Source organism: Momordica charantia, assembly GCF_013281855.1.
Source record: "Momordica charantia cultivar OHB3-1 chromosome 5 unlocalized genomic scaffold, Mcharantia_2.0 BLBB01000005.1, whole genome shotgun sequence".
Lineage (NCBI taxonomy): Eukaryota > Viridiplantae > Streptophyta > Magnoliopsida > Cucurbitales > Cucurbitaceae > Momordica > Momordica charantia.
The window spans coordinates 24,974,434-25,097,935 of record NW_028275163.1 but is presented as its reverse complement, the minus strand read 5'-3'; the positions used below and the strand labels follow the sequence as shown (position 1 = coordinate 25,097,935).

The following is a 123,502-nucleotide window of genomic DNA, read 5'->3' as shown; positions in this document are numbered from 1 at the left end:
CGTTAGCTTAGCCTCATAATAATTAATAAATTAGTGGTTAATGAGGTGGTTTATTGGTTTAGCGTATAAGTGCGGGATATTTGTCTTAATGCCCACGCCACTATTCCCTCAACTTTTTGTTTACACAATATTTTCCCATCAACTCAAGTGGAGGCATTTCCTAATAATTACTCATTATTCTATTATTCTAAATATTTATACTACAACTTCTTTACCAGATCGTCAAATTTAACTTTAAAACATATGGTTTGCCAAAAAAAATTGTAGAATTTTAATATTTAAAATAGATGATTCTGGAGTTTCAAATCATCATCTCAAAATTTATGCCTTTTTCACTTATTTCGTGACCAATTCATAGATTCATGATGGGTTTTTTTTAAAAAAACTTAAAATTGATTTTAATTGTTTTACTTTTATTTTCATATATATTTTCTAAAATAAAATTTGAAAGCCTATTATTCTAACAATATTTTGAAAACTCTTCCTATAAATGTATTTTCCATTATTTTTTCATCAAACAGTGTTTTGTAAACATAAAATTATTTTTAGCATGGATAATAAAAAGGCATAATTTCTCTTCTTCTTATTTTTTAAAAATTAATATATATATATATTAAACTTATTGCAAGCATATGTTTTTGAGGATCGATAAAGAGGGGGTTGCTAATGATGAAATATACGAAAAAGGGCCTCGAGGTATCCTGGAACCCTTCCTCCCTCACGGGACGAGCGAAACCGCTTAGGAAAGATGATAGCTCCATAAACTATCAAGTCAAACCCAATATTGAACGCAATCTTCTCTCTTTCATCTTCCAAGAATGAAAAAGAAGCTTCTATCAATATCGTCTCGCCCCCCTCTTGATAGTGAAAGAGGGGCCGCGGTTTTGTCGACAAACACGTCTCGGGCCGGGAACTTGATCCCCCAAAAAGGGGCTGCAGCGGTCGAACTCGAATTCTGGAAATCCGTCGGGGCCCTTTTACCAAGTCTACCGTCTCGAATATGAAAGGTACCCTCGCTTCCTGTCTTGTTCTCTGCTGCGAACTGGGATCACTCGCCAGCTAGGTCAGATTGGAGCAACCTTTTATGAGAACATATTACCCTTATTCGGGGACAAGGGGCGAAACGACCTCTCGATCTACTTACAACTTCATGTACGAATTCTGTAGAAAAGCTAGTACCTCGTTAGCATTGCAACAACAGGAAAAGAAAGCGAGATACTGGAATACGAGGGGAAGGAGCGCTCACATTTTGTTTTACGCCTTTGCACGTACGGGTTGCCCTCGTTGCAAGGGCGGGGGCCAGCCAGCCAAAGAAGGTCAGTAGGACTCGGTTAGGACCCTTGATCCGGTTCAGCTAGGTTCTTCCATGCGATAATGTATGTGTATCGGTATCCTCTTCAGGACCGGTTGCTTCTGATTTTGGTTTATACGTTTGAGAGACACATTGGTTGTCAAGCTCCTTGATGAAATCGAATAAAAGAGAAGAATCACTCATTCATTCCCGGTGAGAATGTTGTCGTCAACGTATAAAAGAAGGATGAGGCAACGACCATGTTTTCTGAAGTCAAGTCATCTCGACTGTTGGAAGGTTAGCGCACATCATTTTTCTATTTAGCTCCGAAGATATATCTATATATATATATATATATATATATATTAAACTTACTGGCAAGTTGGAATTAATTTAATAATTAATTCATATGTGGGTAACAAATTAAAGAGTAGTTATATTTGGACTATTTAATGGGCATATGATTGATCTTGATTATGGGTCATGACTTCCCATTTTAGTGGTGTGACTTGATTAACTATAAATATATGGTTATGGTCCCAATACACTATGCTTCTTGAACCTCCTGTTCCTCATCAAACAGAGAGTATTGTCCATATTTGGTCTGAGTTGCATAGTTGAAGAAGACCACAACCTAATAGTTCCAGGTAATTCTAATATCTTTATAGATTTTGATTTTGTTCCATACTTGGATCCTTGGTCTTGATTGTTCTAGAATTTTATGGCTTTTATTCTAAATTATGAATTAGGATTTGTTTAAATTTTCTTTTTCTTTCCCAATCACCAATTAAACGCCTTCAAAACAATAGCTAAGTTTGCATGAAAATTTAAAAATAACAGTAAATAAATAAATAAGTGAAAGGAAAGGCTATTTCCAACAATGCAGTTTTTTAGGTTCTTTGTTTATTTCATGTCAATTTATAGGTCAAGCTTGTTTTAATTTCACAAGTGATAATAATAACGTATTATTGATACAATGCCACCTGGCTGGCTGCTTAGCCGTGGACCGTTGGTGACCATTTTCACAAAATAAACCGTGAAATGATTTTTCTTTTCCTCTCTTTTTAAATTGTTTTTTTTTTTAATGAAAAGCGAAATGATTTTCAGGTGAGTGGCAAGCATGATTTGCAATTTTTGTCTAATCAACCGGAAAATCCGGAGTTATTATTAGTTTAAAATTTCATTATTCATTGTCTTCTATTTCTAGTGTAGGCTTTTTAAAATCATATTAAATATTTTTTTACCACCCGACAAATCTGAAAATAAAATTAATGACCTTATCCTTATGCATAAAATTACGTCACCAGCGTAAATTCCCTGGTAACTTCTAAGATGTTCTTCCTTATATTTGAAAAACGTTTTTCCTTTAATAAGTCAAAGAAATACGCCTTTTTCTTTTTACTTTTCAAAAAGTAAAAAATATGGTGAATAGTCTTCTGTCGTTGTTGGCTCCGGATTGGCCGACAGATAATTTGATGCTTTGCAATTCCAATGGTATGGACTTCGTCAGTCTGGTGGTATGCGTGAAAGGGAAACTGAGATTGGGCTGTACTCCGCAGTTAGAAGCCCAGATATAGGCCCAAGAAAGGCCCATTTTGTTGGACGGGGTGTGCTTTGCCAACATGCTACGGGCCAGAAAGTGAGAGATAGCAAAACTGAGATTGGGCGGCCATGGCAGATGGATCACATTAACAGTAACGAAATTTAATTTTGAGAATTTATAGCAGGTGTTTATGTTTGTCGCACCCTTTTAAAAAATGGAATTGGTACGTCTATTTAGAAGTCTTAATTACTTAAAATGATGAAAAAATTTATACTTTTTGTCTAAAATAATTCCCAAATTAGATGGTACCATAACCAACATTATTAATATATCCATATAAATATTAAATCATTAATAAAATATAAAATTGGTAAATTATTATTAAATTATATTAAATCTCTAAAATGATGCTAATTCAACCTTCCAAAACTGAAAATCCTAAAACTCCCGAACTTTCGTAACCTCCTTCTTTCTCCCTCGATTTTCTTTCACCGCTCTAACTGTTGGGCTTCGTCTCCTCTGAAGCATCTCTCCGACGTCGTCGCTGTCTCCGACGACTTCTTCTCATTTGTTGCAGAGCATTTCAACGCCGGCCTCCGTCGCATCTCATACGTTAACATCGTCACTGTTCCTTTGTCTCCGACGGCTCCGTCACATCTCATACGGTAACATCGTCGCTATTCCTTCATCTTCGATAACATATAATTTCATCTCCGGCCTCCGTCGCATGAGCATTTTAGTTGGTCGATTCCCATTATACCGTAGTTTATGCTATATTTAGGTTTCAATTTTGGACAGAATCGAGGTTCATCTCATGCTCTCTGGTTCTACTGTTTAAATTAGTTCGCATATACGATTATATAGTTCTGATTTCTCTAGTTCTATTTCCGTATGATATATATTATACCTCTAGTTTTAATATCGTATATTATATCTTTGGTTCTATTGTTTTATGTATCATTTAATTAGAGATATAATATATATCCTACGGAAATAGAACAATATCGAGAAATCGGAAGAAATAAAACAATACATAAAACTAGAGATATAATATATATCTTACGGAAATAGAACAAGAGAACCAGAGAAATCAGAACTATATACTCGTATATTATATCTCTGGTTTTATTGTTTATGTATCATTTGTATCTCTAGTTTTATGTAGCAGAAATCAGAAGAAATGGGGATCAGGAGATTTGAATATTTTTTAATTAATAATATTGGTAAATAAAGAAAATAAATCTTTTTTGAAGGATTTGAATGAATGAATTAAGGGATTTGAATTGACAATTAATATGAAGTCACCTCAATTAAAAAATTTGACATTAATTTATGGAAATAACTATTTTATATTTCAAAAAAACAAAAAACTATAATAAATGAAAATGCAATGAGTAGAGATAAATTTGGAATTAAACTAAAATCCTAATGATAGGAATTTAAAAGTTTAAAATTATAAAAATTTAGACATTTATGTAAATAAATTTTTAAAATTGATATTATCTCTTTAAAAAGAGTCACGTTTTAACCTTACTATTTCGTTATTATATTTAAAATAAAATATTACTCTTTCTCCCAAATAAAATTGACAAGGAATGTGACATTATGAAGATAAATGTTGGAAGAGACCAAAATAAAAGCCGGTTGAATTTGCAAGAATGAGTTTGACAAAAACGTGTCCTTACTTTTTCGTGAAGAAACAATTATTGAGTTTGGTTGAACTAAAAAATTATTAAATGAAAAAATACTAAAATTGGGAACGACACTGCAAGTGTCAATTGGGACGGGCAACTTTTGTCCATGTTATTTGTATGTACATCTCGACCCGACGACTGCCGTCCACTGAAACTGAAGCTTTCTTCTCTGTAGAACGAAGACAAGATCATGGCGTCACCTACTTCGCTTATTCTATTCCCTCCGTCTCGTTATTTTAGCTAGAATTATGTCACGCTTAACTGTTGTAGAAGCCTCAGATTATCGTCTTCTTCTCCTCCTATGGCATATATAGCAAATTGTTCTAACTGCAATGTATTGAGCAAGACCGTTAAACCGAGAGCTTCAAGCTTTGCTCTAACACTCTCCTCCAGCTTCCTCAGATCGAGTGTGGATTCGAATCATCATACTTCGCGCCTTCGGTTCCCTGAAATCCGATTCCCTCGAGCTGCTGCCAAGGTGGTGGCTAAGGAAGGTGTTGCTGAAATGGCTGTGACAGAGTTGGAGAGGGAGAATCGTGGAGTGTTGAGAGTAGGGCTCATCTGTGGAGGTCCTTCTGCGGAGCGTGGAATTTCTCTCAACTCCGCCCGATCAGTTCTCGATCACATACAGGTACGCAGGGGGAAATGCAGGATAGGTCCGGAGTTCCCCGCCCTAAGATTAAGATGTTATTGAGAATAGATAAACCTGTTAGTTGTAACTACTAACAGAAGCTAAAAATAGTTCATCTTCATACCGATAGTTCTTTAATTAAATCAACGAAAATAGAAGTTTCTATTTATCAACGAAAAAGAAGTTTCTATTTAACTTTAACAGAACAAGTGATTGGACGCGTATAATTGAGAATAGTAATTTAAGTATTTGACTTGTAACAATCATTCATTAATTTTAATATTGTGCATCTACTTTAGGGAGATGATTTGCTGGTGAGCTGTTACTACATTGATCCGGAGTTGAATGCGTACGCAATATCTTCCGCTCAGGTACTTGTAACCTGCAGCCTTTCTCGATCGTTTGATCATCGTTTCGTTTGATTTCGTACTTCTCATGCTTCTAAATATCCTCAAGAATGGGAACAAACCATAAAGATTTGCGGTAACTTACAAGATTTGCATATCTTGTTCTGGTTTTATATTTCACATTTTACGTGCTCTATTTCATTTATAGGTCTATTCAAACACTCCAGCTGATTTTGATTTTAAACTTAAAAGGTAAGTTTAAATTATATTAATTGAATTTATGAGTTTTTGCTTTGGCGGGGACTTTTAAGAAGATAAACTGCCCGTTTGTGAAGCCTTGCCCACGGTTTCCAGTCTTTGACCGACTTTGCTGAGCACCTTTCTGCATCTGTGGACATAGTATTCCCTGTTATACATGGTCGGTTTGGTGAAGATGGTGGGATCCAGGTGTGGGGTAACTTTTAGTTTTTGTAGTGTGGATTTACTGTTGTTCCTCATGTACATCTATAAATAAATAAATGTTTGTTGATGCGTTCCAGGAACTACTTGAAAGGCATAACATTCCATTTGTTGGAACAGGTTCAACGGAGTGTTCACATGCCTTTGACAAGGTACGATGATCTACGTTATAGAATTTCCAAGATCTACTTGTCTTCTGCGTTACGTTTGAATATGTCATTTTGGATTGACCTGTGGAATTGAAGTTTCGGTCTAAACAAAGGACTTTAGCTTTTGACTTGAGGAAGAAACAAACAACAAATTCCAAATTTTGCATCACAGCTTATTTTTGCATTACATTCAGAAAAGTGGACATAATTTATTTAAATGTGACAAAGAAAGCATAAAAATAGTTTATTGCATAGACTCGGAGTCTAGAGTACTTGGATATTAACTGGATCTAGTTAGCAATACTGCAATAGTAGGTTACGTTTTAGGCGTACTCTGTAAAAACAGGCTCCTGATTGTATGGGTGCGAGGGCCAAGAAGTTTGCAGTTAAAATGAGTCAGTTTAGTAGTTTAAATTTAGATGGTGTTGTGGGGAGGTTCTGTGTGGGAGACATTTAGTGGGGTATTTTCTGCCTACTTTGCCATAATTGATTAATTTTCTTATAGTAATGCTAACCTGTTGTTTCCTTGGTAATTGGTAGTACAATGCCTCCTTGGAGCTCGATAAACTTGGATTCATTAAAGTGCCTAATTTTCTAATACAGGTAATTTTTCAACCATACTATCTAATTATTTCTTAGCCAGAATCTCTTTTATCAAATCCCATCGTGAATTTATATGGAACATGACTATTTTGTCCATACTCCATACATATTATTGAACTGGGATGATTTATTAATTATGGGCCATCCTTATTTTCTTCATAGTAATAGTACCTGCCTACTACCTGGATAGTGGATACTCTTCAATTAAGTTAATTTTTTTTATCAAATACAAGTGTTGGGATCTAGTTTTTTTAGTTTAACTTGGAGTCTTAGACCTTATGATGTGTCTATCCTTTATTATTCTAATATTCTGATTCATGGAATGATTTTAGGCTGGTAGTGTAAGTGAATCTGAGCTATCAAAGTGGTTTTTGAGAAATCAGATAGATCCTAGCTTCGGGAAAGTTGTGGTAAGTAAAATGTTCACTTACTATAGAAACTGTCTACGGTGGGATTATAGAGTTTGTACGTTAAGATATTTATTTATTTCTAATAATAATCTAGGTAAAACCAGTAAGAGCAGGATCAAGCATTGGAGTAACAGTTGCATATGGAGTGGCTGATTCACTTAAGAAGGCCGAAGAAATTATTTCACAGGTGCTATGATATTTGCCAATACCTTGTAATGTTCAGGCTGTGAAATCGTTTATGCTAGACAATTTTGCTTTGAAAATTATATTTTTCTCAATCACCTAGTAATACTAAATCTCAAATATTATTGCTCAAATAGAAGCTGACATTGTGACTCAAATGTTAAAATCTCAATCTCATAAATTGTGCACCATTTATCTTCTATAGGAAATTGATGATAAAGTCCTGGTGGAAGTGTTTCTTGAAGGAGGCAGTGAGTTTACTGCAATCGTCCTTGATGTGGGATCCGGTTCTGTTTGTCATCCTGTAGTACTACTACCAACTGAAGTATATTCTCTTATCTCAAAATTGCTTTTCTTGATTGGTTTTATCCTAATTGACATATATTGCGTCTTAAAACTTATGTGTGTGTTTGTTTTGTTTTATGTTTTTTCTTTTTTGAAATTAGGTTGAGCTCCAATTCCATGGTTGGGCTGATGCGGGAGAGAAGGATGCAATTTTCAATTATCGGAGGAAATATCTTCCCACCCAGCAGGTATGGTGATAGTGTAGAGCCACCTTTACTTGCACTGCATGTCTGGTATATCTTGGGTTCACTAGCTTGAATTATAATAAACCCTATCTAGTAACTCTATTCATTTTCAAATCTGAGGAGCCTGCATTTATAAAACAGGTCACATATCATACTCCTCCTCGTTTTGCTGTTGATGTGATAGAAAGTATCCGCAAAGGAGCATCTTTACTCTTCAAAGGACTTGGTCTCCGTGATTTTGCTCGGATTGATGGGTGGTTTTTGCCTAATTCCTCTCGTGAATCTTCATGCTCCGTGGGAAAGTTTGGAAGGACAGAATCTGGCACAATAGTTTATACGGATATAAATTTGGTAATAGTGTTTTGCTAAAAATTTCAATTTTACTAGTAGTATACTGTATACCTTCGTTAATCTTATTTATATACACAATTACACAGATTAGTGGGATGGAACAAACCAGTTTTTTGTTTCAGCAAGCATCAAAGGTACTTCAAAATTGTTGGCATTATAATGTTATTTTATCTCATGGATCATGGTTGGAGATTAATAGAATATTCCTTGTCTACCGTTGCCTGTTGGGCCTTGCTTATTATTTTACTGCAACAGTGGCAAAATCTCAATCTCCTTTATGAGAAACTCACATTATTCTTTTGGTTAGCTCACATAATACACATTGATATTTAATAGGTTTATGGCAGAACCTCTAGTTCTTCTTATCTTTCTTGCCAAAGGAATTTTCCTTTTTCCATTTCTCATATGCGTTGGATCCCGAAACCACATTCTTTACATCATTAATTCTAATACTCATTTACAGGTTGGTTTTTCTCACTCAAATATTCTTCGGAGCATTATTTACCATGCTTGCTTGCGATATCCGGATCTAGGATCATTGGACTGTATGTCTGGAAATTTGCTGAGAAGATCAAATTCCGCTCAACGTAGTCAAGCATATTCTAGCCATGAGAGCATCCGTAAAGTTTTTGTTATATTTGGAGGAGACACATCAGAACGTCAAGTATCTCTCATGAGTGGAACAAATGTATGGCTGAATCTGCAAGTATTTGATGAGGTAAGTTACCAATTTCTGTCAAAATTGAAAGCCAGAGTGCTAAAATCTTTATATGATTTAGTTAGTTTTGAATTTTATATTCTTTGTATTTCTCATGGTTTTGAAGCTGAACATTGAGTGTGAGTTTACCATCATGCAATGATGGATAATTGACGATTGACGGTTTTATATCAACCTGAGTGAAAGTTCCTACAAAATACTTATTGCATCAAGAGTTACTGTTTCCCGAAGTTGTGATAGATACAAAACCAAACTATTTCTTGTACCTCCATTGTAACAGATTTGTTTCATTGTCTTTCATTGATGGGTCTTTTTTCTCTCTGTTTGCATCTATTTTCCCATTTTAGTCTGAGAATGGTTTTTATGGCTACAGCTTGAAGTAACTCCATGTTTACTTGCCCCATCTAACGAGCAAACATCTAGTCTGGATTTGGACAAAAATCAAGTTGATGAGACCTCCAGAACAGTTTGGTCCTTGCCGTAAGTTCTATGACTAGTGATTTTATGAATCTCTATCTCTCTTGCTGGGACAAGAGAATTGAGGACAATGACCTTAGATGGAAATTTGATCTCTAAAATTTGCAACTATTTTCAGGCATATCTACTAAGTGCCAACCATGTCAATACTCTTCGATGGAAATTTTGATCTCTGAAAAAAAATTGATGACAAGTTTAAAAGGACTGTAGCCTAAAATATTTAATATCTTTTGTCTCTTAACTTGATTCTTGATAACTAGTTTGTTGAGTGTCAACACACTTAACGTAAATGCGAGGTAAAACATTTAAACATTGTTGGGATCCAGATAACATATTATGCTGTTAATAAAGAGGTCTCTTAAATATTGAACATTTCTTCTCATTTTTGGCATGTATCATTCCCATAAGATAACTTGAAGATAAGTCCGGAAGACAAAATGTTTAGAAAATGTTCAAGATAAATGATATCAGAGATCACCAAGTTTTTGCAACTTATTATCTCCTGGGGAGCAACACATTTAAGCAGCTGTTCAGCCCTTTCTTATTTTTCTTTTATGCGACTTTTTCTAATTTTTTTTTAATTTTTACTGTGCAGTTACTCTCTTGTGCTAAGACACACAACAGAAGAAGTTCTTGCTGCATGCATTGAGGCAATGGAACCAACTCGTGCAGCATTGACATCTCGTCTGCGTGAGCTAGTGATGACTGATCTTAAAGAAGGTCTAAAGAATCATCGTTGGTTTGCAGGATTTGATATCAAAGATGAATTACCTGTGAGATATTCTTTGGAGCAGTGGATCAAGCAAGCTAAGGAAGCTGATGCAACAGTTTTTATAGCAGGTTTTGTTTCTCATTACTGGGTCCCAACACCGAGCAACTTGATTTCTTTTCAAATTGATCTTTTTGTGACCATTATGATGAGAAAACAAACAGCCTTTTCAATTATATTTGAACTTACTACTTGGCCTTTTATTGCTCTTCTTGGTATGTGCTCCTCTTCTCATGTATATGCAAGCAATTATAACGTCAATCTAGCAAGATAGAGCCGTGAAAATTTGAAGAATAGCATAACTAAGTTGGGAAATCAAAGCATGATATGAAAATCTACTGTGAATTTATGATGCTTTTCTTCTGTACATTATAGTGCATGGAGGCATTGGTGAAGACGGCACACTTCAATCATTGTTAGAGGCGAAAGGAGTTCCCTATACAGGTTTCCCAAAAATCATTATTGGTCAAATAGGAGTACAAATAATTGTGCTATTTCTTGCTCAATTTTTAATTCATTTTCTAAATTGAAGGTCCCGGAGCGGCTGCCTCTAACATATGCATGGACAAAGTAGCAACTTCATTGGCCCTAAACCATGTACGTTAACAAACTGATTTATTTTTAACGAGATCAGGTTTGTATAACTTGTAAAACAAGTACATATTCTGTTTCACAAATTATCTTTATGAATAGCTTTCAGACATGGGGGTACTTACCATTAAAAAGGATGTGAGGAGGAAAGATGATCTCTTGCAAATCCCCATATTAAATGTATGGCATGACTTAACCCGCAAGCTTCACTGTCAGTCGTTATGTGTTAAACCAGCTAGAGATGGTTGCTCAACTGGGGTTGCGAGACTATGGTAAAAGATATAACACGTTGGCTGCTGTTTGCCTTCTCTAAACTTTTGAGTGATTGTTTGAAATATTGAAAAACATCTCATTGTTTTGCTTATCAAATTATATTCAAAAGACATCTATATATTTATTTTCATTTAAATTATTTTTTCATGCAGCTGCGCTGATGACCTTGCAGTGTACGTGAAAGCATTGGAGGACTGCCTCGTCAGAATTCCTTCTAATAGTTTGTCTAAGGTACAGCTAGTTAAGCAGATCTCTATGAATTTTCTTCACGCCATGTTATCCGAAACCATAAGGACACGTTTTTCTCCTGTTTGAGTGCTGGAGAGTATCCCACAGAAAAATCATAGACAGATATCAGGCATTGAAAGGCAGCTTGTGCCTTTAGGGTAGTAATACGAAATGTAAATCAATTGCTGTTGAATGCTTATCCTTTCCTTTGTTTCTCCCCGTGATTCTTTTTTTTCTAACGGTTTTGGGATAAATTGCATGAAATAAGTTAGTTTTTAAATATCTCTTGTTTTTATTTTTTATTTTTATCTTAGTGCTAAGTCGGAATATTATAATTTTTGCATTATAGGCACACGGTATGATTGAAATGCCAAAACCACCTCCAGAGCTCTTGATTTTTGAACCTTTTATCGAGACCGACGAGATAATTGTTTCATCCAAATCTACCAATGAGACTAAAGAACAACTTTTGTGGGAAGGACAGAGTAGATGGGTGGAAATAACTGTAGGTGTTGTTGGAACACGTGGATCAATGCACTCATTGAGTCCCAGTGTCACTGTCAAGGAAAGTGGGGATATTTTATCTCTTGAGGAGAAATTCCAAGGTAATCTATTCTTGTCTTCCAAATCAAGATGGAATATTGATATTTACTTATAGTTCTATTCAATTAGGTTGATACAAAAATACAGGCAGCGTAATATTGTCCTATGTAGGTGTTGAGCAAATATTAATCATAAAAAAAAAAAAAGCTCATGTCCATCAAAGCCAAGTAGTAAAACACGATGAAATGTATTTGTAGTATGTGATAGAACGCTACAGATATTTGATTCCTTAACTTTTAATTTCTTGAAATGTCCAATGACATGTCTAATTGACAGGTGGGACAGGCATCAATTTAACTCCGCCACCATTAATGATTATTAGGTACGTGGTGCTACTCCATTCTTTAACATGGTCTCATTTTAGTATTTGAAAATTGAAAATAGAGAAGTTTCTTTGAAACATAAGTAGCTACGACTATTCAATTTGCTCATATACATGCCATACTTCAGCTCTCCTTCCTTAATTCAACTTTAAGAGCATAAAATTGGCTCCTAAACTGTGAAAAATATATTTGTAGTATATATTAACACTGTATCAAGTAGCTTTTCGACGCCAAACCGAGCATAGCTCAAGTGGTTAAGGCACATATTATGACCAAAAGGTCATAAGTTCGAATCCCCACCCCCACATGTAGTATTCAAAAAAAAAAAAAAAAAGTAGCTTTTCGGCTTTCCCTTTAATATTATGTCTTTTATGAGGATTTTCCTATTGTTTGTCCATTTCTGCCTTAGAAATGAGGCGCTGGAGAAGTGTAAACGACATATTGAACTGATTGCAAACACGCTACAGCTGGAAGGATTTTCACGAATTGATGCATTTGTAAATGTTGATAGTGGAGAGGTAATTCATTTAATGATGTCTCCTTACATGCCTTCATTTTTTTTTCCTTTTCTTTTTTGAGTTGTAGATGGCTTCCTTTTGCTGGTTACCAAACTGTAAAACAAGACAACATTGAAGCTGTGCTTGTTAACATAAAATATCACGCCTCATTGAAGGAGTACTTTGCATTTCTGGCTTATTTTCTCTCATAAAAGCAAGCCATGCACATAGTTTTGAACAAAATTTCTATGTTTATACCATCAAGGATGCTTGTCAGGTATTATGGGAACATAATCCGAAGATTTTTTTGTTCTCTGAAATTGAAGTCTTTTCTTGGGTTTATGCGTCTTACGTGCGATTGGTACTTTGAGTATTAATCAGGAACGATATTTTCGTTTGCAATATTTGCTGATATCTCTTGAGGTTGTGCTCTTCTTAGGTTTTAGTCATTGAAGTTAATACAGTCCCTGGAATGACACCTTCCACAGTTCTCATCCACCAGGTAAGAGTTGCATTTTTTTTTTTTTTTTTTTCACGATTCACGTTACGTCAGTTGTAGAATAATCACTAATCTTCGAGTACTAGCAAATCCTTTAAATTCCAATTTTACGTTATCTGACGTTTTTTTATATGAGCCTTAAGAAAGGGTAGTTGATATTATGATCTAGCTATCATTACATAAGCTTATGCTGGAGAAACTTGGAAAATAATCCTTGAAACATCAAACTTGAAAACAAGATATTTAATTTGGAGATCCCATAAATCATTTATGCCGGAATTCGGCGCAATCTAATGCACGAAAACATTGAGTTTTTCACCCAACTTCTGAATGCTAAATAATCATGTGTTGTTCATTCACGCACAGGCACTTGCGGAGACACCACCTGTATACCCCCACCAGTTCTTTCGCAGATTGCTTAATTTGGCATCGGAGAGGTCTCCATAAAGTATGGTCATTTACTTACTGTTATATTTACGTGCTCTGACTCAATAAACTCCTTTCTAGTGCATGATTTCGTCCTTTATTCCCTCTCTTTATACCACACCTTTGAAAAGAAAACAAAAAGAGGACATGCCAGAGACTGACCACTCCCAGTTTCTAAAATTGTAATAACGGGCAAGGCCATTCTGTTGGAATTCTAGAAGGGAAGGAATATGGATACTAACCAATCTTCCATCAGTTCTTCATGCTCATTAGTTGTTTGTAATAGAGGATTCTCAAAATCAGATTGGGAGACACTCGTATTCTGAGTCTCATATCTTTGCCTGTTTGAGCTTTTTGTTGTTCTTCCGTCTCGTATCGTCTGTTGTTGGATCGAGACATGAATTGCTTGCTAGTTGCCATAAGGAGGATTCCCCAATGATATTGCTTGTATTTATTGTCCTCCTGAAGGTTGTCATTGGACCGTTTTCCAGAGCTCGACTTTCAGATCATTCTAATTCATAAATACGTCTTCTGGTATTCTGATCGGTCTGGATCGTGTTCAGTAATATATCAAAATACTTTAATGTTGAAAGGCGTTAGGAGCCTTATGCCAGTCTGCTGCTATATGGATCTACATAAAGTTACACTTACAACAGCCCAAGCCCAATGCTGTTGGGTTCACTCATCCAAACAATTACTAAAACAGAGTCCAAAACTGTCACAAAACAGTAGTGCATCGTCGCTCGTAGGCCCCGCCCCAAAACGCTCACACACTCTAGTCTTGACGTTGACTCTCTCTCTCTCACTCCCATCAACCTTAGCCAAAAATAAGATTGATACAAGTTCAAATCAATTGGAAGGGATTGTATTCTTTTTATCAGTTTTCTCATAAGTTTTTGAATCTATATGCCCTTGGATGAAGTTGAATTTTATATTTGGTATGTAGAATTGTCTTGAACTATGGACTAAGCGATTTCTAGGATTAAATCCCAAAAAAAAGAAAACCGGCCTCAGGTTTAGTATTATATTCCCCTAATACTTCTCTCTAAACTTGAATAGCTTCGAGGGCCACTATTTCTGAGATAGGCAACATAAATTCTTAAAATATCAACTTGGTAATTTTAAAAATGAACAAAACAAATCCAACAATAACGGTTATGTTGATCCAAGTCTAGGGTCAACCCACCAAATTAAACTTGACCCGACCACGCCACCCTGCATCATCCACCGTCATAACTTTGATTAGAATGAACAGAAAGGGTTCAAATGATACACGTGTACAAGTAATCACATCTTTGGGAGGGAGATTCTGGGCAGAACCCCAACAATTTATTAACAGAAAACGAAGCAAAACCACATTGAAGTTAGTTAGATGCGAATTCATTTCCAAGGCAGTTGTTGTCAATAAACCCCCCATCTTCACTAATTGGAACTATCAACCATTCATCTGGAAACGAGCTGTGGTCACTTGGCTCGAGAAACAGTGCCTCTCCACGTTCCAACCCATCCTGGCACTGAGTGATCTCTGCATTAGGATACTCTGGTTTGCTATTAACATCCAAGGCCTTCAAAAATCCAAGCCACCACGTGTAGGAAGCTGGCCCATCTCCATTCTCTCCATAATCTCCCCACTCAAAAATTTCCTGCTCTTCCATGGCCGCCAGCGGCGAACTACGCAGCACACAAGGTGCAGTGGTGGACCATGTGGGTTGAGGAAGTGGCATAGACTCCAGTATCGAATAACAAAAATGCTGCGAACCTGAAAAGATGGGGTTTTCCCCGGTGGGTCCTGCAGCGGCCATGGTCGAAGACGACAAGGACGATCTGTGGAGTTGCAAAGCTTGAGCTACCTGTCTTCTGGCCTCCGCCATGTTGATTTGAGATTCCCGGGGAAGCTTTCTTTTATGGGACCTTCTCTTCTTCATAGGCTTTGGGGGGAAATGGAAATCTGTAGTGTGTGAGATGGTGGGTTTGGAATTCATTGGGGCGTGGCCATGAGTGAAGCAGAGAGAGAGAGAGAGAGAGGGTGGAATTTTTAAGGATAAAGACGGAAAGGAAAATAACATAAGGGATGTGGAGATTAATAGGAGGAGGGTGGAGTGTTTGGTTTGGAACTTTGGAGGGTCAGAAACAGTACGAGTAAGAGTAAGAGTAACATGTAAAGCGACACGTGGGGTACCAAATGGGACACATCAAATCTTAGTTTTAAAGTTGAGAGTCACTGTCTCTTCAAACTTCAAAGTAGTGTCTTTGAGAGTCTCTGAAATGGAGCTGAACGCTAACTCGTACTCTACTGACCCTTTGCCTTTAATGGACTATGACGACTCAGCAACAAATGCCTGGGTCTGGCCTGTTGGCATTTGGAATTTCGATTCTTCCAACTACAATCATAAATCTAATATACTCCCTCTTTCCTCTTCAAAACGGAAAACCCACTCCCACTGCCTATTTCACCTCCACCGCCGTTTCTGATTTTGATTGGATTCACTGCATTTGCAACAAACAAGGAACACTTTAAATTATATAAAATGCCTCTTAACTTTTAGGTCGGTTTCAATAATAACCTTAAAATTGACAATTTTTATAGATATAGTACAGTTTTCTTAGGATTACTTGTATTACTTTTGCTAATATAGCATGACATAAATCCTATAACCCTGTGCATCCCATATTCAAAATAGTTAATTTCTTAATAAACAAGTCCACATAATAATATTATTTTAGAAATAGTGGATCACTGTTTTCTTTTCTTTTTTTTTTCATCACTATTTTTCTTTCTTAGTTCATCTTTTTTAGTTCAACATGATAAAAGTGGATTTTCAATCTTTTAGACTTGATAATATATAGTTTAATTATTGAGTTATGCTTTTAAAAGTTTCATTTTTACTCTTAAGTTATAAATTTGTTTTAAAATTATTATTTTGTCAACCGTTTTATTAAATGAAGATGGAAAAGTATAAAATACACTTGTTTTTCATATTTTCATGTTGAATGGCTAAGGATTAAAATAAAACTTTTTAAATGATAACGGTATAATTGAAACATATCCTAAAGTTTAAAGGTATAAATGAAACTTGAATTCTTTATCATGTGTATCACTATTTTACAAGTTATTACTACATTAGTTTCCGTCTTCATTTTAATTATAAAAAAAAAAGACAAAATTTATGGTAGGGTAACTTTGTATTGATTCTTATCTATTTCGATAATATTGCTAAAGGAGAAACCGAACAATTGAATTCATGGGATCGTTCACGTTGAGCTGAAATTATAGTGGTTGTCTGGTCCATTTAGATTTTTTTTAAGATGCGACAAATTATTAACCAGTGTATTGATTTTATGTTTTAACATTACAATTTTGATTTCGTACTGGTTAAAACAGATTCAAAACTTCAAAAAAAAAAAAAAAAAGCCGCCAGATTCGACACCATTTAAAAATCAAATTAGAATTCTTTTTAACTAGTCAATAAACCATCAGACAGCTAACCAACAAAATACTCAAATTAAGATTTAAAAAATCGAAACCTAGCCATTAAAGGCTTATACTCAACAACTATGGTACGATAAAAAAAAATATTCACATCTAATACCAATTAAATCCATCCCTCCAAAAAAAAAATAAAATCAGTAAAAACCTTAAAGAAAAACCATGACAAAAATAGTCCCGTTTAGTTTACAAAATATATGACAAGAATAGTCACAAATTTTCAAAATAAAGTTCAATGGTTAATATATTTATGATATTCTTAAAATATTGAAGGTTTGAATCCACACATTTAGATTATGATGTAATGCTCTATAAAATTTTTTTAAAAAATCAGCTAATTAGGGTATTGGTTTTACCACTTATTTAAAATTAAACTTAAAATTTTATTTGATAAAAGTAATATTTTAAAATTAAAATTGACCTTCCCAACTAAGTATGGGAGTATAAAACCATTTTTCTTTCTTGTGCTCTAAAACAACAAAGGTTTTAGAATATACTATATGAAATTATTTTATTTTGGAATTTGAAGTTCTTTTAAAAATCATGCAAAGAAACTTACGTGATTTTGATTAAAACAATACATTATTCTATATGTTTACACATTAAAAATTGATTTAATTAGTAATACTGATTCAAAAGGTTGAAACTGGAAATTGCTTATTTGTTAAGCTTTTTCTTTTTCTAAGAAAGTTTATATAGTAATAGTTTCTTTGCTTTTTATATTTATTACGGAGCTTTTGCATTTTAACCAAAATAAGGAAAGGGGTGTTTTGAAAATTACTTTCTAGAATAGTAAATGGATTAGAGAGAATGAGTTCAAACTGTAGTGGCCACTTATCCGATATTTAATATCTTAGAGTGTGTCTCCTAAAATTAGTTTAGGGGTGTAAAATATTGTTCGTATATTAAATATATTACTTCTAAAAAGCAGCTACAATCCTGTGAAAAATAGCTATGGAAGTACCTTTTCATGCAAAGGCGTCGTGGAATGTTGTTTCTCAATACCGATGAAAATCAAGAAAAATTGTGAATAATTTTTTTTATCTTTTAAAAAGTGCTATTTTGAAAATCGAAAGGAAAAAGAAAAAAGAAAACGCTGCTTCCAGACGGACCATATTCAATTCAATCATCTTTATCTTTACCATTATATCGGGCTTTTCTTTTGAATCATCGAATTCTCTAATAGTGAGCATTCGATGTTCAAACCTCATTTTTAAAAATCACATTTATATGATCATTGTTACAGGAAGAAGGAAAAGCTCACTAAAACAAGTTTCGTTACGGCTGGCAAACCTGGCATTAGATCTTTGTTCAACTTGTTCCTGTCCATTAAAATTCTTTCTTTGAAGCGATCATCAAACTTTGTAATTGGAGATATTGGACCTTTCCTTTTCCTCAATGCTACGTTCTTTTAACCAAGTCATTTGGCTCTGGTTTCAATGCTATTTAACTTCTCCTCTCTGAAGAAAAACTATCATCTGCATTGTTGTTTCACACTCACTATTCTTGAGAGCTGAGGACATTCTTGATTCTGCCACAAGAGAAGCAGATAGAGTATAGTATATGAAATCCAGAGTTTTGTTGAATAACTTGCAATCAATCAATCACCATGAAAAGCAAGTTAAATCCATGGAAATGGAGATTGGACTTGGTAGGACGCGATACCATGCTGATGCTAAGGTTTGAAAATGCACTAAAACTAAAGCAGCTGAATCTGATATCCAGGAACGTAAATACCACTCAAATGTTGCAATGTCAAACCCATTGCTATTTAGAAGAGAAAAGTCATCTAGTAGGTTAAAATTCTTAAGTTGTAGTAAAGTCTTTTGAGTAAAAATTCTTCTGTTCACTTTCCTCCTATCCCCATTTAATATTAATAGTCCACATGTCTCTTAGGAGGACAACAATATCCTTCGTATTCCAAGTATCTCCACAATGGTATGATATTAGTGTTCGTTTTGGGTAGAACCCTCACGATTTTGTTTTTTGTTTTACCCAAAAGACCTCATATCAATGGAAATAATTATCCTATCTTATCTATCATAAAGCACTCCCTTCCCTAGCTAATGTAGAACTTTGTTTGCACTCTTTTACAAACCCAACAATGTCATATTTTAAGAGTCTATCTAAGCTACACACGAGGAGTTCCAAGAATACATTGAAAAGATGAAATTTATAATAATATCGTCTATCAATTTTGACCTAATAATATCGTCTATCAATTTTGACCTCTTGATGTAATATGGTGATAAATATAGGAGATACCAGGTGCAAACTTGTACATTGTTATTCACTCTTCATTTTGTGCCAAAGAGTAGTAGTTCGCATGTTACTGTGGACACGTGTGAGGAGAGTGCCATTTCAAATAGAGAAGAATTGAAAATCTCTTATATTGGGTAGCTACTCAACCATTCCTGCAACTATGCGTATTATATAGGACTCATTTAGGGCAATAGTTTTCCAGAGCCAGTTCATGGGTCATGGCTATAGTCTTACCTTAGTGTTGCAAGTTGGGAACATTTCTAGCTTCTTATACCTTATTGGTCGTATGGAAATATTTTCAGTTCATTTTTTTTGACATATTATCGACATTTAGAAATAGAGTGAGTTCCAAAATAGAATAACATAATATATGCGACGCTAAGTAGAGACATAAAACCTCCAAAGTTAAGCGTACTTGGCTTGAAAGGACTCATGTTGGTCTATAGTGATAGTCTTCTCTCTTCTAAGTAGTTCAAATAAAGACGGTGGTGCAACCAGGTCGCAGGGGATACGCCTGGGCAACTATGGCCAAATTCGTGAATCCGGATCCAAATCTTGGACTTGGGGTGTTACAATATATTACTTGATGATGTGTTTGATTGTAAATGAAAAGACTAGGTGTATGTGATAGCCTTTTGTGTACCGGTCTTCCCATTGTCTGTGCTAGCCTTATCTTGAGTCTAAGTTGTGATGAATCTGATGTCTTCGTAACATGAAAGGAAAAGAAAATGGAAGAGTTAGGTTGTGAGATAGCAATGGGTGTCAGCTTAAAAAATGTCACCAGCCTTTTCCTCCCATTTGCTGCCCACTAAAGCACCCACACTGCCACTTGGAGAAATTCCCTCATTTATTTTGGGATCGTCAACTTGATCGTCTCATGATCATCTTCGATTTTACATATGTTTTTCTAGATGACTTCTTAACTTTTCATCCTCCTCGCTGGCCGCTGCCACGCTGTCACAACTCAAAACCTCAGGAAACACCTCCATCCTAGTTGGCTGATCCAAAGTTGCTGGGGCAGCTAAGCTAGGATTTGATCTCTTTTATTTAATTAATTAATAAGCTAATCTCCCCCAAGTCCCCTCCCACCTTATGGGATTAAAAATTAAGATTTGGGGGGAAATAATGGAGATTGAATCTGTGGTTGGTGGGAGAATATTGTGTGTTAATACCAAAACCAAAAAGCTGACGGAAAGAGAAAGTTGGGTTTTCTTGGAAAGCAAGTGGAGATGAGATTCAAAGGACGTGGAAAAGTCTGATCCGTTGAAGAAGTTTGATTTTTGAGTGGGTCAAAGTTGAGAAGGGCTGGAGGGGGACGGAAAATTTACCACTAAAGCTGGCTCCAATATTGATAATAATATACACTAGAAAGAATAAGAAGTAAGAAATCGGGCTTGGATTTTGGACTTTGACAACTTGCATATCCTTAAAACAGGTTGTCTTTTCAGATTTCATTTGTCAATTCAAATTTTTGGTCGCACCGCCGGAGTTTTCTTTAACCTACCTAGCTACACAATCAATCTATAAGCATCCAAAATTAATTTGTCATTCTCCGTTCCCTCTCTCAATGAGGGAAACTCTGCTTCTCCATCTTGAAAGTTGAAACAGAGAGGTGAATAGAACTATTGAAGGGTAGTTTGGTAAAATAGTTAAAACAAATTAAACTATGGAGAATGAAAATAAAATTGAAATGTGTGAGAAAAGTAGAAAGTAGAACAGTGGTATCAAATACTTAATCAGCAGACTGCAGAGACATAAAAGTAGAAGGAAAAGATATAAGAAGTAGATAAACGGATTCATATGCCTTCCTTTATATTTAATTTTAATTTAATTAGTTATTTATATTATACTTAGTACTAAATAGATTTATTCCATTAGTGCTCTTAAAAGTAAATCAGATCAGACCTAATGTTATGGAGGTAAATTAGTTCATAATACTGTGTGTGGGATTGTGATTTAGAGTTTTTCTGACGTTAATACCAAAGCCATTTGGCATGTTACTATATTACAAATTGGTCAAATAATGTATGCACAAATTACTCCATACTCCGTACCAAATTATGCTGTGATCTAGAGTTTGTGTATTGTAAAAACCAAAGTCATGTGGCATCTTATTATATTGCAAATTGGTCAAATAATGTTCCATACCAAAATTGGCACTATCGAATAATGTTTATTCTTTCTTTTCTTACCTCGCTGTTAGCTGTATGTTTGTTCACTCGAAAAGTGCCCAAAGAATATTGCAAAATATTTAGGTCTTAGTGAGAACCTATCTTGATTAACTACCATTAAATATTTAACAACTAAGGTGTGAAAATACAAAAACATAACTTTAGATATTTTTTCGTACATTTTGTCAGTCTGAAAATATTGTTGTGGAAATGTTCTGACTGGCGAACAGAGTAGAGTATAATTAATAGTAGAAGTTGATCTAAGTCTTTGTGTTAAATTGGTTTGTGTGTATTGTATTGAATAGAGTATATACTGCTGGCTGGCATTGCTGACTTTTTCTTCGTGCTTCCTTTACAGCTCTCTCCAGTCTCCCCCCTCTGTGACTTTGCCTCGCTCACTGCCCAATCGCAGGTAGCTTTTTGCTTCTTATTTTGTGAACTCCAAAGATGACAGCTTGATGCTGTCGGTCACCCACCCTCTACTGGGTTTTATCTCCAATGGTTCTACTTTTATCACCAACACCAACTAGGAGAAGACCTTTCATTTATTACTTATTCCAAGGCCAAGGGATCACCAACGCCCCCTCCCGCTTCCAGAGGGCTGTTTTCTCTATTTGCCTCCAACAGGTTTGATCTTTTTCTCCCATTTTTCAATTATTTTAAACCTTAAATTAGGGTCCCTAAAAGTAAAATATTTGATTAATTTTTTTACTCTCTTTTATTAAAGTAGCTCACTAAAGCTATAAACCATGGCTGGTTTAAAATGAGTGTATTAAGGGTGAGTTTTGAATGCTAATTAAAAAAAAATACTTTTAGCTAATCAAAAGTCTTCTTTTTCATAGGGTAAATGTGGAATGACTTGAAAGAAAGAAAAAAAAAAAAGCTTTTTAAGTTAAAATACAAAGTACGTTTGAGGGGAAAAAATATCTCTCTTGAAAGCACGAATCAAGTGCTTCTTCTGTGTGTTTTTTTTTCCCTTTTTTAAGTGATTTTCAAATTTTCGAAACCACTTTTAGATTATCTAATCAAACACTAAAAATAGTATTCCTATCAAAAATGTTTTTTAGACTAAAAGTATTTTTTATCAATTCAAAAGTCATCTCAAACTCGCCTCAAAGGTGGTTAACTATGTATAATTATCTTGTAAAATCAACGTAGAATAGGTTTGATTTATAAAATAGGTAAGTCATATGATTATGTCTTTAGTACAAAATATGTGTTATAATTGTCCCTATCATAATTACGCAATTTTTATAAAACAATAATAATTATAAAAGATACATGATTTATATTTAAGCTATAAAATATTGCCATTTAATTAGTAAAATAAGAGCATATGCGTGATTCACCTGAACTCTAAAAGTCAAAGAAAATGCTAAAAGGTATATAGCACATAGAGCATTGAACAATGTTCAACCAAAGGAACAAAAGCAACATTTTCTTTGGTAGACTACCTAATCCTTTATTACCCTTCTTCCTTTTTTTTCTTTTCTTTTTTATTTTTTTTGATTTTGACATTTGTCCCACTTTCACACAAATGGAACTGGCTTTCTCAAGTAAATTCATTTCACTTGCATTTAATGTCAAACACATTAATTTTCAACCGCTTCGAATATTTATTTTTTAAAAAACTTTAGTTGTGAATGAATGAGTGAGGCCATGGCCCATTGGCAAGCTTCAGGATTGGTGCTGCAAAATGTTGAGAGCGAAGAAACATTTCTTTGTCGGAGACTTGGGCCCTCCATCTCGAGTTTACTTATATATACCTAAACTATAATATTGTTCTGTATTTTATAAAATTAATTATTTGAATTTGTTAAATATTCTGGACCTATCTAAACTGTTATGAGTTTAAATCACTAATCTCACGTATTATATTAAAAAAAAATTATTTGAGTTTGTTAAATATTTTGGACTGAAAAACATAATTTTTTATATTGAAACAGAGGAATATAGGAGGGAACAAGGCCCCATAACATTTTTTTTAGAAGGAAAAAAAATTAAGGACAAATACAAGGGGAACCCATTCAATATACTTTTTCTCCCACTGAAAATTTAGAAAAAAAAAAGGAAAAGAAAAGGTAATCAACCTCTTAAAGCACCTAGACAAATAAAATTTCCGAGATATTGTAAGATAACGTCACCCTCAAATCGACAAGGATCTTCAAATTCTCGCCAGCCAATCAAGGTGATGACATGGCCTCGTCCATTCTTCTTTTTTCTCTTTCGTTGATGTTACCATAGATTATTAAAGTATGTTTAGTTGGTAATTTGTTCTATTCTTGTTTTCGATATTTTTAGATTTTGAATTTAAAATTTTAAAATAAAGAAATATATTAAAGAAAGATAAAATGTTGGTAAATATATTATTTAATGTTATATATTTTTTATTTTTATTAAAATTAAAACATGTAATTTATAGTATATTATAGAGTATATAATATTGTATAATAATAATAATAATTAATTAATTAATATTAATTTAGATTTAACTAAATATATATTTGGTGATTACATATATTATTATTAAACAACAATCTTTTTAAGTTGGGATTTAATTTTCAAATTTACTACAAAAAATATTGAAAATAAATAATATAACTCTTTTTTTATGGAAAAAATTTTTTTTTCAATTTCTTTTTTTCCAACAAAATTCTCCCCACCCATGTCTTCTTGTTTAATAGGCAATCCAAAGACCATTTTTGTCGGATATTAGCTTAGATTCAAACATCACTGTAAATAAATAATAAAGACCATTTTCGACGACCAGCTTTACCGTCGATGGTCGATTGTAAGTTGGGGACTGGGAGGCATTTTATTTGTCCTATTTTTTTTGGTTAAAGTATGTCCAAGCAACTGGCATCCCACATCATATTTATGTTAGATATTGACACAGTCCTACCAAAATTAAACTATTAGAAGTTTATAGACTAATTCGTTATTTTAAAAAAATTACCTGAGCAAATAAATGTGTTTTTAACCATTTTGATCGTTAGATGCATTAAACAAATTCGACCCACGAATTTGAGGTAACAGTTTTATCAATAATTTCAAGCAGAGTACTTAAATTAAAACGAAAACATGAATTCAAAAGTTTTAGGAGTTATGAAAGATAACTACAAGCAGCTGTAGAATAGAACAACTAATATATTCAGCTATTGTAGATCAAATAATAAATAACAAACTAAATCGTAAATCCTACTAGAAAGTAGAAACAAACAACAGGCATATGAGGGAGTTTTTTTTTTTTCTTTCCCCCACTGACACCTGCAAAAAAAAAAAAAAAAAAAAAAAAAAAAAAGGATAGAAAAAGAAAATTACAAGCCAACACAATTTCTGGAAGTGGTGATTCCGCCATCAACGACGAGGTTATGGCCGCTGATGTACTTGGATTCATCGGAGGCCAAATACAGCGCCGCCTCTGCAATATCCTTCGCCCTCAATGTGGGCCCCTTCAAATTGGCCAAACCCCTAACGAAATCCTCCATTTTCTCAACTTCCTGAGCCGACGGAATCATGCCCTCTTCTTCTTCTTCGTCGTCGTCGTCGTGGCTCCTCCACGCGTTCACGAGCATCGACGTGGCCACTCCGAACGGCGAAATGCAGTTGACCCGTATCCCGTAGCGGCCGAGCTCGCAGGCGGTGTTCTTTGTGAGCCCCACAATGGCGTGCTTCGACGCCGTGTACGCGTGCGGGCCCAGCCCCCCCAGAACCCCCGCCACGCTGGCCGTCGATATTATGCAACCGCTGCCCCTCGGAATCATCACGCGCGCCGCGTGCTTTATCCCCAACGCCACGCCCTTCACGTTCACGCGCATCACGCGCTCGAACTCCTCCGGGTCAAAGTCCACTATGCTCTTCCGCTGCGACTGGTTCCCCAGCACTCCGGCGTTGTTGAATATCACGTCCACCTGCCCGTAACGACGTATCGTCGAGTTTATTGCATTCTCCACGTCCTCTTCCGAGCTGACGTCGCAGTGCACGAACGTGACCTGGCATGGTGACAGCGTGTCCGCCAACGCCGCCCCGAGTAGATCCTCCACGTCGGCGATCACCACTCTCGCTCCGTGCTTCGCGAACAGCCTCACCGTCGCCTCTCCGATCCCCTTCGCGCCGCCCGTTACGATCGCCACTTTTCCCTCCAGCCTGAAAACAATCGACGATCACATTAATTAAATATAAAATAATACAATTAATAGTGTTGTACTTAATTGTATGAATTAATTAATACCTTTTGTGGGAGGGAGGGGATTTATCCAAATCCCTTGGTAAGAGATGAATGGCGTGGAGGGGTTGCTGTTGCTCCGGCATTACTTGGGCAGTCATGGCTGATCAGAGAGCGAGATTTTGCGGTAGCAGCAACAATTGCGCAAAGAAGGGGATTTTATAGGGAGAGATTTTGAGAAAAGTTATTTTATTTTATTCTATTTTAGTAAGAATTTGAGAAAAGTTGTTGGGTAGTTCAAGGCAGCTTCCTACATAGTGGCGTTTCACTTGCCCCTCGTCCCTCTCCCTTCCATTGCCTAATTTGTCTCCATCTCATCATTCAATATACAATTTAGATTTGGTTTTGACTCTTACAACTTTAGTTCAAGAACTGATGTGAAATTTGAATTTGGAAGAATATTTTATGGGTTTTTAATGGTAAAAGAAAATTGATACTTCTTCTTTATGGGTTTTTAATGGTAAAAACTAAATTTTTTTTGCCAATTTAATGAATTATTTCATACTATAGTTTAACACTGCCACTATTTGAGTTGTTGCCTCCAAAAAGAGAGTAATAAATAATATATATATTTTAAAAAATATATATACGGGCATTTCCCAACAATATAATATAATAATATATATATATGCTCATTTCTCCAGGTATTTTAATTATAAAGAAAAGGAGGGTAGGGTAGTATAGTAGGTTTGCTTCGTTAAAAATGGGATCGCAGATTCCTTTGAACAGCTAAGCTAATGCTAATGCTAAACCCCTGCATCTGCGTGCTCCACGATCTAGGCTGCCAGGAAACACAAAATTAATTTACCAAATCTAAAACTAATTTTTCTGTTAGCTTTAAAATAATAATAATAATCTCTTCTTAATTTAATTGTTAATTGTTATACCAATCCAATTCCAAACAACCTCTTTAAAAGATTTGATATCTCTTGAAAATAATATGGGAGCGACTTCAAATGGATTTGATCATCCAGCTGACTCCCCCAACATGAATTTTCTCTATACTTTTTTTTTTTATAATTAATTTCCAGCTGTACGGTCAAATTTTCAAGAAATATCATGCGTAGTTACTTTCATTTTGCATACACGTGTCACGGGTGATTGTATCCAGACAAAAACAACCAACGACTAAAATTATGAAAATGACAACTGCAATTAGCCGTGTGGGTAGAAATTGAAATACATTTTCTTTTCTTTTTTGACTTCACATTTTCAATTAATAAATGATGTTTTGTAAATCAAACACCAAAGGAAAAATCAATATGAATAATATAAATATAGTTCAAATTAAGACATTTTTCTTTAATTAAGATATCAAAGGTTGGAAAATCCTCACCAACAAACAAAAACACACTTGTGAACAAAACATTCATTAAAATTACATTTTCAATATACAATATACCAAGCCACCTTCTAATAAATAAATAAAATTACAAATTAAAAACATGTATCTTCAATCTTGTACCCGTCAGTTTGAAGTACCAAAAAAAAAAATTTATGATTGAAGGATTGAAATTATCGAGAGGTACTTTGACTATAAAGTTAGAAGCCTATTTGAAATTACGAGTTTGTGAACTTCAATTAAAGTTAATTAGCCCACCTGAGTAGTATAGTCCGTACATAAATAAAGAGATTGATTATAACTTTTTCAAGATAGAACTCCTTCTCAACTATCTTGACCGGGAAGAGGGGGAGACCCTTGTGGAAGTCCTGCCCGCCCTTTGTTAAGACACTTATTTTCGACCTTTCATTTTCGATTCAAATGTTGTGAGTTTAAATCTTCACATATTAGACTGAAAATAATAATAATAATAAAGTTAATTACATGTTTTGGAAATTGGAAAATTCATTTTTTACTCTGTATACTAATTCTTACCGATCAAAAGCTCACTAAAATAGTTAATAACAATTTCATAGGAATTTATATATAAATAAGAATGGATAAAGCGAAATCAGTTCAAACGAGGAAATTGAACAGTTAAAATCGAGGAGCTAGTTTTTTCAACTCAATCAAGTGAATTTTTCTTACTTAAGATTCCCCAATATCTCCCAATTTTCAGAGTTGAAGATTTGATTTCACAGTTGAATATAACATAAAATAAATGGTTTATTTATGTTTCTGCAACATTATCATAATTTCCTTTGCTTTTAATTTTATCCCTCGTGTGTCATTCCCTCAACACTTTACATTTTTTTAATATAAATTAAAGTTAATCTGTGGTTCCCACCCTTTGAAGGAAAAAATACATATTAAATATATGTGAAAAATATTGTGAAGGTGACGTATCAATTATAGAAATACAGTCCTTCACACAACACGTTCTGTTAATTTATCAGTAATATTATGGACCTACTATAACATTATATTTAAGCAATTTGTGGGCTATATTTAAATTCTTAGTTCAACAATATTATTAAGGTTAAATATGCCATTTTGTTAGGTTGATTTGATCTTTTCGTTATTAAAAAAGGTTTTATTGATACGTGACATGTCTTATTTGTTTATGTATTGAATAGATGTTTATGCAACGTGGATATTTATTGAATAACAATATTTAAATGCTTACTATTAACAACTTATCTTGAATTTTGACAACTTTGAATAATGTGGATAACATAAATAATTTCTTTTTTTTTTTTGCATTTCTATCTCTTATCTACCAAAAAAATTTAATGTTAATCGACAAAAAATAGTCTAGGTTTATAACAAAGGTTTTAAATGTTGATGTCTCAATTTCATGAAAATGTCAGATATTGTTATTCGATGGTCCTGAAAAAGTTATAAAAAAACTCGAAAAAAATATCTAAATTAATAATTAATTGTTTCACCCTTCCTCAATAAGTTAAAAACGATTAATATTATGTGCATATTAGTGAAATTTTGTTGATATTTTTCATATTTTGTCGACTTTTTGGAAATATTATAGAAATGTCGAATCCATAAATACATGAACATATGGATGGATATTTAATACCATGTTTGTAACTACGTATGATAAGTTAGGTGTCCAAATTTCATAAAAATGGTTTAAGATGCTGAGATGATAAACACAAAAAGCAACTTATTGTTTTGTATTCAAGGATGTGTTTCATAGAGTCTTCAAAATTTTGAATTTAAAAATAAGTCTATTAATTAATGATCAATTTTTAATTTGTCAATTAATGATCATATTAGGAGATATGATTAGGATGAAGCCTACAATTTGACTGTGTTAATTGTTATCTTACTTAATAAGGATAATATTAATTTTCAGAGAGGGTATAAACTTTATACTATAAAGGATGATAATTAGGACTATTTTACTTAAGTACACAGGGCAACGTGAATTGTGATGAACGTATATATATAAATATTTTCTTGTGACTCTAATAACAAACACATTGGGGATTAAAAAAATATGGAGATGGTCATGGTTTAATTAGTGGAGATTTAAAATTCTTTTTAATCTAGAAATGGAAGTGGATAGGATTATAAAATTAAAAGTGAAAAGAAAAATCCCAAAATGGTGGGACCGCTCTTTTTGCTTTTATTTTACTTTATCAACTTTAAAAAATTTTATTTTTTATTTTTTATTTTGTTTTTAATAAATAGTTATATTTTTTTATTTCAATAAATATGGAGATGAAGTTAAGCTTCTGATCTCTAAAAGATGAATAATACGTCGTAATCGTTAAACCAAGCTCGTGTTGGTAATAAATAATTATGTTGTGTTTTTATTAAATTAAAGTGATAATTTATGAGTAGCCTAATTAAATAAAATATGAAATTCAAAAATTGCTTAGATATTATAACAAAAGTAAGAAATTCACCTTTAAGGATAGTTTGTACATATGATTTTTAATCGTACATATTAATTCAACAGTTAAAGATTTTTTCTTGGAAGTAGATCTTTTAGTTAAAGATGTATAGCTAAAGAAGTTGACATTTTCAAAACTAGTTTAAAATTTATAGATGCAAGGAGGAAGAAACGAATGATACACAAAAAAAAGGCAGGCAATATGAATCGGGCCCTTATAATGAATTGGGGCCATATAAACACAGCTGGATTGGGCTTTTTCCAGAATTGGGCCTGAGGTGTTGGCTGCTACCACTGGGCCTAATTGGTGTTGCTTGTTATGCCTGCTCGCGTAGTATAAAGCATTTAAACGTCGGTTAATTAAGAGATCTGGCTAACACACTTGCCTAATTCGGCATCACTGAACATTTGAGAAGAATGCCTCAGTATCATAAAACAATCTTTTTATTTATTTTTGAAATAAATTGAAAATGGAAACCAGCGTCAAATTTCAACTTTCCTCCCTCGTAATTCTTTTTGCCATCAATCTTTCCCCTTCCTCTTCATATGCAAAATCAAGTTTAAATTTATATTTTAATGTTTGCCAAAATCTGTTTCACCCCCTGTTGAGAGTTTCAATATCAGTAAAAATTTGTATTTTTTCTTTGCCCTTTTCCAGACTAGTTAGTTGATAAGGTAAAGTTGACACTAAAGAGAAGACAATGGACCTAATATACTCCAAAGTTAAATGATGAAGGATTCCTTCAGTAAAATAGTTCTTAAAAACAATTTCTTCCACTCCTTGCCTATCTGGTATATGCCTCATCCACTCAATAGCGTAAGATATAACCTACTACAAAACAATTTATTTGCTCTTGCATGTTGGAGCAAAGTTTTTACCCTGCTCCTGTACCATATTCCTACACTGGATATAGTCTATGTTCAACAATCAACGTAAGATATAACCTACTACAAATCTAGGAGTACAAAATAGCATTTTGCTTAAACGAAGAGTGGAATAAGCCCAAGTGTGCGTCAGATAGTAATTACCACCGTTGATATCGAAGAGGAAGAAAAGTAATTTGTGGTTCATAGGGAGTCGAATTTCCCACCAATCGCCACCGTTGGTTTTGTTTCTGCCTTCAATTTCAGCTCCAAGTTTACAAAGTGCGAGAAGGAGAGAGGCGGATGAAGATTTATTGAGAAAGCAACCGGATGAGTGAAGAAAACATGGCTGTAAAGGGTAATTTTTCACACCAATCTCACCACCACTGGTGAACAAGAACTCCACTTCGCCTCAAGGAAGCAAACAAATCTAAGCATCGGCCATAAGTTTTGTCATATTTTGCGCTTCTCTCGCCTGGGCAACATCTCTGCCACCGATTGTAATGGCACTCGAGAAATATCTCATCTATCAAGCAAATAGCACCCGTCTTGAACAATCTCGGAATCAAATCGAATTCAGTTCCCTCCACATCCATCTTCATCACTACAAAATCCTTCTCCGTTACAGTATTTTTCAACCAGTCAGCAAAATCAAAGCCCTGAATCTCATCCACCTCCCCGTCGAAAGAACCTGTCGATGTTGCCACCGGTCGAATCCTGCCCATTCCTCTCCCCTTATCTTGGACCTTCTGACCTGGGTCTCGATTAATTTCGAAAGTTAAGGTTTCATTCCTCACCCAAGCCGCGTATGGCAGAAGCTTGACCCCTTTCTTTGTGCTATACTGCTCGTGAAAAATTCTATCAGCTTCAATGGCATAAACTTCGAAGGTTTTATTCTGTTTTGGATACTGCTTCCTAAACCAACTTCCTATACTAGAGCCATAGCTTCTGGCTCCGACGTCGACGTAAACGTACCTCTGCTTGAAGCTTATATTGGCCATTGATGGCAGATATTTTATCTTTTGAATGTTCCGCTTCAGTGTAATCCATGGCTTCAGTGGCTCCTCTAAGATCAATGGCTCGGCCTTTCGGACCAATTCCTCCTTAAATGCGGGAACCGAACACTTACCGTCAGACTTCTGGTGATGCGTTTCCACACCATTACCAAGAATATCATCACTCTCCTTCATCAGAACAATCTGGCGAAGGAAAGGCATCGAAGAATCAAGGCCATCTATATCCTGTGATGTAACTATTTTGCAGCAATTAAACAAATCAATGAATGAGTGAAAGCTGTACGTATCTTTAGCCCTAATTTGGACAACAGCAAACCCTTCGGGTTTCAGCGTCCGAGCAATTTCCCGGGCAAAATCTGCCGGCCGGGATGACTGATCAAGGCGGCCCCCGCCCAAGAAAATAAAATCGAAGGTATTATCATTGAACGGGATCTCATGTGCTTCGCCCTTTATCACCAGAGGCTTAACGGCTTTCTTGAATATTCCAATCGAATCGGAAACCCCAATCTGTTTCAAGGAAAATACATCCTGTCCGTTGGGAGTTTCCACGCACAACGATTTCGATTTGTGAGAGAGGAACCCTACGGAGATCAGATCTTGAAAGATTGAATAATAAAACTGGACGGCCTTGATCCAATCTTTACTAGTGTAAAGATCACGACGCAACAGTTCTTCGGCGGTAGGACCTGCGCCATCGATTACAGCCGATGCTCTGGGATGTAAGCCGGAGGCTCGATACCTAGAAATTTTGGGCGAGAAGCAGAAATTTCCAGTGATACAAGACTCACCAGTGGTAATCACGACGTAAGAAAAATGTGCGACTAAGAGAAGCACAGGAACAATGAGCGCCCTAACCAAATTCCTCAGAGAAACGAACCTCCGCATGGCGGAAACTGTCGCCTTCACGCTTTCAGGTGAATCAACGCTTCAAATGCACGATCAGAGGTTAAAAAATCCAAAAAATGAAGAGAATCAAGAAAGAGAATGAGGATTATCGAGAACAAAATCGAGCAGAAGAATGGTTGGCACCGATCAAGGCTTTTCCGGATGCGTGGGGTCGGAAATAGAGAGGGAAATTAGGGTTAAAGTTGAAATTCATGGCAGAATCTTTCCGTTGCAGCATTCGGAGGAAGACTTTTGTAGGCGATAATTTATGTGTCTCAAAGGAGAGCAATGCGTAAAGCCATGATTGATTTACGTCTCGCTCTGAGTCGAACCAGACCGCGTTAAGTTTGTTACAGAGAAGAGAGTTTGAAGGGTGAACGAAAAGGGAAATAAATATAATGGGAATTCACGCGTTGTGAAGAAAGAAACTGCCATTTTTTTAATTACCCTCCTGGGTTGGGCCACTCTCGAAATACCCTAAACTTTAGGGTATGGATACTGAATATCACTGATCAGTACATAAAGACAAGAATAATATAATCATTAATGAAGCAAACCAACTACCAAATTGGAGCATCAAAAGAAAAGAATAATGCTATTTTAATCTAAAATTAAATCATCACGCGACAGCCACTTGATTTTACACGCCTACTTAAGCAATGGATAGGATTCGATGAAAATAATAATATTTAAATATGTTGGTGTTTGGTAAGCAAGGACAAACCTCTTACTAACCCCACTTAGGAACTGACGTAAGAAATTAATAACTAATCCAATCCACCCAAATCAAGTAAGAAATTTATTAAAATTACCAAAATGCTTTCATGGTCTCTATTTGGTTCACTTTAAACATTTATGAATTTCAACCCTGATTTAATTTACAAAAAGGAAATAAGTATAAGGATTTTATTTTATTTTAGTTTTTATTATACATGCACGAATATATAATATCATATGAAAAGCTTCGATTCATAATATAGTTTAGTCTCAATTCAGTAGTTACTGTTTTAAAGGTTTCTAATTGATTCGCAGGATTTAAACAAAACTTACCAATTGTCTAGTATTGTTTTTTAGTGATAATAAGAGAGTAATTTATATTTTCCATTAGTTGACTATATTAAGGTTTAAAATGTATTGAATGTTGAGTAAAAGATAGATAAATAAAAATGTGTTTTTAGTGGATAATACTATTTAACTAAATTTAAATTTTTAAAATTTATTAATACTAAATTTAAATTAAACATAAACTTTAAACTGTGATGAATTAAAACTCTTCAATTATAAGGACTAAATTAAAATAGTTAAAAGAAAAAGGGCTAAATTAAAATTAATTGATTTATCAAAAAGAAGTTAAAACTAATTGACATGTTGTATTTAAAAAGATGATAATAATAATAATTGAGAATTTTAAAAAATGCTGCCGGTTTGCTGAATAATAGGGGCAATTATGTCAAAATGTCTTAGACTCTTTTTTGTTCACAGGAGACGAGCACCGAGCGAATACAGAACCAAACGGTCAACGTGTGCACCAAAATCGAGACACACGGGCACCGATATCCCAAACCAGTGGGTGACCCAACCCAAACGCCGGTATACGTATAACCGTTGCTAAAAGTCCAAATTTGCCCCTCCACTGTCTCATTTATGTTTTGATGCTTTTCACACTTTTGGCCAGGACAGATTTGTCAGACAGAATTCTGTACTGTCCAATTTTTCTCCCTCTTCGTCATACATCACATAGCAAGTAAATAAATTTTAAAAACATAGAGAGGTTATAGGTAGAATATTCTTCAGAGAGAAAAAAAATGAAAACGAAAATAATTAGTTTTAAAAGTAATTATCGTTATCCAAAGTTAAAGTTAAAGGCTGCACCGAAAATTAGTGGTGATATTAAAGTTAGAAGCAATGGCGCGACAACGACACGATGGAGGGTACTGTGGGCCCAGTGCTTGCCAAGGCGAAACGTTGTGGAAGGGACCGCGTGAAGTAACTTCTCCAGCCGCATTCAACGGTCTAATTCACGATTTGCCTTTTCCAGCTATTGTCTTGCCCGTGGTCGGTGCTATCTATCATATCCTCTTTTGGGCTGGGCTGGGCCGGGCCAATTTACACTGTTCGGGCCCAAACGACAACGGGATAACCAGACTTCCTGTCGTATCGGCTTCCGTGGCGGTGCCTGGGTGACCATAGCACGTGCCTTCAATTATTTCGCAGTGGAAAATGATTCAAATTAGGAAGAAATATTTGCAATGTTAGTTGTATGGCATTTATGACCCAGAAGAAAATATATCATTGGCTGCGCAGCAGAAATAATGGTGGTGGGGATCACTAGAGGGACTCAAAAAATAAGTACAACACCATTGATTGGAAAAAAAAGAATTTCATTTCATTATAGTTCATTCAATGAGATATTACGAATAGAGATGATATTTTGAAGTACTGTAATGAATAATACACATGCCTAGTGGTGTATGAATATTTTTGTGGTTGATAAATATATAATTGGACCATGAATGTGAGAGATAATAGATTAATTTTATCATAATACTAGCAAAACATACGTGGTTAGGTCTAAAAAATATACTGTTGTAGTAGTATAAATGAAAAATAACTGGCAAAAAGTTAACCCAAAGATAATATAGTCGATAAAGTAATGTTGGTTGGAAGTAGGGGTGTTCAAAAAACCCGGTAGCCTGAAGAACCCAACCCGAACCGTGAGGATTGGGTTGGGTTAAGTATATGCTCGGTTTGGGTTGGGTTCTAATTTTAAAGAACCGACCGGTTCGGTTTGGTTCTCGGGTTAAGAGGGAAAAAATCGGTTTAACCCGAACCGATACATATATATCTTATGTTTTTAGGTTTAGGGTTTGTAGCCGCCTCTCATTTCTCTAACCCTCTCAATCACATCACACCTCCCTCGATCTCCCTCTCATCTCTCTACTCTCTCGATCTCATCCCAATCTCTCTCAATCTCATCCCATCTCTCTCAATCTCACTATCTTAAGTCGTCGTTCGCTGCCATTCACCATCATTCCCCGCCGTTCTTATTTTTTTGCTGCCGTTCTCGTTTGTTCGCCTCTCGCTGTAGCTGCCGACATTCCCTTCTGTCCACAGCCATCCGCCGCTCATCCCATCCCAACCCTTATTTGAAAAGGAAAATATAAAGTAAAGTAACCGAGGACCCAACCCGACCCAACCCGAAAAATATAGGATTGGGTTGGGTTGGGTTAGCTAGTATAGTCGGTTTCATCGGTTCTCCTACCTGACCAACCCGAATTTTCTAGTTGTTCCAAAAAAATCCCTGAACCCGACCCAACCCAACCCGTGAACACCCCTAGTTGGAAGTATAATCATTCAAAATTTTTGACGGTCCGATTTCTTATCTTTGTATTGAACTAAAAATAATAATATTAATTGCTCAATCACTATATTAGTGATAGTCATATTAAGAATACCATATTTACAATTGAGACCGTTTTTTAAAAGTAAATATTATTAAGTAAATCCATAATTCTATTAGCACTTTAACGAAATGTTGTCTTTTTAGGAATTTCAAGACAACATTTGTTAATCCACACAAATACAAAAAATGTATTTAAAATTCTTTTAATTAGCTAAAACCTAAAAGTACATTTCATATCTTTCCAAAGGTCATAACAAACTCGAACGGAGGATTGACACGGCCCATTCCATGCAAAATGACACTAAGCTAGGCCTTGAGAATATGAAGTCTCTTTGTGGGCTTGGGCTTTTCTTAAAGATCGTTTGGGCCCATAAGAATGGGAAAGTATTGGAATACATTGGGCCTGTTGATCTTTGGAGATTAGCCCAACGATTGAAATCTGATGCATTCTTCTATCTCCGATCTTTTAAAGTTTCAACTATTTTTGTTGCATTTCCTGATTTGAAAGAAGCAACGTAGATTTGATTAACTCCCTAATCAACATTAAAAACCTTCGAAAAGAAAATTATCTATTTTGTTTTTTATCTTGTTAGTTCTTTGTCATGTGTTGTATGTAAGCATTTTAGGCTCAAATTATTCCTTCAAAACTTGGAAACACATGCAACACTTTTTTAAACATAAGAGATGAATAATGATAATAAAAATTTGGAAGTCTCCAGGTCGGAACAAGTGATTAATTTCCATCATGAGATTAATATATTGAAATGAAGTTTATCCGTTACAGTCATATTAAATCTGGAATTCTCCAATTGGTCAGAGTTGGAAATAGGTCAAGAAATTTTATATGGCTAATGTATATAGGAGGATTTGAGAATTGCCCCGCAAAAATTTTTTATTTTATTTATGAAAAGACTTAGCTGGTTGTAGAAACGTCATCTATAATACTATAGAAATATCGACTTCTTCCATCTATATTTAAATAAAAAATTAGTTGATATATTATTTTATTTTACGAATTGCTATGTTCTTAAAATAGGGTTTAAATCTCTCTAAAAAATTAATTAAGTCTTTACCAACCAAGATCGTGTCTAATAAGTCCATAAACTTTAAAATAAATCTAAAAGCCCAATATTCACGTTTCTTATTTCTCATTTATAGTTTCGTAGTTTTAATAAATAAAAATATAACTATATTTAGTAACTTTTTCTTATTTATTGTTTATTGTTTTTTTAATTGAAAAAATAAACAAAATGTTTGGAAAACAAGTATCGTTTCTCATTCTCCAAAACTTTAACTAAAAGTAAAAATAAAATTTGTATATGCAAAATATTTTTTAAATACCAAACTTTTTATTTTATATTTATTTTTAAATATTTATGATGTATTAGTCAAGAATGATAAAATATTTTATTTACGTTTTGGAAAACTAAAAAAAAAAACAATGGAATAGAAACAACCAACTTGATTTGGTTGTTTTTAAAATTTGTTCACAATTTTGAAAAACTTTATTTAAAATGAGAAATAAAAAAATAGGAATAGTTACCAAATATTTATATTTAGTTAAAAAAACAAAAACAAAAGTTACCAAACAAGCTTTGAATTTTTTATTTTGCATATATAGATCTCAAACTTATTCGGTAATTTAAAATAAAAGTAAATTTTGTTTGGAAGATAACCATTTCATTTCAATCTCGTGTTTAATAGATCATTAAATTAAAAGAATATATTTAATAAGTCCAATAAGGAATCTCCCATAGGTTGATCTATCAACTTTGAAACTATAGATATTATTTTTAAAAAACAAAGTATTTCAACTAAACAATATGCTTTTTGGTACAGTGGCGTGTAAACCATAATCCCATAAATAATCCCATAAAGATCGATGTTTGAGTCTTTATCAAAACACCTTTATCAATATTTTTTATCTAATTTTTGGAACAAAATACAATGTCAGTTCTTACAAGTTAAATTACGAACTTCATTGAACTCATTAGAGAGGAGTCTAATATATTTTTAGTACATATATTAGTTCAATAATATTTTTTTTTAGTTTATATGTGCGGACCAAAAATTTTGTAGACAGAAGTCAATTTCCACGTGGGAAAGGCTCAATCTCGGAATTTGGCACCACCCAAATATTGCCACGTCATGAAATCCACACATGTTGATTGGTCCACAGTCCACTTAGCGTGCCTTCTTTCAACTTCCACACCCGCTCCGGCTTCCCTTACAGAGAATCTGAGCTGTCACTTTATAATACCTAAGGGAAATGTTAAAACAAATCCTATATTTCCCAAGGGAAACAAAAAACTGGAAAGTGTTTCCTCGCCGGTTCTTGTGTTCGATAAAAAAAACCCAATCACTGATTGAATCCTCCGATTATCATGTCAAATCCGGAAGACACTGCACCGAAGCAAGAAAACGGGGCCGTGGCGGCGGCGACTGCCCCTCCTGCCGCCGACGTGGAAAGCCAAACAACGGCGGCGACGGGTTTTGGGGTGTCGGAGATCGTTAGCCGGTGGCGGAGGGAGGATCTGTTAAGACGCCGCGCCTTGGCGCTGAGAGGATGTGGTCTGATACTTTCCTTGCTTGCGTTCGTCGTCATGGCTTGCAATAAACATGGCGATTGGAAAGATTTCGACAAGTACGAAGAATTCAGGTGAGGGAACCCAAATTCGGTTCGTTTTTTTTTCTTCTTAATTTTTAATTGCGAATTCAATGCTATTATGGACAGGGATTAGAATTAGAATTAGAATTAGAATTTGCGTTGGATTGAAATAGGTACCTGCTGGCAATAGCAATTCTGTCTACTTTATATACGGGCGTCCAAGTTTCGCGACAAGTTCGTGAACTTTCAACAGGGACATCTATGTTTCCACTCCGCAAATCTGCCATAATCGACTTTATTGGAGATCAGGTTCGTGGGTTTCTCCTAATTATATATATAAAGAATTTTGAACTCTGTATAATCTATCTAATATAAGAAGTTATAACCTAAAGTTTAATCCTCTAACTTTTAGCATTTGATTCTTAAAATATTTAAAAAGTTCACACAGTTAACTTTGTGTCTAGCAAACATGTGATTTATTAAAGGGAACCTGAAATTTAATCAAAATTGAACTTTTTGTAATGAAAATTCTGGCTGGGCTTCTAATTTAGTGTTGAAAATATGAATAATTGGATCCGCAGATTCTGGCTTACCTGCTAATGTCGGCTGCATCTTCGGCAATTCCGATGACAAACAGAATGAGAGAAGGGTCAGACAACATTTTTACAGATTCCTTGGTAGCCTCCATTTGCATGTCCTTTTTCGCCTTCTTCTCCTTAGCCTTTTCTGCCGCCATTTCAGGATACAAACTCTCGACTCAATCTTACATATGACCATTCTTTGTTCTTACCAACGAGTTCTGTTTGTTCCTCCTGCATAGTTATTGCTTCATTTCTCCATTATTTGTACACTTCCATTTGTAATTTTGATTTGAGTCATTATTGCAATGTGTATAATATTGAGAGTCAAACACCAGTGACATTTCGATACAAAAATCGACAAATTTTTTAGAGTTAATTTTTCTATATATTCTATTCTAGTCTAGTCCCTGTCCCCCTACTAATTTTACAAAAGCTACAAAAAAGAACAAGAAAACTTCCTTCAAGTATCTAATGGGTCGGTTATTGTATAATCTAAGGCAGAAATGAGTCAAAGAATATGTCATCTTTGGCTTCTTCCTGGGCTTCGGATCCAAATCCTGTAACTTGAAAACTTGGCGGCACTCGCTGGGATGTACCAAATGCGAATGCTTCCTGTGCTTCAATTCCCGATGTGGGGAAACTCGCCGGCCGGAACGAGGCAGCCAAATTTTCCGGGAAAGGATGGCTGACGACGGCGGACGGCCTCACCGGCAACGGAATACTGGTGAAGTGGTTGGTGGGTACGGGTCGGTTGACGGCATTATAGCCGCCGCCGCCGGCGCTGCTGCCACGGGCCGCCGGAACTTCATGGTTATGTTTGCCTTCGTAGGTGGTGATTACGGCCCTCATGTCGTTAGCCGCCCGCTCGATGTGTTTCCTCACAGGGCAGCCCAAAGATGTGCACTTGTAGTAGCTCCTGTACAAACACGCAGGAAAATAAAAAACAACGATTTAGGGTTAAACTATAAAATTGAAATTGAACCCAAAATGGGGACCAAAAAGAGGGATTTGGCAGAAACTTTGAAAAGATCAAGAAGTAAACCTGGGATTTGGATTTCCTTTGACTACTTTTTGTCCGTATTTCCTCCATCTATAGCCATCAGGCAATATGTCGATTTCGCTGGTTGTCTGAACCACAATTCTTGGCTCTTTCACCGTTCTGCTCCCACCCCCAGAAAATCCCTCATTTTCGTTTTCCCCTTTCCTGCAAACAAAATCCCCTCAATATTATTAGCCTCAAAATTATCTAAAATTTTCAACCCAAAAAAGAAAGAAGAAATTCACTCACCATCTTTTGGCTTCCGGTTCATTTTCGTTGTCGTCGAGCGAGTTGCTAAACGGCGAATTGGGTTCCAATTCATCGTCCCCCATGGAGACGGAGGAGTCATCCTGCAACACGGCGGAGTCCGCCGCCCCTGACGACGGATCGTAAATGCCGGAGTTGGAGGAACGTTTTGTCGGCAGGGGCTTGCCATGATTATGGCTTCCCTTGTAAACAATCTCAGTAATCTGCCCATCCAAAGATCTTTCGACTTTCTTTTTGGTTGGGCAGCTTGGAAAAGTGCACTTGTAATAACTCCTTGGATTCTCGCTTCCTTTCACTTGTTTTTGCCCATATTTTCTCCAGTTGTACCCATCGTTCTCTGATTTTTGCTGCTGTTCTCTGTTGTAAACAGGCAGCAATGGAATTGGCCTTGTTTCTGCTACCGCCATTTCCGAGCCGCTTTCAACCGCGCCAAAATATTCAGCTTTCGCTCCTACGTTCTGCCAAGGAGAAACAGAAACTGTTAGTTACAGATCCTGATTTTCCCCTCTTTTTCTAATCGACTGACAACTGTGCTGTGGATTCTGTTTCTCTCTCTCTCTCTTTCTATTTTTATAAGATATTTAAGTTTAATAAGATAATCACGGTGGTAAGGCTAAGGCTAAGGCTAAGGCTAAGGACAAGGGTTTGGAAACTTTTGTAATATAGCGAAGTCAGAGCAAACGACAAGACGCAGAAACAAACATTACCAGTGGAGTCGCGTCGGAAGAAGACGAGGACTGAAAATAAGTTGATAAAGAAGACGAAACAGAGGATCCTGTTTGATGGGGAAGCGAAGAATCAGAGTAATTTTTCCCATCTCCCCCCTTCATTCCTTGACCATCATTTCTCGAGTTGAAGGCGCCAGTAGTAGGAGACGGAAAAACCTGTAACGAGTCAGCAAAAATCCCAGATTAAAAAACATACAAAACGAATTAAGAACAAGAACAAAATTGAAGAAGGAAGAAAGCAGAGCTACTTCACAAATCACAAGTTAATTATGTACCTCTAACGAACTTGCTTGTGGTGTAATAAAAAGGAGTCAGTTAAATTGGTAAATTAGTGCAGTAAGTTAAAAAGGCAACTAAGAGAGGTAAAATGGGAGAAGAAAAAACTTACACCAAAGGAGAAGAACAGAGGGGAATTGAGGAGCTCAGTGGGGGTTAAAGCAGAGGCGAAAGAGGAGAGGTAAGAGGAGGGGGACGTGGGGAAAGGAGGAGGAGCTTGAACAAACTTCAATTTCGGAACTTCCACACCGAAATTATTGCTTCTGTTGTCAGAAGATCCGCCACCCAGTGCACTTATCGCTTGGTTTATGTTTTTCATGTTACTTTTCTCTTTTTTTTTTTCTTTTTTTTTCTTTTTTCTGTTTTTGTGTGTTGGGAAGAGAAGAGGAAGCCAAGCTTGTTGTTTGGAAAGAAGTTTCAGAACAAAGGATTTATTTATATGAAAAACCAGAAGAGAGACAGAGAGAGAAGAGAGAGAGAGGGAAGAGGAACAAGGGAGTGATTTGTTTTGTTGGCAATTAAGGTTCTTGCAGCTACTTTCTTCGAAGCTGAGATGGAAATTTGACCGTGGAATTTCCTTTTTTTTTTTTTTTGGGTCAAAGCTTGTGGGTTTGACTTGACTGGTCAGTGCTCTTCTCAGAAGGCGGCTTAGCTTTATTCTGCAGAGATTGCGCCACGTGTCCCACGTCTGTATACGTGGACTACTTTGCAACAAGGCATCTTATCCTCTACCCTACGATCGCCTCTCTCTAAATATAGTGTCTCTCACTTGTAACATTTTCTCTCTTCTTTTCAATTCTTGTAGCGAATAACAAACATATTTAAGCTCTTCAATTGATATATAATAAGTTGGTATTTCTGAAGGGAGTGGCAGCGACAGCATTGCATTTTTTGTTATTATAAAAGCTGCTTCAACCTTACATGCCCATTACGAAATCAGATTGATTTGACATTTTCTTAAACATATCCAACAGAACAAACAAAATATAAGTTTTGTTTACATGAGTTTAGCTCAGTGGTAATTGATATTGACATCTGTCTTTGATCGAGATGTCATGGTCGTAAAAAAAAGCAAAATATAAGTTTTGTAATAAATGGGCCTTGGGCCTGTGTTTGCAAACAAAAAATAAATAATACATGGGCCTGTTGATCCAATTCTCCTGCTAATGATGACCTTTGGGCCTATCATTAGTCCACTTCTTTTTCTGTGGGCCCATCGCCGCAGTTTCTTGCAAAGTTTGAGAATAAAAACTCTAAAGTCGAGACTGTAGAGCCAATGAAAACTGTGAGTTTGATTGAATTCACGAGGCTTAGCTTCTCAAATCCTTTCAAATCTTCACATAGCAGCTGGCTGCATCCTATTGGACAATTTGCATCTCATCTTCCAACTGCAATTTCCAACACTTGGGATCCAACTCAGCCTGCCAAACATGTAAAAAGCTACTTAGGATTCCATAGGAGTACATATATTATCTGTGCTATACTCTACACCCATCTGCAAGAGATTGTCAAAAGTTAATCATTGATCCAAGTTCCAGTCCTTATATGCAACCAAAAATACAGGAGCCTGTTTACAAGCTTAACATCAATTCGAGCTCGAGGACGTGTTATTTTTTGGAGAGCAAAAGTATCATGTTCCCACAGTTTGACTACGAAAATAAAAATAAGATATCAATGTGTCATGAAGAAAATATAATGCATTAACACATACCTGAAATATTTTCTCTCTCCATTCGAAGGTACATCCCCGCACTTCCAAGTGTTTGAGAAGACGTTCGGGTAGCAGCGCTTGAAACAGTGCATGGAGCTTCACTTTTGTTAGGGAACTATTTGCCAACAAGGCAGCTGCAACTCCACTTGGAGTTAGCCTATTTGTATGCAATATGGTAAGATGCTGAAGGCAGCTAAGGCTGGCAAGAGACAAGAGGCCGAGGTCGGTAACCGAGCTATACGACAAATTTATCTGCCAAGAAACTGGAGAAGTTACATTTTGTTCTACCTGTTCTACTCTAATAAATAGTGAAAAGAGAGCAATGGTCACCTGTCTGAGGTTTTGAGAGAAATGGGCAAGGGCGATCATGCCAGCATCATCAACATTGCAGCACTTTTTTAAATCTAGTCTCCTTAGTAACTTGCATCCTGCAACAGTTGCTGCTAAACCAGAAGATGTAATAAGTGGGCATCCTCGAGCTTCGATTGTCTTCAGCCTCGAACATTTACATAGGGATGAAAACGAAGCATCGGTGATATCACGACAATATGCTATATTTATCATTTCAAGATTAGGGCAACCGTGGATGATTGCCAAAAGGCCAGAATCAGTAACTCCTGCACACCTGAGATGAAGAAAGAGGATGAATATAAGATCGGCCCAGGTCCTACAAATTAGAGATAAAAATAATGAAAAGTCATAAACCTGTATAAATCTAGCTCCCTAAGCTTGGAGCAGCACATGCCGATATGGCCAAGTCCATCGTCATTAAGATTCAGACAAATTCCTAGCTTTAAGATGGAGAGTTTGGAACACCTTGATAATGATTTCAGACCTGCATTGAAATGGATGATAGCTGATAAGTATGCCGCCAAATACTCTATACAATACAAGAAGACTCATAACTAGAAGAGGAAAAAGGACCTTCGTTATCAATTTCGTTGTCAGTTAAATCAAGCTCTTCAAGCAAATGGCATCTTCGCCCAATGAGGATAAATCCTTCTCTACTAACTAGGGAACAAGACTCCATTTTCAGAGAAGTCAGACCAGTACATGAGTTTGTAAGATGGGAAATAGAAACATCAGTTATCCTGCGGCAGCAAGTTATGTCCAACTTCTTCAAATCTTTGTGTTTGTTCGCAATGGAGGAGAGACCGTCATCGGTAACACCGACACATTTACTTAAGCTCAGTTCCCTTAGTGATACACACCAATTTCCTATGGCTTTCAGCCCATCGTATGTGATAACACAGCCATCCAACTTGACTGATTGTAACATGGACAAGTTTTTCAAGCTATCAGCCAGAGCAAGAGTCACCTAAACCATCAACAGACAACAATAATCTTACTTTGTAAATAACAAGGCAATATAAAGAGGATCACCTGTTAAAAACAGTGATTAAGTTGATGACTTACAGGAGAGCCATATGCTATAGTAAGCTGCTGTATAGATGCAGTAGCCTTGGTAAGGGAAGACAGCCCGGTAGGACTAATATTCGGACAACTCGACACATCAAGTTTCTGTTGAGAGTAAAATGTCTGCCAATGTCATAATGTGTTTTCAAGTGAAGAAGTCAACAAATATAGACAGAATTTCAATTCCAGAATTCTATTCTAACCAAGATTGTATAGGGGGAAACAAGAACAAGGACACTGAGCCAATAGGGGATATTGCTAAAAGGATTAACTTATCTAAGTTGATAAAAATTACCTTTAAGGACTTGCAGCCATATCTAATAACAGCAAGGCAGTCATCGTCTATGCCAAAGCATCCCTCTAACACCAAATCTTCAAGATACTTGAGTCTCAATATGGATGGCAAACATTTTTCCGTGATCTAAAAGGGAGAAAAAGAATAGTATAACAATTTCATAATAGATTTAGCTAAGAGTTAATCACTCGTCCAGCTTAGAACTCATCATCCGCAAATAATCAATTCAAGTCCTAAGAAACGATGGAGTTCAAAAACAATTAAAACCTAGCCAAATTCAGATAAATTATCAAAGAAAAAACCGTTCAATGAAAAAACAAAGCAGAAGAAAAAGAAGCGGAAAGCATAAGAGACCCCAAATTACCGGCATATAGGAGAGATCCAGACCACGAATTTGTTCGCATTTAACAGCGATTAAACCGACCCCCAAATCTCCTATACTCATACACCACTTTAAGCTAATGAATCTCAATTTGGTGCATCCAACTGCAATACACCCAATCCCCATATCCGTTATCAATTTACACCTCCCCAACCACAGCTTCTCCAGATTCTTCGCCTTCGCCAACGCCAGTGCCGCCGTGTCTCTGAGTTCCGTGGCGTTCGATAAGTCGATCTCGACCAAGTTCGAACAATTCATAGACAAACTCAGCAATCCTGCAGCCGAAAACAATTTAGACCTTGAAAGGTCGACGGAACGAAGCTTGGAATTGCACGCCTTAGCGACGATGGCCAAGGAGGCGTCAGTGACTCGAGGGTTGAGGGAAAAATCAAGACCCGTTAATTGCGTATATCGTTTAAGCACCGAAGGAAGGTGCTCGGAGCGAAGAGGTTTGAGGATTTTGCGGTGCTTGGCTTCAACGGAGTATAATGACTTGCAGGCTAAGGAGAATGACTTCAAATCGACAGGGTTGGAGCTGAGTAAGTCGAGAATCGTAAAAATGATTTCATCAGAAATCAGATCAAAAGGGTTTGTGGGTTCAATCTCGATGAATTTCTGCCTCTTCATGCTTGAGACGAAGGAAATTGTTGCGGGTAATTTGTGTCTTAACTCTAACAAAAACGCATATAAGACAATAATGGAGAGGAGAGAAAACGCGAGAAGCCTCAGAGCTCTGATGAAGAAATGTTCGAATCTGAGGCGGTTGGTTTCTGAATCGGAATGGTAGGAACCGTGAAGAACATAGCCAACTACTTTCTCAGATGGAGCGATAACTGTTAACGGAAAATACTAGTTTCAAGGCATGGGAGGGAGGGACTGAGGGAGAGAAAGAGAAGCCTAATTACGCTACTGCCCTCAGGACATTGATGATAAGATACTAAATATTTTTTTTTTCATATATTTCTCATATTCTTCACTTTTCACCCTCAAAGCAGAATTCCAAAAGTTCCATTTCTCGTCTGCAAATGAGAAGCAGGGTTTATTTCTTATGAATAAGTTTTCATTGAAAAATATTTGACTCCTCCTTAATAAGGAATAATCTTGTCCTCACCAATAAATATTTAACAATTAAAAGAGAAAAATATAAAATTAAAGATTTTTTAAAAAAATAATTAGGTGTAGTAAAGTATTTTTCATTTATATATGCGAGGTTTGTTTTTAAAAAGATGGAATAGCGGGGCTATATTGGTAATTTAGGAAGGGGAGGCGAGGCAGTTCCGTACCGAAGAAAAAGGACAGAGTGAAAATGTGAAAAATAATTGGGGTCAAAATTGTAATTTGGGGAGCAAGACGTCGCTTTCACGAGTCATCCGGTGGAGGAGTATGTGAGGAAGGACGGATTCAAAGTGCATACAGCCTGTACGATCAAAGAAACGGCATACCTAACAAAAACTTTCGAAAAATAATTAAAATAATGGAAATTAAAAAAAGAAAAAAAGGAGCATGAAAATTAAAATTGGATGAGTCAAAGGGAAAGGGAAAGGATATTGCCGTACTTATACTTAGCCACCCATAGTACCGACCTTACTCAGATAAGAACGGTGGGAGATAGCGTCAAAAAGTGGGTGAAGATTTGGGCCCACCCCCACTTCCTTTCCTTCCTACACTATTATTCTCTCCCATTATATTTCAATAAATCTATACCATTACTTTCTTTTTTTTTTATCTCATCGGGTTGAGATTTGAATTTCTATTTTAAGCGAGATAGATATTTTAATCCATTCTATTCTTATATTACTATATATTTCATATTGTTTTTCTCGACTTATTGATCTATATTATATAGTTGGCATACTTTCCGTACTACATACCATCACATCTTGTCACATAGTTGCTTATTGATCAAATTAACTTGCAACACAACTATTTAAAATAATATTGATGATTGTAACTAAAAGTCAATGATTTGGTCAAGCTTTAAAAAATTTTATAGACAATCATCATTGAAATTTTCAAATTAAATTTGCCATTTCACCTTAAATATTTGCCTATTTACTTCGTTTCTTAATTAAAAAAATGTATTGATCATATGATCATTATTCCAATTCATAGTTATTCTCTAAATTTTCTTAAGAAGGAGTTTGATATTATTGAACCAAAATAGTGCCAAAAATTATAAGAGGATTTAGGTTGTGTTTGATAATTATTGTTGTCTTTAGGTTTTATGTTTTTAAAATTTGTACTTTTCTCAAGTCTTTTTGGAGTGTTTATTTTTTAAAATAAAATAGTGTTATCAAATAAGACCTTAATTAATCATTCAAACAATTGCTTTAATTTGATTTTATTTTAAATAAATTGAACCTTTATTAATTGGTTCACAAATTCTCTAAATTCTTGCATTATTTTTTTACCTCAAATACGTGGGTACTATTTTAACCTTTGATCTAGAAAATGAGGTATTCCTTTATAGTTGAGTTATACTATGTTGGGCATTAAAATTAAATTGATTTTGTTGATGCACGATTTTGGTGGAGTTCCATGGCAACAAGTGAACCAAAGTGAATCCTTAATCTAACGAGTTGACAACCTACGAACATGACTCTACACTAGTGCGATGCTTGTGCCTGGTCACATATACTCTAAAGCTTTAGTTTGTACTCAGTCTTGGGTATCGAACTTGGTAAGATTAGATAGAGATTGCGCACCTTTGTAATGAGAGAATTCCACCTTTTTATATGGAGTCTTGAGAAACATTTCTTTATTATTTCAGCAATCCATATACTCGAGACAACCAGCAGATTTTATGTAGAAGATCAAAGATCATTCGTCATTATTGTCCGCATTATAAGTTGGACTCATGCTAAGTTCATGATTAGGAGATAGAAGAGTTACAGACCAACTCCTCGTAGTGTGTACGAACTGTGACCTAGATATGTGTCTTAAGGACGAAAGGGTCACATGGGATGTGCTGACCTAACTCCTAACAAATTTAAAGAAAATCAACTTTAATACAATATATTTGGTAATATTCTTTACTAAAACACGAGTTAAGGGAAGTCTACTAGTGGCAGATGTGGCTGAGGCTGGCATTGCTACCTAGTGGAAGTCAAGGAAGCACAGGTCTTATTGAAATCATTTGCAGGGATTTCGACACGTGGGACAAAGGTAATGACTAACTTTATTTATAATTAATAATTTGAATATATATCGCAAATATAATAATAGTTTCCGTAATTATCCGTTGTGAGTGGGCCCAAGATGCTTCATGTGCAAGAGATTTGGCTATTATTTGGGGATTTCTGGATTTTATTCCAACACCAGACTTGGTGGAGGCACTAACTGCGACTACAGCTTTCTTTCACTTCCTTTTTAAGATCTTTTTTTTCTTTTGCCTTATTTATTTATTATTATTCCACCCCAGACTTTCGGCTAATCATTTCCATAGTTCACCCGCGAGTAAATAACTTTTTATTCGTTGATATATAGATAATTAAAAAGTAAATATTTTTTTAAGAAGATAGGATCATAAATATAAAGTAATAATTTAAATTTTCTGACAATATCATAAAATTTTATTTTAGTTTGTTTACGTTTGAATTCTTCTCACATGAAACATGGATAAGCTTACTTGGAGCGAGCTATGCGAGAAAAGGCCTATACAAAAGAAAAAAAAACATTCTAAAATTCAAGTCATTTTGAATTTGAATTTAGTAAGTTAGTCTCAGTTGTAAGGAGTGGAGGTTTTTTTATAAGAGAATGCGGATCAATTTATTACAGTCATTTCGTAAAACGGTTATACGATTGCAAGCAGTTAGCTCGAAAAAGTGTCATGGTTGAGACCACCTTGATCCTTCTCAAACTACATAGGTCGGCCTCCTTAATAGGTCGAACTATGCACTTAGTTTAAATAAAGTAGAACTCGATCTTTCTAATTTATTTTAATTGGCCCATGTGGTAGGTTATATTTTGACTTCCAACATAGTTAATTAATTAAATTAGGTAAGATAGAGCAAGATGCACAACAAATATCTTTCAAATTTCTAGATAATAATAAAAATATGAATGTATTGACATTGTTCATCATCTCACACTATAAATTTTAAATAGACAACTTGTATAGATATTGTCTTGATACTTTTATTATTTAAATTTTATATAATATTAATATAATAATTATATACTATTGAATATATTCTATAACTTTTATTATATATGTAAGATCGTCCGGCATTGTCTTATATTACATTGTTTTTAAAATTAAAAATATATTACTGTAAATGCACCACATCCAAGGCAGAGATATATATTTAAAAGAAGAGTAATTTAGAGAATAAACTTTTAAAAATATATATTTTTAATTGGAACCAAATTTTAAAAATATATTACTATAAATGCAACATATTCAAGTAGACATACTTATTGAAAATTTAAAAGATGTAAATTAGAGAAATAAAAATTTTAAAGTATTTACTTTTTTATATATTTGTTTAATTAGAACCAAAGAGATGGCCAACTGCCTTGCGAATATATATTTTTTTATTTTTTTCCTTTTTAATATATTGGGTTCATCAAGCTTTTATTTAAAAGAGAAAAGATATCCTTCGATCTTATTCTATTTGGATGGTTTCACATTGATGCTGGAGTCAAGAAGCCACTGATTAGATTATTGTGTTATTTATTTTAATTAAAATATGAAAAGTCAACGGTCAGATCGTTGCATCAGCATGTACCCGCGTATTCATCGGGCACAAAGAAAAACTTATTTAATGCATTATTCTAATCAATTTAGTTTTTACTTTTTGAAATTTTATGAATATTGTACGGTAGGACTTATGAGGCCGTCATGGACTTGGGGGGAGCAATTCAAACGCCCTGTATTGTTTGGACTTTGGAATAAGAAAGGTTCATTATTCCGATAAATTATAATTTATTTTCTAAAAATATGTTTTCTCACCGTATTTAAATTAAATAACTTTGAATAATTCAATGACCTCTATTATTATTGTTGTTATTTAATTTGTCATAGCTAGATAGGGTTTCTTGCACATATAAGGTGGATTTTGAACGAAGTTATTCCAACAAAAGGAAAAAAAAAATGTTGATTTCAGTTTTAAAATTCTGACAAATGGTTTATTAAAAAATAAAATTTTCCGTTCAGTTTATTCTTCAAAGGAGAGAGATTTCATTGTCGTTTTTTCCCTTAGATCAATATTAGTAAAAATTAGGTTGAACCAACAGATTTAAATCCTCAGAGTTGTTCTTTGACTACTTTTGAGTAAACTTTAAATTAACTTTTTTTTTTTTTTTGGATAGCTCCTAGATTTTTAAAATGCATACTTTAGCTTTATTTTATAATATAATTTTACTTATTATCTTATTTAAGTGAAAGATTATTCACTGATATTCGTTTCTTTTTTTCCATTCGCCGAGACCAAATATGGTGATAACTTTTAATACAATTGATTACCTTAAATATTGATTAACTATGAAAGTTTATTGTCAATTAATTTATATAAAGTGATATAAATCTACATATTAACAGTTATGCATGTTCTCATTTTGGTATAAGATTTACCATTATTTTTTGGGTGGCAATATTGCAATATTTTACGTAAACTGCGTTAAATTGCAAGGACTACCCTCATCTCTTAGTGCCCCGTCGTCTTCGCATCTCAAATTTAATCATTTTAATGGAGCCATCCACATTTTCGTTATTCTAAAATTTCATTTTCAAAAGTTAACCACACCACAAACAAAAATAATTGATAGGTATATTTCAATTATCTTACTAAAAATAAAAAAAATAAAAAGGAAACGGAAAGTAGTAACTAAACCTATTTTTATCCGTCCCTAAATAAAACAATAATAGTAATAAAAGAAAGGCGTTACCCACCGACCCTCAGAAACTGCTAGTCACGTATAAGCAATACTTGGAAAGGCTGTAAGACTGCTCTTAAAAGGGCAATTTGATATGGCAACTCAAAAATGTTCAAAATTTGACATTTATGAAAAAATCAAATTAAAAAAATCTCCTGCAAACGGTAAACAGTGGTAATCTAAACAGAAAATGAAAATTGGATATAAGATTTAGCCCATTTGACCACATGGAAGTGCAACAAATTGTTTGTAGGATAAAGGTAATCCATATCACATTACATCTATCAAATCCAACATTCACACAGCAAGTAAACGAATTCTTCGCAGCTACACAGATAGCCGAGCAAGTAGAGTTTCCACAGTCAAAAGCACATCCTACAAAATCATAAAACCGAGTTAGAAGTGTTTTCAAAATGCAAGATGCAAAGCATGTCAAGGAGCAAAATCTCAATCAAAAATTAGTATTCCATTCTTCTCATTGGGGCCAACTAGGTCAATTCGAACAACACAATCCAACCATATCAATTTAAAATTAGCGGTACGATACAGTTTCAACCAACTCCACATTCATATGACGAGAAAAGCACCATTTATAAGCGAGTCTGAAGGACCAGGGTAGCCAGTTATAACCTGTTAAGGGTAAATAAAATTAAGCTTAACATAATCTCAGAGCAATTTTTTATGCTTCCATGGTACAGCTAAGTTGACACAGAAGCAGCAGCTTGGTTGGTGAAAAGACAATTTAAGTATATAGAGGATATAAAACAATCATTCTTGCCAGACATCAAGCAGAAACTAGATTTGAAGTATAGTCTAAGATAGTTGGATCTAGTCCCACGACTAATAAGGATTAAACAGAACAAACAGAAACCAAAGATCTTGAAATAACAAAGATTTTCTAGTTATAAGGGAAAAAAAATTATGTTTCAGGTGTCCTCTTCAATTGTTTTCCATGAGAAGTAGCACCCAAATTTCACATCTAGAAGTTGTTCCAATTGGTCCTATGGTTCCAAACAAAAGGACACAAGAAGTGATATGAACCGCCCAGGATTTTACATTATGATAAAATTTTATTTAATCTTTTAATGTAATTTATTGATTTCAAATTTTAAGTAGTTTTTTTTTTTTTTTTTTTTTTGTCTTTTGCTATTGTGTTAATGATGTGGCATTTAGGATTTAGCCGGGAGGCTATCTAAAGCTTGGTCATTACTTGTTTTACATATTAGATAAGTTTTAATGGAATTTAGCCATCGAGACTTTTGTTTTCAAGTTAAGCCGGTAAGATTCTTTGAACTTTACAATTTCATGTTTGTTGAGTTGCACGCCAAGAACGTTCAAGTGGAATTCATCATCCTATCTTGTGGAGTGTTCGACTCTTGGGCCAAGGACGTGTTCTTTGTCTTAAGAGCTTTGATCTTAAGGCAATTCATGTCTAACCTAAACCTTAAGGTTGAAATCGAATCGATTTGGGGTTTAGTGTTTGTGAATTAGGGGGGTTCATATACCCAAAAAGTTCCTCGTTCCAAAATCGCCAGGGTTTTCATATCAGGAAGTGCAAGACTTGCATAACATGAACATCTGAAAGGTGTCTAGCGTCTTCAGCAGCATATAAGGGACATGGAACGCACATGATATTGCAAAAGTCACAACAACAACAATAATAATAAAGAAAAAAAAAACTAGAGCAGCAGATCTAGGGTAGAAGATCCATTTGTCATCAACATTAGCTAAATCACTTAGAGAAGAAGGCACTAGTTTTAACAACTGTGTAATAAGGTATATCATATCATAAAAATTAAAGATTGATCCTTAAGCAGCAAAAACGTCGTCTCTTAGCAACTTTCTCCCTTTTACTAGTACCTTTTCCCATGTGCTAGAGAGCATAATTGATGTCACACACAAGAACCATAGCATAAACAATTTAAATGGCCAAAAGACAAGGAGTCGTAAAGATACCAGTGGTAGTTTTGACACAACATAGAGGAATCAGCAACACTGGTGTGGTTAAGAATCACGAGTCAAGTCATCTGAATCTGAATCACTTGCATTATAACCTACCAGATTCAAGATATTTATAAATGTTATACAATATTAGCAAAAGAAGTTAACAGTTAAAAGATTTGATAACTTTTTAAAGAAAAAATGGCAGTCAACCTGGATGTTTATCACTAACTTTCCAAACCGACGATCGACTTCTTGATGCTTTTGTCATCCAAATTCTTCCCTAGAGTCCAAATAAACAAATAATCTTTTTAGTTACAGATCCTTAGAGAGAAAGAAACAATGGACTATGAAAAGTTAGGGGGAGAGGAACCATAGATGCAACCATAAAATTCCATTTAAGACAATAGGGCTTTAACAAACAAAAACAAAATTTGAATTGATTAATCTTAAGACATCAAGAAATGTTCCAATCTCCTCAAACTCAAAGTTATAACAAATTAGTAAACTATAGAAAAGAAAACGGCCAGAGTACATTAAGAACTATTTTTAGCCGGAGCACAACGGAATTTACAATATTTACGAAAATACGGTTGACCAATAATACCCAAACAGCACAGAAGTCTATATAAGCGCAAGAATTTCGAAAAGGTATGTAATTGAGCATGGTCTTCTAGTTCTTTATTTCTTCAAAACTGTGAGGAATTGAGCAATAAGATCTCTATTTACTGATAGGGAAGAAATTGACCTTCTGAGCATCTCTTGGAACCCCATAACCGCTATAGTACATTTGACCCACCAAGACCTGCATATTGATGTCCCCGGCTTTGGCCTCCTTCAGAGTGTCTTTAAACCATCGTTTGACGCAATCCGAAACAACTTCTGATAAAGGAACGCGACTCAGGCCCTCTGTCCCTCCGCTAATCTCCATCACTTGCAACTTCAACGGCTTCGATTGCTCGCCCGAAGCCTCGACTTTTAAGATTTCGCGAGATTGTGAGGCGCCGCAACGCTTTTCTACAGAACCGCAATCGAATTCATCAAAACGGATAACAAATTGAGAAAAATTAACTCGTCTTCGAAGGGTTTGATGTAATAATTTGACAACGGAATCGGTTTTGCTTACCTCCTTTCTTGCTGGTACGAAAATCGTTGTCCTCTTGCTGGTTAAGAGAGAGAGAAACCCAGAGAAAAAAGGTCGAGCGTTTGGAAGATTTTGAAAATTAAGAAGGATATACTGATGACAAGTGAAGAAGGGGACGGGGGGGCTTGTTAATTGTAAAAGGGTATCTGCTGCAACGTCGCCGTTTAGTGGGAAAGCGGCCGCGCCTGCTGCCTATGTTCTGTTCAGCATAAGGCCATTCAAAATACGTTTATATTACAATCAATTTATTACTTTGGCTGTACTAAAAAAAAAAAAAATTTATTACTTTGGTTTTTTACTAACAAAAATATTAACAATAATAATATGTTACTTTTTTTTTAATACGTGGATTGTTACTTTGTTTTGATTATTGACAATTTTTCTCTACATATTTTGGTTTAAACTTCCTTTTTTCCCAGACTTTCTGAAATTATTTTTTATTTGATAAATCTTTTGTCCAAGTGCGTGTGTGTATATATATAGTAATTACGACTGTAATATATTTTTATAAAATATTTGTAAACATCAAGTTTTTAAAAATTATTGATCCTGGTTTTGTTTAACTATCTATGATAATAGGAAGTCATTTTACGGAACAAATCAATTTACCAATTGTTCCGTTTTCTTTAATCATCCACTAATTTTAATAAAAACCAATGTAGAAATTGACCCTTGAAGGATAACTCACCAATTAAAAATGTGACATATTCAAATAGATATTCCAATCATTTAAGTTAATTTGTAATTTGATGAAGTTGCAAATGATACCCTTTGTAAAAGTTAGGTAAAAATGGGTCTTTTTCCCTCCATTTGATATGACAGCCAACTTTTTTTTTTCTTTGTTGGGAACAATATGACAGCCAATTAATTATTGTATGGTTTTAATAGGTAATTGTTATACCGGCGTTACTCGGTTAAGCTTACTGCATTCCATAAACTATAAATTAATATATTTATAGTTCAATCATTGCTAAATCTATGTTTATAGTACTTGTATGTATACGTATGTATCTTGTATATAAATAATTTTAGTTCAATAGGTAAGAGTTAACCCTCGACATTTTGATAGAAATTATAATGCATACTAATTGAGTTACATTTAAATCTGTAGTAATCGTATTAATCATTTATATTATTTAATACTTATTTATTTTATATCTAATAATTTATTACATAACACGTTTGAAACAAATTATTTATGTGTTGACTTCTAACTATCTATTTGGTAACGTTATCATTTGTTATTTTTGTTCTCTATTTCTTTAATAAAGAAAAATAGAATTGCATGGCCCTGACACACTTTCATGTAAGAATGCTAAAACGGGATTTGTATTTATGTTGAATAAATCAAAAATAAAAAACTTATTTTAGTCGTTTCCAAAGTTTATATAGAGTTTTTAGAATGTTTATAAAATATGGTAAACAATAAACATAAATAATTTTCATATTTTTAATAAAATTAGAAACGATGAACAATAAACAGAATATTAGGCCCTAAATTAGTTTGAATGACTATATGCCCCTATATATATTTTGTGTGAATTTTAAGTATATAGGTAAGATAGAGTAGTTTTATGTTGTGACTTCAACTAGGTACAAATTATCTTAACTCACTTATTTTCTACTCGACCGTGTAGGTTAGGTCATGTTAATAATAGTCAATGCCTCAACGGTTATTGACATCTAGTACCTTAGTTCAATGATTCTTGACACCTATTCTCTATGAGTTCGAATCTTCCATTCTAAAATTTATTGTACTAAAAAAAGAATAAAATCGTTTAGGAACATATTTAAAAGAATTTTAAAGTCAAAGATATAGATGAAATAAATAAAATACGAATATGAATAAAAGTAACTTTAAATTGTCAAAGCGAGCAACTCAACAGTAATTAGCATATATCTATAACAAAGATACTGTGAGTTCGATCTCCCATCCGACTCCATATGTTGTACTAGAAAACCTAATATTAAATTGAAGACATTTGGAATAAAAATATTTATTGCCCTGAATTTTCCATTTATGATTAAAACATGTGGGCACTAAAGGTACTAAAAAAAAAGGGTGAACATTAAAGAAACAAAACATACAGAAATACTCCGTCCGTCTCCTTCCATTTTTTAATTAGTTTTGCCTCTTTTCTTCAACTTTCGAAACTGCCCTGCCAACCAAGCAACCTCATACGCTATACGCATATTATGTTACATCCTCTCCCACACCCGCAATCGGGTTGTTTCGATTGTTTTGATCAGAACCGTTCGATAAAGAAAGTGGGAACCATTGATTGCCACGCAGACGTGACACGTCGCGATCTTATTTATCAATACCATAAGCACGAAACACCAGTTTATAGCCCGTGTCTCTTCACTGCTTCACTATCGTCTCTCTCTCCAGCGTCGCAGTGAGAAGACGCACTCGTTGTAGAATAGAAGGAACGCCTCATTTCGCGCTCTGTTTTGAGTTTTCGCGGCGGATGACTCCTCGAAGTAAAGCGCAGTCGCTTGGTACGTTTCTCCCTCACGATTGCGAGAGAGTGAAAGGAAACTTCATCGCTTGATGAATCTCATTTCAACATTTTGTGGAAGGAAGAGTGAGTAGATATTGAGAACTCTACCTGAATCCGTCGCTGTGAAATTTTGCTTTGTTCCGACGGCGAGACATTCATTTGAATCGGTCGCCTCAAGAGAAAGGTAATTGTTCAGATAGCGAGAGTCTCGTATGATTCGGTGGTTTAGATTGAGAATGCTTGACATTGTTATCGTTTAAAAGCAGTAGAAGCTCTGGATTTATGGTTTCAGGCTCTTAGCGCTTAAAAACCTAGCGGCAATCGAAGTGCGCATATTCTTATTATCGTACTTGTTCAATAGTCTGGTTACCCGAGTAATGCTCGCAGATTTGTTGCCAGACGATAAGAATCATTAGCGAAGTTTGCTACTCATTTTAACACGCACATTCGAAATGTATTATTAGTAACCTGTTGTTATTAGTTAGACAATCACGATAATTTAAATATTTTGTTCGGACGAATTGTAATTTGCATTTCACTCTAGGATCGTGTCTGAAATGCATCGTGTTTGAAGATGCGATAATATCTTGAAAGATAATATGCTTTTACTCTGCTGCGCTATGATATGCAAATTTTGTCTATATGCTTTGCCTTTTGGAATCATGTCACGAGACCTTTCTTAAGTACTCTCGTACTGTCATGTTCTGAAGGTACGCCAATTTCTCATTAGGTTCTGTTAGTGTCGTTATTTGCATCAATTTTGTTACTAATTGGTTATTCTGTCCTGGTTCACAATTTACATTGTAGTTGATGTAGCTTCAATTGTTCTTTATGTCAGATTTTGAGGAGTTCGGGAATATCCTTATGTATCTTGACATAATTTTATATTTGTACTCTGCACTCGATTTAGCTTCAGTTGTTATTTATGTGTTGCACGCAAAAGGTTCTTTAAGCATTTGGGTGGTTTATTTTTACCTTCTTCCCCACTGAATCTGCTATGTAAATGATGTATGATCCCTATCTTTTGGTGAACTCAAGCCATCAAGAATTAAGCCAATTAGGAATAAATCTGACCAACTAGGTCCATTTGCTATTATCATTATTACTTTTCAGTTTTCATACTTCTGATAATGTTTGCTTTTCTGTCTTCTGTCTTCTCCAAATAATTTTTTGTCTTTCTTGCGGTTTTGTAGAGCCAAAAGTTAATAACAAAATAAATTATGTGGACTAAATGTGGTATACCACTAGAGAACCTGCTTTTTTGTAAAGAAAAATGTTGTCATATATTCAGGAGGTAGTTAAATTAGACTATGAATGCAACTGCTGTTGGATGAATTTTTTCTTATGTGGGCTGACATGTATGTCTCTGGTTACAACGTGCAGTATATTTTTTCAGTTTAGGATTTTGAATGGTCTTTTTTTTTTCCTCCACTTCTCTGTATGAAGGAATGAATACAGGAAGGAGAGCTCTAAAGTTCAAAGGTGGATCTTCTGCTCCACTGAATGCTAGTGCAGCTACCAGAAATTTGAGTAAATGTCACCTTGGAAGCGTAATATTTGGATGTACAAACAGCACCATAAAGGAATGTCTTTCAAAACAGCTCTTTGGTTCGTTATCAACAATTCAATCAAATTTTCTGCTTCTTCTTTTACTTCTTTTACTAGTCTTATCCAATACTCTGTTCTGCTTATAATTTTCCTTCCCTCTTCACTCTATAATTTCTCTCTTGTTATGTTTCAATGTTCTGTCCTATGTTCACTAACAGCTTTATTTTCCATCATATAGGTTTGCCTACTCAACACTTTTCATATGTGAAGAACATTGATCCTGGTTTGCCTTTGTTTCTATTCAACTACAGCAACAGAAAATTGCATGGTATCTTCGAGGCGGCTAGTTATGGTCAGATGAACATTAATCCGTATGGGTGGACTACTGACGGTTCAGAGAGAACACTTTATCCAGCTCAGGTTTTGCATGAAAATGTCCATGCTTGTTCTATTCCTCCTTATTTGCATAATTGTAAAGAGGGACGGAGATATCATTAAAAAAAAAGCTCTTTTCCTCATAGTATCTATTTCTTCATTAGGTTCAAATTCATGTTCGTATGGAGTGTCAACCTTTGTTAGAAAATCAGTTCAAACCTATAATTACGGACAACTATTATGGCCCCAGTCATTTCTGGTTTGAGCTAGATCACGCTCAGACTAATAAGTTGATTTCTTTATTAGCATCTCAAGCAGTGGCTTCACGTGTACCACAATTTACAACGAAGTGGAGGACTTTTTGTACAGGCCTCTCCTCCTTGGAAACAAGTGATGGAAGTGACAAGATCAAACCAGAAATTCTGGAGGAGCACTTTGACCTGGCAAGTCAAGTATCAGACACTGTGGATGTTAATTCCTCATTAGATGCAGGAAACAGAGCATTTGAAGCTCATTTTGATGCAAATTTGGCCAATGAAGAGGAGGAATACCGAATATTCCTTAAACTACAACAACTGGCTACAAATCATCATGAAAGTTCGTTGCCTTTAACAAGTGATACAGAATGTACTACCTCTAATAAGGACACGAATTTGGAGAACAAGGGTAATTCTGGCGAACCAATAGAATCCAAAGACAACAATGAAGAGGATTGTGGTTCTTCTACTGAACTTCAGTCTCTAATGGCTAAGGTAGTTACGGAATGTATATATTTATAGTGTGTTATCTTTCTGGATTACATTGTTTAACCTGTGTTATAATATTTCTTCTCTCTGGTTGTAGTTGGTTCAGGAGATACAAGAGCTAAAGGATTATAAAGCAGAACAAGCTGAGAAAATAGCTTTTTTGGAGACAAAGCTGGTACTTTCTTTTGATTTACTTTCAAAAGTTCACTACAATAAAATCTCCCTTGTGCATGTCTATGCTTTTGGTCATATTAGAAAAATCTGATGTCTTCATGTTTTTTAATCAAAATATAGGTGGGATAATTAGCATATTATGAATATCTTTACAGTAGTACATTGTATGATTGTATTACTGATTTCGAGGAACGGTGCTGTTTTAAATTTTTATTGTTTGTCTCAATCCATTATTTTCTCTTCTGGACCATAAAATAGTGGTTGCTCTCTACATATTATAAGGTACAAGTTATTGATTCTAATTTCTAAAGAATTCTTTAATGTAGGAGATAAATTGTATTCTTTTATTTTTTAAACTTTAAACAAGTGTCTATAAATTCTTGATCTTTTGAGTTTATCTGTACGTCAAAAAACACTCAGATAAAATGATTAAAAATTTAGAAACAAGTTTTCTAATGAAGTTGTTTTGCTGAAGGTTTGCAAGATGATGCATGCTTTTGTGAGGATGAGGGTTGAAAAAACTTGGTACTGCTTGTGTTTTAAGTAATTTGTCTTTTTAACATTGATTCTCTTCATCTCAAATGCCTGTTGTTTATGACCCTTCTACAAAAGATGAAAATGGTTTAAGGGCAGATAACAACCCTTGCTAACTTGTATTATATGATTTATGGGAGAATTTTCAACTTATTTTGGCAGTTGGAGGCAGAAGGAGAAATCCAGGAGTTGAAGAGTCGTATGATGTCGAGTTCTTTGTCAAACTCAAATGCAGTAGAACCAGAGAGGGCAGTTGGGGAGGAACAATTTGAAGACTCATGTTTGGATCCTAATGAATCCATTTTTTTGATTGGAGGATATGATGGTGAATCATGGTTGTCAACTTTGGAATTATATGATCCTTTTAGGGATGTGATTAAATCTCTTAGGCCAATGAGAAATGTACGTTCATATGCTTCTGTTGCATGGTTGAATAGTCAGCTTTACGTTTTTGGTGGTGGTAATGGTTATTCTGCATGGTATAACACAGGTATGAGATTTCACTAATTTTCTAGAATTTCTTAGTTTGTATAACCAAATAATTTCTCACATTTTTATTCTTTGTCGCTGAAGTTGAATCATATAACTTGGAGACTGATCAATGGACCTTGGGCCCTTCTTTAAGTGCGGAAAAGGGAAGCCTGGGAGGAGTTACCATTGGTAACAAATTATTTGCTATTGGCGGTGGAAATGGCATCGAATCCTTCTCAGATGTTGAAATGCTTGACTTAGATCTTGGACGATGGATCTGTACAAGGTCAATGCTACAAAGGGCAAGTGATGTTTTTGGCATGTCTGTCATGTTTATTTTAAGTGTCTGTGATAACTCATGTTTCAGTCAGTTGATTTTGCAAACTAATTCTTCCAAGTGCTGGTTATGACAAACAAATTTGTTTTGAGTTTTCTTTTCTGGTTTAACCTGCCATCGATGACTTATTTGCGGTTGAATTTTATTTGTTAACAATTTCTTTAACTGCTAGATTATTTTCTTCAGCGATTTGCTGTTGCTGCAGTGGAGCTCGATGGCTTGCTTTATGCAACAGGCGGGTTTGATGGCAGCGATTATTTGAAGTAAGATATCATGATTTGTTTTTCTTTTTCTTTCTAGTCATCGGAGATCTCATTCCTTAAAACTGAGTCGGCTTGAAAGATATAACAGTTTTCACGGTCTCTTCCACTTTCTGCATTTTCAGATCTGCTGAAAGATTTGACATCCGAGAACATTCATGGACCCAAATTCCTAGTATGAACGCAAAACGAGGATGCCATTCTTTGGTTGCTTTGAACGATAAACTGTAAGCCATTTCTTTCATTTTATTTCCCATGATATGATATCTTTTCTGCTTCTGTTCAGTATGTAGCTTGTAGTAAGTTCTTTTCTTTCTTTTTATTTTATTTGCTATGGATTACTCTATGGGTCACAATAATATCCTATGAATTTTCTTTCTAAGGTGGTTGTTCCGTGAGAATAATCGAGTAGAAGTTGATTATGGACACTCACAAATAAAAGAAGAAATATATATAGAGGTTATAAGTTCTCGTACCCAGTTGCATTTAATGTTGTATTACTATGTAGTTATGTTATCGGGGGCTTTGATGGAGATTCCATGGTTTCGAGCGTTGAAGTATATGATCCACGTATGGAATCGTGGATCATAGGAGAACCCATGAAAAATTCACGTGGATATGCGGCAGCTGGAGTTATCAACGAATCCATACACGTAATAGGAGGTGTGAGACTTGACGGGACAATTATGGACACTGTAAGTTAATATCTACCATATCTCTTCCTTCTTCAAAGTACATTGCGTTACAGGTTTTTTTTTTTTTTTTAATCCTATTTCAATTGTAATTTAGTCAGTTTTAATGATAGGCTGAGAGTTATAAGGAAGGGCGTGGGTGGCAGGAAAGTAGGTCGAGGGTCCTAAAGAAGAGGTGTTTCCTATCAGCTATTGTTTAACCAACGTCAGAAGACAGAAGCTACGTCTGCACATGCTTGGTATGTTGGTAAACTCCTCTTTTGTTCATTACTGCAACGCCCTAGACAGTGCTGCAAAAGTTTCTTCTGATTAGAAAACCAAAAACTACCCTTTTTTTTCGTGAATATAATTACGGATCCCATACACAAATTCGTTGAGAACAAACAAAGAAGTGAAACTCAGTTCTTACGCTCCATTTTTTTTTAATTGAGCTTAGAACTACTATTTTTAACTATGTATTCATTTGCAGCTTTTTAGAACCTTATTCAAGATCTAAGCCAAATTTTGGCAACTAAAAAAAAAAGTTTTTAATTTTTTTTTTTAATTTAGCTGACCGTTAAAATGTGTTTTGAAGACATGTGAAATACATCATAATTTTTTTTGTGAAGGTTGGTTCAATAAGAATTTCAACAGATGAGTAAAGTAGCATAAAAACTCATTTTTTAAAAGGGCGGAATGGATCATCAATCAAGGGTAGGAATTTCTCCAATCGGAATACTTTTTTCATAAGAATTGCAGAACAAGTAATTTAAGCAACAGTAAACCAGCGTTTAGAGAGTGATACCACCCTGCAAAAGTAGGGGGAAAGCTATAGGCATCTATAGAAAGATTAGCAAAGATCTACCCTCATCACTAATTATCATTAAAATGACCCCTTGAAGGGTTAGAGATGAAAATTATATTAAATTAATTCAATAGTCCTTAGGAACAAATATTGAATTGTTATCAATAAAAAGTTGCAAACAATTTTCAAGGAAGTTTGATTCCCATCATCGCATTTGATGTACTAAAAGAAAAAAAATCATATTTTTATATTCAGTTATTCTATTAGCCTATATCATTACTCGATTAAAATGAGAATACTTCAAAAACCTTATTTATTTACAGATCACCGATATGATTATATATAAAGAAAAGGTTTGAAATTTGCATCATAAAAGAAATGTCCAAATAAAAGGTTCAAACTGAGAAACAATCACTTGAATTGCCGAGAAAAATTAAATTCTCTCTTAGGAAACAAGAATCTCTTTTACTTTATTTCATTTTTTCAGTTGTAGGCTATTTTAATCATATACAGAGGTTTTGAAATAACACAGTAAAATTTAAGTAGCATTTAAAGAATGACATCCGCCAGATAATAAAGCATGCTAACAAATTCTGAGATAATACCTAGGTCAAAATGTTACACTAAATAACAAATTCAACGTTATGATCAACCTTTATTGATCATAGAAAGATACACTTCCTTCTCTTTGCAAATGTATGCCAGATCACGTCTCGGACCTCCATGTCCATGACGTTTACTAACTTCAGCACTCTCGAAACAACATTCAAGTCCTATACAAATCCTAGCTATAAAAGAAGAAGCTTTTGGGGTTCTATAGAATGGAACAACATATGTAAATTCTCTAACCTCGTCACAACCTCCAAAGACAGGGAAATCCAAAAAAACAAACTGACTTGTCATGCCATCCATACTGATTCGAACCCACAACTTCCTCTCGCTTAGAACATTGTGTAGGATAATTTGGCAAGGAATACCAACAGGCAATCCTGGAACAAAATGGAGGGGTTTTTCATAGTCATTATCTAGAATGAATAATTCTGCCTTGATGTGCTTAAGTTTTCCAGAAAATTCTAAATGGTTTAGGGTGAAGGATTGCAGCAACTTTCTAAAATCAAATAAATTGTAAGAAGCTTTAGGAGTTACGGTGCCTAGGCTGGACAATGCCTTTTGGGCTTCAAATACAAAAGTCGATGGCTCAAAAGATCCTTCTTTAAGGAGATGCTCTATGTCGGAAGCTATGATAGACAGCTTTCTCAGAGTCATGAGATGACACCATACTTCTCCATTATACAACCTGAGTGTATAAGTTACCAACATCAATTCTAAGATATGCAGTTCTTCTTCTTTAGAGAATCCAATGAACCTACTCCTCAACTCTTTCAGCCCCCTTTCTAGCTTTCCTAATAGGAGTTCCCATTCTCCAATTTTACGAAGACAATTAAGTTTTGCAGACATCAAATTCCATACCTTTGCTACCAGTTTTATTATCTTAAGATACTGTAATGTAAAGGCTAAAGCGCCACTAGATGTGTCTGATCCATGCGTGAATGTTCCCAAAGCTTCCTTGCAAAACCTACAACCCCAAGAAAATGAGGAAGTTAGACCAAAGAGTATTCTTTTTTTTTCTTTCTTTTTTTGATATGAAACAAGAATATATTGAAACAAAAGAGGCTACAGCCCAGGGCCTGGGTATGGGAAACCCCTTCCTAACAAAAGACTAATGAAGAGTAGCCTTTAAATCTAGGATAATCATGGGTAAGCTATAATTACCAAAAAAAGAGTTTCTGTAATTGATACACTAAATAGAAGCATTGAGTTGTAAACCATGGTAAAAATAATGATAAGGAGAAGGTTTGTTGTTTACCAGTGATAGGGGTGAGAAGTAAAGAAAAAAATTATGAAGTTACATTTTCTGGAATTATGGTTAGATAAAAGCAGGCCTCATTTATCGAAAATTGGTGACACTTTTCATTGATATTGATGGAGGATACAAAAGAATGTACCAACCAAGCGAAGACAAACATTACCCCAATTAACTTACATAACTGAAAAAGAACCCCAACAAGAGTTGGATAAACTCCACTATAGCAATCAAAAGGCACGATAAAATTTAGCTAGTTCAGAAACTTCCATCTCTCCTCTCTTTCGCCTTTTCGTTAAATACTGTTGTTTCTATCCAACCAGGTAAAAGAACAAAATTGTACTAGCTCAAAATTTCTAGGAGAATCATATTATTTATATTTTAAAAAGAAGCATTTACTTTATCAGCACAGGACTGCTCTCCTACTCGTTTCTAAGAAAAGCTTAATAGTGTTGCCATAGGATAACAACAATTCATTAAACGTATAACCTCAAAAGTAATTAAACAAAGAACTAATGTACAAACCTCAGAGTCCTTAAAACTTGATGCAAAAATCCTGATTGTATTAATGGCCAAATATCTTGCACTTTAGACAGGACAGTCTTGATAGATTCTATGGTATCATCATGTTTGTGCTGTTGCTCATTTATCATTGCAGTTGTCCTAAGGGAGACAAGTATATCATTGATTGAACCTCCAGGTGTAGGTGAGCACGGGCTCCCCTCTGGATTAAGCACAAGATCAGATGATCCAATGTTTTTACAGTTTTCCAGCAAGTAAGCAAAAAAGGTGCTTTGATCCATAATGTCGCCCAAAGCATGAGAGATCTTCCCAAGCAATGTAACTGCATAGGAAAATAATCTTGACGGAATCCTAAGGGTATGATCATCCAAAACAGGAGCTGAAATAGCTAGAACGATATATGCAGTCACCTTCACACTATCAAATCCAAGTTCTCCTTCAGATGTTGGATCTATCTGAAGAAAACGACCAGTTCAGAGAGTAAACATTTACCATCATCATTCATTGACCTTCACGAGTTAGCTTTCTAGTTTCTACGAATAATCATAAAGGATTGAAAAATAAAGGTGCCCCACATCCGCACACAGTAAATTTTGAATTTAATTTTCAAATTCTACTGAAAACTTCATTAAGCCATAATGGCTGAAAACTAATCCTCGATGAACCTCCCAGGTCTGTTTCACACGGTTCGTCATTAGTTTCTTTTTTGATATAAAGAGAGAGATATTTGAATTAGACTAGAAATTTAATCGAGAAACTATGCTAGTGACTAGATTCTAGTGTCATTCAATTTGAAAGTTAAGACAGGGCACTACAACAATGAGTCAATGTCTAGCCCAAATTTGAATGATTTCATTATACTGTTAGATGAGTCCAGAAATACCATATAGGAAAGTGAAGCAAGCTAACCTGTTTAAAAACCCCCTGGATAATGGAGGCAGCCATATTTACATGATTCTGACCCATATGAAACAGCACGGAGAGCACACCAGACTCGTCCTAGCAAGTACCGAAGTGAGATTAGCAAGTCAATAAGATTGATGATATGGACTCTTTTCTAAAATAGAAAGGACATAGTAAGTAACAAGGAAATCAAAAACTTCTACTAATTAGCGTTTTTCCCAAAGGATGCATATAGGAATATATATATCATCCTCCAAAAATGGTATTCAATAAGTAAAAAGAATCTCTAGACATTATACACAATAACATAAACGAAGAAAGAATACAAGGAAAGGGTCGGGGGAGGATAATACCTGCGCGTATGATTCTAAACTTTTGAGAAGACCATTAAATGACAATTGAAATGTCTCCAAATCTGGAAGCTTCACTAATTTAAGAAGTTTCCTTAAAGCAGATCTTACATGACCATTACTGTCACTTAAAGCACCGAGAAACTGCAAAGTGAACCAAGTGTTGATATAAGAATAATATGAGTCAAATTATAGATATTTATCTTTAAAATCCTATCTCAAATATAGAGATGCTAATATTGGGCCTCTAGATGACTTAATGTACAGTGAACAGCATAGTATGATATAGTACAGTTCAAACTTTAAATAGTAAACTACTAAAGATACAAAAATTTTATCAACATATAATCAGAACCTTAGACTGCTATCATTGAACACCTATTCCGAGTAATTGAAATACTTCAAAACATAGAATAAGGATTAATTGTACCATGTGCATATGCGCTTCTTGCAATTTCAAACACTTGGACATTGCCATGTGATGTAATGTTTCCAAAGCTTGCAAGCGAACAGAAACTGAATCATCATTCAGGACGTCCATCAATAAGTTTAAGGCCTCCCCAGCAAATTTAGTTGATAGGATGGGTAAATTATACAAAGCATCACAGGCAGACTTTCGCACCTTGAGATTAAGAAAGAGTGTCAATACCATAATCACCTTTATTTGTAAACATGTTCACACAATGAAGAGTATATATTATTCACTCGTACAAAAAAAAGTGATTTAGTAGACAAAACTTCAATCTGTAAAGTTTCTATTCATTTCTTAAATTGTCTTTTTTTACCTCTAGGTTAAGGCAGTGATTGTCCACTTAAAAACATGTAAGGCTTCAATTTAATAAGATAATACATTTGAAGGAGGGTACTCCGACCTGTTATGGTATTGGTATGGTGCTTAAACAAGCAAGCTGCAACAATGGTCAACAAAGACCACATGGCATAAAACATGAAGAAACTACTCGCTTAAAATTGGAAATGAAAAATGCGTCAAGGAGAGATGACTTATTACAAGGATGGTGAAGAGCAGAAAATTTTCTAATCCATGATATTGAAAAATTGGAGTATATTTCAATTAAACATATACGTTAATATTAGTTACCTGATAGAATTCATCTTCCACGCCATGCACAAAAGCTCCCGCAACATCCAACGCCAACATTTCCAATTGTTCGGTAGAGCATTGAACAAGAGGCTTTTTTCCCTTGAAGATACCCAAGACTTTCTTGGACACACTTTGTAAAAGAATATCCTCGGAGACAATTTCCAATTTTTTTATTGCATCAAACGCATTAACCCTGACCTTCATGCTCATATCTCTTGTCATGGAACAAAGCTGCAATTACCGATATATAAGTACCAGAAGAGGTGCATTGTACAAGATCAATAATCGAAGCACTCACTTTAAGACACAATGCAAGGAAAGCACTTCCTAAAGTTCAGTTGGCATGGGAAAATGATGATCACTTCCTTAACGTTCTCCTAAGTGTGACCTGTCCACATGCAAACACTATTCAAAGTGGAAAGCTTTAAACACTAAACATGAGAACTGAGAGAGAGGGAAAATCAAAGCGCATCTAAAGTGGCTTACAACCAAGGAAGTTGAACACCTAAGGCAAAACTAATCCACCACTAGAGACAAGAAGAAATGTTATCCTGAGACTACCAAGGACTAGTTCCAGGTAAGTTAGCCCAATCTTCACATCACAGTAATGGTATCCAAACATTTTTTCCAATATGAAAGGTAAGAGTTACGTGAATATTGTAAAAAAATGAAAACCAATTTGTTAACTCTGAATTCTTCAGATACTTTTCTTTTCCAATCTTTCTTAATAAGAAACCAAATTCGTCAAATCAATGAAATACAGAAGCTTAAATGGAATGGATAATCTCAACCAAACATCCAGAAATCTAGCGTTGCAATAATGATAAATTAGAGTAAAAGAATAAAACAGGCCAATAGACAGACAGAAGACGATTTTCCAGATGACAATCAATCTAACTTGAGTTAAGAAGAAAAAAATGATGGAGCAATCTAATTATATATATGAATGATATCTGAAATTCTAGTTAAGGACGATACCTTAAACCGAGAATGATAAGTTTTTCAATGAATGAATTTCAATAATCTAGATAAATCAACAGCATATTGAATTAAAACTTACATTAATGAATATTTCATCAGACAAATATCGTTTCCTCTCTGGACTATGCGCGGCAAGCATTAGACCCCATGTGATGACCTGGAACAGTCGTCGAGAGCTATTATTGATAAAGGAACTTGATATTCTGTAAATACGAGTAACTTGATCACAGTAATGAAACAACTAAGTCTACTAACTAGAATTCGTCATCAAGTCATCAAACACCTATGTATAAATAAAATAATGGACTGTAAATCTCAAGGAACAGCAACTTACTACCAAATCGAAATTACTTTCATCACATTTTTGTGTTGTAAAAGAAAAGAAACGATGAAGTATCTGCAAAACGAGTATCTTACAACGCGTACTGCAGCCGATCTAACACAATCCTCCATGTCGTTTAGAAGCTCAATAGCACGGTAATAGCAACCTTCAATCATCCCGCCGTCCTCGAAGACATTGTTCCCCAAACCTACTAGGCCATCGAGAGCAGCTATTCTAACATATGGATACGGATCCTTGGTAAACCCTAGGAAAACAGTGAATAACAGCGACGGCCTTATTTGGAACCTCTCGGCGTTATTGAGAAGCCAAGTCCTGATGGACACTGAAGGACCAAAGCAAAGCGAGAGGAATGATCCATCGTCGAGTTCGTCAATGGCAGAAACAAGTTCTCGATCCCGCTCCGCCATTGATGCAATGGAACAAATATTAAAAAATATAGCGATTGATCGCCGTCTAGGTTCGTCGATGCGAAGTAAAGGTAAACAGCCTGAAATCGAGCTTGGCTTGGTTCTCAAATCAGGCACAATGAAAACGGATTTGGTTGTGGTATCTTAGGTTTAGAACCGAGATTATAGCATTCTGTGGATTCTATGGCGGCGAAAAGTGAGAAACAGAAGAAGGGAATTGCAGAACTTGGAAAGCATGCGATGGAGCGGGGTTTGGCGGGAGAGAGTGAACTGCAACTGCGAGTCTTCAAGCGCCACCGTGAGTGGATTTAGGTATTTCTTTCTTCCTTTGAAAATTTTGTATTATTTCACTTTAGCCCCTGTTCTCAAATAGTTTAATTCTGAATTGGATTTTTAGATATACTTAATTTTGTTCGTTTGCTATTGAAATATATACTAATTATTTACCTAATGAATAAGGAGGAATAACTCGACGGTAATTGACATATACCTCTAATTAATATGACGTTTTTTTTAGGATTATAGACTAAAATATTTGCTCCAAAATTTATACGCTAAAATAATGTACTCAAAGTTTTTTCTAGTAAAACATGTAGGGTGGAAGATTGAAATCATAACCTACTATTTGAAAATAGGTTATGAAAATACATGCACCTATTTTCGCTATGATAATAATGTATTCAAATTATTATTATTATTATTATTATTATTATTATTATTATTATTATTTGGAAAGGGAATGTCTTCAAAATTGATGGAGCATCACATAATAATTTTGATGTTTGATATATCAAAATAAGATTTATATCTTGAACACAACTTTTTGTTTCATATATAATCCCTGTTACGAAAGCAACCCGTTCATGGATGACATAATAAGATTTTCATTAAATATATTGTATTTAAATGTCAAGTCTACCACGTGGAGAGTAATTTCACAAATTTCGCATGGTATTTGGTCAGGTCAAATACATATGAGTTGCTTTGCTATTAAGGAAAAATAAGTTTGCCTTCCCAATAGAGAGAGGCCGAAATTTTGAAATATTAAAATGCACGAGACTAAGGTAAATGTATAAGTATGACAAAATTTTTAATTTTTAATCCTACAAGTTATATAAAAGTTCACCATCAATTCTTAATTTTATTAAACAAGACCACAAATTTAAATAAATTTGTTACAATTTTTACATTATAGTCAAATTCTACTAATTTACCTATTAATTTTAACGAAAAATATGTTATTTCAAATTTTATTCGAACAAAAAAGAAATAAAATATAAAAAATTGTAGCATTTTAAAATATATGCTCTTTTGCCATGGAAGAAATAAAATAAAAATAGATAAAATATCAAAAGAAATTAAACACCTTCTAGAGTCGGAGACGAATGCAATGTCAAGTTTAATGTGATATTTAAAGTTAATTTTTAAAATTTTTTCAGTACAACAATTTTTTAAATTTAAAATACAATTTATTTTAAAAAAGATTTAAGATGCAATTGGGAATTTAAGGTAAATTTTGATAATTTTTTTATTTTTATTTTGTTTAGTCAAATTATTTTCCATTAATTAAAAATAAGGAAGAAAACGAGAATGTAGTGAAAATAAAAAGATGAGTCTGACCGTTGGTTGAGCCATCAAATCAAATTGTATGGACGGTCAGGATCAGGAACAGAGAATAGAGCTTCCGTCCATCCGCGTTTCTCTCGAATATTCATCGGTAGGAGAAGAGGTCTCTGCATCGTCAGTTTTCTTCTCGCCCCTTTCCTTCTTAATATTCATTCCCCCTTTTGACTCAATTACACGAGACGCACCATTCTTCCTTCACAAATCTCTCTCTCTCACCTCCGATTTCCATAGCCTCAAGATCCACCGACAATGTCTTCATCTCCGGCCATACTTCCCATCTCCAATCCTCAATCCACCGCCACCGTCGCCGCCGCCTCGGGCGGTTCTGTCCAATCTCAAGGCCCTGTCACCACTCCGGCCTTCCGCGTCTTCATAAACCACCTATCGGAGTCGCTCCGGCACGGTCTCTCCCAGCGTAGGCCATGGGCTGAAGTCGCGGATCGGACGGCGTTTTCGAAGCCCGAGTCATTATCCGAAGCGACTCTGCGAATCCGCAAGAATTACACCTATTTTCGCGTCAATTATCTCGCGGTGATTGCTCTCATCCTCGGATTTTCGCTCGTTTCTCATCCGTTTTCTCTAATCCTTCTTGCCGGCCTTTTGTCGTCCTGGCTCTTCCTCTACCTCTTCCGTCCGTCGGATCAGCCGCTGGTTCTCTTTGGCCGTACATTCAAGGACAGCGAAACCCTAATCCTCTTGGTTTGTCTCAGCGTCTTCGTCGTTTTCCTCACCAGCGTTGGATCGGTCCTCGTCTCGGCTCTCATGGTTGGCGTGGCTCTGGTATGTGCCCACGGCGCGTTTAGGGTTCCTGAAGATCTCTTCCTTGACGAACAAGAAACTGTATCCACCGGATTCCTCTCATTCTTCAGCAGCGCGGCTTCCAACGCCGCCGCTGTCGGCGTGCCTGTGACTGCTCGCACGTGATTTGAGTAGTCGAGGGGATGGAAGCGCCTTCGGTCCCGGTATCAGTAAAGGCATTAAATCTTGAAAATTGGCGTAGACCAAATAAGTTGCAGTTATTTTTTTTTTCTTCTTTCTCTGTGCAAAATTTCAGTTTAACGATCCGTTCTTTACCGTAAGATAGAATATGATACTTCAAACGATGTCTATGAATTCAAAAATTTTCCTCTTTTCTTTTATAATGGATCTTGTTACATTTTGTAATTTGAATTTTGTTATAACAAATTGTGGGATTTTATTCTCCTATTTGCTCTGTTCTACAATTTCTTGAATTTATCTTCCATACCTGTAGATTAGTGCTTGTTTGATTTATAGATCTGTGTTTCTTGAGAAGAAGAAATTTTGATCCAATTGTCATGCTATTCCTTCGGTATCGATCTTTTGCTTAGAACCCACATCTTTGCACCCTATGTGTTGTGTAGGCAAGTTATGATTCTTACCTTCTGTAATTGGGATGTATCTTTGTTCATAATGCGCAAATAAATAATAGGTCATCTCCCAATTTGGCAGCTAGATTAGATCTTTTGAGAGGTGTTTGGATTACAGTTTTTTGGTCAATGGATTCCACCAATTTATCAATTTTGCTAATCTATTAAGACAATAGAAACCTTATTCTTATTTTCAAAACCTATTTTTTATGTTACACATACACCCTAGGGATATGGTTGGTTTAATAGGTTTGAGTTTATATAGCTCCAATTCTGATAATTTGAGATTGGATTGTATGAAGGAATGGATCATAGATACTGAAATCTATGCCCTTTGAATTTGGTCTGTGGATTTATACAAGATTGATCCACGAGCCGACTGTACTACAATGTTTATGCACTTTGAAACTGAGTTTTGTTTGTGGATTTGTGAAGAAAACTTTATTGTTTTGAGCCTACTGGATAAACTATCGTTCCTGTTCATGTGTACATTGCCATTTTGTATTGAACTGTGAGCGAGCTTTAGGGATGATTGATGGATGGTTTTGAGCTTCGATGGTCATTGAGTTTCTTCATATTAAACTGGTCAATTCGGATTATTCTCATCTAGATTGTTGAATGCTTCAACTTTATAACGTTCATTTTGAAATCCATGCCTTCTTTTACCAGAGGTGTTGCGTGATTTGGCCCGTCATTTCTTGTTGCTACGTGAAGAGGATTTGGGAGCAAAATTCTTTCTTTGTTGCCGCGAAGATCACGTCTGTTGAACAGTTCGATAGACATTCATTTACAATTGGAGATTCTTGGATCCAATATCTCGAGATGGGTTTGGAATTACCTTTCAAAATAGTATTTTTATACGAAAAAACTTATATATACAAATAGAAAGTATCAATTACTATTTCTATTAGTGTTTTTCATATATATAGAGATAAATCTACACAATAACTATTATTTAACATGTGAAGCTTTTTAATGAATTTCTTTTGGTATGAGTATTTGCATTTTATTTGTTAGGTTAGACCTTTAAACAAACTGATATTTTGCTTTAGATTTTATTGTATTTTTCTTTACATGGAATCTGAATAAACAAATTAAAAAAAGTCCTGAAACAGTTGAAGAATTTATAAACGGCCAAATAACCAAATTAAACAGATCTAACTGGTTTAGTTTAACGTTTCAATTCAATTCGATAACCCCTGTTTGCAAGGCCTTTCCCTGGTTTTTTTTTTAATAAATAATATTTAAAGGCGGAAATTCTGGAGCCCAAGTGGCAGGGCAGGGCAGGACGTACGTTTGTTTCATAGTTTCGATAATACATAATCCACCTACTATGCTGACCCTGATCAAATATAGCCGTTGGAGGAGCGACAAGGCGTTACAGAAGCAAAGGGAAAAAAAATATGTCACGTAGCCTGAATAACCCAACAAAAATGTAGCCGTTAACATAAAAGAATGAAGACTCTGACCCCATTGTAAATCCCTCATCCGCCCTCTTCTCTTCTCTTCTCTTTCCCACTCTAAATTATAATAACATTTCAGATCCTCACATGCTTCATCTCATCTAATTATTTTTCCGTTATTTTCTTCATTTTCCTTCTTCTATAAAACTTATCTTCCCAACTTTCGGAAACCCTAGAAAATAACCCCACAGAGAGAGAACAAGAAAATAGGAGAATCCAGCTCGCCTTTCTGTTTCCATTCTCTTTCCCCACTCAATCTGAAGTTCCTTTCTGTTCATGGGAAAAACCCACCACTCCCTGAGTGAATTTCAGGCACGCCCACTTCAGTTGATGCAGCTTTTTGAACAGCAAACGGCTGTTTGGTGCTGCTCTAAATTACCCAGTAAGAACAGGAAATGGAAGAACCAACAATGGAGGAACTGTTCTTACTGGCTCATTGCTCTCATTTTTACTCATATCTTGGCCTTTTCTCTTCAACCAGTCTCCGGCCAGATGTGGGACGGAGTTGCTGTTACGCAAGGAGATTATCAAGCTCTTCAAGCTTTAAAGAGCCAACTTATCGATCTAAAAGGAGTTCTACGTAGCTGGAATGGCAGTAATGGAGCTTGTTCCGGGCGGTGGGTAGGAATCAAGTGTGTGAAGGGGCAGGTCATTGCCATACAGCTTCCATGGAAGGCCCTCGCCGGCCGGCTTTCCGAGGAGATAGGGCAGCTCCGGGAACTCAGGAAGCTCAGCCTCCACGATAACGTAATCTCCGGCGCCGTCCCTCCGTCTCTTGGGTACCTTCCAAATCTCAGAGGAGTTTACCTTTTCAACAACAAATTTTCAGGGTCTATTCCTCCTTCAATTGGTAACCTTCCTCTTCTTCAAACTCTTGATTTGAGCAACAATTTGCTCACCGGAGAAATCCCCTCTGCTCTTGCAAATTCTACCAAATTGATCAGGGTAAATTTGAGTTACAATTCATTGTCTGGATCTATTCCAAGTAGTTTTACGCAGTCGTTTTCTCTTATAATTCTGGCTCTCCAGCACAATAATATTTCTGGTACTGTCCCAGATTCTTGGGGTGGTTCTGGGAACAGAACTTGCCCACTTGGGGTTTTGACACTTGATCATAATATTATAACTGGACGGGTTCCAGCTTCTCTGGGAAAAATGGAATGGCTTCAAGAGATTTCCATTAGTGAAAACAGAATCTCTGGGGCTATACCAGGTGAAATAGGCAGGCTGAAAAGGCTTCGCCTTTTGGATTTATCCAACAACGCCATTAATGGCAGCTTCCCTTCAAGCTTCTTCAATCTCTCCTCTCTTGAATTATTGAATGTCGAGAATAATCGCCTTGATAGCCAGATTTCAGGAGATATTGACAGGTTACGGAATCTCTCAGTGGTGAGGCTTGGGAAAAATCGTTTTAGTGGCGAAATTCCTGCAAGTTTTGGGAACATTTCTGCTATCAGCCAACTTGATTTCTCGGAAAATAATTTGACAGGAGCAATTCCAGTTTCACTCGCCCGTTTGTTGAATCTGACGTCCTTCAATGTCTCTTACAACAATCTCTCTGGCCCTGTTCCCATTCTCCTGTCAAATAAGTTCAATGCGAGCTCTTTTGTAGGGAACCTCCAACTGTGTGGTTTTAGTACTTCATCCCCATGTCCACCAGCTCCCTCTCCACAGAATAATCTTACATCTCCATCAATAGATGTCATGAAACCGCATCGCCACCGCAGACTTAGTGTAAAGGACATAATTCTGATAGCAGCAGGAGCTCTGTTGGTGCTTCTTCTTCTTCTTTGTGCAATTTTGCTGTGTTGTCTGTTGACAAAAAGAGCTGCGAAGACAAATGGTAAAACAACACCCAAGCAAGCTGCTGCAAGGAGCATCGAAAAGGCAGCACCAGGCAGCACCGATGTCGCAACGGGCGAAGCTGGTGGAAAACTAGTCCATTTCGACGGGCCATTTGTTTTCACAGCTGATGATCTTCTGTGTGCAACTGCGGAGATCATGGGAAAGAGCACATATGGAACAGCATACAAAGCAACATTAGAAGATGGTAATGGAGATCATGGGAAAGAGCACATATGGAACAGCATACAAAGCAACATTAGAAGATGGTAATGAAGTTGCAGTGAAAAGACTGAGGGAGAAGACAACAAAAGGGCAGAAGGAATTTGAAACCGAAGTTGCAGGACTCGGAAAAATTCGTCACTCGAATCTCCTTGCTCTTAGAGCCTACTACTTGGGCCCCAAAGGAGAGAAGCTCCTTGTCTTTGATTACATGCCTAGAGGAAGCCTCTCTTCCTTCCTTCATGGTAAGCAAACTCAACAATGTGCTCTAAAAGTTTACTATTCATGATTTTTTAAAATGTTGCAGTTCAAACAAAGGGCACAGACTCGACTTACAACTCATAAATAAGGTTACTAATCTAGCTAAGCCATACTCAACTTCTTTTGTACTTACTTGTGTTACTGTATACAGCTCGTGGACCGGAAACAACAGTCGATTGGCCGACAAGGATGAAGATAGCAATCGGAATTACGAGTGGGTTGGGCTACCTCCACACAGAGGAGAATCTAATCCATGGGAACCTCACATCCAGCAACATTCTGCTGGATGATCAAACTAATGCTCGAATTGCAGATTTTGGGCTTCCTAGGCTCATGACTTCAGCTGCAGCTACTAATGTGATTGCCACTGCAGGAACACAGGGCTATAATGCACCTGAGCTAACAAAAACCAAGAAAACCACAACAAAGACAGATGTTTACAGCCTTGGAGTCATAATATTGGAACTTTTGACTGGAAAATCTCCTGGAGAAGCCATGGATGGGATGGATTTACCTCAGTGGGTGGCCTCAATAGTTAAGGAGGAGTGGACCAATGAAGTATTTGATTTGGAGCTTATGAAAGATACGCCAAATATTGGTGATGAACTTCTGAACACTTTGAAACTTGCCCTGCATTGTGTGGATCCCTCGCCGGCGGCTCGGCCAGATGTTCAGCAAATTCTCCAGCAACTGGAGGAGATTAAGGCAGCTTCCACTTCCGGTGATGGAGATGATGGCGCAAAAAATCAACCAGCAAATGAATAGACCTAAATATCGACATAGAATTATATAGATTACCACCCAGATGAGAAGAATAAATGGGTATTATTATTTTATTTGTTATAGTAGAAGAGAGATATATTCTTTTGTTTTTGTCAGTTTGTATTCCAATTATTCTTTTATTCATAATGATTCAAGTTCGTGTATATTGGTGATACAAGTATAATGCGATTTTTATAAATGCAATTTAAGTTGATTGTGAGTTTCTGTTTTTCAGTAACCTGTCCTGAAAATAAATAAATACCTGCGTCTCCATTGCTCTGTTTTCCGGCACGGAGACTTTGATTTTTAGGGCAGGTGGTTTTCGCCGGCGATGGTTGGTCGCTTCCTCCGTGGCTGCAGCGACTATTTCCATGTCTCATTGCCGGAGTCCGGTTGCTCGTCCCCGACCTCCGGCTCCGAGTCGCCATGGAATTCGGACCTTGAATTTAATTTAAGCTTCTGCAAAACCCTAATCGCGGCTATGTTGATTCTTTTTCGTATTCTCGATCTCTATCTCTCTCTATTTTCCTCCTGATCATGATCTAAAGCCAATCGAACCAATTCAGGCTCCATAAAAATTAACTCTCTCTGGGTTAAATCGAGCCCCTGGTAATATTCTACAAATTGGCTCCTCTCAAGAGAAGAAGGTCATTCGGAATAGCTGCTTGGCCTACCCTCCTTTTGGTGACGCATATAACTTGCACGAGAATCGTTAAAAAGCTTATACGTGCTTCTTTAACCTCCTTTTGATTTTTACCATTTTTACTAGGTTGCGTGGCCTTTATATAAACAACGATTTGAAAGAACAGTGCAGAGAACACTTCACAAATAACAAATTTTCTATCTCTATTTTATTTATTATCCACTGCGTTATTTTTTTTTTCCCCATTCAAAAGTTGGTGCGCCTAAAATGGCGTTTATATTTTGCCGTCGACGATTGATAATCATATGGCCCCGTTGAGAAAGAGACTTGAAAGAAGAATCAAAGGTCATGTGATTTTCTGCTATCTGCGAAGAAAATATCAGAAGGTTCCAAAATTTCTAAGATACGCTGCGAAGATTTTTTTTCTTTTTTTAATTTCTTTTCAAACGCCTGCGAAGATTTTCCCTCGACATTTTACCCACTCAAAAGCAAGAAAGCGACAAAATCCTAACTCGCGCGAATCCGGGAATCGCTCCCCATTCTCCCTCTCTCTCGCCAAATCGCTGCTCGAAATTATACTCAAAACGATTTATCTAATGTAATTGTACGAGATTCAACTTCAGAGACAACATAATCGTAAAATACTCACTTCTTATTCCGTCGTCGAATAACCGTTCACTGTATCAAAAGCCATTGCTCTGTTTCTGTAACCTAGCTCTGTTGCAGGCGAGAGCAATAAGAACCGATGAAACTCAGGATGGATAGCGCCGCGGCCGAAGAATCGCCGATTCGGCGGTTCGTCGAGGACACAGCCGCCGTCTACGGCGCTATCCCTCCTGAGCTTCAGAGGATTCTTCCTCACTTCAGTCAATGTTACGTTTCCGGTACACAAGAGGTAGAGCGAGAAGCAAGGGAAACGGCAGCCATTTTTATAGCATGAATCGGGAAAGACGTAAAAAACGTGGGGGGTATGAGACGAAGATGCACAATTCAGCACCAGAAACTGCTCAAAATTTGTTCGCTCTTGGACTTTGAAATAACAAAATTAAGTATTATTTAGGTCCAAACTTGACCGTTCTCTAATTTTGTGGAGGATAAAATTTAAAAATATATATATATATTTAGTTTCATTTCACCATCATTTTCAAAGTAATGACAAAATTATTCTTTAGTGTAGAGTGTTAAAAGAGCCCAATACTTTTCATAAAAGAAGAGACAGCTCTCAATTTATAAAAAATTTAAGGATAAAATACACTATTTAATCATTGAATTTGATAATAAATTTCTATTTTGTTTTTAAAGTTCAAAAAATGACAGTTTGGTCCTCAACTTTTAGAAAATAGTTCTAAAAAGTCAAAATTCTCGTTACAATAGTAACTTGGATATTTTATATTATTTTTAATTATGTGTAATTTTTTTATTCATTTTCGTCCACTCTCTCTCTTCCTTCCGTCTTTCTCTCCCTTACCCTTCTTCCTCCCATTCCTTTTCCTTCCCCTATCTTCTCCTTACATGGTGACACAGGGAGAGAGGGAGAGGGAACAAATATTAGTAGGAAATTAAGAGATCCATGTGGTGAACTAGAAAGCCAAATTTGCAAATAAAAAAGAAAGAAAAAAAATTGTTTCAATAAGAACAAGGGCTACCACTTTGAGAATAGCCCAAAAGTTTCTCCGATCTTCAACAGCGAGAAGTCATGGAGAGATATTTTCGCAGATAGAGAGAGAAAGATAGAGGGAAGGGAAACGAAATGGAGACGAAGGGAAGAGAAGTAGATGATGAAAATTAATAAAAAATTACACACAATTAAAAATATTTTAAATTTTATAAAATATCCAACTTATTATTGCCACGTCATTCCGTTAGTATACTAACAACCTTTGAGAACTTTTTTCTGAAGATCGGAGATTAAACTCTCACCCTTTTAAAATTTAAGGAACTGAATAGAAACCTATCTTCAAATTTAGGGATCAAAATGTATTTTAACTTATATAAATTTATAATCGACGTTATTACAAATCAGAATCACTGTTCAATATTTGACTGCTACAGTAGCATTGATTGGTGTATGACATGCTAATGTGGAGTATGTGATTGGTTGGAATAATCTTTGACCAATCCCAATTTTTGCTGAATACGGCATTGCTAGTGCCGACTACGATGTCGTGATACCCTTCTTGCGCTACATGTACTGCCCGTGGTATAGAAACTCAATCTACGCCGCTGCCGTATGTAAAACTCAAAAGGGAATGACTTTTTCAATTATTGAAAATTGGAAGTAAATGATAATTATAGTCTCTCTCTTGCTGTGTATTACACAAAATGCCCATCAATTCTAAACTTTCAAAAATTTTATTTTTACACCTTTAAACTTGTTTCAAAACTATTGTTCTTTCAACATTTTTTCACTAAAGTAAATGAAAAATATAACGTGGCGGTGATTTGTAAAATAGTAATACATGTGACAAAGATTACATGTTTCATTTATGTCCATGAAATTTATGATATATTTCAATTATACTGTTTAGTTTAAAAAAACATATGATCAAGAGTTATTGTTCTCGATAAATGTTTTGGTCTGGCCCATTCGTCGAAAGAAGTTTTTATGAGATCCCTATCTACCCAAAATTTTACTTTTGGTTACGACGAATGAGTGGAGTTCGGATAGATGAGTTGACTAGCTGAACAGCAAGCAAAGGACCTATAAAATATAATTAGAGCTCCAACCTCATGTCAGTGTTTGTCCGATCTATGGTCGATAGAGTATAGTTTCGTCTACCTGAAAAATGAGGCAGAAATCTATATTTACAAGAGTGAGCTTCAGATTGGGCTTGAACGACTCTTCGACAACCGAAAATTGAGGCATGTTGTTTGAGATTCCGTTAGAGGTTTGCGCATGTAGGCACTCTTCAAGGTTAGCTCGATTATTCAGTTAGACGGCCGATGTAAGATGTGTAGGTCAGTTCGGCATGTAATATGACTTGCGACCGAACATGGATTGTTTGGCTCGACCTTCAGAAAAGTCCAAAGTTTTTGTTAAGTGATCTATTATATTGATTCAGTGTACACATAGTTGGTGAGAAATCGCCACCAACATATACCTTTATCATTTTACAAAGGTTCATTTTAACCTTTAATAATTGAAATTGCTTCAACAAAATCATTTAAATAGCTTATATATTTAAAATAAATATGAAAATATGATGTGCCATAAGTGTGCGCTTTTTTATTTTTTCGTATGAATGATTTTTTAAGTGTCATGGAACAATATTGTGTAAGACATCACGGTAAATATTGACATAAGATGAATCACATAAGCACCCTATCATATTATTCAAGATTATTGTTCTCCCTGAGACCTCGACACGACTCTGTTGCATTTCTTTTATCCCACTCTTCCTTTAGCCTAAGCTATATAATATTTTTGTTCTCTCATTTTTTTTACTGACTTATTTCGTTAAAATCATAAGCTTTATCTACATAATTAGTTTCTTTTCCCTAAGACGATGAGTTGAAAATCTTTAGATGGAATCAATTTCAACTTAGATTGAGCATAAACTAAAATCTCTTGCCACCTCCATTACTTCATTAACTCCCAATTAAATCCACTGTTTTTATACTGTACAATTTACCCCGAAATAAAATTGACCGCACATGGACAAGAGTTTTTAGCTTTTTTTTTTTCCTCTACATAATAATTATACGACGTGTTGTCTAATTTGAAAGTTTGGTCGAAAATTGTGAATGCAGCCACTTCCTCTCCCACAGTCCACACCCGACACGATCAATTCAATGAAACAAACACTTTCCTAACAGTTTGGTAGCGATCCCATTGATTGAACATATACTAAAAAAATGGCCATCATTTCCAACGTTAGGTGGCACTGTCAGTCTAAAGAACTTCAACAATAATATCTCCAATATGGAACGAGACAGCCAGGGTCCACGTACACCTATTAATCTGTCTTTTTTATAATTACTGGACTAATACTGGCTGATCATCTGGTTGCTCCTTTTGAGTGAATTATGTCTAAAAAAAATGCTTGCTTCAAATCAAAGATATTTCCGTTGTCTGCATATATTTTGTTTACAGGACGTAATATGTATTATTTTAGGTCAGGTCAAGGAATTTGAATTTCTAACATTTCGATGGATTATATATATTTTAATGAGTTGAATTGTATAAATATTTTTTAGTTAATCAATAATGGAAGAAGTGAAAGATTTAAACTTATGACTTCAAAGAAGTCTAACTAGTTAAACTATGCTCAAGTGAGTAAATATAAATATATTTTCATTTTATTTATTATGCAATATGTTTTTTGAAGGAAATTAAGATTATAATGTTAAAGTTTGTTTGAGTTGGACTAGTGTAATATGAGGATCAAATCATTGACTTTTAAGACGGTAATGAATATCTTATCTATTGAACTATGTTTATATTGACTTATATAACGATGTTAAGAATATATTTGTCTTACTCGATTTATCATAAAAACAACCATATGATAGATGCTAAGATACACTAACATTTTGGTTGAATTTCTCAAAAAAAAAAAGACTGAAAATATTTACCACAAATTAAATGGGTCATATCATATATAGATACATACGCATGGTAATTTCTGAAAATATTACGATGGTATCTCTCCATATTTATTGGGCTCGAAGCCCAAGTTTGCATCTGCTCTCTGATCCGAGTTCCTCATGGGCCTGGTTGTTATAAGCCCAAAACGGTTATTTCATTATTATTATTAATAATATATATTTTTTGGTGAAGTGAAGACTTCAGCGATTTTGGCCATCTTCCCTCCTCGGCTGCATTTTTTCCCGCCCTTTATTCGGAAACATTTTCATGGAAAGTGGAAGCGAGGCAGACTCCGCTGCGTCCTGAAGTCCTAGGGAGCGACGGGGCATGTCGTCGTGGCAGATTTTTTCCGACGCCGGGAACCACTTCCGGTGGGAAGTTTCCGATGAGCGTCTCGAAGTCAAATCCGAATGCGAACAAAATGATTCGTTATCTCGAAGTAGCAGCAGCTCCATTCACCGTCTCCCATCCATGGCCGACCTCTTGCTCTGCTCTAGGCTTCTGGAAAAGCCCGAGGATTCAGCTCGAGGTGCTCCGATGTTTCGAACTGGATTGGGAAAATCGGTTCCGGTTAAACAGTCTTCAATCGAGAAGGCGTTATCTCTGCTTGGCGATGAGAATGCTCCCGATTTAGGTATTTCTTCACTCTTAATTCCATTAATTCATTTAACTACAGGTTCCTAATTTGGCTTGTTTTCCGCTGCGCTGCGCACAATTTTGAAATATGCCTAAGTTCTCGATATTATTCTGCACAGTTACTGATTCCAATTTTTATGTAGCTCGTAATTTCGATTCATCTTTCATCCAGTTCATCTCTGCTACTCACCTACAGATGCACTTTACTTTATCATTGCCTTTTTTTCACTTTAGAGCGAATTCATGTGTTTTTCTCCACTATTTCAGTTCATGCAGGACCACTGCAGAATGGTGGCAAGTTCTCCAATTCTCTTTTTCAGACAGGCTCTGGGAAATCGGTCAATGTATCTTCTGAAGGTCTTCTAAGAGCCAAGACATTATTGGGTCTGGAAGAAGATGATAGTTGTTCCAATTTTCAAAGCCTAGGACAAGCTATCAGCCCATATGATATGAAAGGACCATTTTTGGAATCGAAAGGAGTGTGTGGTATGGAGGAGATGGGTGATGAATCAGTTCCTATCTCTCCATTGGTCTCTAATACTGGCTTCTCAAGAATTTCATTGGAGAACCACGCTAGCCCGTCATTCAGACAAATCGAATTTCCTAATAAGGCTCCCAAGCCTCCTCCAATAAAGTTTCATACAGCTGGTGGAAGATCCTTATCTGTTTCAAGTGATGCACTGCAACGTGCAAGAAGCCTTCTTGGTGACCCAGAGTTGGGAAGCTTCTTGGACGAAGGGGACATGGATTGTCCAACTTTTACAGTTCGTAAGGAGAATATAAGAAATGCAATGCCATCAAATGGGAAATATACTTTTCACACTCCTTCCTTCAACAAGGAAGAGCCAACTACTAAACACACATCCAAAAGCTTTTCCCCCTTACGATCATCTTCTAGTGTTGTTCAATCTTCATTCCAGTCAAAAAATATATTAGGGAGTAATTTGATAAAGAAATTTGATGCAGTTGAACATGAAAGTTCCTGTGGGTTTGACGATAAGATATCTTGTTTGCCAGAAAATTTAGGCAGCCAGCATAGTGAGCCAAGTACTCTAGTAGAGAATGCTACTGGAAATGGAATTAAATCAGGGATCCATTTAGGCGGGCGGTCATTTGGTGGGCCATTAAATGACATATCGAATGTTGTTGACACAAGAATTAGAAATGATAGAGCAAATAACAAAGAGAAGAGGAAGCTTTGGGGCACAAATTCTGTATCTCCATTCAAAAGGCCTCGAAATTCCAAGTTTTCCACCCCATTGAATAAGAATGTGCCACTTGTTACCACAAGTGAGTTTACCTTCTTTATTCTCATCTTTTACGTTAGCTTTAGCATTTTTGTGAAATTGATTATATTATTTAAACCAGGTTTATCTACTTCATCATCTAATAACTTTTGTTGCAAAAGAACGGTTTCCACTCGGTATCCATATCAAGCTTCAAGGATGTACATCAAAGAGTATTTTGGAAGACCTCCATCAAACCAAGACAATGTAAGTACATAACCAGCACGCTCTAATAATTTTGTGGAAATATTGATGTGATGCTGAGACAATATTTTTCACCATGGCCAAATAGTTGGATTACTTTTCTGAGGACGTCCGAAGGATCAATGCAGAAAATGCAGGGAAATATAAAGTTCTTGACAACTCTGGTACAAATTATATTGGAGTAGAAGCTTTTCGTCACATGTTGGCTGATTCTGGAGCTTCTCTGCAACATGCTTCTGAATTGTAAATTTTCTGCTTTTTATATTCCTGTTATAGTCCTTGTCACATACCTACCCTTATGGGGGATATATGATCAGTTTTGCTCCATATTTAGTCTTCTTGATTTCTTATTTTGGTTATGGTTTTAACTTTTGGTGCTCCTCGCTGTTTAGGTGGGTCCCAAATCACTACAAATGGATTGTTTGGAAACTGGCCTGCTATGAGAGACAAAATCCAGTTAAATCAAACGGAAAGTTTTTGACAGTTTCCAATGTTCTTGAGGAATTGAAATATAGGTGAGACATTACGTTTATTACATGAATATAATAGAAGTACCCCATGCTTATAAGAAGTGTTAGATAAATTACTTTGTGTCTGAAAGGTATGAAAGAGAAGTGAATCAGGGCCACCGTTCTGCAATAAAGAGAATACTGGAAGGAGATACACCGCCATCTATGATGTTAGTTTTATGTGTTTCAGCTATTCGCTTAAATTACAAATCAAGGGCTCAAGCTTGTTCGTCTATGATGAGTGGGTCTGATCATGGTGAAGGGGCAAAAATTGAACTGACTGATGGGTGGTATGAAATTGACCTCACTGATCTCTCACTACCTAGTTTTTTGGCAATATGCATTGATATTGGGGCGTGGTAGGTATTCTATTGATGCTCTTTTGGACGGACCGCTGTCAAAGCAGCTTGTTACGGGAAAACTTTTTGTCGGACAAAAACTCCGGGTAATTTATCTATCAATATCTGATCTCTTATTCGCTCAGAAATGCTGCCGGCTTACTGTTGTGCCTTTCTTTTGAAGATATGGGGAGCAAGATTGTGTGGTTGGGTTGGGCCTGTTTCACCGCTTGAGGTTGTTTTCATTTATTTGGTTAAATCACATATTTAGTTCCTACCTTCAACATGTCTTACTTTTGTTCTAACTTTGAATTGTTTCATTTTAGTTTCTGTGCTTTGATAATATTTCATAAACAAGTCCTTGTATTGTGAGATATTATCAATTTACAGGTGCCAAAATGAAACAATTTTGAAGCATGAGAACCAAAGTGATGCAAGTGACAAAATACACAGATGAATATGTAATTTAACCTTGTCTATTCATGGTTTAGCCTTGCTGGTTTATATTTTTTGAACCTTTCATCATTGACTACAGATTTCATCGACCGTTTATTTATCGTTGCACATTAATGGAACTTTTAGAGCTCATTGGGCCGATAGACTGGGATTTTGTGAGTGCGATAGAAATTTTGTTAATAGTGTCAATTGTCAATTTTAGAAAATTTGAACCTATAGAATACTGTTTTGTTCATGCTCAATTTTTTATATAGGCAAAAATGGTGGTGTCCCCTTATCCTTTAAGTGCATCAAGAGCAGTGGGGGTCCAGTTCCTTGGACTTTGGTTGGTGTATCACGAAAATACCCTGTTCTTTACAAGGATAGGTAATTCAATATGATTGTGATGACTATTTTGCTTGAAATGCTTCAATGTTATTATGTTGTAACTAAACTTTGCCATGATTATTACAGGTTAGGTGATGGAGCGTCCATAGTAAGAAACGAGAAGATGGAGATGAAGACCAGACAATTATATGACCAGAGGTGGATCCCAAATTTGTGCTCTTTACTAATTCTTTGTTTAACATAGACAGAAATAAAATGCTCTACTCTACCACATATTAGCTTAGTTTGTTTGCTATATGTTAAAGATGGAATACAAATTGGGAGGTTTAAATAACTTGTATTATGGTTGAATGATGTTGGATGCAGGCGCACGGCTGTCATTGATGGTATTGTTTCTGAATTTCAGAGAGGGATAAAGAGTAGTATCTACAATGAGAACGACAGTGAAGAAGGGGCAAAAATCTTTAAGATCCTTGAGACAGCCGCTGAACCTGAAGTTTTGATGGCAGAGATGAGTCCTGAGCAACTGACTTCTTTTGCCACCTACCAAGCAAAAATGGAGGTTATTCTTATTTTATGTTATATATGCGGAAGAAACAGTTTAAGTCAAATTACTAAATGAGATTTTTAATTTTAGGCAATCCAACAGTCTGACATGGAAAAATCAATTGAGAAAGCATTATCAGATGCTGGGTTAAATGGGAGAGATGTCACCCCTTTTATGAGGGTGAGAGTGGTTGGACTTATAAGCAAAAACAACAAAAGAAAAAGCCACAGGAAAGAGGGCTTGATTACGATCTGGAATCCAACAGAGAAGCAGGTGAATCCAATTATTTGATCCTTATACTATCCATTTTCACGTCCAACTTTTCCATTTGAGAACTTGCCGTACCCCACCCACTTATTTTTCTTCATGCACTTATCTAAATGTTACCCAAATGGGTAGTAACATACGTCTAACTTAATTTACTTTAAACAATGTAATAGCAACTTGAGCTGGTTGAGGGTCAGGCATACGCCATTGCAGGACTTGTACCAATAAATTGCGATGCAGATATTCTTTACTTGCAAGCAAAAGGATCAAATACCAAATGGCAGTCTTTATCGCCTCAGGCTATGGAATACTTCGAGTATGTCTTTTCATGTCTCTTGTTTTGGTAAAATCGAGGTGAAAACTCATGCTTGTTCTGCTGCAGGCCCTTCTATAGGCCACGAAAATCGGTTTCGATATCAAATTTGGGGGAAGTCCCTTTATCTAGGTAAATCTTGCATATGATTCTCTAATGGACAATATTTTGTGTGGCATAACTTATATGTCCTTTCACCATGTAGTGAATTTGATGTTGTTGCAATGGTTATACACGTGGGAGAGGTTTTTACAACTGCCCATCAGAAGAAACAGTGGATATTTGTGGCAGATGGTTCTATATTTGAGTCACATTCAGGATTATCTAATTCACTGCTTGCTATTAGCTTCTGCTCGCCATATGTGGGCGACGAGTCATTTGTGCCAATGAACTGCAATCTTGTCGGTTCCACGGTATGTACATTCTGTTGCTTCTTCTGTCAAATCCAAAGTGCATTATCTATAATCGTTTTGTTACTTTTAGTTTACTTTTAGTTCAAATTTTTCTTCAGGCAGGCTTTTGTAATCTTATAAAGAGACCCAAGGACCAGATAAATCATCTATGGGTATCAGAAGCAACAGAAAATTCGTCCTACTTTCTGAATTTTGATTCCATGGATTGTTCTCACTTGAAAAACGCTGCAGTTTCTGCTAAAAGATGGGCCGAGAATTCTACCTCAGTTTGTACTCTATTATTATTAAATTCCTGATAAATTTTAACCATTTTTTTGTACATGATTGGTTCCTATGAATTAATCCATCGTCCTTATTTCTTCCATTCAGATTATTGAGAATCTCAGGGAGAAGATTTTATTTATGATTGGTGATTGTAAAGGCTAAATGGAGAAAGGAGCTGATCAAGCCTGATTCAATGGTAAGAATCTCTATACACTTTTTCATGGACAAATGGTTAATGAATGAATTAATCTAATTAGCGTTTTTCCCAAAGGATGCATATAGGAATATATATATCATCCTCCAAAAATGGTATTCAATAAGTAAAAAGAATCTCTAGACATTATACACAATAACATAAACGAAGAAAGAATACAAGGAAAGGGTCGGGGGAGGATAATACCTGCGCGTATGATTCTAAACTTTTGAGAAGACCATTAAATGACAATTGAAATGTCTCCAAATCTGGAAGCTTCACTAATTTAAGAAGTTTCCTTAAAGCAGATCTTACATGACCATTACTGTCACTTAAAGCACCGAGAAACTGCAAAGTGAACCAAGTGTTGATATAAGAATAATATGAGTCAAATTATAGATATTTATCTTTAAAATCCTATCTCAAATATAGAGATGCTAATATTGGGCCTCTAGATGACTTAATGTACAGTGAACAGCATAGTATGATATAGTACAGTTCAAACTTTAAATAGTAAACTACTAAAGATACAAAAATTTTATCAACATATAATCAGAACCTTAGACTGCTATCATTGAACACCTATTCCGAGTAATTGAAATACTTCAAAACATAGAATAAGGATTAATTGTACCATGTGCATATGCGCTTCTTGCAATTTCAAACACTTGGACATTGCCATGTGATGTAATGTTTCCAAAGCTTGCAAGCGAACAGAAACTGAATCATCATTCAGGACGTCCATCAATAAGTTTAAGGCCTCCCCAGCAAATTTAGTTGATAGGATGGGTAAATTATACAAAGCATCACAGGCAGACTTTCGCACCTTGAGATTAAGAAAGAGTGTCAATACCATAATCACCTTTATTTGTAAACATGTTCACACAATGAAGAGTATATATTATTCACTCGTACAAAAAAAAGTGATTTAGTAGACAAAACTTCAATCTGTAAAGTTTCTATTCATTTCTTAAATTGTCTTTTTTTACCTCTAGGTTAAGGCAGTGATTGTCCACTTAAAAACATGTAAGGCTTCAATTTAATAAGATAATACATTTGAAGGAGGGTACTCCGACCTGTTATGGTATTGGTATGGTGCTTAAACAAGCAAGCTGCAACAATGGTCAACAAAGACCACATGGCATAAAACATGAAGAAACTACTCGCTTAAAATTGGAAATGAAAAATGCGTCAAGGAGAGATGACTTATTACAAGGATGGTGAAGAGCAGAAAATTTTCTAATCCATGATATTGAAAAATTGGAGTATATTTCAATTAAACATATACGTTAATATTAGTTACCTGATAGAATTCATCTTCCACGCCATGCACAAAAGCTCCCGCAACATCCAACGCCAACATTTCCAATTGTTCGGTAGAGCATTGAACAAGAGGCTTTTTTCCCTTGAAGATACCCAAGACTTTCTTGGACACACTTTGTAAAAGAATATCCTCGGAGACAATTTCCAATTTTTTTATTGCATCAAACGCATTAACCCTGACCTTCATGCTCATATCTCTTGTCATGGAACAAAGCTGCAATTACCGATATATAAGTACCAGAAGAGGTGCATTGTACAAGATCAATAATCGAAGCACTCACTTTAAGACACAATGCAAGGAAAGCACTTCCTAAAGTTCAGTTGGCATGGGAAAATGATGATCACTTCCTTAACGTTCTCCTAAGTGTGACCTGTCCACATGCAAACACTATTCAAAGTGGAAAGCTTTAAACACTAAACATGAGAACTGAGAGAGAGGGAAAATCAAAGCGCATCTAAAGTGGCTTACAACCAAGGAAGTTGAACACCTAAGGCAAAACTAATCCACCACTAGAGACAAGAAGAAATGTTATCCTGAGACTACCAAGGACTAGTTCCAGGTAAGTTAGCCCAATCTTCACATCACAGTAATGGTATCCAAACATTTTTTCCAATATGAAAGGTAAGAGTTACGTGAATATTGTAAAAAAATGAAAACCAATTTGTTAACTCTGAATTCTTCAGATACTTTTCTTTTCCAATCTTTCTTAATAAGAAACCAAATTCGTCAAATCAATGAAATACAGAAGCTTAAATGGAATGGATAATCTCAACCAAACATCCAGAAATCTAGCGTTGCAATAATGATAAATTAGAGTAAAAGAATAAAACAGGCCAATAGACAGACAGAAGACGATTTTCCAGATGACAATCAATCTAACTTGAGTTAAGAAGAAAAAAATGATGGAGCAATCTAATTATATATATGAATGATATCTGAAATTCTAGTTAAGGACGATACCTTAAACCGAGAATGATAAGTTTTTCAATGAATGAATTTCAATAATCTAGATAAATCAACAGCATATTGAATTAAAACTTACATTAATGAATATTTCATCAGACAAATATCGTTTCCTCTCTGGACTATGCGCGGCAAGCATTAGACCCCATGTGATGACCTGGAACAGTCGTCGAGAGCTATTATTGATAAAGGAACTTGATATTCTGTAAATACGAGTAACTTGATCACAGTAATGAAACAACTAAGTCTACTAACTAGAATTCGTCATCAAGTCATCAAACACCTATGTATAAATAAAATAATGGACTGTAAATCTCAAGGAACAGCAACTTACTACCAAATCGAAATTACTTTCATCACATTTTTGTGTTGTAAAAGAAAAGAAACGATGAAGTATCTGCAAAACGAGTATCTTACAACGCGTACTGCAGCCGATCTAACACAATCCTCCATGTCGTTTAGAAGCTCAATAGCACGGTAATAGCAACCTTCAATCATCCCGCCGTCCTCGAAGACATTGTTCCCCAAACCTACTAGGCCATCGAGAGCAGCTATTCTAACATATGGATACGGATCCTTGGTAAACCCTAGGAAAACAGTGAATAACAGCGACGGCCTTATTTGGAACCTCTCGGCGTTATTGAGAAGCCAAGTCCTGATGGACACTGAAGGACCAAAGCAAAGCGAGAGGAATGATCCATCGTCGAGTTCGTCAATGGCAGAAACAAGTTCTCGATCCCGCTCCGCCATTGATGCAATGGAACAAATATTAAAAAATATAGCGATTGATCGCCGTCTAGGTTCGTCGATGCGAAGTAAAGGTAAACAGCCTGAAATCGAGCTTGGCTTGGTTCTCAAATCAGGCACAATGAAAACGGATTTGGTTGTGGTATCTTAGGTTTAGAACCGAGATTATAGCATTCTGTGGATTCTATGGCGGCGAAAAGTGAGAAACAGAAGAAGGGAATTGCAGAACTTGGAAAGCATGCGATGGAGCGGGGTTTGGCGGGAGAGAGTGAACTGCAACTGCGAGTCTTCAAGCGCCACCGTGAGTGGATTTAGGTATTTCTTTCTTCCTTTGAAAATTTTGTATTATTTCACTTTAGCCCCTGTTCTCAAATAGTTTAATTCTGAATTGGATTTTTAGATATACTTAATTTTGTTCGTTTGCTATTGAAATATATACTAATTATTTACCTAATGAATAAGGAGGAATAACTCGACGGTAATTGACATATACCTCTAATTAATATGACGTTTTTTTTAGGATTATAGACTAAAATATTTGCTCCAAAATTTATACGCTAAAATAATGTACTCAAAGTTTTTTCTAGTAAAACATGTAGGGTGGAAGATTGAAATCATAACCTACTATTTGAAAATAGGTTATGAAAATACATGCACCTATTTTCGCTATGATAATAATGTATTCAAATTATTATTATTATTATTATTATTATTATTATTATTATTATTTGGAAAGGGAATGTCTTCAAAATTGATGGAGCATCACATAATAATTTTGATGTTTGATATATCAAAATAAGATTTATATCTTGAACACAACTTTTTGTTTCATATATAATCCCTGTTACGAAAGCAACCCGTTCATGGATGACATAATAAGATTTTCATTAAATATATTGTATTTAAATGTCAAGTCTACCACGTGGAGAGTAATTTCACAAATTTCGCATGGTATTTGGTCAGGTCAAATACATATGAGTTGCTTTGCTATTAAGGAAAAATAAGTTTGCCTTCCCAATAGAGAGAGGCCGAAATTTTGAAATATTAAAATGCACGAGACTAAGGTAAATGTATAAGTATGACAAAATTTTTAATTTTTAATCCTACAAGTTATATAAAAGTTCACCATCAATTCTTAATTTTATTAAACAAGACCACAAATTTAAATAAATTTGTTACAATTTTTACATTATAGTCAAATTCTACTAATTTACCTATTAATTTTAACGAAAAATATGTTATTTCAAATTTTATTCGAACAAAAAAGAAATAAAATATAAAAAATTGTAGCATTTTAAAATATATGCTCTTTTGCCATGGAAGAAATAAAATAAAAATAGATAAAATATCAAAAGAAATTAAACACCTTCTAGAGTCGGAGACGAATGCAATGTCAAGTTTAATGTGATATTTAAAGTTAATTTTTAAAATTTTTTCAGTACAACAATTTTTTAAATTTAAAATACAATTTATTTTAAAAAAGATTTAAGATGCAATTGGGAATTTAAGGTAAATTTTGATAATTTTTTTATTTTTATTTTGTTTAGTCAAATTATTTTCCATTAATTAAAAATAAGGAAGAAAACGAGAATGTAGTGAAAATAAAAAGATGAGTCTGACCGTTGGTTGAGCCATCAAATCAAATTGTATGGACGGTCAGGATCAGGAACAGAGAATAGAGCTTCCGTCCATCCGCGTTTCTCTCGAATATTCATCGGTAGGAGAAGAGGTCTCTGCATCGTCAGTTTTCTTCTCGCCCCTTTCCTTCTTAATATTCATTCCCCCTTTTGACTCAATTACACGAGACGCACCATTCTTCCTTCACAAATCTCTCTCTCTCACCTCCGATTTCCATAGCCTCAAGATCCACCGACAATGTCTTCATCTCCGGCCATACTTCCCATCTCCAATCCTCAATCCACCGCCACCGTCGCCGCCGCCTCGGGCGGTTCTGTCCAATCTCAAGGCCCTGTCACCACTCCGGCCTTCCGCGTCTTCATAAACCACCTATCGGAGTCGCTCCGGCACGGTCTCTCCCAGCGTAGGCCATGGGCTGAAGTCGCGGATCGGACGGCGTTTTCGAAGCCCGAGTCATTATCCGAAGCGACTCTGCGAATCCGCAAGAATTACACCTATTTTCGCGTCAATTATCTCGCGGTGATTGCTCTCATCCTCGGATTTTCGCTCGTTTCTCATCCGTTTTCTCTAATCCTTCTTGCCGGCCTTTTGTCGTCCTGGCTCTTCCTCTACCTCTTCCGTCCGTCGGATCAGCCGCTGGTTCTCTTTGGCCGTACATTCAAGGACAGCGAAACCCTAATCCTCTTGGTTTGTCTCAGCGTCTTCGTCGTTTTCCTCACCAGCGTTGGATCGGTCCTCGTCTCGGCTCTCATGGTTGGCGTGGCTCTGGTATGTGCCCACGGCGCGTTTAGGGTTCCTGAAGATCTCTTCCTTGACGAACAAGAAACTGTATCCACCGGATTCCTCTCATTCTTCAGCAGCGCGGCTTCCAACGCCGCCGCTGTCGGCGTGCCTGTGACTGCTCGCACGTGATTTGAGTAGTCGAGGGGATGGAAGCGCCTTCGGTCCCGGTATCAGTAAAGGCATTAAATCTTGAAAATTGGCGTAGACCAAATAAGTTGCAGTTATTTTTTTTTTCTTCTTTCTCTGTGCAAAATTTCAGTTTAACGATCCGTTCTTTACCGTAAGATAGAATATGATACTTCAAACGATGTCTATGAATTCAAAAATTTTCCTCTTTTCTTTTATAATGGATCTTGTTACATTTTGTAATTTGAATTTTGTTATAACAAATTGTGGGATTTTATTCTCCTATTTGCTCTGTTCTACAATTTCTTGAATTTATCTTCCATACCTGTAGATTAGTGCTTGTTTGATTTATAGATCTGTGTTTCTTGAGAAGAAGAAATTTTGATCCAATTGTCATGCTATTCCTTCGGTATCGATCTTTTGCTTAGAACCCACATCTTTGCACCCTATGTGTTGTGTAGGCAAGTTATGATTCTTACCTTCTGTAATTGGGATGTATCTTTGTTCATAATGCGCAAATAAATAATAGGTCATCTCCCAATTTGGCAGCTAGATTAGATCTTTTGAGAGGTGTTTGGATTACAGTTTTTTGGTCAATGGATTCCACCAATTTATCAATTTTGCTAATCTATTAAGACAATAGAAACCTTATTCTTATTTTCAAAACCTATTTTTTATGTTACACATACACCCTAGGGATATGGTTGGTTTAATAGGTTTGAGTTTATATAGCTCCAATTCTGATAATTTGAGATTGGATTGTATGAAGGAATGGATCATAGATACTGAAATCTATGCCCTTTGAATTTGGTCTGTGGATTTATACAAGATTGATCCACGAGCCGACTGTACTACAATGTTTATGCACTTTGAAACTGAGTTTTGTTTGTGGATTTGTGAAGAAAACTTTATTGTTTTGAGCCTACTGGATAAACTATCGTTCCTGTTCATGTGTACATTGCCATTTTGTATTGAACTGTGAGCGAGCTTTAGGGATGATTGATGGATGGTTTTGAGCTTCGATGGTCATTGAGTTTCTTCATATTAAACTGGTCAATTCGGATTATTCTCATCTAGATTGTTGAATGCTTCAACTTTATAACGTTCATTTTGAAATCCATGCCTTCTTTTACCAGAGGTGTTGCGTGATTTGGCCCGTCATTTCTTGTTGCTACGTGAAGAGGATTTGGGAGCAAAATTCTTTCTTTGTTGCCGCGAAGATCACGTCTGTTGAACAGTTCGATAGACATTCATTTACAATTGGAGATTCTTGGATCCAATATCTCGAGATGGGTTTGGAATTACCTTTCAAAATAGTATTTTTATACGAAAAAACTTATATATACAAATAGAAAGTATCAATTACTATTTCTATTAGTGTTTTTCATATATATAGAGATAAATCTACACAATAACTATTATTTAACATGTGAAGCTTTTTAATGAATTTCTTTTGGTATGAGTATTTGCATTTTATTTGTTAGGTTAGACCTTTAAACAAACTGATATTTTGCTTTAGATTTTATTGTATTTTTCTTTACATGGAATCTGAATAAACAAATTAAAAAAAGTCCTGAAACAGTTGAAGAATTTATAAACGGCCAAATAACCAAATTAAACAGATCTAACTGGTTTAGTTTAACGTTTCAATTCAATTCGATAACCCCTGTTTGCAAGGCCTTTCCCTGGTTTTTTTTTTAATAAATAATATTTAAAGGCGGAAATTCTGGAGCCCAAGTGGCAGGGCAGGGCAGGACGTACGTTTGTTTCATAGTTTCGATAATACATAATCCACCTACTATGCTGACCCTGATCAAATATAGCCGTTGGAGGAGCGACAAGGCGTTACAGAAGCAAAGGGAAAAAAAATATGTCACGTAGCCTGAATAACCCAACAAAAATGTAGCCGTTAACATAAAAGAATGAAGACTCTGACCCCATTGTAAATCCCTCATCCGCCCTCTTCTCTTCTCTTCTCTTTCCCACTCTAAATTATAATAACATTTCAGATCCTCACATGCTTCATCTCATCTAATTATTTTTCCGTTATTTTCTTCATTTTCCTTCTTCTATAAAACTTATCTTCCCAACTTTCGGAAACCCTAGAAAATAACCCCACAGAGAGAGAACAAGAAAATAGGAGAATCCAGCTCGCCTTTCTGTTTCCATTCTCTTTCCCCACTCAATCTGAAGTTCCTTTCTGTTCATGGGAAAAACCCACCACTCCCTGAGTGAATTTCAGGCACGCCCACTTCAGTTGATGCAGCTTTTTGAACAGCAAACGGCTGTTTGGTGCTGCTCTAAATTACCCAGTAAGAACAGGAAATGGAAGAACCAACAATGGAGGAACTGTTCTTACTGGCTCATTGCTCTCATTTTTACTCATATCTTGGCCTTTTCTCTTCAACCAGTCTCCGGCCAGATGTGGGACGGAGTTGCTGTTACGCAAGGAGATTATCAAGCTCTTCAAGCTTTAAAGAGCCAACTTATCGATCTAAAAGGAGTTCTACGTAGCTGGAATGGCAGTAATGGAGCTTGTTCCGGGCGGTGGGTAGGAATCAAGTGTGTGAAGGGGCAGGTCATTGCCATACAGCTTCCATGGAAGGCCCTCGCCGGCCGGCTTTCCGAGGAGATAGGGCAGCTCCGGGAACTCAGGAAGCTCAGCCTCCACGATAACGTAATCTCCGGCGCCGTCCCTCCGTCTCTTGGGTACCTTCCAAATCTCAGAGGAGTTTACCTTTTCAACAACAAATTTTCAGGGTCTATTCCTCCTTCAATTGGTAACCTTCCTCTTCTTCAAACTCTTGATTTGAGCAACAATTTGCTCACCGGAGAAATCCCCTCTGCTCTTGCAAATTCTACCAAATTGATCAGGGTAAATTTGAGTTACAATTCATTGTCTGGATCTATTCCAAGTAGTTTTACGCAGTCGTTTTCTCTTATAATTCTGGCTCTCCAGCACAATAATATTTCTGGTACTGTCCCAGATTCTTGGGGTGGTTCTGGGAACAGAACTTGCCCACTTGGGGTTTTGACACTTGATCATAATATTATAACTGGACGGGTTCCAGCTTCTCTGGGAAAAATGGAATGGCTTCAAGAGATTTCCATTAGTGAAAACAGAATCTCTGGGGCTATACCAGGTGAAATAGGCAGGCTGAAAAGGCTTCGCCTTTTGGATTTATCCAACAACGCCATTAATGGCAGCTTCCCTTCAAGCTTCTTCAATCTCTCCTCTCTTGAATTATTGAATGTCGAGAATAATCGCCTTGATAGCCAGATTTCAGGAGATATTGACAGGTTACGGAATCTCTCAGTGGTGAGGCTTGGGAAAAATCGTTTTAGTGGCGAAATTCCTGCAAGTTTTGGGAACATTTCTGCTATCAGCCAACTTGATTTCTCGGAAAATAATTTGACAGGAGCAATTCCAGTTTCACTCGCCCGTTTGTTGAATCTGACGTCCTTCAATGTCTCTTACAACAATCTCTCTGGCCCTGTTCCCATTCTCCTGTCAAATAAGTTCAATGCGAGCTCTTTTGTAGGGAACCTCCAACTGTGTGGTTTTAGTACTTCATCCCCATGTCCACCAGCTCCCTCTCCACAGAATAATCTTACATCTCCATCAATAGATGTCATGAAACCGCATCGCCACCGCAGACTTAGTGTAAAGGACATAATTCTGATAGCAGCAGGAGCTCTGTTGGTGCTTCTTCTTCTTCTTTGTGCAATTTTGCTGTGTTGTCTGTTGACAAAAAGAGCTGCGAAGACAAATGGTAAAACAACACCCAAGCAAGCTGCTGCAAGGAGCATCGAAAAGGCAGCACCAGGCAGCACCGATGTCGCAACGGGCGAAGCTGGTGGAAAACTAGTCCATTTCGACGGGCCATTTGTTTTCACAGCTGATGATCTTCTGTGTGCAACTGCGGAGATCATGGGAAAGAGCACATATGGAACAGCATACAAAGCAACATTAGAAGATGGTAATGAAGTTGCAGTGAAAAGACTGAGGGAGAAGACAACAAAAGGGCAGAAGGAATTTGAAACCGAAGTTGCAGGACTCGGAAAAATTCGTCACTCGAATCTCCTTGCTCTTAGAGCCTACTACTTGGGCCCCAAAGGAGAGAAGCTCCTTGTCTTTGATTACATGCCTAGAGGAAGCCTCTCTTCCTTCCTTCATGGTAAGCAAACTCAACAATGTGCTCTAAAAGTTTACTATTCATGATTTTTTAAAAATGTTGCAGTTCAAACAAAGGGCACAGACTCGACTTACAACTCATAAATAAGGTTACTAATCTAGCTAAGCCATACTCAACTTCTTTTGTACTTACTTGTGTTACTGTATACAGCTCGTGGACCGGAAACAACAGTCGATTGGCCGACAAGGATGAAGATAGCAATCGGAATTACGAGTGGGTTGGGCTACCTCCACACAGAGGAGAATCTAATCCATGGGAACCTCACATCCAGCAACATTCTGCTGGATGATCAAACTAATGCTCGAATTGCAGATTTTGGGCTTCCTAGGCTCATGACTTCAGCTGCAGCTACTAATGTGATTGCCACTGCAGGAACACAGGGCTATAATGCACCTGAGCTAACAAAAACCAAGAAAACCACAACAAAGACAGATGTTTACAGCCTTGGAGTCATAATATTGGAACTTTTGACTGGAAAATCTCCTGGAGAAGCCATGGATGGGATGGATTTACCTCAGTGGGTGGCCTCAATAGTTAAGGAGGAGTGGACCAATGAAGTATTTGATTTGGAGCTTATGAAAGATACGCCAAATATTGGTGATGAACTTCTGAACACTTTGAAACTTGCCCTGCATTGTGTGGATCCCTCGCCGGCGGCTCGGCCAGATGTTCAGCAAATTCTCCAGCAACTGGAGGAGATTAAGGCAGCTTCCACTTCCGGTGATGGAGATGATGGCGCAAAAAATCAACCAGCAAATGAATAGACCTAAATATCGACATAGAATTATATAGATTACCACCCAGATGAGAAGAATAAATGGGTATTATTATTTTATTTGTTATAGTAGAAGAGAGATATATTCTTTTGTTTTTGTCAGTTTGTATTCCAATTATTCTTTTATTCATAATGATTCAAGTTCGTGTATATTGGTGATACAAGTATAATGCGATTTTTATAAATGCAATTTAAGTTGATTGTGAGTTTCTGTTTTTCAGTAACCTGTCCTGAAAATAAATAAATACCTGCGTCTCCATTGCTCTGTTTTCCGGCACGGAGACTTTGATTTTTAGGGCAGGTGGTTTTCGCCGGCGATGGTTGGTCGCTTCCTCCGTGGCTGCAGCGACTATTTCCATGTCTCATTGCCGGAGTCCGGTTGCTCGTCCCCGACCTCCGGCTCCGAGTCGCCATGGAATTCGGACCTTGAATTTAATTTAAGCTTCTGCAAAACCCTAATCGCGGCTATGTTGATTCTTTTTCGTATTCTCGATCTCTATCTCTCTCTATTTTCCTCCTGATCATGATCTAAAGCCAATCGAACCAATTCAGGCTCCATAAAAATTAACTCTCTCTGGGTTAAATCGAGCCCCTGGTAATATTCTACAAATTGGCTCCTCTCAAGAGAAGAAGGTCATTCGGAATAGCTGCTTGGCCTACCCTCCTTTTGGTGACGCATATAACTTGCACGAGAATCGTTAAAAAGCTTATACGTGCTTCTTTAACCTCCTTTTGATTTTTACCATTTTTACTAGGTTGCGTGGCCTTTATATAAACAACGATTTGAAAGAACAGTGCAGAGAACACTTCACAAATAACAAATTTTCTATCTCTATTTTATTTATTATCCACTGCGTTATTTTTTTTTTCCCCATTCAAAAGTTGGTGCGCCTAAAATGGCGTTTATATTTTGCCGTCGACGATTGATAATCATATGGCCCCGTTGAGAAAGAGACTTGAAAGAAGAATCAAAGGTCATGTGATTTTCTGCTATCTGCGAAGAAAATATCAGAAGGTTCCAAAATTTCTAAGATACGCTGCGAAGATTTTTTTTCTTTTTTTAATTTCTTTTCAAACGCCTGCGAAGATTTTCCCTCGACATTTTACCCACTCAAAAGCAAGAAAGCGACAAAATCCTAACTCGCGCGAATCCGGGAATCGCTCCCCATTCTCCCTCTCTCTCGCCAAATCGCTGCTCGAAATTATACTCAAAACGATTTATCTAATGTAATTGTACGAGATTCAACTTCAGAGACAACATAATCGTAAAATACTCACTTCTTATTCCGTCGTCGAATAACCGTTCACTGTATCAAAAGCCATTGCTCTGTTTCTGTAACCTAGCTCTGTTGCAGGCGAGAGCAATAAGAACCGATGAAACTCAGGATGGATAGCGCCGCGGCCGAAGAATCGCCGATTCGGCGGTTCGTCGAGGACACAGCCGCCGTCTACGGCGCTATCCCTCCTGAGCTTCAGAGGATTCTTCCTCACTTCAGTCAATGTTACGTTTCCGGTACACAAGAGGTAGAGCGAGAAGCAAGGGAAACGGCAGCCATTTTTATAGCATGAATCGGGAAAGACGTAAAAAACGTGGGGGGTATGAGACGAAGATGCACAATTCAGCACCAGAAACTGCTCAAAATTTGTTCGCTCTTGGACTTTGAAATAACAAAATTAAGTATTATTTAGGTCCAAACTTGACCGTTCTCTAATTTTGTGGAGGATAAAATTTAAAAATATATATATATATTTAGTTTCATTTCACCATCATTTTCAAAGTAATGACAAAATTATTCTTTAGTGTAGAGTGTTAAAAGAGCCCAATACTTTTCATAAAAGAAGAGACAGCTCTCAATTTATAAAAAATTTAAGGATAAAATACACTATTTAATCATTGAATTTGATAATAAATTTCTATTTTGTTTTTAAAGTTCAAAAAATGACAGTTTGGTCCTCAACTTTTAGAAAATAGTTCTAAAAAGTCAAAATTCTCGTTACAATAGTAACTTGGATATTTTATATTATTTTTAATTATGTGTAATTTTTTTATTCATTTTCGTCCACTCTCTCTCTTCCTTCCGTCTTTCTCTCCCTTACCCTTCTTCCTCCCATTCCTTTTCCTTCCCCTATCTTCTCCTTACATGGTGACACAGGGAGAGAGGGAGAGGGAACAAATATTAGTAGGAAATTAAGAGATCCATGTGGTGAACTAGAAAGCCAAATTTGCAAATAAAAAAGAAAGAAAAAAAATTGTTTCAATAAGAACAAGGGCTACCACTTTGAGAATAGCCCAAAAGTTTCTCCGATCTTCAACAGCGAGAAGTCATGGAGAGATATTTTCGCAGATAGAGAGAGAAAGATAGAGGGAAGGGAAACGAAATGGAGACGAAGGGAAGAGAAGTAGATGATGAAAATTAATAAAAAATTACACACAATTAAAAATATTTTAAATTTTATAAAATATCCAACTTATTATTGCCACGTCATTCCGTTAGTATACTAACAACCTTTGAGAACTTTTTTCTGAAGATCGGAGATTAAACTCTCACCCTTTTAAAATTTAAGGAACTGAATAGAAACCTATCTTCAAATTTAGGGATCAAAATGTATTTTAACTTATATAAATTTATAATCGACGTTATTACAAATCAGAATCACTGTTCAATATTTGACTGCTACAGTAGCATTGATTGGTGTATGACATGCTAATGTGGAGTATGTGATTGGTTGGAATAATCTTTGACCAATCCCAATTTTTGCTGAATACGGCATTGCTAGTGCCGACTACGATGTCGTGATACCCTTCTTGCGCTACATGTACTGCCCGTGGTATAGAAACTCAATCTACGCCGCTGCCGTATGTAAAACTCAAAAGGGAATGACTTTTTCAATTATTGAAAATTGGAAGTAAATGATAATTATAGTCTCTCTCTTGCTGTGTATTACACAAAATGCCCATCAATTCTAAACTTTCAAAAATTTTATTTTTACACCTTTAAACTTGTTTCAAAACTATTGTTCTTTCAACATTTTTTCACTAAAGTAAATGAAAAATATAACGTGGCGGTGATTTGTAAAATAGTAATACATGTGACAAAGATTACATGTTTCATTTATGTCCATGAAATTTATGATATATTTCAATTATACTGTTTAGTTTAAAAAAACATATGATCAAGAGTTATTGTTCTCGATAAATGTTTTGGTCTGGCCCATTCGTCGAAAGAAGTTTTTATGAGATCCCTATCTACCCAAAATTTTACTTTTGGTTACGACGAATGAGTGGAGTTCGGATAGATGAGTTGACTAGCTGAACAGCAAGCAAAGGACCTATAAAATATAATTAGAGCTCCAACCTCATGTCAGTGTTTGTCCGATCTATGGTCGATAGAGTATAGTTTCGTCTACCTGAAAAATGAGGCAGAAATCTATATTTACAAGAGTGAGCTTCAGATTGGGCTTGAACGACTCTTCGACAACCGAAAATTGAGGCATGTTGTTTGAGATTCCGTTAGAGGTTTGCGCATGTAGGCACTCTTCAAGGTTAGCTCGATTATTCAGTTAGACGGCCGATGTAAGATGTGTAGGTCAGTTCGGCATGTAATATGACTTGCGACCGAACATGGATTGTTTGGCTCGACCTTCAGAAAAGTCCAAAGTTTTTGTTAAGTGATCTATTATATTGATTCAGTGTACACATAGTTGGTGAGAAATCGCCACCAACATATACCTTTATCATTTTACAAAGGTTCATTTTAACCTTTAATAATTGAAATTGCTTCAACAAAATCATTTAAATAGCTTATATATTTAAAATAAATATGAAAATATGATGTGCCATAAGTGTGCGCTTTTTTATTTTTTCGTATGAATGATTTTTTAAGTGTCATGGAACAATATTGTGTAAGACATCACGGTAAATATTGACATAAGATGAATCACATAAGCACCCTATCATATTATTCAAGATTATTGTTCTCCCTGAGACCTCGACACGACTCTGTTGCATTTCTTTTATCCCACTCTTCCTTTAGCCTAAGCTATATAATATTTTTGTTCTCTCATTTTTTTTACTGACTTATTTCGTTAAAATCATAAGCTTTATCTACATAATTAGTTTCTTTTCCCTAAGACGATGAGTTGAAAATCTTTAGATGGAATCAATTTCAACTTAGATTGAGCATAAACTAAAATCTCTTGCCACCTCCATTACTTCATTAACTCCCAATTAAATCCACTGTTTTTATACTGTACAATTTACCCCGAAATAAAATTGACCGCACATGGACAAGAGTTTTTAGCTTTTTTTTTTTCCTCTACATAATAATTATACGACGTGTTGTCTAATTTGAAAGTTTGGTCGAAAATTGTGAATGCAGCCACTTCCTCTCCCACAGTCCACACCCGACACGATCAATTCAATGAAACAAACACTTTCCTAACAGTTTGGTAGCGATCCCATTGATTGAACATATACTAAAAAAATGGCCATCATTTCCAACGTTAGGTGGCACTGTCAGTCTAAAGAACTTCAACAATAATATCTCCAATATGGAACGAGACAGCCAGGGTCCACGTACACCTATTAATCTGTCTTTTTTATAATTACTGGACTAATACTGGCTGATCATCTGGTTGCTCCTTTTGAGTGAATTATGTCTAAAAAAAATGCTTGCTTCAAATCAAAGATATTTCCGTTGTCTGCATATATTTTGTTTACAGGACGTAATATGTATTATTTTAGGTCAGGTCAAGGAATTTGAATTTCTAACATTTCGATGGATTATATATATTTTAATGAGTTGAATTGTATAAATATTTTTTAGTTAATCAATAATGGAAGAAGTGAAAGATTTAAACTTATGACTTCAAAGAAGTCTAACTAGTTAAACTATGCTCAAGTGAGTAAATATAAATATATTTTCATTTTATTTATTATGCAATATGTTTTTTGAAGGAAATTAAGATTATAATGTTAAAGTTTGTTTGAGTTGGACTAGTGTAATATGAGGATCAAATCATTGACTTTTAAGACGGTAATGAATATCTTATCTATTGAACTATGTTTATATTGACTTATATAACGATGTTAAGAATATATTTGTCTTACTCGATTTATCATAAAAACAACCATATGATAGATGCTAAGATACACTAACATTTTGGTTGAATTTCTCAAAAAAAAAAAAGACTGAAAATATTTACCACAAATTAAATGGGTCATATCATATATAGATACATACGCATGGTAATTTCTGAAAATATTACGATGGTATCTCTCCATATTTATTGGGCTCGAAGCCCAAGTTTGCATCTGCTCTCTGATCCGAGTTCCTCATGGGCCTGGTTGTTATAAGCCCAAAACGGTTATTTCATTATTATTATTAATAATATATATTTTTTGGTGAAGTGAAGACTTCAGCGATTTTGGCCATCTTCCCTCCTCGGCTGCATTTTTTCCCGCCCTTTATTCGGAAACATTTTCATGGAAAGTGGAAGCGAGGCAGACTCCGCTGCGTCCTGAAGTCCTAGGGAGCGACGGGGCATGTCGTCGTGGCAGATTTTTTCCGACGCCGGGAACCACTTCCGGTGGGAAGTTTCCGATGAGCGTCTCGAAGTCAAATCCGAATGCGAACAAAATGATTCGTTATCTCGAAGTAGCAGCAGCTCCATTCACCGTCTCCCATCCATGGCCGACCTCTTGCTCTGCTCTAGGCTTCTGGAAAAGCCCGAGGATTCAGCTCGAGGTGCTCCGATGTTTCGAACTGGATTGGGAAAATCGGTTCCGGTTAAACAGTCTTCAATCGAGAAGGCGTTATCTCTGCTTGGCGATGAGAATGCTCCCGATTTAGGTATTTCTTCACTCTTAATTCCATTAATTCATTTAACTACAGGTTCCTAATTTGGCTTGTTTTCCGCTGCGCTGCGCACAATTTTGAAATATGCCTAAGTTCTCGATATTATTCTGCACAGTTACTGATTCCAATTTTTATGTAGCTCGTAATTTCGATTCATCTTTCATCCAGTTCATCTCTGCTACTCACCTACAGATGCACTTTACTTTATCATTGCCTTTTTTTCACTTTAGAGCGAATTCATGTGTTTTTCTCCACTATTTCAGTTCATGCAGGACCACTGCAGAATGGTGGCAAGTTCTCCAATTCTCTTTTTCAGACAGGCTCTGGGAAATCGGTCAATGTATCTTCTGAAGGTCTTCTAAGAGCCAAGACATTATTGGGTCTGGAAGAAGATGATAGTTGTTCCAATTTTCAAAGCCTAGGACAAGCTATCAGCCCATATGATATGAAAGGACCATTTTTGGAATCGAAAGGAGTGTGTGGTATGGAGGAGATGGGTGATGAATCAGTTCCTATCTCTCCATTGGTCTCTAATACTGGCTTCTCAAGAATTTCATTGGAGAACCACGCTAGCCCGTCATTCAGACAAATCGAATTTCCTAATAAGGCTCCCAAGCCTCCTCCAATAAAGTTTCATACAGCTGGTGGAAGATCCTTATCTGTTTCAAGTGATGCACTGCAACGTGCAAGAAGCCTTCTTGGTGACCCAGAGTTGGGAAGCTTCTTGGACGAAGGGGACATGGATTGTCCAACTTTTACAGTTCGTAAGGAGAATATAAGAAATGCAATGCCATCAAATGGGAAATATACTTTTCACACTCCTTCCTTCAACAAGGAAGAGCCAACTACTAAACACACATCCAAAAGCTTTTCCCCCTTACGATCATCTTCTAGTGTTGTTCAATCTTCATTCCAGTCAAAAAATATATTAGGGAGTAATTTGATAAAGAAATTTGATGCAGTTGAACATGAAAGTTCCTGTGGGTTTGACGATAAGATATCTTGTTTGCCAGAAAATTTAGGCAGCCAGCATAGTGAGCCAAGTACTCTAGTAGAGAATGCTACTGGAAATGGAATTAAATCAGGGATCCATTTAGGCGGGCGGTCATTTGGTGGGCCATTAAATGACATATCGAATGTTGTTGACACAAGAATTAGAAATGATAGAGCAAATAACAAAGAGAAGAGGAAGCTTTGGGGCACAAATTCTGTATCTCCATTCAAAAGGCCTCGAAATTCCAAGTTTTCCACCCCATTGAATAAGAATGTGCCACTTGTTACCACAAGTGAGTTTACCTTCTTTATTCTCATCTTTTACGTTAGCTTTAGCATTTTTGTGAAATTGATTATATTATTTAAACCAGGTTTATCTACTTCATCATCTAATAACTTTTGTTGCAAAAGAACGGTTTCCACTCGGTATCCATATCAAGCTTCAAGGATGTACATCAAAGAGTATTTTGGAAGACCTCCATCAAACCAAGACAATGTAAGTACATAACCAGCACGCTCTAATAATTTTGTGGAAATATTGATGTGATGCTGAGACAATATTTTTCACCATGGCCAAATAGTTGGATTACTTTTCTGAGGACGTCCGAAGGATCAATGCAGAAAATGCAGGGAAATATAAAGTTCTTGACAACTCTGGTACAAATTATATTGGAGTAGAAGCTTTTCGTCACATGTTGGCTGATTCTGGAGCTTCTCTGCAACATGCTTCTGAATTGTAAATTTTCTGCTTTTTATATTCCTGTTATAGTCCTTGTCACATACCTACCCTTATGGGGGATATATGATCAGTTTTGCTCCATATTTAGTCTTCTTGATTTCTTATTTTGGTTATGGTTTTAACTTTTGGTGCTCCTCGCTGTTTAGGTGGGTCCCAAATCACTACAAATGGATTGTTTGGAAACTGGCCTGCTATGAGAGACAAAATCCAGTTAAATCAAACGGAAAGTTTTTGACAGTTTCCAATGTTCTTGAGGAATTGAAATATAGGTGAGACATTACGTTTATTACATGAATATAATAGAAGTACCCCATGCTTATAAGAAGTGTTAGATAAATTACTTTGTGTCTGAAAGGTATGAAAGAGAAGTGAATCAGGGCCACCGTTCTGCAATAAAGAGAATACTGGAAGGAGATACACCGCCATCTATGATGTTAGTTTTATGTGTTTCAGCTATTCGCTTAAATTACAAATCAAGGGCTCAAGCTTGTTCGTCTATGATGAGTGGGTCTGATCATGGTGAAGGGGCAAAAATTGAACTGACTGATGGGTGGTATGAAATTGACCTCACTGATCTCTCACTACCTAGTTTTTTGGCAATATGCATTGATATTGGGGCGTGGTAGGTATTCTATTGATGCTCTTTTGGACGGACCGCTGTCAAAGCAGCTTGTTACGGGAAAACTTTTTGTCGGACAAAAACTCCGGGTAATTTATCTATCAATATCTGATCTCTTATTCGCTCAGAAATGCTGCCGGCTTACTGTTGTGCCTTTCTTTTGAAGATATGGGGAGCAAGATTGTGTGGTTGGGTTGGGCCTGTTTCACCGCTTGAGGTTGTTTTCATTTATTTGGTTAAATCACATATTTAGTTCCTACCTTCAACATGTCTTACTTTTGTTCTAACTTTGAATTGTTTCATTTTAGTTTCTGTGCTTTGATAATATTTCATAAACAAGTCCTTGTATTGTGAGATATTATCAATTTACAGGTGCCAAAATGAAACAATTTTGAAGCATGAGAACCAAAGTGATGCAAGTGACAAAATACACAGATGAATATGTAATTTAACCTTGTCTATTCATGGTTTAGCCTTGCTGGTTTATATTTTTTGAACCTTTCATCATTGACTACAGATTTCATCGACCGTTTATTTATCGTTGCACATTAATGGAACTTTTAGAGCTCATTGGGCCGATAGACTGGGATTTTGTGAGTGCGATAGAAATTTTGTTAATAGTGTCAATTGTCAATTTTAGAAAATTTGAACCTATAGAATACTGTTTTGTTCATGCTCAATTTTTTATATAGGCAAAAATGGTGGTGTCCCCTTATCCTTTAAGTGCATCAAGAGCAGTGGGGGTCCAGTTCCTTGGACTTTGGTTGGTGTATCACGAAAATACCCTGTTCTTTACAAGGATAGGTAATTCAATATGATTGTGATGACTATTTTGCTTGAAATGCTTCAATGTTATTATGTTGTAACTAAACTTTGCCATGATTATTACAGGTTAGGTGATGGAGCGTCCATAGTAAGAAACGAGAAGATGGAGATGAAGACCAGACAATTATATGACCAGAGGTGGATCCCAAATTTGTGCTCTTTACTAATTCTTTGTTTAACATAGACAGAAATAAAATGCTCTACTCTACCACATATTAGCTTAGTTTGTTTGCTATATGTTAAAGATGGAATACAAATTGGGAGGTTTAAATAACTTGTATTATGGTTGAATGATGTTGGATGCAGGCGCACGGCTGTCATTGATGGTATTGTTTCTGAATTTCAGAGAGGGATAAAGAGTAGTATCTACAATGAGAACGACAGTGAAGAAGGGGCAAAAATCTTTAAGATCCTTGAGACAGCCGCTGAACCTGAAGTTTTGATGGCAGAGATGAGTCCTGAGCAACTGACTTCTTTTGCCACCTACCAAGCAAAAATGGAGGTTATTCTTATTTTATGTTATATATGCGGAAGAAACAGTTTAAGTCAAATTACTAAATGAGATTTTTAATTTTAGGCAATCCAACAGTCTGACATGGAAAAATCAATTGAGAAAGCATTATCAGATGCTGGGTTAAATGGGAGAGATGTCACCCCTTTTATGAGGGTGAGAGTGGTTGGACTTATAAGCAAAAACAACAAAAGAAAAAGCCACAGGAAAGAGGGCTTGATTACGATCTGGAATCCAACAGAGAAGCAGGTGAATCCAATTATTTGATCCTTATACTATCCATTTTCACGTCCAACTTTTCCATTTGAGAACTTGCCGTACCCCACCCACTTATTTTTCTTCATGCACTTATCTAAATGTTACCCAAATGGGTAGTAACATACGTCTAACTTAATTTACTTTAAACAATGTAATAGCAACTTGAGCTGGTTGAGGGTCAGGCATACGCCATTGCAGGACTTGTACCAATAAATTGCGATGCAGATATTCTTTACTTGCAAGCAAAAGGATCAAATACCAAATGGCAGTCTTTATCGCCTCAGGCTATGGAATACTTCGAGTATGTCTTTTCATGTCTCTTGTTTTGGTAAAATCGAGGTGAAAACTCATGCTTGTTCTGCTGCAGGCCCTTCTATAGGCCACGAAAATCGGTTTCGATATCAAATTTGGGGGAAGTCCCTTTATCTAGGTAAATCTTGCATATGATTCTCTAATGGACAATATTTTGTGTGGCATAACTTATATGTCCTTTCACCATGTAGTGAATTTGATGTTGTTGCAATGGTTATACACGTGGGAGAGGTTTTTACAACTGCCCATCAGAAGAAACAGTGGATATTTGTGGCAGATGGTTCTATATTTGAGTCACATTCAGGATTATCTAATTCACTGCTTGCTATTAGCTTCTGCTCGCCATATGTGGGCGACGAGTCATTTGTGCCAATGAACTGCAATCTTGTCGGTTCCACGGTATGTACATTCTGTTGCTTCTTCTGTCAAATCCAAAGTGCATTATCTATAATCGTTTTGTTACTTTTAGTTTACTTTTAGTTCAAATTTTTCTTCAGGCAGGCTTTTGTAATCTTATAAAGAGACCCAAGGACCAGATAAATCATCTATGGGTATCAGAAGCAACAGAAAATTCGTCCTACTTTCTGAATTTTGATTCCATGGATTGTTCTCACTTGAAAAACGCTGCAGTTTCTGCTAAAAGATGGGCCGAGAATTCTACCTCAGTTTGTACTCTATTATTATTAAATTCCTGATAAATTTTAACCATTTTTTTGTACATGATTGGTTCCTATGAATTAATCCATCGTCCTTATTTCTTCCATTCAGATTATTGAGAATCTCAGGGAGAAGATTTTATTTATGATTGGTGATTGTAAAGGCTAAATGGAGAAAGGAGCTGATCAAGCCTGATTCAATGGTAAGAATCTCTATACACTTTTTCATGGACAAATGGTTAATGAATGAATTAATCTAAAAATATGACTTTCAAGTTAGCTAACCTACATCCATCAAATAAAGTCTTAAATAACTTTTCTTCCCCTTCTAATTCCATCGTTTTAAATTTAATTGATTAGTTGACAGTCTACAAAATAGACAGAAAACTTATGTATTCATATCTTTAGTATATTGTTCAGTTTTTAACTGTATTCAGAATACTCAAAAACTAATCCACTCACATGGTTTCGAGAAACATACCAATTAGCGAGTCGAGATTTGAACCTATGGTCTCTTAGAGGGAGTAGAAGTGTCTTGACTATTAAACTATCCTCATGTTGACAGCTATATGGTTTTAGTTTTACGTTCTTTTCAAGTACATATTTGTTAAAAAGATTAAACTTTCCTTAAAACTTTTTAAGCACAATTTTAGAAGGTCCTAATTTAAAATCCGGTGAATCAACGCTTCAAAAGATGAGTAGTGATTTAACACAATATCAAAATAGAGGGTCCTAATTTTATGAAGCTCTTGGCAGGTCTTTGTCACAGAAATGGCCAAATGGGTGAGCAGCCGCAAGGAGGACCCCATGAATTGCGAAATTTTTTGCATGTGCTATCGGCTATAAATTCTGCTGTCTTATCAACAAGGTTTGGCATTCAGCATGTGCATTGATTACAGAAATCAGATCGCTTTGCCCTGTGGACTGAGGTGGGAAAGGGCTGCCGTCTGTGCCTTGTAAGTAAACATTTGTGGCTCAACCTTCAGTTCCATTTTTGCTGTTTTTCCCTACATGGAAAAGGATTGTGTCTTTGGCTGGCTCTGTTAGATGTATATCAATTTTGTACACCTTTTTTTTTGTGTAAAAATTAACTAGTTCAAAATATAGTTTTCGTCTGTAAAGTTTAACATTGTTTTTAATTTAGTCAAGTTTTAAAACATTATTTACGTCTCTTACGTTTTAATAAACTTCAAACTTAGTCTTTTTTTTATCTATTAATATCTAAGCTAGGATTTTCACCCATAAAAAATGATATGATTTGCTTTCATTATAAATTAACATATATTGTCATTTTTTTTTCTCAATCAAAATAATAATTATCTTGTTCATTAGATGATTAAAGGAAGAATTTTTTGAACGCTTTAAAATGGAAGGTATTAGATAACAAGAAAGTGAGCATCATCTTTTTGTTAAAGTTTTCCATCATAATGATTGGGTTTGAAATGTATTGAAACTCAAGGAATTAATCTCAATTCAGTTGACAAGGACTTGGAGTCTAAAATCATTCTAGCTTAGAGGTTTAAGTTCGAACTTTTTGATGAGTTTAATATTAAAAATTATTGATGTCTCTTGAGTTTGGGCTTTGAGACGGGTGCGGTTGACCCAAGTACCCTTGGATATAGGGGAGCAAAGCTCGACTCCAACTATAAAAAAAGGAACTAATCTAGAAATTTCTAAAATTCAAGGATCAAATAAGAAAACAGGTGGGGTGAACCTCAAAAAAAGAACTTCCTAAGTTCCTATCATACAATTTTTTAGGTGATTAAATTCGGAAGAATTTATTTAAAAAATGACGTGGGCCTGCAGGCCCGAGAGAGAAAGGTCCAGACGGCCCAAAAAAGTGGTGAAAATGAAGGGAGAGGGGAAAAAGGGTGGCGTGAAGGCATCGAAAAGCAGACAAGACTAGAATGGATGTAGACATTAAAAGCAGCTCCCCACTTGCTCCTCCCTCTTCCCACACCACAACTTCAACTTGCCTATCTCAACACACAACTCACAACTCACAACTCACAACCATTCCCATTAACCAAGTTGCACGTTTCCTTTAACACGCCATCTAAAATTTACTTCAATTCAGTCCACCTTTGACTGAATAATTTAATTACCACAAACAAACGCAGTTCAATTATTTTGGTGTTTTACGGGTGAAAAAGTGGAAAAAGGGTTCATCTCAGAGATCAGTACACGTACGAGGGGAATGAGTTGTCGAGTCAGATTTGCAGGCCTTCTCTATGCTATGTATGTATCTCTACAGTGTACAACGACGTCGTCCCGAGTCGTGACAGCCGCTAAATTCCGGCCGTTTCACGTGGGAAAAAATTTCCCATTATTCATAACAATTAAATAATCTTACCTGGGCCCCACCCATCTCCCTATTTTTAAGTTTTAACCAATAGCTCAAAATTTCCTTCTTTTTTCCCCTTCGCTTTTAATCTCTCTCTCTCTGACGCGTCTGAAAAATCCTACAGGCTACAGTGTTGCCGTCTCCGCCCACACTCCTCCGGCCAACGCAAACCCTGTGTCCTCTGCCCTCAACAATCTCATGAAACCAAATTGACTGCAAAATTAGGGACGATTGCTCTAATTTGTCAGCCCTAAATTCTAAGAACTGAAATTGAAGTTAAATAATGTAAAATTACATGCACACAGAGAAGCGTTTTGTAGCCCATGAAAATTCCTAGATAAGCCAAAGAATCGATGAACACGGAGAACAGAGAGAGAAGAGAATAATGAATTGAAGAGCCTTGAAATATGAAATTACTTAAGGCGGAGGTTGATTGCGTCTGTTCAAATTCTCGGCGAGTTGAGCCAGCGATTGGAGATTGCAGCGGACAATGGTGTCGACAAACACGGTGGTCTCTTCTTTGGTATTTCCCGGCGGCGTATCGACGACAAAAGATTCCACGACGACGGTTCTGTTTCCGCCGTCGGCCGGTGACGGGTGGAGCGTGGTGACGGATCGGTAGTTGGCGAGGCGGTGGTCGCCGCCGATCATGCTGAAGCTCAGGATGTGCTGTTCGTCGTCGAGAATCTCGAGGCGCTCGGTGCTGCAGGCGGCCGGAAGGCCGGAGACGACGTGGACCTCCCGGAGCGTTCCGACGTCGCCGTCTCCGCCGACCACGTGGCAGCTCTTGACGAAGTGCTTGTAGGCCTGTGGGTTGTCGAACCGCCGGACGACCGACCAGACGGTGGAAACTGGGGCGGCGATCTCTTGGACCACGGCGGAGCAGGTCTGGGTGGGCCCCACCGCGTGCGTGTGGTAAACTGCCACGGATTCCGTCACCGGGAACCATTTCGGAGCCTCTTTCCGGCAATGGATTGCGGCGGTGATTGAATCGGAGCCGTTGATTCGGTCTATTAGAACGGAGGACACGGTAGGTTCCGAAGGCATTTTCAACAAAGATTAAATTAAGAGAGCTTTTTACGATTCCACCGGAGAGACAAGAGTGACCTAAAGTTCGAGTAGGAAGGCAATGGAATTTTGGGTTCGATTTATCAGATCCCAATCGGCGGCGTCAGTTCTTCACGGCGGCGGTTGATTTAAAAACTCAGCCTCTCAGCGATCGATTATTTGGCTTTTTCCGTTCGGTTCACAGACGAAATACATGTGCGTGGATACGTCCTCTAGGCACATATATATACATATCCGACGAGATTACCAAAATACCCTTCTTTGTCTGACGATGTAAAAGTGAAAACAATTGAAAGGCAAGGAAATAGAGCAGGGAAAATCATATGCGGCAATTGCTCATAAATGCAAGCGTCATGTTGAATCAACTTTTAGCTTTTGGACGAAAGGGCGGATTGTAGATAGGAACGCAGTGCAGGGGCATATTCGTAATATCGCGGCCCAAACTGTCCTGCAAATAGGCAACTTGCTGAAGGGGTGCACGTCGAAGAATAAGGAAATAAAAGAGTACGGGGGAATTTGCATTGCAGCCGCAGGGGCAAATTCAGGGGCCAATTTTCTTATGCATTTGGGAGGACCCCCAATAATGGACTGAAAAATTTTTCATTTTATTTTCGAGGGGGAATAAAGGTGTTCTCTTTGAAGAGAATAGAAGCTTTGTTTAAAGTTGTTCGTACCAATTTATGACCCTTTTTTTTTCTGTGAGAATGACCATGAATGTTAGATATCCAATATAAATGATTAAATTAGCTTAACCCATCAACTTAAGTTGTTGGATTTATCGATGATTTAATTATCTTTTAAGATGGTGTAAAGAAAGAAAAAATAAAGGGAACAATATGGTGACAGCCCAACAAATAATCACGCCTTTTAATTACTCAACCTCCCTTTTCAAATTGATCTTTAAGTTTTGATTTTCCTTTAATATGAACCACATTTTGTTGGGCCCAGCTGCAGACAAATAGGCCTTATGCCCATTGGCTATGTGTTATGGGCCTAAAACTTCCTCAGCTTGTGCCTTTGTCGACCTCACGGCATTTTTCAACCATAATCTGATAGGACAATTAATTTAAAATATGACTGATGAATAACATAATTGAAATAATTAATTTATCTAACCATGTCAAACTTTAAATAATGACTGATTGATCCTCATTATCATCAGATAAATAATAATAAAAAGCATATTGATTGACTTTAAAATAATTAGATTTTTTTTTATTTATTTATTTTTTTTTTTTTTTGCAGCTGTCCAAAGCATTTGGTGAAACTACTGATGATTTACTTTACATTTATCCTTGAAAATACTAATCCAATGTTACAAAAGGAACCCAAAAAATGAGCCTTACAAACAAAACCAAGAGATCCGAGTTTCCTAATTCGATTCAGAAGACGAAGGCCACTCACCTTCATGTGAAAACTACAACCAAGTTTACACCAGAACCTGATTTTTCTCTTACTTGGCTGTTGCAGGATTTGCAATATTGTTGGACAATTATAATCTACTGATCTTTTTTTACTCTGCCGAAGATCATTCTCTCGAATTCGGCTCTCTTCAACGCCTCCCTCCTCTCCTTCCGCCTAGCATCTCTGGCAGCAGCATCGGCCTGGACTTTATCCATTATTTTACTGAAACCAGGAATTGTCCTCTCCATTTTATTGTAAACTCGGGTGCTGAGGTTGAAGAATATCCTAAACATTCTCTGCAAGCAAGGGGCAAAGGTTTCGTTACAAGGCACGACTATTGTCCCGATTCAAATTTAAACTGCAGTAACCTAGTAGAAGATTTCTATGCAGCTATTGCATATAGAAAAGTGCAAGAGTTTCATGACAAAAATATAGACACCCATCTCCATGTTCTCTATTTTTTCCTTTTCCCGTTCTCGATGAGGGGCAAAGGTGAATTTGAGATGAGCAAACTTATAGGAAATTATAAGTACTGTACCTTGACATCTTTATTCCAATGCCTGATGTAAGGAGGGCCAGTCGTGTATGTCCCTAGTGGTTCACGATGCCATTCGCCATTATATGTTATCTGTTCCATCGCTTGCTCCACGCTGAGAACCTCCCAGGGTCTTAAGCCAGGTATAATTTTAGCTAACTTGTACCTGCCATAGGCAACCATGACACAAGTATAAGAATCTAATGAAGAAGAAATCTACAAATAGAATTTATTAAAAAAAAAGTACCACAACGTCAAGAAGAAAACTTTATCCAGAACAATAGAAGGAACCGTTTAAGGAAATAAATCACCTAAGCATTTCATTTTCTGTTATGGTACAGTCTTATTTAAAGAGGACAGTATATGCATTTGCCAATCACCAATGACTTTACCAAGACCCTCTCAAGTGTCGTTGTCTTCAAGATACCACCGTGAAGGTATAACTAAAATGATTGTATTTCCAATGGTAGAGATAGGATGCTGGGTTTATGAACGTACCTTAGATCCTTAGGAATGTACTTGTTTGGCATGTGATCTGCCTCCAAAATAGATGTCAACTCAGATCCGCTGGCCCAGAGAAACAGGGCGTGACTAGGAATTCTCACTCCAGGCCAAACACCGTCGTTAGCTGCTAGCACTGCTAGATCCCGTCTCTTGCTCTCTAAAGCCTCTTGTTGGAGTTGCTTGTAGGTTTTCTTCTCATGTCCCTTAAGAGGAACCCATGGAGGTATGCCTTTTTGCAATTTGTGAAGGAAAGCAGTGGCAGCAGCACCGAGTCGAACTGTAAAAACAACCGCAAGCCAGTAAACCCCTTTGTAACAGGAACTTGATACTGTCACATGTTTATAAATCAACTAGATGGACAGAAAAGTCGAACAGGGGCCCAGCTGGAACTATAAATGAGACGTAACAAGCACCATAAGAGCATAAAAATAGAACTCTGTTAAAGAATGCAAGCTAGTCACAATTGACAGTGGATTGAAGGTTCTTTTCAATATGGCGTCAGGCTTAGCTAGTTTTCCAAGATGTTCGTAGAGATGGCAAAAGACACAAAAAGGATTTGCAGTATCCGATCTGTCCTCGGTGAGTTACTGTAGTGCTACATCTTATGAAGCATGTGTACAACTGGATGATGATGTGATAAATGGGATCGTTTGAGTTCATTTTAACAAAACTTTTACCGTTTGTTATCTTACTTGCCATTTAACTTAACAAGAGTTGCACATGATATTCTACAACGGTTCAAGTTACACTCAATTAAGCAGGTGTATTCTGCAGCTTATTCACATTTTCCTGATTTTGGCAACTGTTTAAGAACACTAAACAAATGAGTGATAATAGATTTCTGCGTCAGGTAGGGAGCGAATTTGCCAAAAAAGAGCATCTATATGCACTAATAAGTAAAAAATGCTTGCTCATGACATGTCAATTCTGAATTTGACTATCATGATGTATAGATGATAAAGGCTGACTTGAAGGAAATGAATAATATTCTAAACCGATTTATGACGTGCCCTCAATGAACTAACTGGAAACAGTCAAGATTAGTCTATAACGTGTCAATCTACTAAAAGACTAATAATAATTATTGCTCGAATTAAACATACGATAATTGCTGCTACCAACTCAGGGAAGATTTCTTGATAGCCAATATAATGGTTACCTTGAACAAATGAAAAGATAAAGTTTAACTAACCTTCCCAAGTGGCAATTGCACGCTCCAATCCATAAACCATGTGAATTGGAGCCCATTCGTCCATGTCCTCCCCCCAAATAAATGTGTCCTTGTCAATAATCCCACCTCCCCAAGCTGTTTTAAGAGTAATTAGTTCCAATGGTCCCCGAGTACGACCCAACCGATCCTTATAGTACCAACCTCCACTCCTCATGATAACTGCCAAGTCAGAAACAATCATGCTAAGAACCATGAACTAGAAGGAAACACTAGGAAACTGATCAGAAAAGATTGAAATGTGGATTATATGGGTTCATCAAACACTGTAAAAGTAAAACTCATGACAAAGTAAAGTGCCCATCTAAAATTTTTTAAGTTTTAGCACCAAAATGATGCAGTGAAGATCTAAGAAACATGAGCAGAAGCAGAACTTGTATGAACTCATATCATGATGAAATTCAGATATCTCATATCAGTTTGGCCTCATCAGCTGAATTTTAGCTTAAGGAAAAGATTTGGCAAATGGAAAACAGAAGCACATTCTTCAAATAACACGCCAATTTAGACTTACAATCATAGTACCGCTTCTCGAGCCGCTTATACCCAATGGCCTGCGCAACATCGATCGGGCGACCAGGTGGATATGGTCTCTGCCGGAAGCCCCACAGCCCAAAAAAGAACTGTCTCGCAAAATCCCAAAATTTGTCTTCGGATTCCCTCTTCGTCTTAATTGCTTTCCTCGGCATAGGCCGCCCGTCAAGCCCAGGCACATGAGGAATGGCCCTCCATAGCTTCTTGTCCTCATCTCTGTATGGATTCTCATTCTCCTTCAGCTCTAACTCGTTGTATTTGGCTGCAATTTCCTCCGCACGTTCCAGGAATTGCACAACAGGGCTGGCTCGCAACGCTTTCCATAGCTTCTCGTTCTTTTCGACCTCCTCTTCGCTTGGATTCTCTTTATTATCCAGTACAGGATCTTCGTTCAAGATTTTCTCCACCTCGGGGGTGTGTCTGTAATCGGGTAAGTTGTCGCATTCCCAGAAGAATTGCTCTAGCATTTTGCCGTAGTATCCTGGTTCGTCGGATGCTTTCTTTGGTTTCTGCGACTTCTTGAAGAAATTCGAGAGGCTCGTAGAAGCAAAGTTTGGGGACGTTGAGGATTTCTGAGACAACGAGTCTCTAAATGCAGTGAGATTGAGGGGAGGGATGGGATTAGGACGTCTGGAGAACCAGTTTTCGAAGGGATTGAAGTTGATTGACGCCATAACTGAGATAGACTCAAGTCTCAAGAAGGCTGATCAAACAGTAAAATGCTGAGACTTCGAGAAATTAGAGAGTAGGGTTTCGGACTGAAGCAGAAGCTGCTGGAGCAGGCTGAAAATGGAGGACCGGCGGAGGAGTCGGAGAGCGGGACATGGAGGTGGAAGGACGCGAGTGGATAGAAACACTGAAATTGGGCCACAGAAGTGGGCTGCAGGAATAGAAATCGATAAAGAACTGGTATTGGGCTCCTGAGAAATGGGCCTACGTCAAATTAAAATGGGTCAGTCATTTACAATTGGGCTTACTCCCAACCTGAAAATTATTTTATTATTTATTTATTTATTTAGAAGGTTAGATAACATTAATAAATAAATGTTATTTGAATAGTTATTAGATTTGGATTATAATATAATTTAAGATCGGGGATATAGTTTATAGTTACCTTTCATATTTCAAATATTATTAGATAATATTATTTACGACATTTTGTAGCTTTTACAATATTGATTATTGATTATGGGTTGTTGGTTGTTAGATTTGGCATGGACTACAACATATTGCAACTTCTACAATATTGTTGTTGGTTGTGAGATGCTGTGGTAGAGATATCTTTTTTTTTTTTCATTATTAGGCTCTGATGCTGCCAATAGTCACATATAAACTCAACTTATTTTATTTATTGTCTAACTTCTTTCATTTCTATCGGAGATCCATATTTGATTTGATCAAAAATGATTATCATTTTTGTATCTTCAATTCAATATATAGACATATATATCTGTTCCTCTTTCTATTATTTTTCCATGCAATTTTTAATACTTAAACAGTGATTCTTTTTTTCGTCTTAGCTTCCACCATTCAAAATGAAATCAAAGTCCTCCCTCTTTAAATGAATGGAATTTTCATTGAATATATATATTTGTTAGTACAATATGTGTGATGATGGATCGAACTCACAACCTTGGAGATATATATCAATTATCTCTAAACTATGTTCAGTTAAATATACTTTTAATGTTATTTGATCTCCTTAATTTTAATATATTTATAATTAAGTGTTTCATGAGAACTCTCTTCACTCGGAACATTAGACCTAACACGTCCTCACCACATTATCTTCCTTGAAAGTTGAAATTGATATAAAATTAGAAATATCGCTACATTGGAATATTTGATCAAAAGAAAAAAAAATCAAAGGAAGACTTGAGCCTTGTCAACCAATGTTGGCTGAAGTCTCGATGCTTAGAAACTTCAAACTCTCTTCTCCACCACATCTCCGAGAGCAATTTTGTCTTTAGTTCAAATTCTCTTGAACTTTCCTCTTCGATTTTCTATGAGGCACACCCAATTAATTCATGTGATTTAATTTCAATTAGTCTCCCACGTCTCGTGACAATTTTTTATTCGTCATTTTCAGCATTTATTGATCCATGTCTCGGTATTCAAATTATTGAAAATTACTCTTCTTTGACAATGGCCCTGCATCTCTTGCATCCATGGAAAGTTTATGCCAATGGTGGTGGTGGTCCTGCAGCTCTCACATCTTCCTGACAATTTCCATTTCCAAATCTACATCTCACTATTTATTTGTTAGCGTTTCTTCATAGGGGGATGAGTACATAAGAAATTATTGTTTTCTTCTTCTTTTGATATAAGCCTCCTCAAATGGCTATGGCAGCTTCTTTAGCTAGCCTTTTGATATTACGTTTCTGTATTGTTCCTCTTTTTGTTCAAGCCAATTCATTTGTCTACCCTGGATTCAATGATTCAGATCTGGTCCTTAATGAAGGAGCTTCAATTGTAAAGCCTTCTGGCTTATTGATGCTAACTAACAGCTCGCCGTTCGTTATGGGGCGTGCTTTCTTTCCTAAGGCCGTCCAGATGTTTGATAATAGTTCTGAACCAATTTCGGAAGTTTCCTCTTTCAGCACAACTTTTGTGTTTGCAATAGTTCCATCAAGCTCCGGTGCACCAGTTGGGCATGGCCTCGCCTTTGTTATGGCTCCATCGACCCAATTTCCAGGTGCTCAAAGTGAACATTACTTGGGATTGTTCAACACCTCCAACAATGGCGACCCTTCGAATCATATTCTCGTGGTCGAATTCGATACGGTTAATGGGCACGACGACCCTAAAAATTCGGATGGAAACCATGTCGGAATCAACAAGAATGGTGTGCGCTCAAATGCATCAGAATCGGCTGAATATTCCAACTCTGGCTCTGATGTGAAGCCTGAGGTGAATATGGGTAGTGGTGATCCAATCCGAGCTTGGATTGAATATGATCGTCTTAGAAAGCGTATGAATGTTACAATAGCTCCCGCAAATGTGAAGAAACCAAATGAGACATTGTTTTCACATCCCATAAACTTGACTGGAGTTGTAAAAGAGAGAATGTTTGTTGGCTTCTCTGCGTCAACGGGCCAAGAAACAAGCTTCCACTACATTTTAGGATGGAGTTTTGCAGTTAATGAACCAGCACCTGAGTTAAATGTTTCTCAACTTTCGGTACCACCGATAGTTAACAGTTCACCGTCGTCGACATTCAATCCTCTAGTCACTGTTCTGTTACCTATATTATCTGCTACGTCATTTATGGGAATTTTGATTTTATTTGCCATATTCAGAAGAAGATTACAAAGGGAGAGCCTTGAAGAATGGGAAAGAGATTGTCCTCACAGATTTAGTTATTCAGATCTCTATAAAGCAACAAGAGGATTTAGAGACTCAGAGTTAGTTGGATCAGGAGGCTTTGGCTCAGTATACAGAGGCGTCTTACTTTCCACCGGAAGTGAAGTTGCTGTAAAGAAAATAACAAGAAATTCGAGTCAGGGAATGCGGGAGTTCGCTGCCGAGATCGAAAGCTTGGGACGACTAAGACATAAGAACTTGGTAAATCTCCAAGGATGGTGCAAGAAACAGAATGACCTCCTCTTGGTTTATGACTATGTTCCAAATGGGAGCTTGGATTCTCTCCTTTACCATCCAAAGGACAACTCTGTACTGAATTGGGAACAAAGAATCAACATCGTCGAGGGTATTGCTGCTGGACTGTTGTATCTACACGAAGAATGGGAGCGCGTAGTTATTCATCGAGATGTTAAGCCAAGCAATGTCTTGATAGATATTGACATGCATGCTCGACTAAGCGACTTCGGTCTCGCTAGGCTATACGACCATGACCAAATTTCGCATACAACTAGTGTCGTCGGCACGATTGGCTACATCTCCCCCGAGTTGGCTCGCATGGGAAAAGCATCTAAAACTACAGATGTGTTTGCCTATGGAGTCTTACTCCTTGAGGTGGCCTGTGGAAGAAGACCTCTAGAGTCAGATCTGTTCATATTGGTGGATTGGGTAATGGAATGCCATGAAAGAGGTCAAATTCTTGAAGCAGCTGATCCAAAGTTGAATTCAGTTTATGATGTGGTTGAAATGGAGATGGTGTTGCAGCTTGGGCTACTTTGTTCCCATCATAGCCCTGAAGCTAGGCCAAGCATGAGGCAAGTCACAAGATATCTTAATGGAGAAGACCAAATTCTTTCCATTGATCCTTCAACTTACTCTCAAGTTACCTTCCAATCTAACTCAGGATTCACTCAATTTATCCCACCTTCTTTGCAATCTTCATCCACTAGTTTCATCTCTTCAACTTCAATAGATGTAGGTAGATAAACAATTTACTTATTTTATTTACTTTCTCTGATTATGAGTTGATGAATGTACACCCCGGGGCAAACTCTCTGAGTGGGGACATCATAATTTATATCGTAGCATAAGAATATTTTTCTTTTTATATATAAATGTACACCCGTCGTTTTAAAAATTACATTCTTAGTATAAAAAAATCAAAGTAAAGAAAATTAAACTATTAAATATCAAACAGTGGCGTTTTTCAATTCACATCTAGAAGTCTTCTTGGATTCCATTAAGAAAATTAAAATTTCAGATATCAAATAGTCAAAATATCCCAATTTAAGGGGACCATCTCTCTAATTGCTAGTAACTCAAGGTCAAGAGGTAGCTCTATTTATAAACCAAGTAATTTCCAATAATATCCCTTCACTCCATATTTTCAACCTTACTTTTTGGGGTTCAAAATTGTCAACTAAAATGGCCCATAACACAAAGCAAAATTACCAAAAGGGGCATGAATTAAGAAGAATCCCTAGAAGGCTGGAAATAATGATCGGGAGTCTAAGCTTAATTCTTCTTTACTTTGTTGACAAAGTGGTGGATTTTGAGAAATTAAAATATTAAATTACAATCGTTCAAGCTTTTTAAGAAATAATTATGTTACAATGATAACATGATTTCATGGCTAATAAAATACTCTGTTTTCAAAGTCTTCCTTTTCCCGTAATTAATAATGTATGAAGTCAACTTTTTCTGTTAAATTTTTCCAATTGAACAAAATATATATATATATATAACCGTGTGAATACAACGACTTGAAGTTTTTCCTTTTTTCTAACTATATTATTTCACATAATTATATACGTGACTTTAGAATTTTAATATTGTGATCCATCGGTCTTCAAAATAATAAAAATAGTTAAAAAATTCCAACTAAAATCAAATAAGATGATTAATAGGAAAGTGCAAATGGGCTCTATGAGAATTGGGTAGCTGCACGAATATATTTTTTTTTCTATTATTGAACAATAACATTTGCTGACAATAATAATTGACATATTATTTAAGAGGTTATGAGTTCGATATTATACCCTCACATTTTGTATTAAAAAATATATATATTTTTATTATCTTTTTTAGTACTACAAATGTAAGGATAAACGATCGAATCTTGGACATCAAAGAAATGAGTAAAATGCTTTAATCACTAGCAAATGAACAAAAATTTAAAAAATGTATGAAAAAAATACAGAATATGCAAAATTTTAAACCAAAAAAAGTAATAAAATTTGGGACAAAAATCATCTCTAAGTCCACGTAAGTTATATTGTCAATAATATCATTTATGTTTAAATTTTGAAAGCCGAAAATCTAGAAAGATTTGTTTTTGAATGACAATGGTAGGACAAAAAAAGAACAGGCTATCCACAATTCAATTGGCCATATTTGAGATATATGAAAGTTTTGGCTATTGTTTATTTTACCACATTAATTCCATCATTTACAATTACATATAAAAGATATTAAAATTTTATTTAAAATTATAATTAAAAAAAGAGTCAATGGTGACGGGACATTAATAAATTCTGCAAGCACGTGTCTCCAAAATATGACTTTTTAATTTGAGCTAAATTTCTGTAGCATGATGTCAAGTTTACGTAGTTTATGTGTGATTTATACGTTTGCAAATTTAAAATATGATTTTTTTTTAATTCAACTATACGTAGGATCGAGATTCAAACTGTTTGATCAGTTATATATTATTTAATCAGTTGAAATGGAAATTCAAACATTTTGATCAGTGATATATTACTTAATCAATTGATTAATGTATTGGTATAAAAAAATAGTCGGAATATAGAAGTATATATTTCATAGTCTACGTTTATAGTCCACAAATTTTCAATTATTTTATTTTGATTCTCAAATTTTTAACTATTTTTATTAGATATTCAATAAATGAATTAAATTTTCTCAACCCATCAACTTAAGCTTTTGGTTTGTGATGATATTAGAGCGGAAAGTCCTGTGTTCGAATTCCTGCATAGTCGTTTCCTCCCCATTTTATATTGATTTCCACTTGTTGAGTCAGACAAGTAGGCCTGGTGCAGGTGAGTAGGTTAGATTTTGGCTAAAGGCCCGTTTGCCTATTAGGTAGGTTTTGTCCTTATTTTGTCCATTGACCTATTTAAATATTCCTACTAAATTATTACTTATTAATCTAATTAATTAATATATTAGATCAACATCTAAAAACAGATTATAACTAAACAATAACTAGTACTCATTCTAGGTCGAAAGTTCAAAACTTCATATCTCCAATTTATTGTACTTAAAAAAAGGTCAACATTTAAAGAGTGGTATCAAATGGAAGGAACTGATTATGAATTAAAAATTGATTCTATTATTTCAATCTCGACGATTGAATAATAATATGTTATTATGATTTCGAGAAAGTCGCTATGGTGAAATCGGTAGACACGCTGCTCTTAGGAAGCAGTGCTAGAGTGAGTCCGAATAGCAGCATGACATTCTTTATTATAAAAAAAAGTTCTATAATATAATTAATTCAAATCTAATATATTAACTTAAATAAAAAGTTCTATAATATAATTAATTCAAATCTAATATATTAATTTAAATAAAAAGTTCTATAATATAATTAATTCAAGTCTAATATATTAATTTAAATAATTGAATTGAAGAAACTTTTTTAACATTTTCTTTGTGAAATTTTCAACTTTAGATTTTTTGGTCATTTCAATGGTCATTACAATTCATTTGACAACTTTATTAGTCGATGAAACCGTAGGACTTCATGTTCGTTAGAAGAAGATAT

General features: G+C 36.0%; 19 protein-coding genes, 2 long non-coding RNA genes and 1 pseudogene across 39 annotated transcripts; 10 read left to right on the top strand and 12 right to left on the bottom strand.

The window, feature by feature from the left end:
* The first annotated feature begins 4,607 nt into the window (after positions 1-4,607).
* Positions 4,608-22,341, top strand: LOC111024031 (D-alanine-D-alanine ligase family). Of its 3 annotated transcripts, none has more exons than XM_088123906.1 (25): positions 4,608-5,159; positions 5,459-5,530; positions 5,715-5,758; positions 5,842-5,953; positions 6,046-6,117; positions 6,655-6,717; positions 7,050-7,127; positions 7,222-7,314; positions 7,516-7,635; positions 7,757-7,843; positions 7,982-8,191; positions 8,278-8,325; positions 8,655-8,909; positions 9,283-9,389; positions 9,982-10,226; positions 10,531-10,599; positions 10,688-10,752; positions 10,849-11,018; positions 11,172-11,250; positions 11,597-11,852; positions 12,127-12,172; positions 12,583-12,691; positions 13,110-13,172; positions 13,536-13,617; positions 18,329-18,527. In XM_088123906.1, the coding sequence occupies exons 1-24, from the start codon at positions 4,830-4,832 to the stop codon at positions 13,614-13,616; spliced, it is 2,874 nt and encodes a 957-aa protein (XP_087980032.1). In that variant the 5' UTR covers positions 4,608-4,829; the 3' UTR covers position 13,617; positions 18,329-18,527. The 3 variants fall into 3 exon arrangements, with proteins under 3 accessions (XP_087980032.1, XP_087980033.1, XP_087980031.1); XM_088123905.1 differs by lacking the exon at positions 18,329-18,527 and adding an exon at positions 21,874-22,341 and having other exon boundaries at positions 4,609-5,159; XM_088123907.1 differs by lacking the exons at positions 8,278-8,325; positions 18,329-18,527 and adding an exon at positions 21,874-22,341.
* A 2,298-nt stretch (positions 22,342-24,639) lies between these two features.
* SDR2 (NAD(P)-binding Rossmann-fold superfamily protein) lies at positions 24,640-25,983 on the bottom strand. The gene is made up of 2 exons (XM_022301576.2): positions 25,747-25,983; positions 24,640-25,661 (listed from the first exon to the last, which is right to left on the bottom strand). Exons 1-2 carry the CDS (start codon positions 25,839-25,841, stop codon positions 24,833-24,835), a joined length of 924 nt encoding a protein of 307 aa, XP_022157268.2. The 5' UTR covers positions 25,842-25,983; the 3' UTR covers positions 24,640-24,832.
* Positions 25,984-30,250: 4,267 nt separating this feature from the next.
* Positions 30,251-32,696, bottom strand: LOC111024045 (uncharacterized). The gene has a single exon (XM_022301622.2). It carries the CDS (start codon positions 32,300-32,302, stop codon positions 30,779-30,781), a length of 1,524 nt encoding a protein of 507 aa, XP_022157314.1. The 5' UTR covers positions 32,303-32,696; the 3' UTR covers positions 30,251-30,778.
* A 5,144-nt stretch (positions 32,697-37,840) lies between these two features.
* On the top strand, positions 37,841-39,270 carry LOC111024030 (CASP-like protein 4B1). The gene is made up of 3 exons (XM_022301606.2): positions 37,841-38,364; positions 38,487-38,622; positions 38,895-39,270. The coding sequence occupies exons 1-3, from the start codon at positions 38,090-38,092 to the stop codon at positions 39,084-39,086; spliced, it is 603 nt and encodes a 200-aa protein (XP_022157298.1). The 5' UTR covers positions 37,841-38,089; the 3' UTR covers positions 39,087-39,270.
* On the bottom strand, positions 39,192-41,680 carry LOC111024029 (putative WRKY transcription factor 26). The gene is made up of 5 exons (XM_022301605.2): positions 41,317-41,680; positions 40,908-41,084; positions 40,183-40,658; positions 39,937-40,098; positions 39,192-39,810 (listed from the first exon to the last, which is right to left on the bottom strand). Exons 1-5 carry the CDS (start codon positions 41,521-41,523, stop codon positions 39,387-39,389), a joined length of 1,446 nt encoding a protein of 481 aa, XP_022157297.1. The 5' UTR covers positions 41,524-41,680; the 3' UTR covers positions 39,192-39,386.
* A 452-nt stretch (positions 41,681-42,132) lies between these two features.
* LOC111024028 (RNI-like superfamily protein) lies at positions 42,133-46,016 on the bottom strand. 2 transcript variants are annotated; one of them, XM_022301603.2, is made up of 8 exons: positions 44,991-46,016; positions 44,627-44,752; positions 44,332-44,454; positions 43,840-44,233; positions 43,621-43,750; positions 43,246-43,540; positions 42,916-43,167; positions 42,133-42,625 (listed from the first exon to the last, which is right to left on the bottom strand). In XM_022301603.2, the coding sequence occupies exons 1-8, from the start codon at positions 45,633-45,635 to the stop codon at positions 42,563-42,565; spliced, it is 2,028 nt and encodes a 675-aa protein (XP_022157295.1). In that variant the 5' UTR covers positions 45,636-46,016; the 3' UTR covers positions 42,133-42,562. The 2 variants fall into 2 exon arrangements, with proteins under 2 accessions (XP_022157295.1, XP_022157296.1); XM_022301604.2 differs by having other exon boundaries at positions 44,332-44,436; positions 44,991-46,008.
* A 5,049-nt stretch (positions 46,017-51,065) lies between these two features.
* LOC111024062 (uncharacterized) lies at positions 51,066-54,114 on the bottom strand. Its single transcript, XM_022301643.2, has 5 exons — positions 53,953-54,114; positions 53,575-53,843; positions 53,040-53,109; positions 52,842-52,939; positions 51,066-51,260 (listed from the first exon to the last, which is right to left on the bottom strand). Exons 2-4 carry the CDS (start codon positions 53,755-53,757, stop codon positions 52,890-52,892), a joined length of 303 nt encoding a protein of 100 aa, XP_022157335.1. The 5' UTR covers positions 53,758-53,843; positions 53,953-54,114; the 3' UTR covers positions 51,066-51,260; positions 52,842-52,889.
* Positions 54,115-56,327: 2,213 nt separating this feature from the next.
* On the top strand, positions 56,328-62,067 carry LOC111024010 (influenza virus NS1A-binding protein). 3 transcript variants are annotated; one of them, XM_088123577.1, is made up of 12 exons: positions 56,341-56,472; positions 56,558-56,658; positions 57,921-58,082; positions 58,261-58,442; positions 58,562-59,149; positions 59,241-59,318; positions 60,014-60,341; positions 60,425-60,624; positions 60,846-60,922; positions 61,045-61,146; positions 61,428-61,614; positions 61,725-62,067. In XM_088123577.1, exons 3-12 carry the CDS (start codon positions 57,923-57,925, stop codon positions 61,809-61,811), a joined length of 1,989 nt encoding a protein of 662 aa, XP_087979703.1. In that variant the 5' UTR covers positions 56,341-56,472; positions 56,558-56,658; positions 57,921-57,922; the 3' UTR covers positions 61,812-62,067. The 3 variants fall into 3 exon arrangements, 2 of the variants coding, with proteins under 2 accessions (XP_087979704.1, XP_087979703.1); XM_088123578.1 differs by having other exon boundaries at positions 56,331-56,658; positions 61,709-62,067; XR_015790672.1 differs by lacking the exon at positions 61,725-62,067 and having other exon boundaries at positions 56,328-56,658; positions 60,425-60,608; positions 61,428-61,465.
* Positions 62,068-62,796: 729 nt separating this feature from the next.
* Positions 62,797-69,221, bottom strand: SIEL (ARM repeat superfamily protein). Of its 7 annotated transcripts, none has more exons than XM_088123573.1 (9): positions 68,535-68,596; positions 68,197-68,274; positions 67,435-67,524; positions 67,134-67,367; positions 66,465-66,656; positions 66,038-66,178; positions 65,691-65,780; positions 64,785-65,236; positions 62,797-63,971 (listed from the first exon to the last, which is right to left on the bottom strand). In XM_088123573.1, exons 4-9 carry the CDS (start codon positions 67,356-67,358, stop codon positions 63,044-63,046), a joined length of 2,028 nt encoding a protein of 675 aa, XP_087979699.1. In that variant the 5' UTR covers positions 67,359-67,367; positions 67,435-67,524; positions 68,197-68,274; positions 68,535-68,596; the 3' UTR covers positions 62,797-63,043. The 7 variants fall into 7 exon arrangements, with proteins under 7 accessions (XP_087979699.1, XP_087979700.1, XP_022157325.1 ...); XM_088123574.1 differs by lacking the exon at positions 68,535-68,596 and adding an exon at positions 68,452-68,469; XM_022301633.2 differs by lacking the exon at positions 67,435-67,524 and having other exon boundaries at positions 68,535-69,221.
* A 1,347-nt stretch (positions 69,222-70,568) lies between these two features.
* LOC111025780 (PRA1 family protein B4) lies at positions 70,569-71,699 on the top strand. Its single transcript, XM_022303671.2, has one exon. It carries the CDS (start codon positions 70,743-70,745, stop codon positions 71,415-71,417), a length of 675 nt encoding a protein of 224 aa, XP_022159363.1. The 5' UTR covers positions 70,569-70,742; the 3' UTR covers positions 71,418-71,699.
* Positions 71,700-73,272: 1,573 nt separating this feature from the next.
* On the bottom strand, positions 73,273-78,126 carry LOC111025725 (uncharacterized). Of its 3 annotated transcripts, none has more exons than XR_015790677.1 (5): positions 77,724-78,126; positions 76,694-77,637; positions 76,184-76,436; positions 75,803-76,068; positions 73,273-75,334 (listed from the first exon to the last, which is right to left on the bottom strand). It is a non-coding gene; the product is annotated as an uncharacterized LOC111025725 (long non-coding RNA). The 3 variants fall into 3 exon arrangements; XR_015790678.1 differs by having other exon boundaries at positions 76,694-77,439; positions 77,724-78,119; XR_015790676.1 differs by lacking the exon at positions 77,724-78,126 and having other exon boundaries at positions 76,694-77,715.
* Positions 73,621-76,595, top strand: LOC111025724 (probably inactive leucine-rich repeat receptor-like protein kinase IMK2). The gene is made up of 3 exons (XM_088123583.1): positions 73,621-75,359; positions 75,421-75,653; positions 75,821-76,595. The coding sequence occupies exons 1-3, from the start codon at positions 73,621-73,623 to the stop codon at positions 76,432-76,434; spliced, it is 2,586 nt and encodes an 861-aa protein (XP_087979709.1). The 3' UTR covers positions 76,435-76,595.
* A 3,745-nt stretch (positions 78,127-81,871) lies between the features above and the next one.
* On the top strand, positions 81,872-87,460 carry LOC148211591 (protein BREAST CANCER SUSCEPTIBILITY 2 homolog B-like). 2 transcript variants are annotated; one of them, XM_088123568.1, is made up of 18 exons: positions 81,872-82,296; positions 82,566-83,588; positions 83,667-83,791; positions 83,877-84,031; positions 84,181-84,303; positions 84,390-84,587; positions 84,661-84,742; positions 84,820-84,870; positions 85,171-85,246; positions 85,346-85,457; positions 85,545-85,616; positions 85,785-85,980; positions 86,056-86,238; positions 86,406-86,548; positions 86,615-86,677; positions 86,751-86,958; positions 87,057-87,224; positions 87,328-87,460. In XM_088123568.1, exons 1-18 carry the CDS (start codon positions 81,990-81,992, stop codon positions 87,382-87,384), a joined length of 3,342 nt encoding a protein of 1,113 aa, XP_087979694.1. In that variant the 5' UTR covers positions 81,872-81,989; the 3' UTR covers positions 87,385-87,460. The 2 variants fall into 2 exon arrangements, with proteins under 2 accessions (XP_087979694.1, XP_087979695.1); XM_088123569.1 differs by lacking the exon at positions 87,328-87,460 and having other exon boundaries at positions 87,061-87,218.
* LOC148211590 (protein SIEL-like) lies at positions 87,402-88,943 on the bottom strand. The gene is made up of 4 exons (XM_088124453.1): positions 88,719-88,943; positions 88,050-88,241; positions 87,623-87,763; positions 87,402-87,407 (listed from the first exon to the last, which is right to left on the bottom strand). Exons 1-4 carry the CDS (start codon positions 88,941-88,943, stop codon positions 87,402-87,404), a joined length of 564 nt encoding a protein of 187 aa, XP_087980579.1.
* LOC148211589 (protein SIEL-like) lies at positions 88,812-90,820 on the bottom strand. Of its 2 annotated transcripts, none has more exons than XM_088123581.1 (4): positions 90,120-90,820; positions 89,782-89,859; positions 89,020-89,126; positions 88,812-88,952 (listed from the first exon to the last, which is right to left on the bottom strand). In XM_088123581.1, the coding sequence occupies exons 1-3, from the start codon at positions 90,450-90,452 to the stop codon at positions 89,088-89,090; spliced, it is 450 nt and encodes a 149-aa protein (XP_087979707.1). In that variant the 5' UTR covers positions 90,453-90,820; the 3' UTR covers positions 88,812-88,952; positions 89,020-89,087. The 2 variants fall into 2 exon arrangements, with proteins under 2 accessions (XP_087979707.1, XP_087979708.1); XM_088123582.1 differs by having other exon boundaries at positions 89,020-89,109; positions 90,120-90,815.
* Positions 90,821-92,150: 1,330 nt separating this feature from the next.
* On the top strand, positions 92,151-93,281 carry LOC148211588 (PRA1 family protein B4-like). Its single transcript, XM_088123580.1, has one exon. It carries the CDS (start codon positions 92,325-92,327, stop codon positions 92,997-92,999), a length of 675 nt encoding a protein of 224 aa, XP_087979706.1. The 5' UTR covers positions 92,151-92,324; the 3' UTR covers positions 93,000-93,281.
* A 1,573-nt stretch (positions 93,282-94,854) lies between these two features.
* Positions 94,855-99,647, bottom strand: LOC148211587 (uncharacterized). Of its 3 annotated transcripts, none has more exons than XR_015790674.1 (5): positions 99,246-99,647; positions 98,216-99,159; positions 97,706-97,958; positions 97,325-97,590; positions 94,855-96,916 (listed from the first exon to the last, which is right to left on the bottom strand). It is a non-coding gene; the product is annotated as an uncharacterized LOC148211587 (long non-coding RNA). The 3 variants fall into 3 exon arrangements; XR_015790675.1 differs by having other exon boundaries at positions 98,216-98,961; positions 99,246-99,641; XR_015790673.1 differs by lacking the exon at positions 99,246-99,647 and having other exon boundaries at positions 98,216-99,236.
* On the top strand, positions 95,203-98,117 carry LOC111025781 (probably inactive leucine-rich repeat receptor-like protein kinase IMK2). The gene is made up of 2 exons (XM_088123571.1): positions 95,203-97,174; positions 97,343-98,117. The coding sequence occupies exons 1-2, from the start codon at positions 95,203-95,205 to the stop codon at positions 97,954-97,956; spliced, it is 2,586 nt and encodes an 861-aa protein (XP_087979697.1). The 3' UTR covers positions 97,957-98,117.
* Positions 99,648-103,397: 3,750 nt separating the features above from the next.
* On the top strand, positions 103,398-109,948 carry LOC111025723 (protein BREAST CANCER SUSCEPTIBILITY 2 homolog B). Of its 2 annotated transcripts, XM_088123567.1 has the most exons (19): positions 103,398-103,819; positions 104,089-105,111; positions 105,190-105,314; positions 105,400-105,554; positions 105,704-105,826; positions 105,913-106,110; positions 106,184-106,265; positions 106,343-106,393; positions 106,694-106,769; positions 106,869-106,980; positions 107,068-107,139; positions 107,308-107,503; positions 107,579-107,761; positions 107,929-108,071; positions 108,138-108,200; positions 108,274-108,481; positions 108,580-108,747; positions 108,851-108,941; positions 109,495-109,948. In XM_088123567.1, the coding sequence occupies exons 1-18, from the start codon at positions 103,513-103,515 to the stop codon at positions 108,905-108,907; spliced, it is 3,342 nt and encodes a 1,113-aa protein (XP_087979693.1). In that variant the 5' UTR covers positions 103,398-103,512; the 3' UTR covers positions 108,908-108,941; positions 109,495-109,948. The 2 variants fall into 2 exon arrangements, with proteins under 2 accessions (XP_087979693.1, XP_022159315.1); XM_022303623.2 differs by lacking the exons at positions 108,851-108,941; positions 109,495-109,948 and having other exon boundaries at positions 108,584-108,741.
* A 977-nt stretch (positions 109,949-110,925) lies between these two features.
* Positions 110,926-112,841, bottom strand: LOC111014961 (abscisic acid receptor PYL4-like). Its single transcript, XM_022289842.2, has 2 exons — positions 111,500-112,841; positions 110,926-111,295 (listed from the first exon to the last, which is right to left on the bottom strand). Exon 1 carries the CDS (start codon positions 112,127-112,129, stop codon positions 111,500-111,502), a length of 630 nt encoding a protein of 209 aa, XP_022145534.1. The 5' UTR covers positions 112,130-112,841; the 3' UTR covers positions 110,926-111,295.
* Positions 112,842-113,338: 497 nt separating this feature from the next.
* On the bottom strand, positions 113,339-117,201 carry LOC111015055 (histone-lysine N-methyltransferase ATXR3-like protein). Its single transcript, XM_022289965.2, has 5 exons — positions 116,336-117,201; positions 115,786-115,983; positions 114,588-114,870; positions 114,093-114,255; positions 113,339-113,850 (listed from the first exon to the last, which is right to left on the bottom strand). The coding sequence occupies exons 1-5, from the start codon at positions 117,027-117,029 to the stop codon at positions 113,650-113,652; spliced, it is 1,539 nt and encodes a 512-aa protein (XP_022145657.1). The 5' UTR covers positions 117,030-117,201; the 3' UTR covers positions 113,339-113,649.
* Positions 117,202-118,538: 1,337 nt separating this feature from the next.
* On the top strand, positions 118,539-120,910 carry LOC111014957 (lectin-domain containing receptor kinase VI.3 pseudogene; annotated as a pseudogene).
* The last annotated feature ends 2,592 nt before the right edge of the window (positions 120,911-123,502 follow it).

Bases quoted from the DNA above. Each gene is read 5' to 3' on its own strand.
- LOC111024031 (XM_088123905.1), top strand. From the start codon at position 4,830: ATGGCATATATAGCAAATTGTTCTAACTGCAATGTATTGAGCAAGACC. The intron at 6,118-6,654 runs GTACGATGATCT...GGTAATTGGTAG, and splicing joins GTTCACATGCCTTTGACAAG to TACAATGCCTCCTTGGAGCT. The intron at 7,315-7,515 runs GTGCTATGATAT...TATCTTCTATAG, and splicing joins CCGAAGAAATTATTTCACAG to GAAATTGATGATAAAGTCCT.
- SDR2 (XM_022301576.2), bottom strand. From the start codon at position 25,841: ATGACTGCCCAAGTAATGCCGGAGCAACAGCAACCCCTCCACGCCATT. The intron at 25,662-25,746 runs GTATTAATTAAT...GATTGTTTTCAG, and splicing joins TCCCCTCCCTCCCACAAAAG to GCTGGAGGGAAAAGTGGCGA.
- LOC111024045 (XM_022301622.2), bottom strand. From the start codon at position 32,302: ATGCGGAGGTTCGTTTCTCTGAGGAATTTGGTTAGGGCGCTCATTGTT.
- LOC111024030 (XM_022301606.2), top strand. From the start codon at position 38,090: ATGTCAAATCCGGAAGACACTGCACCGAAGCAAGAAAACGGGGCCGTG. The intron at 38,365-38,486 runs GTGAGGGAACCC...GGATTGAAATAG, and splicing joins GACAAGTACGAAGAATTCAG to GTACCTGCTGGCAATAGCAA. The intron at 38,623-38,894 runs GTTCGTGGGTTT...TTGGATCCGCAG, and splicing joins TCGACTTTATTGGAGATCAG to ATTCTGGCTTACCTGCTAAT.
- LOC111024029 (XM_022301605.2), bottom strand. From the start codon at position 41,523: ATGAAAAACATAAACCAAGCGATAAGTGCACTGGGTGGCGGATCTTCT. The intron at 40,659-40,907 runs GTAATGTTTGTT...TCTCCTTGGCAG, and splicing joins CTTCCGACGCGACTCCACTG to AACGTAGGAGCGAAAGCTGA. The intron at 40,099-40,182 runs GTGAGTGAATTT...TTTTGTTTGCAG, and splicing joins GAACCGGAAGCCAAAAGATG to GAAAGGGGAAAACGAAAATG.
- LOC111024028 (XM_022301603.2), bottom strand. From the start codon at position 45,635: ATGAAGAGGCAGAAATTCATCGAGATTGAACCCACAAACCCTTTTGAT. The intron at 44,455-44,626 runs GTAATTTTTATC...TGACATTGGCAG, and splicing joins ATGGCTGCAAGTCCTTAAAG to ACATTTTACTCTCAACAGAA. The intron at 43,541-43,620 runs GTTTATGACTTT...TCTTCATCTCAG, and splicing joins AGGGAGCTAGATTTATACAG to GTGTGCAGGAGTTACTGATT.
- LOC111024062 (XM_022301643.2), bottom strand. From the start codon at position 53,757: ATGGAGATTAGCGGAGGGACAGAGGGCCTGAGTCGCGTTCCTTTATCA. The intron at 53,110-53,574 runs GTCAATTTCTTC...TTTGGACTCTAG, and splicing joins TTCCAAGAGATGCTCAGAAG to GGAAGAATTTGGATGACAAA. The intron at 52,940-53,039 runs GTTGACTGCCAT...TGAATCTGGTAG, and splicing joins AGTTAGTGATAAACATCCAG to GTTATAATGCAAGTGATTCA.
- LOC111024010 (XM_088123577.1), top strand. From the start codon at position 57,923: ATGAATACAGGAAGGAGAGCTCTAAAGTTCAAAGGTGGATCTTCTGCT. The intron at 58,443-58,561 runs GTTTTGCATGAA...TTTCTTCATTAG, and splicing joins GAACACTTTATCCAGCTCAG to GTTCAAATTCATGTTCGTAT. The intron at 60,923-61,044 runs GTAAGATATCAT...CTGCATTTTCAG, and splicing joins GATGGCAGCGATTATTTGAA to ATCTGCTGAAAGATTTGACA.
- SIEL (XM_022301633.2), bottom strand. From the start codon at position 68,867: ATGGCGGAGCGGGATCGAGAACTTGTTTCTGCCATTGACGAACTCGAC. The intron at 68,275-68,534 runs GTAAGATACTCG...CGACTGTTCCAG, and splicing joins GATCGGCTGCAGTACGCGTT to GTCATCACATGGGGTCTAAT. The intron at 66,657-67,133 runs GTAACTAATATT...CTTAATCTCAAG, and splicing joins TGGAAGATGAATTCTATCAG to GTGCGAAAGTCTGCCTGTGA.
- LOC111025780 (XM_022303671.2), top strand. From the start codon at position 70,743: ATGTCTTCATCTCCGGCCATACTTCCCATCTCCAATCCTCAATCCACC.
- LOC111025724 (XM_088123583.1), top strand. From the start codon at position 73,621: ATGGGAAAAACCCACCACTCCCTGAGTGAATTTCAGGCACGCCCACTT. The intron at 75,360-75,420 runs ATATGGAACAGC...GGGAAAGAGCAC, and splicing joins GAGATCATGGGAAAGAGCAC to ATATGGAACAGCATACAAAG. The intron at 75,654-75,820 runs GTAAGCAAACTC...TACTGTATACAG, and splicing joins CCTCTCTTCCTTCCTTCATG to CTCGTGGACCGGAAACAACA.
- LOC148211591 (XM_088123568.1), top strand. From the start codon at position 81,990: ATGTCGTCGTGGCAGATTTTTTCCGACGCCGGGAACCACTTCCGGTGG. The intron at 83,792-83,876 runs GTAAGTACATAA...ATGGCCAAATAG, and splicing joins CTCCATCAAACCAAGACAAT to TTGGATTACTTTTCTGAGGA. The intron at 85,981-86,055 runs GTTATTCTTATT...TTTTAATTTTAG, and splicing joins CCTACCAAGCAAAAATGGAG to GCAATCCAACAGTCTGACAT.
- LOC148211590 (XM_088124453.1), bottom strand. From the start codon at position 88,943: ATGACAAGAGATATGAGCATGAAGGTCAGGGTTAATGCGTTTGATGCA. The intron at 88,242-88,718 runs GTAACTAATATT...CTTAATCTCAAG, and splicing joins TGGAAGATGAATTCTATCAG to GTGCGAAAGTCTGCCTGTGA. The intron at 87,764-88,049 runs GTACAATTAATC...TTCACTTTGCAG, and splicing joins AAGAAGCGCATATGCACATG to TTTCTCGGTGCTTTAAGTGA.
- LOC148211589 (XM_088123581.1), bottom strand. From the start codon at position 90,452: ATGGCGGAGCGGGATCGAGAACTTGTTTCTGCCATTGACGAACTCGAC. The intron at 89,860-90,119 runs GTAAGATACTCG...CGACTGTTCCAG, and splicing joins GATCGGCTGCAGTACGCGTT to GTCATCACATGGGGTCTAAT. The intron at 89,127-89,781 runs GTAAGTTTTAAT...CACTTTGAATAG, and splicing joins CTGATGAAATATTCATTAAT to TGTTTGCATGTGGACAGGTC.
- LOC148211588 (XM_088123580.1), top strand. From the start codon at position 92,325: ATGTCTTCATCTCCGGCCATACTTCCCATCTCCAATCCTCAATCCACC.
- LOC111025781 (XM_088123571.1), top strand. From the start codon at position 95,203: ATGGGAAAAACCCACCACTCCCTGAGTGAATTTCAGGCACGCCCACTT. The intron at 97,175-97,342 runs GTAAGCAAACTC...TACTGTATACAG, and splicing joins CCTCTCTTCCTTCCTTCATG to CTCGTGGACCGGAAACAACA.
- LOC111025723 (XM_088123567.1), top strand. From the start codon at position 103,513: ATGTCGTCGTGGCAGATTTTTTCCGACGCCGGGAACCACTTCCGGTGG. The intron at 105,827-105,912 runs GTGAGACATTAC...TGTGTCTGAAAG, and splicing joins CTTGAGGAATTGAAATATAG to GTATGAAAGAGAAGTGAATC. The intron at 106,770-106,868 runs GTGAGTGCGATA...TTTTTTATATAG, and splicing joins GGCCGATAGACTGGGATTTT to GCAAAAATGGTGGTGTCCCC.
- LOC111014961 (XM_022289842.2), bottom strand. From the start codon at position 112,129: ATGCCTTCGGAACCTACCGTGTCCTCCGTTCTAATAGACCGAATCAAC.
- LOC111015055 (XM_022289965.2), bottom strand. From the start codon at position 117,029: ATGGCGTCAATCAACTTCAATCCCTTCGAAAACTGGTTCTCCAGACGT. The intron at 114,871-115,785 runs GTTAGTTAAACT...TTGTTTTTACAG, and splicing joins TGCAATTGCCACTTGGGAAG to TTCGACTCGGTGCTGCTGCC. The intron at 114,256-114,587 runs GTACGTTCATAA...TGCCTATGGCAG, and splicing joins TACATTCCTAAGGATCTAAG to GTACAAGTTAGCTAAAATTA.